Source organism: Channa argus, chromosome 3 (genome assembly GCF_033026475.1).
Source record: "Channa argus isolate prfri chromosome 3, Channa argus male v1.0, whole genome shotgun sequence".
Taxonomy (NCBI): domain Eukaryota; kingdom Metazoa; phylum Chordata; class Actinopteri; order Anabantiformes; family Channidae; genus Channa; species Channa argus.
This window is the reverse complement of record NC_090199.1, coordinates 20,338,645-20,481,866: the sequence shown is the minus strand read 5'-3', so window position 1 is coordinate 20,481,866 and position 143,222 is coordinate 20,338,645. Positions and strand designations below refer to the sequence as shown.

At 38.4% G+C, this 143,222-nt stretch overlaps 10 protein-coding genes and 1 non-coding gene across 28 annotated transcripts in view; 3 read left to right on the top strand and 8 right to left on the bottom strand.

The window, feature by feature from the left end:
- Positions 1 to 2,982, bottom strand: part of LOC137124403 (ATP synthase subunit d, mitochondrial-like) — a 3,549-nt gene extending 567 nt beyond the window's left edge. Inside the window, exons 1-4 of the mRNA XM_067499303.1 lie at positions 2,874 to 2,982; positions 1,957 to 2,087; positions 1,420 to 1,516; positions 941 to 1,012 (exon numbers count right to left, since the gene is read on the bottom strand). Coding sequence (XP_067355404.1) covers positions 941 to 1,012; positions 1,420 to 1,516; positions 1,957 to 2,078 — 291 coding nt within the window. The 5' untranslated portion in view covers positions 2,079 to 2,087; positions 2,874 to 2,982. The remainder of the gene's footprint in view (positions 1 to 940; positions 1,013 to 1,419; positions 1,517 to 1,956; positions 2,088 to 2,873) is intronic.
- A 3,658-nt stretch (positions 2,983 to 6,640) lies between these two features.
- On the bottom strand, positions 6,641 to 8,976 carry LOC137124550 (homeobox protein MSH-C-like). The gene is made up of 2 exons (XM_067499619.1): positions 8,477 to 8,976; positions 6,641 to 7,914 (listed from the first exon to the last, which is right to left on the bottom strand). The coding sequence occupies exons 1-2, from the start codon at positions 8,889 to 8,891 to the stop codon at positions 7,502 to 7,504; spliced, it is 828 nt and encodes a 275-aa protein (XP_067355720.1). The 5' UTR covers positions 8,892 to 8,976; the 3' UTR covers positions 6,641 to 7,501.
- A 28,403-nt stretch (positions 8,977 to 37,379) lies between these two features.
- Positions 37,380 to 44,844, bottom strand: caly (calcyon neuron-specific vesicular protein). Of its 3 annotated transcripts, none has more exons than XM_067499183.1 (6): positions 44,617 to 44,844; positions 42,632 to 42,722; positions 42,344 to 42,506; positions 41,613 to 41,729; positions 40,784 to 40,897; positions 37,380 to 39,152 (listed from the first exon to the last, which is right to left on the bottom strand). In XM_067499183.1, exons 2-6 carry the CDS (start codon positions 42,658 to 42,660, stop codon positions 38,910 to 38,912), a joined length of 666 nt encoding a protein of 221 aa, XP_067355284.1. In that variant the 5' UTR covers positions 42,661 to 42,722; positions 44,617 to 44,844; the 3' UTR covers positions 37,380 to 38,909. The 3 variants fall into 3 exon arrangements, with proteins under 3 accessions (XP_067355284.1, XP_067355283.1, XP_067355285.1); XM_067499182.1 differs by having other exon boundaries at positions 37,380 to 39,155; positions 44,617 to 44,827; XM_067499184.1 differs by lacking the exon at positions 42,632 to 42,722 and having other exon boundaries at positions 37,380 to 39,155; positions 44,617 to 44,819.
- Positions 44,845 to 51,105: 6,261 nt separating this feature from the next.
- On the bottom strand, positions 51,106 to 57,943 carry nsmce1 (NSE1 homolog, SMC5-SMC6 complex component). The gene is made up of 8 exons (XM_067498520.1): positions 57,798 to 57,943; positions 56,644 to 56,775; positions 54,271 to 54,392; positions 53,921 to 53,998; positions 52,649 to 52,795; positions 52,371 to 52,487; positions 51,595 to 51,721; positions 51,106 to 51,237 (listed from the first exon to the last, which is right to left on the bottom strand). The coding sequence occupies exons 2-8, from the start codon at positions 56,759 to 56,761 to the stop codon at positions 51,203 to 51,205; spliced, it is 744 nt and encodes a 247-aa protein (XP_067354621.1). The 5' UTR covers positions 56,762 to 56,775; positions 57,798 to 57,943; the 3' UTR covers positions 51,106 to 51,202.
- A 5,609-nt stretch (positions 57,944 to 63,552) lies between these two features.
- Positions 63,553 to 70,530, bottom strand: vps37a (VPS37A subunit of ESCRT-I). The gene is made up of 12 exons (XM_067498519.1): positions 70,055 to 70,530; positions 68,831 to 68,905; positions 67,895 to 68,012; positions 66,981 to 67,084; positions 66,509 to 66,725; positions 65,998 to 66,068; positions 65,711 to 65,838; positions 65,557 to 65,615; positions 65,397 to 65,465; positions 64,907 to 65,050; positions 64,687 to 64,775; positions 63,553 to 64,525 (listed from the first exon to the last, which is right to left on the bottom strand). The coding sequence occupies exons 1-11, from the start codon at positions 70,162 to 70,164 to the stop codon at positions 64,695 to 64,697; spliced, it is 1,176 nt and encodes a 391-aa protein (XP_067354620.1). The 5' UTR covers positions 70,165 to 70,530; the 3' UTR covers positions 63,553 to 64,525; positions 64,687 to 64,694.
- Positions 70,531 to 71,740: 1,210 nt separating this feature from the next.
- On the bottom strand, positions 71,741 to 71,956 carry LOC137124716 (small nucleolar RNA U3). The gene has a single exon (XR_010914027.1). It is a non-coding gene; the product is annotated as a small nucleolar RNA U3 (small nucleolar RNA).
- A 740-nt stretch (positions 71,957 to 72,696) lies between these two features.
- Positions 72,697 to 99,309, bottom strand: micu3a (mitochondrial calcium uptake family, member 3a). Of its 15 annotated transcripts, none has more exons than XM_067498569.1 (17): positions 98,962 to 99,305; positions 95,694 to 95,841; positions 94,642 to 94,673; positions 93,481 to 93,559; positions 90,621 to 90,668; positions 90,204 to 90,254; positions 87,726 to 87,808; positions 87,016 to 87,087; positions 85,193 to 85,234; positions 83,134 to 83,229; positions 78,949 to 78,963; positions 77,413 to 77,507; positions 77,114 to 77,285; positions 75,891 to 75,999; positions 75,619 to 75,776; positions 74,760 to 74,824; positions 72,697 to 74,044 (listed from the first exon to the last, which is right to left on the bottom strand). In XM_067498569.1, the coding sequence occupies exons 1-17, from the start codon at positions 99,220 to 99,222 to the stop codon at positions 74,038 to 74,040; spliced, it is 1,533 nt and encodes a 510-aa protein (XP_067354670.1). In that variant the 5' UTR covers positions 99,223 to 99,305; the 3' UTR covers positions 72,697 to 74,037. The 15 variants fall into 15 exon arrangements, with proteins under 15 accessions (XP_067354670.1, XP_067354674.1, XP_067354672.1 ...); XM_067498570.1 differs by having other exon boundaries at positions 73,950 to 74,041; positions 74,722 to 74,824; positions 98,962 to 99,307; XM_067498573.1 differs by lacking the exon at positions 85,193 to 85,234 and having other exon boundaries at positions 98,962 to 99,306.
- A 2,686-nt stretch (positions 99,310 to 101,995) lies between these two features.
- On the top strand, positions 101,996 to 106,685 carry LOC137124576 (fibroblast growth factor 20-like). Its single transcript, XM_067499663.1, has 3 exons — positions 101,996 to 103,496; positions 104,512 to 104,615; positions 104,749 to 106,685. The coding sequence occupies exons 1-3, from the start codon at positions 103,166 to 103,168 to the stop codon at positions 104,992 to 104,994; spliced, it is 681 nt and encodes a 226-aa protein (XP_067355764.1). The 5' UTR covers positions 101,996 to 103,165; the 3' UTR covers positions 104,995 to 106,685.
- A 25,380-nt stretch (positions 106,686 to 132,065) lies between these two features.
- kpna7 (karyopherin alpha 7 (importin alpha 8)) lies at positions 132,066 to 136,930 on the top strand. The gene is made up of 12 exons (XM_067497710.1): positions 132,066 to 133,157; positions 133,230 to 133,373; positions 133,444 to 133,529; positions 133,863 to 134,031; positions 134,163 to 134,262; positions 134,504 to 134,586; positions 135,157 to 135,243; positions 135,352 to 135,528; positions 135,743 to 135,976; positions 136,066 to 136,248; positions 136,345 to 136,491; positions 136,673 to 136,930. Exons 1-12 carry the CDS (start codon positions 133,092 to 133,094, stop codon positions 136,757 to 136,759), a joined length of 1,563 nt encoding a protein of 520 aa, XP_067353811.1. The 5' UTR covers positions 132,066 to 133,091; the 3' UTR covers positions 136,760 to 136,930.
- Positions 136,931 to 138,144: 1,214 nt separating this feature from the next.
- LOC137123650 (NAD(P)(+)--arginine ADP-ribosyltransferase 2-like) lies at positions 138,145 to 140,321 on the top strand. 2 transcript variants are annotated; one of them, XM_067497711.1, is made up of 3 exons: positions 138,145 to 138,201; positions 138,285 to 138,368; positions 139,098 to 140,321. In XM_067497711.1, exons 2-3 carry the CDS (start codon positions 138,294 to 138,296, stop codon positions 139,983 to 139,985), a joined length of 963 nt encoding a protein of 320 aa, XP_067353812.1. In that variant the 5' UTR covers positions 138,145 to 138,201; positions 138,285 to 138,293; the 3' UTR covers positions 139,986 to 140,321. The 2 variants fall into 2 exon arrangements, with proteins under 2 accessions (XP_067353812.1, XP_067353813.1); XM_067497712.1 differs by having other exon boundaries at positions 138,163 to 138,368.
- A 1,580-nt stretch (positions 140,322 to 141,901) lies between these two features.
- xpa (xeroderma pigmentosum, complementation group A) overlaps positions 141,902 to 143,222 on the bottom strand; it is a 2,533-nt gene continuing 1,212 nt past the window's right edge. The window contains exons 4-5 of the mRNA XM_067497713.1: positions 142,232 to 142,349; positions 141,902 to 142,131 (exon numbers count right to left, since the gene is read on the bottom strand). Coding sequence (XP_067353814.1) covers positions 141,977 to 142,131; positions 142,232 to 142,349 — 273 coding nt within the window. The 3' untranslated portion in view covers positions 141,902 to 141,976. The remainder of the gene's footprint in view (positions 142,132 to 142,231; positions 142,350 to 143,222) is intronic.

Sequence of the window (143,222 nt, the reverse complement as noted above, 5' to 3'; positions counted from 1 at the left end):
ATCCCTGAATGAAACCAGCCGAAGACCGTTGATCATGTAATTTTATTTTAAAAATATTTGTCCATCAAGCTACGAGCTCAGTAAATTACATGATAGAGTAAAAACATGTTTTTCGAATTTTCTTTTGAAAAGTAATTAAAAAAAAAACTCTGAAATCATCTAATTTTCAACAATTCTTTGATATGGCTTTATTTTTCCTTGCTCTTCTCTGCTGTCACTACAATTGACACCAAATTACACTGAAATGAAGTCCATTTAAACTTCACAATAAGTGCTTGATTTGATATACTCTACTCACTCTACCAAGTGAGCCACTGCTGCCCATCTGTCACTTAGACTTAAGTTCTAATGTTATACATTAAGCTTCGCTTAGTGCAACCTGAACAGTTTGTTCATTTTTCTTCCTTTCCCCCATGTTAGTACTCAAACATACACAGTGTTCTTAATTATTGCTACAGTTTAACAAGTTAATATAATATAGATAACATTACATTTTCAGAGCTGTGGAGTTACTGATGACCTGATTAGCTGAATGGATGAAAAAACATTATGTAGGATCAGTTTTGATTTACCTAAGGGCTCAGAACTAACTACTTACTTACTAATCTTTCATTTGACGGGTCACCGTTTTTTCCGTTAACTCTGATTCACTATGTGTTCCATGACGGAAGTCCCTGCAGTGTTTGTGTTAAGTTTAAAAGGACACATGGCACTAAAGACAAGGAAAACTGAACGATGTTCCTATAATATGGCAGTCTCATATTGTGCTTCATGCTCTGCATGTGCGAGCTGGAATTTTTGCAATGATGTAACAATTATTTAATTTTAAGACCTTTAATGAGTAAATGTGAATTAAGGACAAAACTTTCTTAGGGACCCGTGGCCAAAGAAAAAAATTGAAAGGATTTAAATATTTTCTGAATTTTAAGTCATCACTTACAGCCTCAGTCTCCTGTGCATTAATGGCACTTGTTAGTGTGTCAACAGGCTGAGGGATTTGCAGGGCTTTGAACTGTGAAGGAAAAACATTTATGAGTAATCACTGTAATGCAAACAAAAAGATACTATAACTATTTTTTTTAATTATAACACAGCTAAACAACTTTTAAACTAAACGATTGTGACTGAAACAAAGAAAAAGGAAATGTAGTCCTCCTGCCACTACGATTAACCATAATTGACACCATCGCAGTTGACAAGACAAGAATTCAGTTTTTCAAAGTAACAAAACCTATCAGCTAAATTAATTAGATTCACGCCTCTACCCTGGTTTCTGTAGGAGGACTTCTTCTTCACCAGTAAAATGGACTTAAGAAGAAAGGTTTTATATATAAAAATAGCTCATAAACCATTACAGTTTAAGAAGGCCCCACTGATTGCATACATAATGTTTAAGTAGCACCGGGTTCTTAAGCTTACCTTCTTCTCAAACTCATCAACCATCCCTGGTTTGTTCACTGCACTCCTGTAGTAACTCCAGTCAATGGCTGCAGGTGTCTCTGGCAGGGAGGCAAGTCTGATATAAGGAGAGAAGATGGAGTTTAACAGATAACAATGAAGGTACAAAAGGCAACCTATAAGGACATGAAAGATGCAAATAACTATAAAAGTTTAGCAAAAACATACAAATGTGTTAGAGTTATTAAAAATATAAAATGCTGTAATAGCTTAACAAAGAGTGTAGTCCCCATAATATGCTGATATTGTATTGTGTAAACTAATACAATCAGTCAGTGTATCACTGCATGCATTAACTTATGATTTGGACTCCAAATGACCTATAGTGCTTTTAAAAATATTCAACTGTGTGTTTTGCACTAAAGCGTATTAAATCCTCAAACAAACATTTACCAAAAAACAAGGGCAACCTAAGCAAACACAAAATAAGTTTTAAATAACTGCATTTACTGAATCGACAGTAAGAGACAATCAAAAGTCTGTAGTTTTATAACTAACTTTGCAGAGATGGCATCACTACGAGTCTTTAGTCCGTTGAACATGCTCCTCTGGTTTGGTGGAACACGCTCGGCAAATGCCACCCAGTCAATAGCCTTGAGGGCTACACGACGACCGGCCATTCTGACTGTCTGAAAAGTAGAAGGATAATCGCTTTTAATTAAAATAACCATTCTATGAAAAACAACTAAATAATCCTGGCTTCACAATTTATCCAGCTAACTGTATAAGGAGTCTTGCACAATGATGTGTGAGTTTGATAACACAAAGTCATGAGGAGTTATAAGGAGTTAAAAATGTCGTCCACGGACCACAGGGTCAGTGGTTCGATCCCCAGATACGTGTCGAAATGTCCTTGGACAAGACACTGAACCCCAAGTAACTCCTGAGCACCTTGCATGGCAGCCACCGCCATCGGTGTGTGTGACTGGATAAATGTAAAGCAAAGTGTAATAGGATGTCTCTCAATTACCTTTGTGTTGCGGACGTGTTATAGATGCACTGCTGACAGTTAGCCTAACGCTAACTGAACTTAAACAGAGTCACCTAAATACTGTTAAAGCTGTTTTAGCTTGTGTTAATAACAGCCGGAAAATGTGACAGGGACACTTCTGATAAAAAGACAAAGGCACTGTGTCCTTGGTGTCCTTGAATTGAACAAAAATTGTTCCATTCAGACCCTGCAAGACTAGCCTGCGTTAACCTAGCTAACGTCTAACGTTAGCTGTTAGCAAGCTAGCCAAGGTCAGAGCATTCTCTTTTTAACCTCGGAGTTCTCAACAAACACAAGCTGAACGTATCCTTCAGTTTTTTTCTCTGGATGACTATGATAAATGCATAGACGAACAAAATATTATACAAACTGGCTTTATTATGTCATATTTCATTCATTAAACCGGTCCTGTTTGTGTACTCACCTCGCTAATGCCAAATGGTGTGTGCGACACTGCGGTAAAGTGAGCTGTAGTTTCTTGGAACACCGTAGAGCCAGCCGCTGCTAAAGTTTTGCTGCTCTTTTTTCCCGTACTTACGGTATGGGTGCTAAGAATGCCCAAAAAACATGTGTAAAGGCTCTGGAATTGTCACGTTCAGACAAATGCAATAGATTTTATTATTAGTTGTTAAGAAACTGTTGAATTAGCACATTGTTGAAATATGACAAATATAAGTCTTCACAAAACGAATAAAATCAGTAAACGATATAATATGTGAAATAGTGTACTTTCCGTGCTAAATATTATAATTCACTATTTGAAATATAATTAAAAATTATATAGTGCAAGAAATTGGCTTAAACTTGTAATGTAAAACATATTGTTTTAATATGTTTAGAAAACTAAAATATATTGGAAGATACAACAGTAACACAAACTTGCATCATGTTTCCATTCTGATAAAAAAAAAAAACTTTTCATTAAAGGTTACCTGAAACTATACCAATTTTTAAGCAATCTTAATGTACAGTTTTTAAAAAGTACAGGCAAAGTCCCCCTTAACAGCATTGACATTAACAAAGTTATCTTGTTTGCATGCTCATAATTATTTCTTTAGATGTTACCAAATAATTTCCATGCATTCTTGTTTAGAGACTCTTTAAGCTCAAAAGCCACCAATGAAAGTTTCAGGTAACCTTTAATGAAGAGGTCTTTGTCAGAATGAAAACAAGAAAAAAATGTGTGTACCTGCAAATATCTTTAAATATTCTAAACATATTAGTTGAAAAAATGTGTTTCATTATGCATATGAATAAATTTCAATTTCAAATACTGAATTAGAGATTGGGAATATATTAGTAGAAGGATGCTAAGGTTGGAGCTACCAGGCAGGAGGTCTAGAGGAAGACCAAAAAGGAGATTTACGGATTTAGTAAGAGAGGACATGAAGTTAGTTGGTGTGAGAGAAGAGGATGCACAGGGTTAGATGGAGGCACATGATTTGACCACAGAAAGGGAAAAGCCATAATGAAAATAAAATTAATGTTTTTAAATACTTTTATTCGTCCTTTTACGACGAATAAAAGATGTAAATTACTACATTAATTGGTCGATAATCTCTACTTGGAAAAATTAAACGTATCCTCTACGTATCCTTTTTGGCCGTTCCTATTACCCGTACCGTATGTAAGGGGGAAAGGCGCAACAACACTTTAACGCCGGCTCGCTTGACCGTTTTTTTGGGAGGGTATTTGTTTTTAAACTTTATTTAGACATGTAACAAACAATTTGGCATTGACCATGTACAGGTTAAAGAACAAAAACAAGGCACAATTTTGAATTGCAATTGGCTGTATATTAAAATATAACATCGAATAACATGTACAGATATAAGACGAAAGGAGCAAAATAAAATAAATAAATAATAGTCATTATTATTTTCTTATTTATTTTTTGTCCTTTCGGCTTATCCCGAAAGGAGTTCAGGGTCGCCAGAGTAGATCATTGTTTTCACGCCGGATGCCCTTCCTAACGCAACCCTCCCCAATTTCTGCCGGGCTTGGACCGGCACTGCACAGCTGGGAATGGGAGTGGCCTTTTTTTAGGGGTTTGGTGTCCTGCCCACAGACACTTTGACATATAGCCGGGGACCGGGGATAGAACCACTGACCAAAAAATAAAGAAATAAAATAAATAAGTAAGTGGGGTGTGGTCGGGTGCTAGAGGATACAGTTATGTGTCATTCATAATGTTAAAGTCCTGGCATATAGCAAACATCTTCATACCATTTGTGTTATCCATATATTTCAAGGAGGGAAATAAATTATTTTCTAGCTTTCTTAGTAAAACTGAAAAGATACGGTTAATTTTTAAGGTTTTACATTTGTGAATAAAAAACTTCCCAAGTAATAGCAGGGCATTTATAAGGAATTCTGTTCTTTAGTTAGTGACATACCAAATATAATATAATTTCGAATGAAGGTTGATAGTGCAGGTATTTTGGAAGCATACCCATCATGCATGTCGTCCCAGAAGGTTGATGTCAGGTCACAGAAGACAGATAAATTCGAGAAAATACAATTGTTGTGTTCAATGCCAAATCTTTTTCTTATGAGCTAATTTGATGGGTAGATATTATTGGGAATTGTATAATGTATTTATTTTGCCTTAGGTGGTAGAGGAAATTTGAGATACTGTCCTTTTTAGAATTTTGTTGAAATTAATGTTACTCAGCTGGGTAAAAAATATTGACTGCGTCCCAACAAACGACGGGTCAGAACAGCGGAAGTGTTTTTTTTTTTTTTTGTTTGTTTGTTTTTTCTTCATCGGTTGCACGAGCAATAGAGAGTCAACCGCTGCCCCTGCTGGACGTGATGAGTAAGTACATCGAACGACACCTGCGTCTGTTCACACACTACGTCTGCAAGCAGGCTAAGCTTCTTACCTACTGGTCTCACTTTATCAGACCAGCTGTTCCACTAAACATAGAAATGTGAGTAGAGAAAACACTGGTTGATGTTCTAGTGAATTTAACAAACAATTATTTTCCAAACTTCATGTAGGCATATTAGGAAAGGCTGTAACCACCATTTAACAAAAATGAAACGGATGTGAGTGTATATTTGTAAAAAAAACATGTAACTGGGTCTACTTTTGCTAAACTTACACTATCCGCAACGAGAGTGCTTCGTTGAAATGGTTTGGGGTTAAGCTATTTTTTCGTTATTTAATTTTAACCAACATATTGGTTAAATTCAGATTCAGGACACAGCGTTGACGAGTCTAAAACGTCTGGCGCAGCTTTGGGTCCAGCGTCTCACCCGCGTATAATCACATGCACACACTTTAATTTGAGGCCAAGCGAAAACGAAATGAAGATTAGCACAAAAAGAATTTTATAAAACTGTTAATGAAAATTATTTAGTTCTTCTAACAATATTCTGACACTTTCTGAATATCTGACAAGATGAAGCATAGGTAGTTAGGCCCAAACGTGCGCAGGTACGGCACTAGGTCAGTGACCTCATTGTCTGCTGCTTTCTAATTGTGGACAGTATAGCCTATATAGTAAGAATTTGTGGGTTGTTTTTTTTTCCGCTTTGCCGTTTTGTTTTGTTAAAATATAAAACAAATAAATACGTCATGTGCCAAATGTGTTTAGACCATTTTGAGATCTAAACACAGAACCTGAAAATATAATAGATGATGATAGATATCGATCAACCACAACATTATTACCACTTGGTGGTTTGGATGTGGTCATCATAGGATTTAACGTGTCAACATCGCAGTTTGCTGCGTAGGAGACTCTGAAGCTACAGTCGCGTCAGAAAGCTGACCCCTGTACAGCACCACATCAACACCTCTCTTTAAGATCTCTTAAAGTTGTGGCCCCTCGGTGTGTCCACTGAATATCTACCTGCCAATTTACCTTTAAGTAAATCATATATAACCTATTTTGTATTGTTTGGATGCATGATTGGAAGATAGACCATAATTATTCAATCATTTTTAATACAATTATAAGAACAAAATAGTAGGGCTTGTAGACCGGACGTTTGACAGGCCAGGTAAGAGCTTTCATTAAAAAATAAAACAAATAAATAGAAATAATCTGAATCTTGTCTAATCTCAAGCAACGTATAGCTTTAATCATCATTTTGTAAGGACGTTTCTTCCATTTATCCCAATTATTCTAATAAAAACTGTAAACAGTGAAAAATGGGTACAATAAGTCAGGCGCTTCCAAGTCATGTATAATAATATTTATTTACTAAAATCAGTTTTTACAAGTAACTGAACATTTAGATAAAGTGATGTATGTACACAGTACAGATACAAAGATATTCAATAAATACCACTTTTCCTGCTGCTCTTTAGGGCTTTATCAACACTAAACATTTTATTTACACTTACAGTAAAAATTCAGCAAAAACCGCCTATTATCACTCCCATAAAGGCCACGTTGTGAGAGTAAAAAAGATCTAAAATACGTGTTTTCTAAAATATTATTTGATCCATGTTTACAAAATATAGCCTAGAAATCGTGACATGAACCGCTGTGAGGAAATCGGCCTACAAACATTCACACAGCAAAACGGCAGTTTTACCCGGTGATAATACAAACAGTCTAAGCCGAAAGAGGAGAACTACTTCAAGTCATACACTGGTCTTAAGGCACTGACACCGTTTAAGTACTTTTAAATGGTTTTAAGCATTTTTTGCTTCCCCTCAGTAGATCATTGCCTTCATGTCTGGACACTCTTTAAATGTCCAGTTTGTCTTTGTGTGTACTCCTTACGCTTTTGGCTTAAAAAGCTGATCTTTTACATTTGGGGTTTCACCTAAATGTAATTTAGGCTGTGAATCCACAACCCACAGCACTGGACACTGGTCTTGAAATGAACAGAGCAATTAAACTCACTTGGCCTCGTAGCACTCACAGATATAGTAAATACCAACGTGCGTCCCAATGTTTAATTTTTAGTTAAACTCCTAATTTAAATGCAAAAGTGTTTTCCCAAGATGTACTATCATCGCCATTCATAAGTGTATTTCAACCAAGATCAGACGACATACTTTTTCTCTTATATCAAAAACTGACGGGTATACTAGGAGAGATAGTACATCCCATAAGTGACAGGTCCACTGAAGAGTCCCGGGACGGGCAGACTGGGCCTCGGGAAGGCGTTGGACGGGCCCCACGTTGGAGAGCCCATGTGCGCTCCAAGGGGGAACGGCAGCGCGAATGCGGGCAGGACGGGCTTGGATGCCAGCTTAAACTTTTCCAACTCGGCCTCTTGCAGTCTCTTGGCTTTGGCCCTTCTGTTCTGAAACCAGATTTTGACCTGAGTCTCTGTCAGGTTGAGGGAGTTGGAGAACTCGGCTCTCTCGGCGATGGAGAGGTACTGCTTCTGGCGAAACTTGCGCTCCAGCGCCAGGAGCTGGGAGGTAGTGAAGGGCGTGCGAGGTTTCCTGTTGTTTTTATGTTTCCTTAAAGTACACGGAGTTGGACTTGAGCTTCCTGTTAGAAAAAAATACAAAGCAAATTAGCTAGGATACATAAATTGGAGTTTAATCGAACGATCATCCCAGCAGGTGAGGCCTTTAAACATCCATGGTGCAGCAAGTAATGACAATCCAATAAAAGATTTTCCGTACATTTTCCTCTACTTGAGGGTCAGTTTGCATCACAAACAGATCCGTCCTGCAAACATTTAACTAGATCATTCAGATGTTTTATATTTGCTGCTTCCGTGTGTAAAATGTTAAGAAACGTTTAGACTAAATTATAAGAAGCATCAAATTGGCAAAAACCCAGCGCAGCACCTAAATGTCACTTTATCATTAATTAACTGGTTTGCAGTTTGTCAGACCAAAAGAAGAAACAAAGAAGCGAGGGACACATTTACGCCCAGGGGCTTACAACATTACCATCACAGTGACACAACAAGAAAATTACAGTTTTGTATAACAACTCTTTGCAACAATTCTTGCAGCCCCTATGATAAGCAGTAAAACGCTAAATAGAGTGCGTCCACATTTCTGAGCTCATCACTTCTGTAAAAGTGGTGGGATGGACTTACGAGGAGGAGTAGAGAAAGAGGACGTCTGGAACCAAGTGCTCTGATCTTTCTCACAAAACTGCGGACTGCCCTCGCTGGAGCTATTGGAAACACCCTGCGAGCTCTCCGCGGAGACCTTCCTGTCCGCGTAAAAAGTCCTTGGAGAGAACTGCGCTCCTTGCCCCGCCACAGGCTTGGGCAGGGCCAGATCTGAGGGAGAATAAGAAGTCCGACAGGTGGTCTTCTTGGAAATCAGCGACTCAACGCTAAACGGGAGGCTGCTCCGCTGCAGTTTGTATCCTTTTTCGGTGGTCATGTCTTTAAGCTGAAGCTCATCTCCCTCTGTATCCGTCTCCTCTTTTTGATGAAGCAGTTTGGCGTCTTGGGACGGCGACCCCTGCAAAGGATTCATTATGATGCAAGGGGAAGGGGCCATGCACCTCCGAGTGGCCGGGTCAGAGGAATGGCGTTGCTGAGGTCTACAGTGTCCAATGTGTGTCTCTGCGCTGTCAGCGGTGCCCGGTAGCTTTTACGCGCTGGACGGGGGCGTCTATAAAACGACAGGGGCTGGTCCCCTCCCCGTTCTCGCCAATCAGCTCGTCAACTTGGCCTCCTGACGTCTGCAAGGGTAGTTTTGATTGGCCCGTTTTCTTCCAAGGGAACATCAATGGGCCTTTGAAAGGAAGGAGAAGTTAATCATAGAGACCCCATGCCGTGCTTGGGGTCTATTGGTGGCTCTCACAAAGTAGCTTAGTACAATTTTAGTGCAATTAAGCAGTGGGGAGGACTCTCTTGACCGTTTACATCCATTACCCGGGGACTTCTTCCGAACTATTCAGGGAATTACTGTCTTGAAGCTGATCAGGATCAATATTAAAGCAATATGGCTATTACCTGAGCGTATGAGGTAGAGAAAAACAAACGAAAACCATTCACATTTGTTAAAATAACATAGTCAAATGCAATACAGGAAATGACAATAAATAAATATGTCGTAAAAAATAAGTGGATAAAACAATTCCAAGGAGAATCCCACAAAGTATCAGGAAAATGTGCGCAGCCAGGACAGAAGTTGATAAGGTATGACTTTTGGTCACACAGCATTACAGCAATTTAAGGCCTGTCATGAGCCCTTCTCGCTTCACAATGGCCTCAGTTGAGAAGCAACAGGCGTTTTCTTTCTCCAGGTCATACTATTTAATAAGCCAGACAAGTTGTGTTTCTCAAGGCGCCAGTCTCGGCAGGATCAAAAAGGAAGATACCTCGGGGAGAAAAGGCGACGGTTAACTCCACTTAACCAATTGTCCTCCAAATATTTCATAGTCCACTGCATGGAGCTGGGAGGAAGCGAGTGCTGACAGTTAACTGTTTCACGTCTAGTCTGACAACGATGACGGTCAATGAACTTCATTTTGACATGTTATAATACATTGGTAAGATCAATAGCGATCATTTCAAATGTTTAGCACTAACACGAAGCAGCACCTCTGCTGTCTAAGATTTTATTGCTCAGCGGTCTGCAAATGCTGTTGCAGTGGTTATACTTCACTGTGCTGTATCTTTGTCGGATCATCATACTTAACGTATGTCAAATCAGGTAAAAGTAAACTTAGGTTGAAAAAAAAACTACACGAGTCCATTATCAGTAAACTGTACCTACCTAAAGTAACAATATTGAAAGATACTCACTGCATTGTTAATTGGTTGGCAACTACTACTCCTACAATCTATAATACATGATCATGCTTTAGAAAGACTTTATACTTAACCTGTAAAACTATTAGTTTGATAAAAAGTTCAACATTTTACCTATAAGGTGTAGTGAAGTATAGGCTTCATAAAAATTGTAATAAGTAAAATACAAGTACCTTAGAAATGTTCTTAGTTTCATACCTTGTGTGCACATTACTGGTTGTTGTCAATGTAATATTTCTTTGTCACATATTTCACCCCTAGAGTCTTACTGCACTTGCAAAGAGAGATGTAAACTCCCTCAAATGTCATGAGGGAAAAACTAAATTCTTTCCTTTCAAAATGTCCAAGCTGATTAACACTGATCACATTAAACATGTCAGCAGCACAGCGTGGCCTCCTGGACATTATCAGTTCAAACCAACACCAAACCCCACTGAGAGCTCCACAGCCATCGACACTGTCCAGTGTCAGTGTTGCTGTTCGCCACACGGTGTTCCTTTATTAACCCCCCCTCCACACCATCATCCCTAATTGCTTAACTAGATGAAAAAATTAATAATTAGCCTGTTAGCCTTCTTAAGTAATTGGCATTGTTTTATAACCCTATGTCACAGTATATCACAGCTTTAGCTGCTGTTTTCCAATAAAACAACTAGCGACAAAAGATTGTTAGATTGACAAAATAATTTATTCAGATCACAGATGGTAGGCCTCTTCAAAGTGTTCAGGTGCAAAGAACAATTTAGTCCTCATCAGGGAAAAATCTCAGCTTTTGGTTGATGATTCATCTTGAGCAAATCCTGATGTTGAGGCTGCTCCTTCATTTCCTATCTGACAAAGCCGTCCCTCTGTCTCCACACACACTGGGGGCCTTTCGTCACCCAGCTGGTTTGGGTTTAAATCCCAGTGACCGTGCCCTGTTTCCCTCTCATCCCCATAGCGTCGAGCAAGAAGGGGGATGAGAGTTGGCCCTGCAGAGTGCACGGACTCATACAGGGATTCATCCGATACAGGTACATCTAGAGATAAATCTACACAAGTAGTATGGTTATTGTTCCTCTCCTGGTGTTTTGTCCAGTGTGTTTAGCTTTGGGGCCCCCTCTCCCCGACCCCAAAAGACATTTCTGTAACAGCATGCAGGCGAGTGAACTATGTCAGAAGGTGTTAGTGAGTTTGAAAGCAGATCTGGCTTTCAAGGCCAGAGCGAGCGCAATGGGAAGCTCTTTCCCCTCAGCTGGCACCAGAATTGAAAACCTTTTCACATGCATGTGCGGGGGCCATTTCTATAAGTCTAATGTTTTGATGAAACCACTTAACCAGTTCATAAAGTGCAAGGGCTAAGTGGCAGTACAATGAACTACACGACAAAACAATGTTCTATACTTTTTTAAGTGATTCTCCATTTTATCTCGAAGTGAGTAAAACTGAACTCTTTATGTGCGCTGCTGACTTTGTGGGAGTCCATGTTGAGCGGGTGTCTGTGTTCCATCAACAATGTGTAACGTCTCTGCTGTATGAGGCTCTCTGACAAACAAACAGATCATTTAGAGGAATGAACAAGCCGTGGAACCCAATCCCCGTGAGACATGTCCACTGTGGCACAAAGACCTGAAGCTACAAGCCTCAATGTGATGGACACTTTGCTGACACGACAGAAAGTGGAGGGGAAAGTTACTGTACTGTTCTCAGCATCTTCACAACATGTACCTCTTGCTATAAATTTTGCCTTTATGATATTGTACCAAAGCTGCTCCATGCACTTAGATTTCTGCAGGGAATTTTATCTGTCTTATCACGTATAATTTCCTCTGTCTGTCGACACCTCGCTTTCTTCACATAAGGTGACCAGCTTGGCACTTTAACAGCAATCCAAATAGCAGTTCTTTTGGCAGCTCAACTCTTTGGAAAAATCTTCCACCTTTCATTTGACTTAACAAGTCAATCCAATCCACATTAGACCAGCTTCAATCCTGCACTTAAATGCTGGTTTGACATTTTCTGCCAAAGCCACTTCCTTTTGTGGCATCAGAGTGCCCTGTATTTGAATGTTAGGTAATGAGGGAAATATTCCTGCCGTGCTTAAGCGAAGGAAGCAAATTGCCTTCATCATGGCTTCTTTTTTGGACATAAAAAAGCAATCAGGCCACAGAGTGTCCTTTGGTATTATAGCTCTGTTTTTGACTGCAACCGAAACACAACAGGGTTTATTTCATTTTACTATAGCAGAAACATTTACATTTTAAACTCATGCTAAAATTAATGTTTGCTCATGTACTGACAGCTGCATTTGAAAATAGCATCTTTAACACTGTTTTCCATTCTAGCATCTTCAAAACAGATGTGTTCGTTGAGGAGGTTCTTGCTCAGCCTCACTGCCAATACAGATTGTTAAGGAGAAAAACCACAAGAGGTGACAATGCAATTGGTAATTTCGTCTGGCTTGCCGTCGACCATAGAAATCCACATTCTTGAGGAAAGTCTACAGACAATGTGAGTGGGCGAGTTAGGTTGAGGACTGGGGACGAGCAACTTTGTGTGGCTACTCTGTGGTCTCATTCACAAACCAAAGAATGTCACCACAATCTCATATGCTCTTAGCAGCCAAAGCTGTATGCTGTGTATTTGAGAGAGAAACTCCAGGGCGGCAGCATCAATTTTCTCTTTTACTGCAGCCTTTAAATCTCGGTGAGGCCAAAACCAGTCAATCTTGTATAAATTGCAGCAATTTGGTACATATTATATGAAATCTCTTCTTTTTCATGTTATAAAACTTTATTAGTAGCTTTTTAAACCATGTTGAAAAAAAAAACAAAGAATTCGTTGCAAATACCATAATTAGTCTTTATAATTGAACACAGGTAAATTGCAGCACAACTAAAAGAACCATTAAATCAGAGTTATTATGTGCAGACATAACAATTCTATAAAATGAATAGAAATAATGATCATAACTATGCCAATACTAACAAAAGCGAGTAGCTTGATATAAAAAACATTATTAGAATAATAAGTATTATAATTGAAAATGCGTTTTTACAAGGTAAAGTCTACGTCTAATGTTTTTATGGTTTTATACTTATAAATATTTCATATCATCTCTTTTATCACATTTTAACACTGCAAGATTTAACATATTGGTTTGTTACAGAAAAACATATTATTATCATTGCAGGACTCTTGTATTTTAAAACCAGCCCTTCTCTATTTTTTAAATGACAACAACTATGCCACTACCCACTTGTTAATTTAACCTGCTATTATAAACAATCAACATCAGCAAAATGTTTCAGTAGATGAACGCACAAAGATCTACTGCTGACGCTTGTCCGATAGTAATAATGTTATTGCAGGCACTAAAGGTCAGAACAAATGTGTGTATTTGAATATCCCAAGATTACAATTTCAAAGTCCTCCCCATGAGAATCAGAACAATGGAGAGGGTGGAAAGTTTAAAAAAGCGGGGTCTCTTTCAAATAAACAAGCATGGGTTGTGTTGAATAGGGCTGCTACTGAGCAGCCGGATTGGTTCTCAGAAGATCGAGAGCAGTTACTGTGTAGGCTCATCTCCTCCCCCTCCTCCTCCTGCTCCTTCTTCACCAGCTGTTAAAAAAACGGGTGTAAACACAAACAACCTGATAGAGCCTCACTACTATAATTTAGCACTTTGCTCCATTTCTTTATCCTACCTTTTATCTCTTCTTCACTCGTCCTTCTCTTCTAATGAACAGAGCATGGACGGGAAAGTAGATGGGGGGTAAGAACTCCCCCTTTATTCTGCCACTGCTTAATGAGCCTTAAAATACAATTGCAGTGTTCTGACTGTGAAGGTAGCCTGCAGGCTAGTGTAAATTAGCAGCGCGAGGAAGCCCGGAGGGCCACGTCTTGCTGAGCGGCAAGAATAGAGAGATGTGGTGAGAGGGGAAAATCCTGTTAGGGCAGTGCATGCGGAGGAATCACGGTGCGTTTTAGACCCGACTGGAGCTCACTGGCCCACTTGTTGCAGCAGCCATCCTCATGGCAATCTTATTGCTGCTGTGTGAGACTTACTGCGAATGTACCGCAGCCATGTGTATTGGCATCCATTATGTTAGATGTCAGTTGTTTGTCACTTTTCAAACCCATAATTCCAGTGAGTTCCACACAATGGCTCTTTTGAGCCACTACTACAATCATCATTCAGTAGTAGTCTCCCACATTGCATATGTCCTCTTATGAGCTCGAGGTGCTCTTTTGACCGCTCCGCTAGGCATCTGCTGCCCATAGCCTGCCCATATCTGCATTCTAATGCACATATCCTGCTGGGATGTTAACTTTAGGCCCTCAGTAATTGATGGCTTCCACACTTCAGCCGAGTCCCCCCTTTTTCCTTCTCCCTGCCGATTGTTGGTATATCTCTGTGGTTTGGGGGTCTTTCAGTCAACCATTGTTCTTTTATGGAGGAATTATAATAGACTAAAGGAGAGGGAGAACCGAGAATGAGTGGAGGGGGGAAGAGGGGAGAACGGAGTCACTGCTGATATTTAGTGAACTCCAAAGGGGGAGTTTTCATTCTCATTCTGCAAGTTTGGCACATGCCTTCTGTTACTAAGTGGCAGTGCTTTGAAAGGGCGCCTTGCATTTCCCATTCTGCGGCTCTGCTAGGTGCCTAGACTTACAACCCTGGCAGCTGTTGGGCCTTCTATGCAGCTATAGACTCCTCTCCACAGGTGAGCTCCCCTACCAAACTCCCAGTCTCCACTTCACTCAATAGGCCTTTTTTTCAAGTCTTTTATCAGTAAGGAAAGGCTAAGTTTATGTGTGCCACTCACAGAACTGCAATTCGTGCTTATCAAGATTGCAATTAATGTTATTCAGTGTGTTACACATGCAGTTCAATGTGATTTATGTCTTGTTCCAGCATGATCTTCTCGGGCTCAGTTTGATACAAGATGTTCACATATCTGTTTGTGTACAGTAATCACAATGCCCACAAACACAAGCATCATCTTTCTGTGGCAAAAGGGATTTAATCCTCCTGAGACTTGTCACAGATAAATAACTAGCAAAAGCAAATTTATGGAAATAAAGAACAGTCGATTAAATGCATTCGACAATAAAAATAAGAAATTCACATTTTTATATCTAATTTCTCCCTAATTTGCCATAATATAATGTTGCATACACTTTGTGTTTATGTGATATGATAAGTGGCCGGTGGTTGGGGCTGTATTTCTATAAGGCCACAATTACTTTAAAAAGCTATTGGCTGGATTGGTAAACCACCCCAAATGATGTTGTTGTTTTGGTTTGGGCATGTTTCAGCACCTTTTCTTTCTTCTGAATTCAGTGGCTGAATTTTTTCTTGTTTATTTTCTTCTTCTCATTTTTGTTCTCTGTGATGTGAGCTGTTACATATTACTCCCGAGGTGTGGTTCCTCTTCCCTCAAAGGCTTCCACTGTTTGCCCCAAACTGCTACCAAGCTGGGCTATCTATTCATTTGGTTACTTAAGTGTAATTGCTCCCCTTTGAAGCCTCAGAGAGGCAAATCATTTGCTTTGGCCTGGGGGCAGTAATGGTCACCGAGCCAGCGACCCCCTCCCGGTCTGAGAGCGTCGGAGAGCCTGTGAGAGGCCAGCTCCCATACGGAGAAGAAATAATACAGCCAGGGCCGCTCAATTTCACCTCCCTTTTCATCCCATTCTTTGAAAACTTTTTATTAACAACAGCTTTCTCTCTCATACCGGGGCGCCAGGAGAGGGGAGGAGAGGAGGCAGAGAGGTGGGGAGGGAGAGGAGTGGAGGTGGCATGAGAGGATATCTGCAGCAGAGGAGGAAGCTGGAGGGGGTAGCAGTCCGCTGTAGATGTCTGCTGGATTCTCACACACTCACATGCACATGTACGCACATGCACATACACACATCATCAATAGTGACAGGTCAACGAGACATTGAAAAAACAACCTACCCTTTCTCTCTCCTCCCATGGTTCACACTGCTAAACAGGGACTCATGTTTCATATGCCATAGGCCTCTGAGCACACACACACACAAGTTTGTGTGTTTTCTAGTATGAATACGTAACTTGACATTTACCCCGTCGTACGCTCCTAACAAAAATATACTTGCAGCTGTATACCTGGTCACCTTAATGTACATAAAACCATGTATTTGACTTGTTGCCAGAAAGGCCCCTTCCTAGCTGTGTCAGACTGCGGAAATATACAGCAACATAGTACACAAAGACCCCATTTAATGCTGTAAATTACTCCGCCACTTACTGTAATTGTCACAATTCTCAGCACATTGATATTGTAATCTCATAATAAGGTAATGGGGGCTGAAACTGTGTACAGGAGCACGATTAGGAGGCTGTAGCACAGAAAAAAAGAGGTTAAATATCAGGGAATAACATTTGGTTATCCATAAAGAGGGATTGCATATTGTATGTTTTGTGTTTTTTGAAGGCATTATTTTTAAAACAATCCTAAAACTGACACTGCAACTCTTTTCTTTGCAGCTTGCAGTAATGAAATGTTTAGGTGTTTTTTTTCTTCTAAACAAAAATAGGAGATTTCACTAAGAACAACTGCCTTTTAATGTTGGAATAGCTTCAAATATAATACTGCAGTTAGATGAATAATGTCAGAGAGAAATAGAAAAACCCCCTTTGAGAAAAAAAGATTACCTCTAAATAGCAGGAGTTGTCTTCAAGACACTGTGGAGCCAAATCAATGTGGACAGGCATCCATAAAAGGCCAACCTGGTTATGAATGCTGCATTTTACTTGTATCATTTTGACTTTGAGGTTTTTAAGAGAGAAGCATTCCCTGCAGTCAAGCCAGATGGTAACAATTCTTAGACATATTACGAGCTGCTCTCTGCCAAATAGCATACCTTTGGGCTATGTTTTCAGTGGGCTATAAAAGCCAATAATGTAATTTTGATCTATTTTATCAGATATCACCCCAGCCGGCTACGTTTATATAAGACAAAGTTTAAAACAGGACAAGATTTCTCTCTGTTTTGCTTTTCACTCTATAAGTGCACAATTTTCAATATCTGACTCACTGCGTGGCTTTGCTTGTTTGAATTCACTGGACTGAGATGTGGATTGGGCCAGAATGGTGAGGTTAGCCTCCATGTTGTCAGGCTTATGGAAATAAGTCCATGTAAAATAAACTTTACTAAAGGTGCGTGGCTGTCCACAAAATGACTTGTGCAGGCCAGAAAGAAGAAAGAATGGATGATTCTTTGTGGAAGCCCTTAATAAATTTCAACCTTGAACTGTCTTAATGTAATAATGACACAGTAGCAACCATTCCGGTGCTGTACCACACTCTTCATTGGTCTGCAATCAGCTCCATGACTCACTGCTGACCTCGTAATAACTTGTAAGGGAAATCGTAAGGGACTGTCACATGTTTCAGTATCCCATATGAACTGGTATAACAATAAACACACCTGAAATCCAGCTTTAGCCCACACGAACACATGAACACACAGACACACATACACACACACACACACACACACTGTACAAAACAACAGGACGGAGGGCTTGTATCCCATCTGCGGGCATTTCTCGCTTATAATGTCAAAAGAATGTAATTGCCCCAGAAAACAACCACAACAAGGTGGGACGATCGAGGACATTAGCTCAGGTTTTCCATTGTGAAGCTTGTTGTTTTCTTCTTGTCTGTTGCACAACTGCAGGCCTGCTGTGTGGAATTACTTGCGCTAATGGCCTTACACACTTTTGTTGCAGGAAATCAGACAGTCGCGCTGTAGCCCCTAAAACGGTGATTAAAAAACCTAAATTGCATCATGATGTTGGACACTAGCAGGGAAAAAAAGCGCTTCAATGAAGCAAATGCGATAACTGACCAGCTCTGGGACATGTAAACTTGTCTTGTGGAGCTATTGCCTGGTCTCTTGGATTTCATTGGAAAAATAGGACTTTAAAATAACTTTGCCAACTCTGAAGGCAGCTAGTAAAGTCTAATTAAAGATTGCAGTAATAGCTCTGTAATTTGCTCATCTGTGGGGTCATTAAGTGTCTCCCTAGCTTAGTTTAATGGGATACAAGCTACAGTTAAAGAGACAAATAGTTTGCCGTCTTTATGCCAGGCTGACTGTTGTCTGTGGACACTGTAAAGTCAACACAACCTTCATTTGAGATTTCTTTGTACTCTAAAGGTGATAGTCATTGGTGATCCTGATAATTAGGTTAACTTAAAAGAATGAACAAAAAGTATGAATACCTAATCGATGAGGAAGAAAGACATTTAGCTTAAAGAGACAACTCTAAAATCCGAATAAAACAGTGGTTGATAGCTGCGAGCAGCAGCATTTAATCATATCTGACCTTTTATGAAAATGTGCTCTTAATTTAACACCAGAGGGAGAAAAGTAAAGTGTTTGTTATTTGAAGGTTTTATCTTTTTACGTTCATATCCTTCATTGTTTGTGATGCTTGTTAAAAGCCATTGTCAATAACAAACCCAAATTTTCTGTGATAAACTGAGTAAGACAGCGGAGCCTTATTGAGCAGTCTACACAGAGCTGTCTTTGTCTCTCATCTCCAGCGAGCCAGTCACAAAGCCGAGCTTTTCCTGATGACTGAAGTCTGCGTTAACTAAACATTTTTTTTCTCTTCATCCCCTTTTCTCTTTGTGAATTTGTGGTCGTATGCAATCCTTTAACGAGCTCCATCTTTGACCTGGGTTGTATGTTTCCAGAGATGTCATGTCTTGTAAGTCAACGGAAGACTTTAATGTCCACACGACTTAACATTAAAGCGAGGGATTCCTAAAACGGGACTCTGTGCCAGAGAGGTAATATTATCTCCATAAATATGAAATTGTAAATGCTAAATACATTCTACAGATCATGGGAATAGACTGGGAGCAAAGCTATGAATCCAGATACAGAGGACTTCTGTTTTTATTTTTTTACATATAAAACTGAGCAATGAACCATATTCTTCTCTATGTTTCCTTTCTCAGCGTCTATTAGGTGATTTTCTAAATATGAACTTTTAAATTTGTCCCTAAAAACAACAGATGAGGCAATAGTTTTACAGGGATTTAACTAGCACTTCTCAACATTAAAGCCATCAGAAAGTACATTACACACAAATTAGGACCCAGGCAGCTCTGCTCGTTTTGCTGTAAATGCGTTCCCTGTCGTTCCTGGTAAAGCACATAACTTATGTCTTTATATCTTTAAAAAAAGAGAAGAGGAAAAAAAAAACGAGAAGGACTTTGGCCTTTGACCATAAGTGACATGCTTGCCACGGCATTGTTTGAGGTTTTTGCAGACCTGTAATCAAATTTGGGAAGGTTTGGAAACCTATCGTCATAGTGCGCTCTCCAAGACAGAATGATGTCCAGTAAAAAAAAATGGAAGAAAAACTCTCGCACACATTCCCCACTAAGTACGAGACTATGAGAAAATCTACTTTTTAAAAAGGAACATGCGCCTCAAAAAGAATTTCTCATGCACCATGAAAAGTGTTCCTTTTGCAAATACAGTTGTTATGTCCTTAGATCTGTTTGTTTTGTCATATTGCTCCCGGGTTGTTTCTCTTTCAGGAAACCCTGCTTCAATTAAGTGTGATGAAACACACGTGTCCCTTATCAAGGGCCAGCATCTTCTACTGTTGGCCTTTGAAATGACACCGGCTCCACGGGGTAATTGGGTTTTAAAGGAGGATTCTCCTAGGGTGCCGCTTCTTGTGCCTGTTGGCACGGATCAGCTGACGCCCGTCGTGTCTATAGAGTTGTTATAAGTGATCATAAGTGGTTATGCATGTTGCTGCAGGGATGATAGTGATCCCTGGAACCAGCTCTTTTTTAAAATGTGAGGCCCCTGGCACACAGCTAGACTGCTTGTAGGCGTGTGACTGAATCTGATCAAATTATATGGTTGTGACTAAGTGCAGGTTCATCTTTGAAGATTTCAGCTCCGTCAAAAAGAACGATTGTGATGGTGGAGTTTGCATTTTGATCAAAATGACCTCATATTTAGAAAATAGACAGTTATATGAGTAACATTTTTGTAAGCTTTTATTTTAATAATGACTTTTACATTTTACATTATACTTTCTCTAGCCCCCCACCCCCACAGACACATACACACACACACACACACATATGTCAGCATGTGACTCAGCTGCTGCTCTTCTTGCCCTTCTCACAGGGTCTGATGATCTCCAAACCTCAGCCGACATACCACAATGAGCCAGTGTTTATTGTTATGCTCCGTTTGCGTCGCGTCACAAAAACAACAATTTGCAGCCGTACATGAACAAAAGACTTCACAATAAAAGCTTGTGACAGCGAGCACTTTTTGTGTTTTTTTTTTGACTCTCAAGTGAAGGGAAAAAGATAAAGTTTATCCTCCTCATTGCTGAAGATAGGTTTGCGCTCAGAGGCCATTGTGACATAGATGAGGTGAGCAGAATGGAAAACTGATTCCCTGCAATCATCTTCTGTCATCTTTTGTCTATACTTGGCCTCACTTTGGCCCAAACTCCAGTCATTCCCTGTTCAGGCCGCTCCTTTGAACAGATGAACTTGTTGTAACCCTTTTTGATTTTGTTTGTTTCTTTATATGTTGTGTTTATGTTCAACCATAAGCTTTCCCATGATTTGAAAATAAGGAACCTAATGACTACGTTGCACCAAATCACACAAGCTTTAACATCTTTCAGCTAACTATGGAGATCCCCTAAAGCACTCTCATAATAGCACAGGACTTAGAATGAGGTTGTATATGAAAAGAGTGCTGAGCTGCCAGGGGTACAGAATTGCTGTTAAAGCTGTCAACAGGAAGAGCGGTCTTCATGACTACAGGCCAAGGGCTTTAATTGGCTGTGCAGGAATTTCTGCTGTGGCAAACTAATTGACTCACAACTCCCCTGTGCTTTGTCAACATAGGGAAACGCCACTGGGCCGATAACTAGGCAGCCTCGTAAACCAATCTATAACCAATGGCCAATTTGAAACACGTGTTATTGGCTATTTTATGGCAGGTCCCCTCACACAGATCCTTTCAGGTTTAGACAGCAACACTTTCTGAACAGTCTGTCAAGTACAAACATGGAAAAAAAAAGAGATGCCTGACACTTGTCAGGCATCTCTTTTTTTTCCCCCTGTTCATCCATTTCTGTGCTGAAAAACGAAGTTACATGGAGACTAATCTAACTGCAGATTAATGCACATTTGGTGCTTTATTGAGTTTTTCAGCAGCTTTGTCAATTTCTCTTTAAATTGAGCAATTAAAATGTATTTGCAAAATTAACAGATAAGTTCACAAAAACTATTAATAGCCTGCTAATAGCCCACTGACCCATGTTATCTTTGCATCAGCAGCAACATTGTCCCAACACGTGCTGTTAACACAACACGCTGAAAAGGTCCAGTCTGTTCTCAGTCTCAGATATTCACTGTGAGACTGAGCTTTTCCAATTGACTACAAAAATTATGCCATAAAATCTCTGAGTGAGTGTGACAGGTCGTGATCAACACCAGCTGCAAATTAACTTAATGACTGGATCTATCACATTCAATTAGAGGGAGTCCATGAGCTGTCAATCCAGTCCTCGGCCCACTCGTTAAACTAAAACACAGGCGGAGAATGATCACTTCAGGAGGCACGTCTCTGTCTTTGTGATCCTTATCTGACGGGCTCTGCGTTGTATTTGAAGCAGTTGGGCCTGAGAGGTCCCACGGATAAACTGCCGTATGAAAGGGGTCACCTCAAACTCTGGAATCCATCGTCAGCTTTCTGTCTTGCACAACTGACAAATGATTTCAAACAGCATTCGAGGAGATTTAGAAAGGCTGATGTGTGTCTTCAGAGAGAATAAGGGAAATGTAAACAGAAACAACGAGAGAGAGAATGAGGAAAGTGAAAAAAGGAGATAGAAACAAGGTATTTAAGTGAGATAAATAAACCAAAGCAAAACAAAAAATGAGAACCACTTTCGCTCAATTGGCTCCTCGCTTTGGCAAAGGGCCCACTGTAATCCCCAAAGGAGCTCCTGTCTGGCACAAGTTTGCTCCATGGTCATCGTCTCTAACCCCAGATGATAACACTTAGCCAGGCCATAAAGAATAGGCCCCTTTAACTGATCCATTAGCGTTGGATCCCCAAGAGTGGACCCGCTGGTGTCTACTGAAACTTACCAGGAAGCCTTGAAGGAAAACAGCATGGCAGACATGCACTGAGATCAAAGACAAACCTTGCCCCTACTTCTTGTCCCCCTCCATCAAGCTCTCTGTCTCTCTATCTTTCTCTCCCCCGGTCTACATCCTCCAAGAGTACATCCACTTTAATTTTGCAACTGCATTTTCACTGTGGACAAAGGTTGAAACACCATTGCAGTGTGGACAAAGTAAACAAGAGCCAGTTGCACCAGAGGTTCCTGAGTTCAATACATTGTAAGTGTTTGCGTAGATTCACCCATAACACACAAACTAGTTCTGAGAGATTTGTTCTTGTTAATATTCACACCCATAGTCATGAAAGTCATGTAGAGAACTAAACCAGCTTAGAAATTAATGTTAGTGTGTTAATAAATTACCTTTTGAGTGAAGAATAATTTGGTTCATGATCATATTTTTGTTTAATGATGATATGAAATTGATTAAAAAAATAACAGACCCAAATTTGTAGGCGTTATGGCAAAAGTCCCGCTTATGTCATGTTGATAAAAATAGAAAACAATAGAAACATTTTTTGTGCAATGATTTACCTCTCACTCATTATAAAAAGCATGTTTTTCCTGATGTATTGTGATATTTATAAGGGACTGGCAGCTACAGCAGGTAACTGTAGGTCTCTCAGGCCTGAAAACCATTATACCACCTGAGGTTATATACCAAGATTTTGAAGTACTTGCCTTTACATACATGATTACTTTGATCCCACAGCAATTTCCTATTGTAGCAACATATTACTAGGCCTTAAGGTCAGACAGGTGGTTGAATCGGACCATGTCATTTGCAGTCTTTTATTTTTGTGTCTCTTTGCAGTGTTTTAGTTGTTTTAGTCGATATTGAAAAAGAAATATTATCAGTTGCTTCAAACAGACAAACACAGCCACTGTCCCTGTACCTCCTGGACTGGTCTTCTAATCAATCCATCGGTGCACCCACTCCTCCTCAAGTTTTAGAAAACAATATACTGTAAACAATCCACAATATGCCTGTTCAGACCAATTAACCGATATTTGAGATAATTAAGTCCACTAACTTAGTAGTGATAGTATCTTGAATAATTATTGTTATTGTCATGCATTTGTGATTGTTTTGAAAGAAGCAGAAAAACAACATGTATTGTTTGTAAAAAAAAAGAAGAAATGTCTTTATAATATATATATATATATATATATATATATATATATATATATATATATATATATATATATATACAAACAATACATAAAAAAAATATATATAAAAGAATAAAAAAGAAATATACATGCATATATATATATATATATATGTATGTATATTTCTTTTTTATTCTTTTTTTTTACTTGTAAACTTTCACACTTCCTGAAACTTCCTGAGGCATATTTCTTTCCTTCCTCTTTCCTGTCTTTCATCTTCTTTCTTTTCTCATCTCTGTCTTGCCATCTCCTTCTTTTACGTTGTCTGTGTGTTTCTTCATGAATGTTCTCCTCTGCAGATTTCCCTCCTTTTTCTCCTATTGGTATCCTATTTACCCCCTCTTCTCTCCTCCTCTTCTTCTGTCTCTATCATCAAAACCACTTCCTGTTCATCTGCCTGTCTCCTCCCAACTTCCCTCTGTGCCTTTCCTCCCTTGCTTTACTACCAACATCCCCCTGTCTTCCTTCGCCTGTGTTTTCAATTTAGAACCACTATGAACCAGTTCAGATTGTAACGCTATCAATTAGTCAGCGACTCCAGCAAGTTTATTTAATGGGGCCAGGAGTGAGCTTTGGTGATTTACAGGCTGCAAGGGAGATGTAAGGGAAAGATGTGAGGACATGGGATGATATGGTTTTTTTAGGTCTGTGGGAATAGAGCCTATGTACTGTGTACCTTGAGGATTTGGTCCTGTGGTTTAGGGTCCCTGTAGTAATGTGGTGAAACTGCCATAAGATGAAAAGGTTTGGAAAGGAGGGGAAGAAATGCAAAGGAAAGAGAAAATATTTGAGATTTTCTGGAAGGCTAAATGCCTCTTTTCATATGTATTAGATTTCAACCACAGCCTTTTTTGTGCAAAAAGCCACATTCTTACAGTATACGCTATGGAAATGATTTCACATGAAAACAGAAGGAAAGCACAAGTTTTTTTTGTAAACTCACTAGCTTGTTTATAAAGGCAAGAATAAGACAGTAAGACATTATTTCTTCGTTTCAGCTACAGTCACAGCACAGTTCAGCTACATGTCATATTGTACTTCAGTTACAGAACGTATTTATCACTTTTTATCACTGCACTAAACATACCACTGGAATATGTTTTCAGACAAAATTTTGGGAAATGTAGTAAAATCACCTGCTGAAACTTTAATGTTGCACAATTTTGTGTCAATTTGGTAAATTAAAAGTTTACAACTGTTTCACAACTACTTTTTTTTTTGACTATTCTGTAAGGGTGGAATGTTGAGTTTTTGTTAGCTTTGTTTACTCTGATGGTACATTTCTCCAAACAAACAGTGCTTTCATTTATTGTACTCTCAAAAATATGATACATCCTCTGTCCTGCCACGCTGCAGGAAAAACGAGATGTACACAAATGTGCACAAATGTTCACAAATTGAAAAAACTCACCAGTGGTTTTGCATGGATCTAAAAAAAGTGGAAACTGAGTATATTTACATTTTTTCCAGAGCCAAAAAGCTCTGTCCTTTTATTGTCCATTACATGTATGTTTGTCAACAGAAACATAGAAACAAGCATACTGGACATTATTTCAACTTTGGACTCACTATGTTAGTTGTGTAGATTTCACAGCTGCAGTGGTGCTATGTTTTAAACAAAGCTTGAGTTTTGTCAAATTAGTCTAGATAATAAAACTTTGCTGAACTTTTTCTTTTTTTCTGCTAAACTGTAAAATTAATAACCAAACTGTAGACATCTAGTTTACAGACTAATATCCTCAGTCTGCTTTGACCTTGTCACAGTTGTGCACCACATTTTCTGTGTGTGCACTCGCTGTGGTGTTGTGTTACATGTAACATTATTTTTTTTTTCTAAATTTAGATGAAAGAAATTTGTTGCATACAAGTTTACGTAACCTAAAAATACTTTTTTTTTTACCAGAAGAACTCACAATGTGTGGTATGTAGTTAGTACAACAGGTCAAGTGTGTGTGTGTGTGTGTGTGTGTGTGTGTGTGTGTGTGTGTGTGTGTGTGTGTAATAAAGTAGGGGATCAGCCTGTTATGGGAGAAGCACAGAAGGGTTTGTTGGCTTGTCGGTACACACAGCCAAAGGCCTGTCGCCTGTCACCAAACCCCCGTCGTGTCTCTCAGTGTCTTCCTCTTAATTACCCATCATTCCTTTCGCGGCAAGGCCCCTCACAAATTACAGCGCATTGTCCCCCGCCGATAGGCCTGTCATCACGCGGCTCCACATTTCAGAGTGCTGTTCATTGTGGACATAGAGCAGAGCTGGGGGGCACACACACGCACACAACTTTTAATGTGTATCTGCGTATACACACATAGGTTAATTTGAATAGACGTGCAGGCAACAAACCATTAGTGAGTTCACATTCATACACACATGCTTGCACACACAGAGGCCAGGCCCATTAGCTCTGGTGCCAGCTGACTCTGTGACCCAGACAGTTTTCTGCCATGTCAGCAGGACCAATTGACAGTGCGATGGTAGTAATACCCCCCCGACACTCTCTCTCTGACTCACACACACAAGCGCACGTAAATGCACACACTGCAGAAAAGTGCACTTCTCCAGGGGTTAAACACTCAATTTTATCTGGTTTGAGGAAAATGCAATTTGTCTTATTGTTCTATATCACAAATCTCAAGATCAAAACAACATTGGTCTTAGTGTCAACCTTTGGATACACAGACAAATGTCATTCCTTGGATCTTAGAATTGATAATTTCCAGACATATCATTTATAAAATTATTGTATAAATTTCAATGTGTCTATGCACAGTGAGAAGCTTTTGGCCGTATAAAAAAGCATATCCACAAACTAATCTATCTAATTAACAAACTCATCTCTAAAACTGTGGTTCCTCATAACACATTTGTTTTTTAATATGTTCACTTACTCTTACTGCCATCCAGTAAGAGTCAACCATCCACTTGAACCTCAATAATAAACAGAGAGTAGAATTATCTTCCCCTTCTTACTGCAGCTCAGTTTGTCTTGCAGGACAAACTGCTGCTCAGAGTCTGTGTCTGCCAAGTTTTGCATCAGCTGAATGTAAAAAACCTATTGAAAAACAAACACATTGTAAACTTTAATTGTGGGCATTTGCCTTGGGTATAAGTGATCACAGTTTTACTGTCTCTCTCTCTCTCATTATCTAAAAGGCAGGCAAAACTAATTAATAATCACTAACATATGCTGGGGGAGTGCAGAATTCGTTTACTGAGGCATTAGTTGCAAGTGCAGGAATGCTTGTTTAGACCCTCTGCCCAACATGTTCACTTTAAATAACATCTCTGTAAACTCATTTATTTTTGTAATAAACAAAAAATGTCAATAACAGTGTTACTTATATTCAAAATGACATAATTTTTAATTTAATAATGCTAACTTTACTGTAGTCTGTATTTATGCTAAATATTTGTATTTACACTGGAGATATTTTTCTTCAGTGTTGCAAATAGGACAAAGAAAAACTAAAATGTGTATGAAGAATTTAGCACCCCATCGCTCCCAAACAAATACCTCTTAATTATAAGCAATTGGGCCTCCTTCCCTGGCGACCACTGACTGGAACACATGAAAGCGTTAGTAATTGTATGAGTTGCTGCGTTTATGTGGGGGGTTTAAGTGACGCGGCTGTAAAAAATAAAAATGGAAGGCTCTCATTCAATGCAATGACTTCCTTCCTCTCTTGCTCATTGCCTACATTGCCCAAGTGTAGGGAAAAGGTTAAAAAAAATTCCATTTGGCAGTGATTAGGGAAGATGCAAATTTGAAGGAGGGGGGGTTGGAGACCACAGGGGTTACACACATGTATCTGAAGTCACGACACTCCAGAACCCCTCTAATTTAGATGTCTAAGAATTTGCTGTATTTGCTGCATCATGCCAATAAGTCTCAGCCTCGCTGTAAATAAATGACACATGGCAGTGTGCAGTCACCCCCATTTGTACAGTAAGTCATTAAAATATTTTCTCTGTGACATATTAATTAGGGTGTTGCGTTCTTGTCTGCTTGCCTGTGCACGATGAGTGTTAAACTTCAGCCTGTTTGCAGACGGATGTGTGTTTGTTTGTGTGTGATGCTACATGATGTACTGAGCAGGGATAAGTGTTTGTCAGTTTCAGCCATCTGCAACTTATTATCTGTAACCTCCATCCATCTATTAGCTCTGCTCACTAATTCGCATGGGGTTCCAGAGGTTTGGGAGGACAGGATCCACCCTGTACAGGTCTCCTTTTTGTACGTTATCTTTTTCAAACGTGAAAAACCTACACTTACCTAGCAAGCAGGGCAGTATCTATCAGGTGGGGGTTGCGAGTAAATAAGTGCTGTACATCATTTACTAAAGTACAGTTGTTACTTTTACTTTTACTGCACCTTAGTTCAAAGGGAAATGTTGTAAAAGCTTCAGTTACTAGTTATTTTTTGCAGATGTATATTCTCAATTGAAAAAGAATCAACAAATAATACTAACATATTAATCTATATAGCTTAACCAGCTCTCAGTACATATAGTGGTTAAAATTAGTTATGACTTTAGTTATGAGATCTGTGTGCTTTTCTTTCTATTTACTTCTTTTAATAGTTTATCAAAAAAAATCTGGACTATAAATTTATGTTTAAATTCAATACTGTTTAGACGACATTGTTTTCTCATTGGGTACTTTATTTTTGTTCTCTTATTAAATTTTAGAGCATGTATTTAAACATTTCCCTCCAGGGATTAATAAAATATCTATCTATCTCTCTTAGTTTGTCATCTTGAGTTAAGAATTAGAAGTGATACTTCTACCACCTCTACTACCAGGATTTTAAAAGGTAACAATGGTCAGTCACATTCAGCTAAAAAGTAACTGAATTATTATTATAATTTTAATTTATATTTGTGGCCACGTAATTAATCCAAGTCCATTGTTCTGTTTCATTTTAGCCCTGTTTTGTTTTCTATTAACTTATATAAATATCTGGCTTTTAAAATTTATGCTTCACTAGTTATTAACTTTGGTGAAGAACATGTGGTGTACAGCAGCTTTTAGAATTGTTTTGCTGAAAAAGGTTCAGTGCTATTCTCAACTTGATAATTGAATGAGACCAACCCAAAACAATAAAGGTGTGGCTTGTAAAACCACACCATTGAGCTGAAAGATGCTAAAACCCTCCACAGAGCTGAGTTGAACTGAAATGTTCTGAATCTTCTTGTCACAACAGTAAATGAATTTCAGATTATACATAAAACTATTGGTTAGTGATCCTTAAAAAAACAAAAACTCTTTAACAAAAACATCTACAAATAAATAATAAAATTAAAAGATATTTTAGCACTGTGTAAATATTCTTCTAAAGGTTGAATATAAATGTTTAAAACCTGTTTAACGTATTTTTAACTGAGGTCGATCTGAGGAAATATTCTGCAAATATTACCTTATCCTATGTGACATTTTGGCAGAAAAGAAAAGGTGGGAGATTAAAGTGTACCACAGTCAGCACAGGGATCAGGATGATGGCAAATTTATTTCAGCTGTATGTGTTTTAACTAAAACAAACGAAACCAGAATTTCTAGATCTCCGAATCGTTTTCGGACACAGATTTCCCTCTAGCGTATCTTCTCTCCCTCTTCATGTGGATTATCTTTGTATCTCTCGGCCCGCTGGGAGAATTATGAGTCTAATAAGTTTCATTTGAAACCCCTGTAGCATCAGTAAAATGTTTACTACAAGAACGCAGAGAGGCCCTTTGGTGAAGCCATGCATTCGTTACAGAGCCTTTGACTCAATTCAGTGTGTATAAATATATCCATTTCAATATGGAGGCCAGTCAAATATTTGTTTCAGCGGTTTCCCCCCCATATAATGTAAATTGCTGCAAGCTGTTGCACTTGGAAAATGTTTTCTCCTAAAGCTTTTCTGCCTTCACATAAATCACAGCTAAATGTTGCATTCAAATGACTACAGACAAGCAATTCATTCTTGGCTTGCCTCGTCCCCCTTGAGAGAGGCTTGTGGTGAGAGGGTTGCTTCGGTTTTTAATAGCGACTGTCATTATTTGTTGACAGTTGTTCATCATCGCGTCCAAATTTATTGTGTTTTCTTAAAAGTATTTCTTTGTTTTTTTTGCACTTATGACCACTGTCAGAATGAAGTGAGGGGTGAAAACATGTCAAGAATTAGGGCTCTGTGAGGCCACATGACATGACATCTTCTTTTTCTGCATGTGAGGTTAAGGGGGATTCGTATTAACTGTGCTTGTAGTGCTGAGAATCTTGTGCAAGAGATACTGTCAAACATATCATAACCTCCGAAGTTTCATGTCTCACACTTGGCTTCCATGCTCACTATGTAGCTGCAACCAGACGCCTGGGATACCATTTAAAATACACAGTGACACTTTCATTCCTGTTATGAAGGGGAACAGCTGTAATGATGCATGTAAATATAAACTATGGCCAATTAGAGGATCTACAGGTGGAACTGTAGGTTTCTCATAACAGAAAACCACGACTTTCTTGTGGAGTGCAGTTACTGACCCGCCCTGTGTCAGCTTTAACTGAATCACTGCGGGGTTTGTCGACTTACAGCTCCCGTGCTGCCCTGAGTCATCTCCATTGAGGGATTTTAGGGAAGCTGCCAGCAGTGGCAATTATAGTTAATCCACCAATAATCTGTGTCTTAGCTGCCTGAAACTGAGATCTTACTAATGATAATGACAATGTAGAGCAGGAAAAAAATGGAACTAATGGTGTGTTGATTTACTGAGGACCTGTACACTGTGTAACCATGTCTGAAAAGTATGAAATGGAGCAGATCCACCTTTAGGTCAGGCTCCTCATGTTAATCATATGTTAGATTTAAACACACTCTGGAAACAGCACTAGAAGTTCAGTTATAGTTACAAATCAGTTTCCACAAACACAAGTTAGAAGAAAGGAAACTGGGTTCACAAAACTATTGATCATCCAATCAGTATCCGTTACTATTAGATGCACTAGCTGGCATTTTATCTACATGTAGTGTATATTTTAGCAATATCAAGAGAAAAATGGCAAACGAAAACACAGTTAAACTAATGGTCCTCCCCACTAGCATTATCATAAGCTTGTGGTGCAAATTTTAAAATGGGTGATGTAATTAAAATACAATGAAATCAAGAGGAATCGTGATGGAAATGTGGCATTTATGTATGTTTCATATTGCATACTTTGCATTGCATTTTTTAAAAAAAATTTCAGCATTATTCTGAATACAAACTAATAATGCACAAAATGCAGCTGGAAAGAACTCCAACTATCACCAGCACTGAATGGATCACCATCAAAAAAACAAAACAAATATCCACAGGAAATGTGCAACAGTAGTTGATCTTATAAAACACACGACCCACAGGAATAAAAGATAGCAAAAAAGTAAAAAAAAAAACTAAACAACGTGTTATATGGTATGACAGTTACCATAATAAGTATTGTGGTGGTCAGAGATATTTACGCAGTTTATTTAAGAAGCCTGTTGAATGGTGGATGTCAACAATTTTTTTTTATCTTGACTTTTATTTTTTTCTACTGTTTGACTCTTCTGCAGAACAGATTTGTCACTTCGTGGCTTTTCCAGCATCACCACTGACATACAAAAATGTTAAATAAATAAATGGCCATTTGGTTTTGGAGCATATGTGTATGTGATGGTCTGTGACCCAGCTGCTGGACGGAGTCCCTGGAACATGTCAAGGATTAGAAACTTGTGGAGGGATATAAGAGATGGTCTGGAGTCCCAGAACTTGGAGCTGAACCCTAATCAAGTCAATGGATCCAGTAACAATGTCATACACTTCACAACTGAAATCAAAAAGTGGACAAAGTTTAATCTGATTCATTTAATAGATAATCTAAATCAGTTTTGTCACCATTGTTTGGTCAACATGAGCTCAGAGTGAGTTCACAGGCAGTTTATATTAAATGCATTAAACATGTATTTGATTTGGGGCAGACAAGTGGTATTGATATTTCAGACACTTACAAGCCATTACTTTACACCATCACTGATTTTGGCAATATCATGTCAATATATTCCAAAGAATTGCACTGTGTAACCATTAGCAAAAAGAGGTGTATACTGTATGCTCTGAACAATATCTTTCATTTGATGATAGCAAGTTGTGAGTGTGTATTGTAGTGTAAACATAAAACACTGAAATAAAAAGACTAAAACTAAAACATCAATTGTTTGAAAAGTAAAAGAAAAAGAGAAGTTATCAACATAGTGTGTGGTGCAGTGAAGTAAAATGAGTAATTCATTATGAGCATTGTATTTCTTCAATTAAATGATGGCAACTGAAATATGCTTTGTGTGTAATCACTGACACCACTGAAGTGAGAGCGATATGAAGACACCCAGAGGGAGAAAAGACAGGTCAGCGAGGACAGCCTGAAACAAAGAGAAAGACACTCCCAGACAATGGCAGAAACACACTCCATTATAATGCTGATAGCAATAATGTATCAATACAGTCCACAAGCAACAGCCTTCAAGGTGGGACAAAACTAAATTATTCAAGTGGTGGAAAGAAAGTGACATTCTTAGGAAAATTCTAAGTTGTAAGTTCTAAGTTGTAATTTTTCAAGTAAAAAAAAATACAAATTCCATAGTCCCAGCTTCTCTAATGTGAGGATATTCTACTTTTTAATTTCAGTTATTCCTTTATTCCATTTTACCAAACAAAATGAAATTTGATAGCAACATATGGTATTGATGGGTATTTGTATGTATGATCTGACATTTCATATACCAAAGTAATCGCAAATGTGTGTTTGTATATGTGTGTAATGCCATCATTAATGAAAACTGATTTCCAGCCTTCAAACTCCATTTGTCTCATTAACCTATTAGAAATAAAATTGCAGTATGCATATTGATAATGAAACTGCAGCACTCAGTATTAAGATTCGGGGACGCAGTGCTGTGTAAAATGTTTGCGCCTTTTCCATAATTTGAGAGTTTACATTTTTTTTAAAATAACAAAGGTGTTATATAAATATTACTGTTGAAATAACTGCTGAGTTTTTGCAGTAAACAAAAAGTGGATCAGCATAGCTTGAAATATTTTTCATCCTTGGTAGAGATCAACCCTCAAACACACAATACTATTGTTTAACAAAAGGTTGTAGTGTGTGAAGCCTGTTTTTTATTAAACATTTGAAGTCTTAAGTCAAAGCTGAGGTGAACATGATAAACAGTTATTTTTTCAAAATTGCTTTAGAACCGAAGACACGTGTGAAGTGTTTGGTGAGCAATGTTGCTCCTATGTGTACAATCTGTCGAGCTCTCTGTTAAATAAAATTTAGAAAACCCAATGAATGGTGTCTTTCCAAAAACAGTAAACTCCACAGTAAATTAATCTCCATAAAACTACTGATACCAAACCATAACGGAAAAAACAGGCCTCTTTGTCTATTTTCCAGAAATCATGTTGATTACTAAAACCAAATTTACAGTTTGGTAAACCCATTTACTCTATTAACTCCCATTTTTTCCTTTGAATACCTCAGATTTTCCATCACACACTCTACATTTGTGATGCATCATATGCATTTTTCCTGCACATGTTAATTTGCTGATAACTCATCCTTTGCTCCGTCTTAGCCTGTAGAGTTATTAATCATGCTGTGACCTTCCTCTCAACTGGGCCCATCGAAAGCTCATTCATCCCCATTTGCCATGTTGCTCTGCAGGTCGATAATTGGCAAAGCAAAACATAGATTAAACCTAATTTGGAGGGTTTCAACTTGAAGCTTAGCAGAGACAGACGGTCTCAGGCTTAACTGAAGTTCACTCTGCTCTGGTCCTCTCTGCTTTCTGCTTGTCTGTGGCTGCACCGGGAGGGGACCACAAAACCTAAATCAAACCAGTCTGTTCTTTGTGTTTGTGTTTGCCTGTGTGTGAGGGAGAACAAGAAATGCAAAGAAAAGAAAAATGTGTGTGTGTGTAGTGTGTGTAGTGTATGTAGTGTATGTATGTGTGTGTGTGTGTGTGTGTGTGTGTGTGTGTGTGTGTGTGTGTGTGTGTTTGCAAAGCATGCCACAGTGCAATGCCATCATTAATGAAAACCAACTTCCAGCCTTCAAACTCCACTGTCTCATTAACCTATTAGCTTAAAGTTTAATTGCAGGATGTTGTAAAATGATTTGGTCTGTGAGTAATGACAATATTTCGGCTCCGTAATGACCAGAACAAAGGAAACTAAAGCTAAGCTAAGTAAAGCCTGTTGTTTTCTTCCTCACGGCATGTCTGGGCTGCAGCTTTGGGCCTGTACCTCTCCGTGTCATATAATTGTTTACTGGCAAGTTTTTCGTTGCATGAGGGCAAAATCACTGCAGGATAACGAGCTAATGACTAATTTCATGGCTATTGAGTCATTTAAAAAAAAAACATCATGAGGATCAACTTTAAAGAGCAGCAGATAGCAGGTACTCAAGATGTAAGGAAAAAAGTAAAGTTCCTTCATAAAGCGAAAAAGGAGAATAAGATGTCTCCATGTCCAAATTTTAACACTTTTAAAAACTTTAATGAAAATATAATTCACTTGAATTCTGTTTATCAAATCTGTGCATCAAAAGAGGCCACATTCCTCTTTACAACCTTGGAGATGACCCCTAGGTGGCAGCGTACCTCATGAAACCTCCACCACCGAAAGGACTTCATTGCATTTACAAAACCTCCTCAGTTGTCCTCGCTTTTACTTGCAGGACAACAAAACTGGGTGACAGTGCATCCGAGCACTCGAGAAGTTATGATCAGCTGTCACAGCCCTCGCGTTCACCCTTTTAACAGTAGCTTGATAGGATCTGTGAGGTGCGCTGGGCATGTATAGTGTTACTCTCATCAAAGGGGGCTGAATGTGGGTGAATGGAGGATTATGTGTGTACTGCCTCTGCTTAGTGGAGGCATTTCCAGCTGGCGCCAGGGCAGAGGAAACCCACTGAGACACACAACAACACACACAGACACAGGGGTCAGCCTGGATTCACCCTCCTCCTCTTCCATCCACCACCACCTCCTCCATGCCTCTTGGCCTCCACCGCCTCCTCTTCTTGTAGCCAAACACTTACCCCCTGCCTTCACTTCCCATGCCTAACCGCCTCTCATCTGTTCTTTCTTCCTTGTTCATCCTAATTCTTCTGTTTCTCCTTCCATCTCTCTGCTGTTATTTATTCTCCCCTTACTTTCTCTCTTATTAAACTTCTAAACCTTAAAAATGGTCCAAACAGGCCAAATTACCACCTTGACCACCAATCAGAGAATTTTAATTATTTCTGATTAGTACATTTTGGAGAATTATATTTGTTTGTAGATTGATTATAACTAATTTCTGAAGGGCTGTGCAGAGTGGGCAGATGGCAGAAGTGCAAAGCAGAGCAGAGTAGATTCACTTAGTCTCAAGCTGGTGCTACTGTAGCTCCATTTGCATATTGTAGCAAGTGTTGGAGTTAGGAATCTCATGTATGTTTCAAACAGCGATCATAGAAACCTTTCCCTCTTTTTTCTATATTGTTTTCACTTCTATTCAGTGTTTACAAGCCATTAACATCTGAAAATACCAGTAAAAGTTTAATATATTTAATAATTACAGATGAAAAATGTTTTTAGAATAAGTACAGGCCCTGCTGTCCATCACATCTTATTCATCTTCTTTTCCTGTGTGTGAGCAACATCTTTTATCAAAGATCACATTTATTTATATGCTAAAACTGCTTCACCAGGAGCTCCTGTCTGCTCACCACAGAAAAATGTCACCCTGAATCCTCCCTCATTTTCTTCAACATTAGAGTGACATCAGGGCTCGGTGGAATTTGATTCTGGAAGGATGTTAACAACCAAACGATTCCTGGCACCGTCGTCCCTGACAATCTTCAGGCAGAACTCTCAGGAATGATAGGGGGACTCAGAACATTCAGGACAAATTAAAAAGCAGACCTGCTATTTTACTGTTCAGATCTGTTGATGCTATAAAGCAGGAAAATGGGTCTTGGCAGCTTTTACGTGACTACTCGAGTGATTTTATGCGATTTTCCCCCGGCCCTGAATGTAAGCCGTTTTGGCACAACATGCTATGCCTTGACCAAGCACGGGATTCGTAAATGCCCTAATAAATATTTTTTAGCACTTTATTTAGTTCCATGCCCTGGGCCAACAGCTTCTCAAGTACATCGCCAGTAACGGCAGTGAGAAAAAAAGAAAGAAAAAAACCCTGAGGGCTAAATAGGTTGTAATGTACATTTAATTAACAAGCCATGCGTAGGCTCACACACACACACACACACACACACACAGAGTCTAATAGACAGAAGCTCAAAGATGCACACAGAAACCTCAGCCAACACACATAGGTGAACGATCCCACAGCAACAAGGAAACACACACACACAACTTCGAGCCACACATCCCTGGGTTAAAAGGGATGTGTGAAAATATGTGAGTGTAAATGAGATGCAGCCAGGCTCACAGCCGTGAACCCTGCAGAGGAGAAAGAGAGGATGTGGCTTGGCTTTAAATTGCTAAACTAAAGTTTCAGGAGATGGAGGGAATCATATTTTGAATTTTATACATACTGTTGATCTTTGAGCAACAGAGTGTAAATTCAGCTGCATTTTTTTTTCTGCCAGTCACTTAGGATTAAATTGTTTGATTCCAGATTTTGAATATAAAACATTCCACAAAAATGTATGGATTGTCTTTTTTCTTTTGCTCAAATGTACAGTAGAAGACTTGTCCATTTCCTTTATTTAAATAAAAAGAGCAACATGAGATAAAGTTAATACAATTTCTTTATATGTAACAGTCAACAAAATGACACAAATTAAGTTGTAATAATAATGAATCCAGTTATCTACTGTGAATTATTAGTAACACAACAGTTCCTCTTAGCTTTATAGAATGATTTGACATGTATATTTTAAGTACTGAACGCACTTAAACTTTAGTAGTCAAAGATCAACGGCTTTTGACTTGTCCCTTCAGGGGCCGCACATTGATTTGGCAGGAGTTTTAACTCTGCATGCACTTCCTGCAGCCACCCTCCCATTTTTATCCAGGCTCAGCCACCAAGGTGGCCCTTGGCTGGGTGGGGCCTCACCTGGTGGGATGGAATTCAATCCCCTGGCCTCCTGCATCCCAATTCCATGCTCTATCCATTGAGTCACCAGGCCCCCAATATTTTCTTTATATGCAGGACTAATAACAGGTTATAACTTTATATAAAAAGGCTGAAGTCTTAATGACTCAGGATTAATGTGAGGTAAAGTTAATGACAGGGGAATAAGTACTGTCCACACTTTTCGTCCAACACTGGTCACATTATATAATTAATGTGTAAGCAAGCGTTTTGTTACTGGTTGAGGCAGAGACTCACACATTACTTTGTTCCACTCAAGTCCTAATTATCAAATTACACTAAATAAAAATGTGACATAACGTACTAAACAAGCAGAAATCATTGTTTTCAATTCCATACATCTATTTAACATAAAAAAGAAGGACAAGTAGATGCAAACTATGAAGGTTAGTCATAAGGCTCCTGCAGTGGTCAACGGTTGTCTGCTTGTCCCTCTAGTAGTCGCCACAGTGAAACGTGTTCCACACTTTGATTTGGCATATGTTTTTATGCCCTGTGCCCTTACTGCTACAACCCTCCCATTTATCTGGCACCCACTGCCTTCTGCATCCCAAATGCAGTATTATGATATAAATCGCTTCATCAGTGGTTTCTGTTAAATCCAACCATCAACATTTAATCTGTTTTGGCATATCTTTAATACGGATCATTAGAGGCAATGAATCTAAATCTACAGGGCTCACTATGAATGAGACAACTCAACACTTGGGTCATTTATTCGTGTTCAATCAGTGACATCAGAGCAGATGGGTCTGATGTAAACATTTGGCACTTAAACCAGGGGAACAAGCTGTGCTGTATCACACTTATCCAACTCACATGAAGAGTTACAAAATATCTGTTGTTCAAAAAAAAAAGAATCTATCTCAATCACACTGAATTATTGTAAATTACAAGAAAAGATTACAAAGGCAGCAAATAATGCACACAAAGAGTCTCTTAATTACATAAATAGAAAATATGTAAATGCCATAGACCTGTGTAGGTAGTAGATTATAAGCACTAATTATGTTTCCGGCAGCTACTTCAAACATTCATACAGTATTATGATTGAGATGATTTAACACTGTGTTTGTTATAGTTTACATATTGATTTACAAGGATGTTACAGAATACCTACAGCAAAAACAATACTATTAACAAAACTTGGATGGAACATATTTGGTTAGGGTTTCACAATCAGCTTACACATATGAGCACATAATACATTAAAAAGACTCAAGTTTCATCCATAATTACAGCAAGAAGATCATATATAAGGTTGTATAAAAAAGTATTCAATTAAAAGTTGTGCAGTGTCTGTACAACGTATTTAGCCCCTTTATTGTAAACTTTACTGTTATAAACCGAATTCAAAATAGATTTGATGGTAATTTGGTGAGGCAAAGCCACATTTTTAAAAGATTGCAAAAGATTTTTGATTTAAAGCAACACCTAAAACACATTTTTTCATTTATTAATATAATATGATGAGGAACAAACTCATTTCAGCAAAATAAAAAAGGACAGTTATATTTAGTCTTAATTGCTAAACTGTGAACACAGTGACTGATGATCTAATACATTCTCAGATTATACTATATACTATAATAAAAGACAAGATAACAAGCTAAAGTGATGAGGAGAAAGTCGCAGTAATCTCATTAAAAACTTGTTATCTTCATTTCTCACTCTAAGCTCCCGCCTCGCTTTTCTCTCACCTCCAGCTTTCTCAGAGAAGTACAAACATCATAGTGTGAACACACACATCCTGCACACAAATGCAAACGCAAACACAATTTGTGCTCAAATGTAACAAGCAGTTGCACTGTACAGTGCTCTTACAGAGTGTAAACACACGCATGTGCACAAACACACACACACACACACACACACACACACACACACACACACACAGACTCAGAAACACTGTAAAAGTAATTCTCCAACACTTTAATAACATTCCTGCCCTTAAGATCAACACCAACGCATCACACACACATCAAAAAAACAAACAAAGACAGCTCAGTATTGTCGACTATTAAAAATGAGCAGGTTATAACTGGACTGAAGCTGTATACTTGTGGTTTATATCATTGATTTTAATTTTTTTCAGGAGCACCAGTGTAAAAGGACTGTCTGGGAGAACAAAACAAAACTCCTGAACACACACGCACATATAAAAAAGGAAAGTGACACAACCTAACCATCATCTTTCTTGCTCCACCACTTTGCGACACCATCAGACTCTTCACTCCTCTCCCTCCAGCACTCCTTTTGGTGGTTCATTACCCTGTTTGGCAACCTCAGCATCTTTCAGAGCGCTGATTACTGGTAACCATGGTGATGGAAGCTCAGGCCCAGTACCCTTGACCTCATTTAGGTGACTGAGAGCAGCGTACAACCCGGTGTTGGTGCCACCTTGGACGCCTGCCTCCTGCTGCTGCTGCTGCTCAGTGTAGTACATCTCTAGAGCTGCTGGGGTGCAGTGCTTCTGCTGTTACAACAAAAAGGCAAGAATATGTTATTTTTAGGGTGATACATGTTGATCTGACATTAACATTTGCTTCTGTATTATATGTCTCACCTTTATCACATTTTACACACATTTTTTCTAAGGTTTGTGACTCATGGATTTTAAAAATAAATGCAATTTTAGTTCCTGAAACAAATATGCTTCGAAAAGGCAATCTTAAATTCAAGTACTTTTAACAGTCTTCAGCTGTGGGAAGCAACTGACAACAAATGTTAATGTGACAAGGTGGGATTTCTTTAGTAATTGCCCAACCAAAGCTTCTACAGAATGGATGAAAGCAAAGCTGTGCAACATGAGACCATTGAAGTGAACTGAACTTAAAAAAGTAACATCCATCCAGCCAATGTTGTTATTTGTAAAGAGCCCACTGAGTTGTCTTGACCTTATGAGCATCTCCTCTCAGAGGATCCACTACCTCGCCCTCCCTCACACTGAGGTCAAACTTAAAAAAGCCCAGCAGAGACTACACCGTCCTCCCTTCTCTTTATGTCTCCAACAAACCAATAGCAGGAAAAATGCTAAATGCAACTGTAAGCAGCACAAACTTCAAAAGCCTTGGGTTCCCCCGCCCCATCCTCCTCTCTCTCCTTTGCTTTCCCCCCTCACTATTAAGCCTTTAATCACAGTTTAGTCACGCTCAGCTCTAATTAAAGACCCCTTCGATGCACAGACGGGTGTCCCAATCTCTGCCTGACCAGAAAGCAGGCAATGTAACTCCTGTTCCCTCCCTATTAGTGTAACTCCCACTCTCTCATTTTCCTCTGCAAGACAGCCTCTTTAACTAACAAGCGTGGCATTGCTGGCTAAGTATAACGCCTCCAAGGTGTCACTGGGAGATAATGAGTTTAGGTTTCTAGCTCCAATTTTCTGAGAATCCACCTAAAATGACTCATACGAGGGTGTGCCAAGGAACAGCACACTAGATGAGCTACACTGTAGAATGTGTATGTACCCTCAAAGTGGGTGTCATGCAGAGTACTTCAGCCTAGATAACGTAATAAGGATTCTGATATCCAAGGAAGAAATTCTGACATGACTTGTTTGGTTTGTATTTAGCCTGTCAGCAGAACAACATACCAAAAAGGTGTTTAGGTTTCATTCACAAAAACTACAAAATACACTACAACTTCAGGTAATGAGATCATCCAAAGAACTAAATGTTGAAGTTTTTTTATGTTCTTTGGTGACTCACCTCAGGAGCGCCAATTAAAACTTGGGTAAGTTGAGAAAATAAAATACATACAGTGAAATTTTTACACACATACCTCCTTATAAACATGTGCATATTGCAATGGAAACAACTTACACTGCAGTTGAACCCCAGTCTTTTACACGAAAGCCCTGTGTACTGTTGTACCATCCAACCACAGCCCCCCTAAAAGTACTTTTGGCTTGAAATACTATGTCATAGCTTTAGGCATTTTACCGTTAGAGTTCAAATTAGTTAAGGCATTTTCTAGTGATGTATACAAGAGAAGACATTAAGTGTGTGTGTGTGTGTGTGTGTGTGTGTGTGTGTGTGTGTGTGTGTGTGTGTGTGTGTGTGTGTGTGTGTGTGTGTATATGTGTGCGTGTGTGTGTGTGTCTACCTTAAGGATGAAACCCTCTGGACAGGTTAACTGGTCATACCACATAGCTTTGTACATGAGCAGGAGCAGCAGGCTGGTCAGAAAAGCCAAAGTGACGAGGACTAGACCCGTAATCTGAGCAAAAGGACAAACAAATATACATTCACACATAAACATCACTTCTTCAGCAATGTCATTAGTAATCAAAGCTTAAGGCTAGAAATAGATATATATTTTTATCATTAACAAATTCTATGTCTTTTCAGTATTGTTAGACAGTCAGTCAGCCACAGTTACTTTGGTTAAGTGAGTGTGTAAGTCCTTAAAAGTCCTGACAAATATAAATGTTCCTCTAACCACCTTTAGTCAGCCTGCAGCCTGAATTAGCGTGTTAATCTCAGCTGTAGAGATGTTATTTTCTACAAACAAATACACAAGAGCCATCAGCCAGACAAACTGTTCCACAAGGTGACATGTTTTTTGTTTTTTGTTTTTTTCAAATCCAAAACGTGTGGTAGAGAAATAAAAGTATAAAAAATAATGTTGACTCAGAATTGATTTGTCATAAGGCTGTTTAGCGGTTTGAAGTAAGCCATTCATGTGCGAGATCAAAATTGGTTGAAAATTCACCCACAAAGTGTTTTAGAGAGGTGCCTGGCTGATGTTCTATTTGTTAAACAACAACAATATAGGTGAATAGCACAGATGAATAAACTAAACCAGGCTTCTAACTGACCGGGACTAAACATAAGCAGAGGCTAATCCATGTGGGTTGTGGTGTTTTTGTGAGGATTTTTAAAAATTCCTAATTTAATGATTAGTGCACAGTTCCTGTTGTCAGGTTGTGTACCTTGGCTTTTTCTGACACGTCACCGTAGAAGCTGATATTCAGCTTCTTGATGTTCGGCACGTACAGCTTGTTCTTCTTCTGTTGCAGCGGGTACTGAGTTGACGTCTTCACAATGACCTGAAGAGGAAACAATGCACTGGCTCTGTGAGTCTCCTGGACAAAGCTCAGAAACCCCAATTAGCAAATGTTTGTTTTACATTAAGTAAAGCACAGAGTCCGTATCCACTGAAAACACTGTCTGTCTATCTAAAAACACATGAGCATCATTTGCAAAAGCAGCCACTTTTAATCACTGCCTTAAAACATCATTTGGGAGCTACAGAGTGTTTTATGTTTGTTTATCAGCCTGTGGAACATCCTGTTCTGCTGAGAGCATCATCTAACCAAAATATGCTTGTGAGGGCTTTCTCCGTGTATTATGCATTCAAAGTGGTGCTCGCATCTCGTGGGCCGATGCCAAGGTTTTAACCTGGGATGGTTGAAATAGGAAAGTAAGTACAGCCGTCTCAGTGTTGGGTGTCTCATGCTAGAATTGTAAGCACGCCCACATGAATGTTAATGGTGTTTGTCCAGACGTGTTCTCAGCGCATCGTAATCTGTTGGCTTTTTCTGTAATGTTGTAATGTAGGGTTTTTTTTGTTGTTGTCGAACTGCAACTTAGAAACACTCTATTTCAGAGAAAAACACACGTGGGCAAGCACATCAGCTCACATCTAATAGACAGCACTTGCCTTGTCTGCGAATGACTGTTGGAGCTGGTTGACCTCCAGGGGTGTGATTAAGGGGATGTTATCAAAGCCATCGTCCGCAGATGGCTGCTTCTCCAGCTTATCAGACAGATTGCTGCCCAGCTTCACCATGGCTGTTTGACTGCCAGAAAATGCCTTTATGAATCTGTAAGCAGAGGTAGCTCTGGTCAGGGGAACTTTAGAGTACAAGGTTTGTAAATGTGACAACACTGTTAAGGATCTGTGTGTTTAGTACTAATTATGGTAGCAAATGTTAGCATGCAAACCTACTGAAGTAAAATGGTGAATTTGATGGACATTGTATCTTCTAAACAGCCATGTTATCATCATCGCTGTAAGCACAGTAACTACCCAACCGTGGCTAAGCATAAGAACAGAATATGCCTATTATTCTAAATAGCTTGTTAATCAAATAACACTCAATATTTAAGAAAATTTTTACCCTGAATGCAGTACATTTGTAGCTGAAATGTAAAAACAGGCTGAGAATGTGGCCTGTAGATCAACAAATAGTGTTGCAAAAAAACCTCCTTTACAACTATAAATTGTTAAGTCCTCACTTAAGTTGTTAAGTATATATTTAACAATCTAGATGCAGTGGGTTGATCAATGAACAAGGTGCTGGCAGGTGGGTAATGTTACCAGTGGAGCCAGTCCTTTAAGCTAAGCTAACCAGCTGCTGATTCCAAGTATTGACCTTGCAGATATTATCCTACTGATTTCACTACAAAAGCAACTGTTTCTAAAAGCTGCCCTGGGAATTAATCATCGAGGTAATGGCAGGTTGAATTATGTGGCGTAAAGTTGTAGCACATTTGAACAACCTCAGACTGTTTGCAGCCCCCCTCACAAAGAAGACCCAGCTATACTCTTCCCGTTGATCGTACCCAATCTCATTTAGACCTCAGCTGAGCCAGTCTTCTTCAAATCTTTTCTCATGAATGTTTCTAATTTACACATCAATCTGACGCAGCAACAGAACACCTTCCCTCAGTCAAAGAGCCCACAGCCCAGCTGATGCAATGATTCACATGTCAGAAGGCTTTTTTGACTGAAGGAGAATTTCGTGGTGCCTTAACTAAGGCAACTGGACGCATCCACTGTGAATTATTTATCTGCTAATGAAAGAAGCATATACGGTACAATATAACGTACCAGCATCAAGTGCAAAGCTTACGGAATAATTTTTATGTTTGAACTTCAGGGTTTCCACAGGATTCTTTCATTAAACATTTTCTAAGCTTAAAAGCTTTAAAACTTAGACACTTAGAACTGGATATTCGTCATTTTGGGTCAATCAGCTGAGAGCAGCAAGGATCTTAAATGGGTATATAACTCAAGACTAATCGGTCGTTGGGTTGTGGGCGGTTAGAGTGGTCCTCTGCTCTGACCAACATTTTTCCTCTCCACAGTTGGAGTGAAGTGTGGGTATGATGAATCATCCTGAAGCTGCGATTAACAAATGAGCCGAGTGTTGCTGTCAAACACCCGTGTTCCCACACTCTGAAAAAAATAAAGGATCCAGGAAACGACATCTGTTCAATTCACAAAGACTAATTAACACATACATTTTATTACCTGTAACAGATTGTTAAAACCAGGATGATGGTACAATTTTAGTCCAAGTCCTTCTCACAGCTTGTCATATGAGCCTCTTTATCAACACACAGGTGAAGACATGCTCTGTGTGAAAAGGTAAGAGCAGACTCTTTGCTGCCTGTGTCTCTCAAGTTGTTCAGGGTTCGCTGGTCAAGAATACTTGACAGCTGCTGCCACAAGATATACAGACTGTGTAACCAGAGGAATGAGAGAGCAGAGATGCTGTATGTGAAATAGATGGGAGGCTGATTGATGGAAGGCCTGATAATTGTTCTTATTAAGGTGTCATTATAGTATTATTGTTATGAAGCCCGTTTTGCAAATCTTTGTACATATGCAGAGGAGCTTGATTTAAAGAATTGTGGAATAAAATCCAATAAAATTTTTAATTAGTATCTCTAGGTCAAATTAAAACGCCAGTTCAGCCTGTCAAAGAGAGACACACGCTCTTAAAGCGATGCTTGTCCATTGATTTCCTAAATGGAAAATCATGAACTACCTGCTCAGATCAATAACGTCATGTGAAACATTTCTCAACGAAGGAGATGCTGCGCTGCAGTACGCACTCTCCTCACCCGCAAACACATCTGCCAGATACCCAGATAAACTGCTGCAGCCATTAATATATTAATACAGAAAGGAGAGAACAAACTCACCGTGGTTTCCTGTGCTCTCCGCTCGTCTGTGGATGGGATCGGACCTCACGGATGCTGGCGGGGACTCGGTGTGAACGCCGGTTGCCGTGGTGATGTGTGATTCATGGCAGGACTGCGCATGTAATTCAGCCCGGAGCGGCTCCGTCCTCCGGAGGAAACCGGCTCTGTGTGGCTGATCAAGAAATTACGTTTGCGAAATAATCATATCTTAATGTTTGACATCAAGGTCTGGGACTTGTGCTCTGCTTTCTCTTAGAATATGAGGCTATAGCCCACATGTAGTTACACTGTCACATAATGTCACAGCAAGCAGAACTATTTCTATACTCTATTTTGTCCTGTAAAGACATGCTTTGTATTATTTATGATTTCATTACATTGTAAATCACTATGTTTACCCACAGACAGAATCATTAATAAGTCAGTTTAAAAGTATGATAAGGATAATTAGAGGTATTTAAAGTAAAGTGTTGCCCTAATAGATTTACAGGTTAAATCTTTGAGGCCACCAGAGAAGGAATGAACATAAAAAATTCTGCTGACATATTTATTTTCTATTTATAATAAGCCAGTCATGTAAAATAACCATTCTGCGCAAGAAATGCTTTTCTTTTGAAGTAGAATTGGCTTCTAGCACATCTGAACTTTTTACTCAGTAGCATTATGCAAAACCTACTGTATATTTAGCCTTGGACTGACAGATAACTGACAAATGTTCAAAGACAAATTCACACATTTGTTTATTTGTGGGTTATTTACTCTTTGTGTCTTGCTGTGAGGAAGAGTTGGGTGGCTTACTGAGAGCTTTTTGATGCATGTTGATCCAGTTCATCTCTCTCAGCAAAGGTGAGGAGGGGGTGAGGCATATGCAGAGGAGTGTGGCAGAGAGAAGTGAAAGACAGGGATATTTTTGAGCATTTACTCATACATGTGTGAGAAAAGAGAGAAGAAGAGAGTGACGTGTTGAAGAATGAGTGGAACGAACGCCAGGCTTGTCTACAGATTTAGATCAACCTTTTCATGCAATGAGGACTCATGCTGTTTTCCTCTTTGGCCATGCTTGACTGTATGAATTCATTATGCCTTTAGGGGAGCACTCGTCCAAAAATCAGCACTGAACCCCCGCTTTCACCCTGCCAACCCATCACTTGGACCTACATTTATTATTTTGACCTTTCCTTTGCAGGGGAGTGACATCAAAGTGGATCCTCAACTTGTTGCTCTGTAAGGAAATGGAGGTGTCATTCACACAGTGGCTGCATAGTGACAGAGTCTGGGTAAACATAATTAAAATGAGAATCAATTAGGCTTTAGTGTACAGATGAAAAACTGGGCAAAACTGAGCGTGTTCATTTGTGTGAGCTCTGGACTGTACGTACATCCACCCGATGGTTTGTCATTTTTTTTGTCAAAAATATTTCGCACATGCACACATGTTCATTTACAATAACATTAATCTGCTTTTAGTAATCCTTGTGACGTCATTTTTTTTTTTTTTTTTATTTTTTGCTTATTTATATTAAGGTTTTACAGTGAGTAAACTACTTTCAAATAAGCCTACAATCAATTTAGAAAAACGTTTCACTTCTTTAGGGACCCTCTGGTAACTTCTTCAGAGTCATAAATGCTTGTACAGGAAAATATTTTACAGGTTTTGTGATTTTTGAAATTTAATGTCATACCCAAATATAAAAGAAAGCGAACAGTATGTCTGTAAAACACAAACATTAAATAAGTTAAAATTGTATCTCTTATGTAGTTTAACTGATCACATTATTAAATTAGATCCTTTTAACATTTTGAATTTTTTTGCATGGTGTCATATATAATAATATGTATACACCGTTTTAGTGGAATGAAATTTGTAAATATGATTAAATGAATTGACATGTTGCACTTTCCCCACAATTAAGGAAAACAATTCAATCAACTGTGGATAAAAAGCTGCTTGAGCCATAATGATGGAGATGGAGCAGTAGTTTAAGCTCAACACAGACATGTTCCCTCATGTGTTTTCTTACAGCTGCTAATTTGCATGAAATCCTTATAATGCAAAGAACACATATATATATGTGTGTGTGTGTGTGTGTATCTATATACATACATATATTATTTTTTATCAAAATATCTAATGTTCTGACCTAAAATACCAGAAAAAAGATAAAGTCTGGTAAAAAGAAAAATATGAATGAAAAGGGAAAGAAAACAAAACATGACTTAAAGTCAGACCTTATTTTCCAAACAACATATATGTTGGTGCCACTAATTGATTCTGTAAATAAACGTTTCTTTAAACTGTACCGTGACACATTACACAGTAGGACACCTCAAATGCAAGACAGACTCTTACAGACTGTAGCCCCCGCTCTGGTCGCTCAGTACTGCTCCTCCACCATCCCAGCTTCTGTCTCCTTTTCTCCTAAATGAAAACTTCTTCTAAACAACATCGCCCTCTTTCTGCAGAACTATTCAGCCTCTCTTTGTGCTCTGAAATATCCTGTGTCTGTCTATTCTGTTTAGTTGTCAGCATTGTATGGATATTGCTTTTCTGATACTTGTTAATTTGGGTGTAGTTAAAAAAGTCTTACTGTGTAGTATTCACATTTCTGAAAGAAAAGTAAGCAGTAATACTCAGATGAGAAAAAACTAAGACAGAAGTGCTCGAGTCAATCTTCTTTATCGTTAATTATACTATGGAATATAGTATAATTAGCACTTGTTTTATATTATATTAAGTAACATTGGTTAGATTTTTGGATTAAGTGCCTTAATTAACAATAAATCAAGATTCCCCATGATTCCTTATTCTTTATTTTAATGGTTTCCAGGTGGAACTAAGTTACAATCCCTTCATTTTGTTATGTTAGAAGTGAGATAATAGCGGCATGCAAACATCTAATACAATGAAAAATATCTTTCTGGTCTACATTGCTTGTAATAATGTAACCATAAGCTACTGACTTTTCAGTAGTTCGTGGACAAACTCAAAGAACAGGACAAACATTCAGACCCTTTTTTTGTCTTGCGTAATCTGGGTCTAATAAAACTGCAGCCTTCAAAGAGAGGTAAAATTAAACTAGTGCACAAACAAATAAACTAAAAACTGATTGACATGAATTACAGGATAAAATTGATTAAAGTGAGTGAGTATGAGAGGCCTGTAAAATTCTCTTTTATGTGTTTTGTTTATTTGACAAAAAAAAAATGCCATTTAATATACTTTATGGTATGATTGTTAATTTAGATGAATGTTTCTAATTAAGTGCAACAAGTTATCAAAGCCTCTCAAGTAAAGTAATTTATTGTCAACCACTTTACTAACAGAGCCATCTAGTGCTAGATGACCCTATTCCACCACGAACAACAGCACAGAGATTGGATTAAGAGCAGTCAGTGCAAATTTGGTTTGGAAGCACTGATGAATTACACAAAATGAGGTACAGGCTGTCAGTGAACCACTGAGCAGATCCTCAGAGGGAAATGTTATTGGGTCTGTTCATCAGCAGCAACTAACTAACATTGGTTGAATTAATATCCAAATTAATATCTAAAATAGAATTATTTAGGTTTTGTAGATGTTATTCAGGACTGATGCACACACAGAGACAGATCAAACTCATTATTACCTTAGAGAATAAATTAGTTCAACAATCATTACAACATTATTAAAGTTAATGGCTGTGCTGTCAGACAGAGAGGCAATAACATCTGATAACATGTTAAACCAGTGAAAGGTGTTAATAAACACATCAACACATGATGCAATAGTAATCCTTTCACATACCATGTCCAAAAACATGGAAGTAAAATGTGAAAATTGAGGAGTCAACACTTGAAGAAAAACCAACAATAAATAGAAGGTAGAATAGTTAAAAAAACTGCTTCGCGACAGAAACCATGAGGACCTAGTGTTCACCAGACACACAGTAGTTGATTGATGGAGTGTTACTGAGATGTTTGTACATCTGCCAGGTTTTCCCATCTGTGCAGAGGATTTCTGAAGTTCTGTTAGAATAACTGCTGGGTTCCTGTTCACCTCCTTGACCAAGGTCTTTCTTCTTTGGTTATTCAGTTTGACCTCACCAGCAACTCTCTGAAGAGTCCTGGTGGTTTACTGAACAAGCACATGCATTTAAACTTACTGCAGTAAGTACTGCAGCAGTGACAGCTACTTGTACTTAATTTAGGTCTGTTAAACTCAACAGACATTTTGTCAGTATGACAGCAGCTGAATAGTGGAATTCAGCTATAGTTAATTTTAGTGTTTGCAGATGTGGTTTTCCTACTGTGACAAGTCAAAATATTTTCTGTGAAAAAAAAGGCCTCTACACGTCACTGCAGACATCAATGATGGGAAAATACTGAAATCTTAAATGGAAAAAGCTGAATCTTAATCGAAGAGCCGGGCAGTAAACTATACTCTCGTTGCCCACTCATCTTTCCAGACCGACATTTTTGTGTGCCATCCAGATGAACAGATAATTATCCTGCTGCAGCTGCTACCTCTCCTGCCTCAGACATTCACTCTACAAAAATTGCTTCAAATTTAACCAATCGCACATGTGGCCGTTTCGATTACTGGCTTGTTGACTGATCATTGTGACTGTGTTGCGGAGCACCTTAAAGTCAGACGTAAAAATCCAGCTGGTGCAGACCACTGAGCGGTGATGTCCCCCAACTCTGTCTCACCCTTAGTTGAGGAAACATGAAGAGACGTTGGGACTTGCTGTCTATCAGTGTGTCACAATACAGTTGACTTTCACAGCTTCAGGTCAGGTCAGATTATTATTGTGCCTTTATCTTGGTCAAATTGTTAATTTTTATGTTTACAAAGTGCCAGAAAATAGTAAAAATGCTTATTGCAATTTCCAAAGTCCAAGCTGACATCTTCCAATGAGTATTTGCTTCTGACCAACAACCAAAGGATTTGAATTACAATGATAAAAACAATGAAAAGCAAACTAAACCAGCAAAGTATTTGGTGTGAATATATTAAATAATAACCCTATTATTAAAGATGATCTATTAATAATGTTATCAGAATCAGAATATAATATATACATTTCCACTAATCCACCAGTTTTTGGTTTATTGTCCGGATTGGTTTGAGCCACGGCTCCTCCAGTCACATGTCGAAGTGTCCTTGAACAAGATACTGAAACCCAGGTTGCTCCCGGTGAGTGTTGGCCAGCTGCATAGCAGCTCCCCCATCGGTGTGTGAGTGTGTGAAATTGTGAGTGTGAATGGGTGAATAAGAAGCAGTGTGAAGCCCTTTGTGTGCCAATACGTAGAAGTGCTACATATAAGTGCAGACCATTTACCATTTAAACTTGTATTACCTCTGAAAAGTTGTATGAAACCCTCAAGTTGCATCATGTTCCTCTATCACTGTGCTGATCTCTATCTCCCATTTCAGACAGCTTCAAACACCCACCAAGCTGCTCCTGCTCTCCCTGGAGCAGACCTCTCTCAGACCTCTGTGTGGGGCTGCTGGTGATGCCGGTGGAAACTGCTGGGTGACCTCATGTGTGTTCTGTCTTACATTACTGGATTCACTTTCACCTCAGCCTCTATGGGGAACACCATCTCAGTCAGCCTAACAGATGCAACTCCTGCTTCAGAGTGTTTAGTGGTGATTAAATATATCCTTGGAAGCAAGGACATCCTCACGCTCACTTTTATCGGCCCTGCTCTATCATAGTTATTCTGTTCATGACAATGTTTGTTGTGGTGTTGAGTCTCCGGCTCGTGCCATACAGAGTCATATTTCACCTACAGCAGGAGGTACAGGTCACAGCAAAACAAATCAGAGAAAAAAGCAGCCAGGACTCCAGGTGTAGTCAGTTTCTGTCCATATTACTACCCCTCTCTTGAAGGACAAGACATCTCAAACATTACTTATTCTTGGTCAGTTGTGTCCTGGCTGTTGTATTTAAATTCTTGTTTGAACACACTCTTATACACTCTTTTCTATCCATGGTTTAGAAAAACTATCAAGTTTACTGTCAGCTTGAAGATACTAGAGGAAGACTTCTATCGGGCTAATATACACTAAAGTCACTACACACTTTGCAATATTACCTGATAAATGTGACAAAAAAAATGAATCTGCTCTGGGTCATATGTGGTGGACGAGGGTTAAACACAAATGCAACATGCCCTGTTTAAATGTTTCAGATATTTTCAGTAATTACTCATACATTCTCTTTAATCAGTATGATAGCCTGAATGTATCAGCACTTGATGTAATTGTACCCTTCAGTTTCAATAAATCAAATTTTTTATCATTATAGCAAAGACTCCATGTAAGATGAAACAGTTAATACGTCTGTGATAATAAGATGTGATGTCTCTCAGATGAAGATTTTAGGTTTTTTTTTACATTCTTAACTGATCCTGAGGTGGCATAAGGAAAATGTTTGTAAAATAGAACTATGGGAAACTGGTGGTGTTTTTGATGATTATCAATAATGATAGACATTTCAGTGATACACTTTCTTATTTATTTATTATTATTTATTAACTACATACAAAACTGTTTAGTTTATTACAACCCATTAATATTAAAACACGTTTGATGCTGAAGTCATCTTCTGGACTGAGAATGAGGCCGTCTGACTTCTGTAATGAACAGCATATAAATATTTAAAACATATAAGCAGTTTTGCTCATAATATGTATCAATTTTTGTTATAGTCATGAATAGAATGGAGAGGGAAATGCACACATTAGACTGTTTTTTATGTTTAATCTTAAATAAACTTCAGAAAATTGAATACTCTACAACAAATTCAAAATATATTACTCAAAGGTCATTTTTGAAAAGCAAAAATTAGTTAGGGTAATTAGGGTAGTTAGGGTAAGTATGTAATAATTCAAAGCAAGGCTTATAAATGTAAATCATGAGTAGGTGTTATATGAAATTAAACTTTCTAAAAACTATGAGAAAAACTTTCATAAATACACAAATAGAAATACCAGGGATTTCATGTGGCCAAAAGTCATCACAGGCTGGACACCGCGGTTCTGCTCTGCCTTTAAAGTATCTGGCCACACATGGGTTGTGTATTTTTATGCCACATGTAGGTTTCTCACAAATTTGGCACTTCCAGGGGGAAAAAAAATTAATATAAAAAAAAATCAGATTAGATGCGTCATACATGAGCAAGAGTAGCAAAAATTATGCTGTTTACAAGGTAAATAAACAATGTCAATTATAGAATGATTTAGTCACACATTTATTAATTTATTGGACTAAAAGCAGTTATAATTACAAAATGCCTAGTAAAGATATATTTATAGTAAATAATAATACTAAGAGTCTCTTAAAGAAATTCCCATAACATTAACTGTAACTTATAGATTTCTAATAATAATCCACACCACCAGCCACAACATTAAAATCACCTGCCTAATATTATCACCCATATGCTGCCAAAAACAGCTCTTAACCCATTATAGTATAGACCCCACAGGATTGCTTAAAGGTGTTCTCAGGTATCAGGGACAATGTGTCGGTAGCATAAGTTGCAATGCGGAGCCTGTAGACTAGACTTTGTTTTTCTAGCTCATCCCAAGAATCCTCAATTGTAATGAGCTAATCGGTGATGTTTAGCTCAACTGTCAACTGATTTAATGTTGTGACTGAGCTCTCAAGCTCTATCAAGCTAGTTCCCTTTTATTCTACCTGGTAATTATAGCAGTTTAAATGTGACAAAGGTCATTCAAACCCTTGAGAAAAAGGAAACATTTACCTGAAAAGCGATGTTGTGACAAATGTGACACACTTTGACCTGGTCCTGATACATTGTGCGTATGTAGGGCTCCATCTCTATGATACATCTGGTGGACAAGGTGTATTCACCGCGTTTCTACATTTATTAACAGAAACCATGAAACACGAAATAAATGAACAGCTACCGTTTCAGAATTACAGGCCAATGGATAGAATTATAGAATTGTAGATTTCTGTCTATAACAAAGCATAGTGTACAATACAACTCATGAATAAACTTGTGATTCTGTGTTTTACCTCACTGAGCCATTTGTCACTAACAAGTCTATTCAAAAGATGCTCCGTTTCACTCTTCTTCAGCTTTTTGGTGGTCATCGTGTCCGCACTGTTCAGAATATCAGTGGAAGAGGCCTTGCCATTCTCTGTGTTCACAATCAGGTCCATCTGAGTCAGAATAGCTCACGTTAGACAAGAGCTTTAAAGAGACTTAACACTCAATTAGGTAAACTGACAGTACTAAGTTGCATTTTTTGTGTCGCTCAGTCTTTTAGATCAAACGGTGTTCTTCTGTGTACTTCTGGGCAAGATGCAGTGGGTGTTGAGAAGAATCAGCCCCTTTCAAAACACATTTTATTGTTTGACAGTCTGAAATGGAAAAAAAAACAGGTCTTCCCTTCAAATTGTACAGCAGAGCTAAAATGAAAATGGTCAGAGAGGCTACAAAGAGGCCAGTGACAACTTTTAAAGATTTTGGGGGCAAGTTCTATCATTGTGTGCATATGGCAACAATATCACAGTTACTTCACAACTCTAGCTTTTATGGGAGCTTGTAAGAAAACAGTCCCATTTAACCTCTGCCAAAGAGCATGTGAAGACTGAAATGGAAAAAGGTGCTAAATTCAGATTAAACCAAACTTTCAGTGGCCTCATCAATGGTTCATCTGGTTTAAAGACAGCACAAGTTACCATCCAAAGAACAACACACCTACAGTAAAGAATGGAGGTGATAACATCCTATTGTGGGTGTTACTCTTCAGAATGCCTTCACACAAGATTGCGAGAAGGTTACAAAGCCAAAATGACCATACAGTGGTTATTGTTATGGTCAGAGTCTAAACATCAATCATATTGAAAATCTGTGGAAAGACAGGAAGACTGCACTCCACCAGCAGTCACCATCCAATTTGACTGATTTGAATAGCTGTTTTAGGGATAGGGGAACATGCTCCCTGAATTATTAACACAGTTGGGTAATCCTTTTCCAAACTAGGTTATCATATCGTTTATTTCCAGGGTGATTCCAGAGTATATTGTAACCTGTATTGAGTAAATGAAAAAAAAAAAACTTATTTGTGTGTGTTTTAATTAAGGCAAAAATAAAAACAAAACAAAAAACAACAACAAAAAGTGAATGCTTCAAAAGGGAAGGAATCTTGTCTATAGCCACTGTAAGTGTGCGTCAGGTGATGTGTCAGAGTAAAAATTGACATAATTTCCTGTAAATGTAACTCCTGTATATTTAACTGATTTTTTTAAAAATTGTCAGAATTTCTTGTGAATTTAACTCACTGTTTTCCTGAACAGCTCCAGCTCATTATCGGCATAATCTGATGACATCCTGGTGACATCAGTCTCAGCCATGTTTACCTGGAGAGGAGTGAAGTGGCTGTATGATTAACAATGTCTCAACATTCATTAATGCTAATGTTTTTCTTATTTTGTGAGGTTATTAATTAGTTAACAAGTTTGCAACTTGTAGTTTTTTTTGTAGCTTTTCATTATTCAAGTCCATAAATTCATGCAAGCAATTCTTCTGTGATGTTTATTACACTATCCAACCATAAATCCATTTAAAATTGTCACAGATTAGAAAACAGGCCTGACCACACAGATCGATGGATGAAATGAAAGTGACTAACCAAAGCATAATATTGTTGACCGTTGTCTTCAGACATCCCTTTCCGAATCTGCATGAACATGGGCTGCAGCTTTGAGTTTATGATATCAATAAACTCATCTAATTTGTCAGGGACATGCTGTGCTGGAAAAGTAACAACAACATAAGACTTATTTATATAGAACTGTGTAAATTATATCTATATATGTGTGGTAATTGTGTTAAATTTTCAGTGGGACTGGGGTGGATGTTCCATTGAATACAAGGTGGCATGACCTCTGCTTTAAGTGCTTTTTCCCATCCACATGATTTTGTTATGCAGTTTCACTGCTAGAGAAAGCAGATTAAAAACCTATTTATGCATTGAAATGCAGAGAAATTGGCTTATTGGCAGAGAAACTGGATAGATAGAGAATTAGGTTTTCCCCAAATCCCTACCCCGATTTCAGAAACCATCTTGTCCTTTTACATGACAGTTAAGAAATCAGCTTTTGTGAAAAAATGACTGTAATGACTGGTTAGTCCACTGAATCATGAAAATATTGTAAATATGTAGTCAATATTGAAAATTCCCATTACATGTTATTTTTGTTTTTTCTGCTCAATTTGGAGATTTTAATTTCTATTTACAGTCATGACCAAAAATATCGGCACCCTTGCAATTCTGTCAGAAAATGCAACCCTTCTCTCAGAAAATTGTTCCAATTGCAAATGTTTTGGTATTCATGTGATTATTATTTCTGTTTGCACTGGAACAACAAAAAACAGAAAATAAAAACAGAAGAAAAGTCAAACCTGATACAAAGAACACACAAAAAAAAGCACAGACCAAAATTATTGGCACCCTTAACTTAATATTTGGTAGCACCCCTTTGGAAAAGAATACCTGAGCTCAATAGCCCTCTGTAACCATAAATGAGTTTGTTACACCTCTCTACTGGAATTATGGAACGCTCCTATTTTGCAAACTGCTCCAGGTCTTTCAGATTTGAAGGATGTTTTGAGATCTCTCCACAGGTGTTCTATGAGATTAAAATCTGGACTCATTGCTGGCCATTTCTGAACTCTCCAGCGATTTGTTTGGAACCATTTCTGAGTGCTTTTTGAAGTGTGTTTCTGGTCATTGTCTTGCTGGAAGACCCCTGACCCCTGACCACTACGTTGCGCCCCAAATGTTATTGGTAATCATCAGATTTCATGATACCGTTAACACAGTCAAGGTCTCCAGTGCCATAAGCAGCAAAGCAAACCCAAAAAAGTACGTTCTCCCAGAAGGATTCTGGTTTTGTCACATAAGTTTTGTCAAACTCCAGTATTGCTTTTTAAATGCCTTTGTGTCAGCAGTGGTGTCCTCCTGGGTCTCCTACCACAGCGTCCCTTTTCATTCAAGTGGCGACGGATAGTGCGAGCTGACACTGTTGAACCCTGTGTCGGCAGATCAGCTTGAATGTGTTTAGAAGTTAATCAGGGTTCTTCATCCACTGTTCGAACAATCCTTCATTGTAATTTTTCATTAATTTTGCTCTTCCGTCCATGTCAAAGGAGGTTAGCTACACTGCCATGAGCTATAAACCGCTTGAGGATATTGTGCACAGTGGACACAGGAACATTAAGATCTCTGGAGGTGGACTTTTGGCATTGAGTTTATCCATGTTTTTCCACAATTTTTTCCCTCAAATCCACAGACACCTCTTTACACTTACTTTTCTCCATGGTCAGTGTGACGCACAACACAAAGGTTGAGTCAACTTTTCTCCATTTTAACTGGACGCAAGTGTGATTAATATACTGTATTGCCCAAACCTGTTACTTGCCATAGGTGTGTCTAAATAAAAATTACAGTAGCATCACATGCTTGAAAAGCAATTATTTCTTACAATTTTTACATTTTGTCCAGTCCATTTTTTACTACTTGTGTGAATTTTTTACACTAGTTTTTTACATTTTTTGTGTTTTTTCCAGTGCAAAGAAAAACAATGAGCACGCGAATACCAATACATTTGCAAAGGGAACAATCTCCTGGGAGAAGGGTTGCATTTTCTGGCAGAACTGCGAGGGTGCCAATATTCTTGGCCATAACATTAATTTAAAACTCACAATCAATTGTGAGGCAACTTAGTGGCCTGAAAGTTACCTATTTCCAGATTTAAATTTCGGTTTCAGATAATTTTATTTTTCTCAGAGGGAAACTGCTCCAGTTATAAGGATGACATTTATCTAAATCAATTGCTAACAGGACATTTTTTAGAGATGAAACTTTGTCTTATTGTTGAGGTATCTGCACATACCTTAACTTGTTGTGACTCCTCTCTAATTATGCAGAGGAGCACTCTGATTTATTCTGAATTAACAACATTTTTGACTTTTCATAAAGTACATAAATAAAATTACTCACTATTGTGTCTTTCACAACAATGCTGATAAAGTGTCCTTGCTTCGTGTTCATCGACAATGCCGTTAACCATCATGATTTGAAGGAACCTTCGATGGCTGTCTCCCATCTGTCGTGACATGTCTCTCAGCTAACCTAGACACACAAGACATGCACACAAAATTTGGAGAAATGTTTTTTATTTAAAAATGCGCGCACACACACACGAACAAAGCAGCTACTACCAAGTATCTGCAAAGAGTAAGGCAAGTCCTGAGAAGTCAGCTGAATGGAACCAACAGAAAAAGTCCAGACAATTAAAACCTACGCCCTCCTGATCATGTGGTACCCAGTAATAAGATGGCCATAAGAAGAAACGGAGGCCACTGACATCAAGACAAGGAAGCTCTTTAAAATGCAAGGAGGGTTTCACCACAAATCCAGTAAACTGACACTGTAGGCTAAGTGGAAAAAACGAGGCTGAGGATTAGTGAGCATCAGAGCAACTTGACGGGATGAAACAACCAAGGTCCATGAAATACATCAGGAAGAAGCCCCATGTGATGACGTGCTTAGTAAATACCTCAGGCAGCAGACACAGTTCTTTTTTACTAACTATCATGGTTAAAAGACTGAGCTAAAATAAGACTCAAGCCAGTGATTAAGCGCATTGTACCAGTGACGACGACAACAACAACAACAACCACATTTTCTAATTGGTCACATATTCCATAGTAGGTTAATACTGAGCCTATGATTTATTGATACCGTGTGGAGCAAACAGAAGAGTATTTCCCATGGCCATGAATTTCCTTTAAATAACGTCAGTGGCTGATTATTCTTATTAATCAGCGTTAGCTAACTTCCTCTGGTAGCTAACCCCTGTAATCATGGATTTGAAAGCATTACGGTTGAATGTCTGCGGTCTTTTGTAATATGCTTTAAACAAAACTATTATTGTATTTTCTGGCCATTAAGATGAAGAAAGTTAAAATAGCGTTGTAATGCTTCAACCTCACTAATTTAACCGGAACTGTTTGTTAACCTGTCTCCACACGGAGCTCTTGTCGGCTAATAGACCTCGGTTATTTCCATTTGCTTACTTTTACGGAGCATCGCAACTTAAGTGTTTTCTGAAAAGCCCTAGTTAAGGTAAAATAAGTCTAAATCAAATTTACCAGCTTTGATTACTCCACGTTAACGTTTCGCGTTTTGCTGTTTCCTTTGCTTTGTCTCTTCCTCCTTCTCCATCCTGAAGCCCGTTGTTCAAAATGATGATGAATTACCGCCACCTGCTGATCCGGGGTTGAAATCACACGTCATATCTCAGCGCATTCTCACCTTTTTTTAATGTTTTTAATTTTTTTTGTCCTTTTGGCTCATCCCGTTAGTTCAGGGTGTAGTAATTAAGACAGAAACACTGCAGTTACACGATACACACATTACACGAATTAATTATTGTATGAATTAATGCATAAAATAATTGCGAAGTGATTACAATATAGCCTATTATTAAGATTATTTTAATACAGTATCATAGCATTTTACAGCAGCATCTAATTTAATATTCCTCTGCATTAACCCAGTTTATCTGAGGGCCTAAATTAATTGTTTGATTATTATTAATATTATAAACATAAATGCCTTGGACAGATTATCCTATTTCTAATGGTTGAGTACTATACTTCCTTCTTCTAGCAACTAGCAACTTCTATAGTTTGTTTTATTGTTTTTTCTATGTATTGATTTATTCCTGATTAGTAGATTAATGTGAAAAAAGTTTTCAAAAATCTGTACATATCTGATCAAAAGCACATTTCAGATAAGTACAGGTTATATTAGATTCTCACAGGATGTGCTACAACACTGTTATAAATCATGTACTTTTTTTTTACTTAAGTATTGATTTTACTAAAGTATATTTTCGTTTGAGTATTTTTACTTTATACAGTCTTCATCCACCACTGCCTGAGCCTGACTCAATGTCATTTGGCTTTCAGGGTCCTCCTAGTTTTTTTGTTTTTTTTTACTTACGACTTTTCAAACAATAGCAAAAGTTTGGAATAAAAAAAAACAATCATTAGAGTTTAATGTGAGTGATAAAGTGAAAAGTATCAGGCTGACTGAATGACTCTTATATTCCTTACCATATATTTCTAAACCTCATGTGTAAACAGCATCAATAGAATTGTCTCTTATGAAATGCCTGTAGAACTAATCATAACGTAAGAGATAAAACTATGAAGCATTAGTTGCAATAACAGAAATATGGGAATCGGAGCACTGTAGGTAAAGCAGGACATGTCTTATTTGGAGATAAAGATGTAGCTTAGAGAATAGTTTTACAGACCGAATATACTGATGAACAGAGTGGGGATGGGGGCACAAAGATCACACGGTATTATAAATTCCTGATTGTTATGATTGTTATTGTTGTTGTTATTATTTCTTTGTTGTTTAAAGCTTGCACATACTGCTTCCCATGATTAATGTAATAAAGAAGTTTGGAAGTCAGCTGTTTGGAGAGAGTAAGAACAGAAGTAACAAACTTTCCTTGTTTCCAGAAAAGTTGGGACGCTGTATAAAATAGAAGAACACAATTAAATGATTAGAAAAAACATTTGCTCATTTAGCATTTGATGCCACAACATTTCATAAATGCACCAGGTTTCATTATTTCTTTTTTTGTAAAGCAACTTTTCTGGTCTTCTAATGAAACAAAATTTTATTAGTTTATATTTTCATAACATTTCAGTTTGTGTTCGTACTAACAATGTAAAATGTTTGTAATGCAGTGACTGGAACATGTGACTGGGGTTAAGAACTGCACTAGGTTGTTTTAAATCCTCTGATAGAGTTAAAATGTTTTCATGTTAATGAGGAATCTTGGATGCACACACAAGTTAGCTATGATGTTCCACAGGACTCCGTGTTATTACTAATACTTTTGAAAATATTGTTTTCTTCTAGGTAATATTAGGAAACACTCCATATACTTCCATAGCTATGCACATAACACCCAACTGTGTTAAGAGAAAGTGAGTTTTCAGTTCCAGTGACAAAGATTAATTTAGATGATGAGTTACTGCTAAAAACTAATATCTCATTTCATTTCATTCATAGTCTGTTCAATTACAAGAAAAAAGGCTGTAGCTGACACGTCAGAATAATAGGATGGCAACCAACCTACAATGATGCTCTGCTTCTCCTGGGGCCAGAGGGTGGTGGAGTTGCACTTGCACTTGCTGCACTTGGGATCTTCAGAAACTTCATCAGAAAAGTGATGTCTGTGAACACGGAGATTCTTGTTCTACATCTCTGTCTGAAATGCAGAAACAAATGTAGAATAGTAAAATAAAACCGTAGAAAGCAAACAGATAACACACAACAGCACAGGCAGTTAAAACAACTTATCATAGTCTGTCATAATACACATACATCCTGAGTAAAACCAGAGAGGACAACACCAAGCAAAGTTTCTAGTGATGTAAAAACAGAAAGTAAAAGGGATGGTATGCCGCAAAACCACAACATCTCTAGGGGATGTCCAACCTTTGTTGCATTTTACGACCCCTCTACTATCTTTAGCACAATGACCATATTGACATTGTAGGAAAGAAAAAGGGAGAGTTTGGTGGCCAAACACAGAATCAGCACAGTGATAGAAAGTCTGACAGTGGAAAAACAAATGCCTCAACTATTTTTTTTCTTTTCTTCTATGCACTTTTTCTGTATCTCAAGGACACAAACGGTAAGTGTAGATCCCCTGTTAATGTTTTGCATCTCCGCCATTTTATGCAAAGCCATAGTTTACGTCAGAAAATACAGAGAGCGCTCGGTTATTTTGAGGTGACTGAGAATTTTGATATCTTGTTAGTAAACAATGTCAAAAATATTTTTCCTTCTGTTTCAAGGTATGTGTGGGTTCTTTGAGACTGGATTTTATGTTTTAGGAAGTCTTGGCAAGTGAAATTTTACTTGTTTTGTTGGCAGAAATTTTAGGTTATTTTAAGTAATAGTTTCCCTATTTTATTACTTTTTTCTTGTTTTTGAGAGTTAAGGCGCTGCAGTGCACCCGTATACATCTCTGAAAGAACATAGAGGACACGCAGGCATAGACAAAGAAAGACAAAGAAAGAGACAGTGATCGTTTTCATTTCATACCCTGTGGCTCAGCTTGGGTAGTACTTTACCGTTTCCTCCTCTTGTTGCTGCTCCGGGTAGGTTCTCTGTTGCATGCTGGGATAAGATGGTTTCTCCTAAACTGCTCTGTCACTGCAGAACATTAGAAGCCAGAAATGTGGATAAGCCATAGCTACGTTTCACAAAATCAACAAGACAACGAGTTTGAAGCAATTCTGTGCTGACACAAACACAAATATACTGACTTAAATATACTGAGTTATGAACATTGTTCAGTGGCTGTTTGTAGAGACTGGATGTTTTATGTAAAGTCTCTGCTTTTCTATTTTAATTGTTTGACACGTGACTATGAGTTCAGATCTTTTCTTGTACACTATGTTCCTCTCTCACCTTTCTCCAAAGCAGTTTCCCAACAATAGAGGGATCCAAATGTTGTCATCCTCAGTTATATTGTGTCTCCATATCAATCTAGATTGATATGAATGAATGATGAATAACAGCCATGTCACCTAGAAATAAAATCTATTTAAAATAAAAACTAAACTTTTTTTGTGGGTAGCTGTAGCTCAGTTAGTAAGGCAGTTGTCCACAGACCACAGGGTCAGTGGTTCAGTCCCCAATCCTGTCCATATTTCAAAGTGTCTCTGGGCAAGACACTGAACCCCTAACAGCCTATTCCCATCCCCAGCTGTGCAGTGCTGGTCCAAGCCCAGTAGAAATTGGGGAGGGTTGCTTCATGAAGGGCATCCAGTGTAAAAACTATGGTATGCGGACAATGATCCTCTGTGGCGACCCTGAACTCACGGGATAAGCTGAAAGTACAAAACAAAAAAAACCTAAAATATTTTATAGACAAAGATAAAATCTGAAATGAAACTTAAATAACTTAAAACTAAAATAAATAACAAACTGAATGGAAAACGAAAAGAAAAACTAACAATGTAAACATGAAACTATAATAACACAGGTTGGAGACTTACTCAGATAAAACTGTGCAAAGGTAAAAGTGTTTCTGTGCTGAGAACAGATGTCTTGGATACAGCATCACAAAACTGGCACTGTGGTTATTTTATCAAATGAGCAAAGAGGGAAAAAAAAGTGCTGTTAAAGATGTAAATAAACAATTTATAATTATGTTCAGATCTGCATACAAAATACTTGAGACACTTTGTAGATTTTAAATAAAAATAGAATCATAATGACTGAGATAAAGACACATAACACACATAATTTTTTTTAAAATATGTGACAATACCAAGTCAAACTGGAATTGAAACCTGCTTAAATCAAGGTATTTCCCAGCACACGCATCATCAATACTGTATTACAGTAATGTGAGCTGTGCAGGGAAGTTCAGTGATTACATTAAAGTCAATCAATACAGTGCTGCTTTGACATGAGAGCTCAGCTGTGTCCAGCTGTTAGATTAGAACTTGTCTACTTTTGTGTGGTCCTAACACCCTGACATCAGCCGATCTAAATCTGTGCAAACTGACCAGCTTCATTGAACCTTACTATGTCTATTTCTTCAACTGTTAAATAGATAGAATGTGAAGTTTGACTGTGGAGGAGTAGTTTAAATGCAGCCGTGACATCAGTAAATTAACCAGTTTTTCTATAGAAATTGTTGAAATTGGGTGATTCAAACCTGGTCAAATATATTACTTCTTACATACCTAAAAATAATTTAATAGCAATAACTTGAATCTGAACTCAATGTAACATTACTCTAAACTGTAAAGCAGCAACATCATGACAGTTAGCGGTGATTACGGTATATTATGGCAGACATTTTAATGTACTGTACCATGTGAAATTTTAGCAGCGGCACTAAAAGCAGTAGCCCAAAAACATCTATAAAGTGATTATGACATGTATTTAGGAAAGGTAACAGTTTCTGTGAGCAAATACAGAATACATTATAATTTGTGCTATTTATTCTATGTTTTACTTTGTTTTCATTCACACATATTTGCTGAAGCACTTTATGCCCTGTATGTAACTGAACTGTATGCTGTATATATGCACTGTAATGTCACTCACAGTCAATGTCACTTTACTACCCTCCATTTAGACCTTTAACAGGATAAGTAGATTGGTTATTTTAAGAAGAAAAAATTATCATGAGGTTCCTCATTAAACATCCCTGATCCACATATTAATCAACATTTGATATTATTATGCCAAGTACAGTATATGTCAGATACAGTTTCAGTACTAATAATGCACTGCTTGTTCTGAGGTTGGTTGTTTTGTGATTATCAAAAGTGACAACAAAAGCAGATTTATTCTAAATGCTTTATTACCCTAAGAAATTAAATAAGATATAATACAAGGTGTCTTGAGCCTTTGATTACAATATAGCCTATTATTAACATTATTTAAATACAGTATCCAATGGCATTGCATCTTACTGCAGCATCTAACTTAATTTTCCTCTGCATTAACCCAATCTATCTGAGGGTCTTCATCAAAAATTTCAAGTTCAAAAGGTGTCTTGTTATTATAATGGTGAAGTACTGCTCAGCGTGTTTCAGATTTACACAAATTATTTGTTTTGTAAAAAAGGGGAAAAAAAAGGTAAGTGTTATTAAACAGTTCCCGTAGTTTACAGTAGATCAGATTTACCTATAACCTGACATTGCCTAATTTATTTAAGATGGCCAAATGTCTGAAAAAATGTCTAACTAGTGTTTGGTTACTGCTCTAATAAAAATCAACCAATAGACTTTGACCGAAATGTGTAGTAACGTATAGTAGATCAATCCTTACTATGTTATCAAATTACTACCTTACTGCGTTTATTCAAATTATTTATGTTTGTGTAAAAACACCAGTTTTTAGGTTGTTTTCAAGAAATTGGTCAATAGGGAATTTCAACAACTTGATAAAATAAAACAATGCAACCACTTTTCATCAAAAAGCAGTTTAAACTCCATCAGGCTGATGTAAAGGTCTCCTAAAAACCCTTCCTTGTCCTTGCTTCTATTTTTTGTTGTTGATAAATTATTATTTTTTTTTATTTTATTATTATCAAGGTGAATGCCTGGGACAGATTATCTTGATTTATTGATATGATATTCCCAATGATGACATTCATGTAAGTTAAACAACCTTTCAAAGTGAGCAGGACATTTAATGGAGAAAGGTTGTTTCCTTATATCTGTCCAGTAAGACTGGGGCCTTTCTGAGACAATAAAGCAAGGACTGGACAATGATCTCAGTGACTGGAAATACGAACACAGACATCAACAATTTAAAAGTTTAAATTTATAGTGACACACACTTCACTGCATGGAAGAATAGAAGATTGGGAATACTGCTCGAAGCTATTTATACTTTCTTTCAAATGTGTTAACTTCATCAACCACTCAGTTCAGGTGCACTAACTGTGAGATAAATCCTGGGGGAAAACAAAAACAAAAAAAAACTCTTTTTCACCACTGTCAAGTCCAAACTGGAAAATCCAAATGTGCATTGAGAATGATCCACAATGTGAGCAATTCTTATGTAGTAGGACAGTTAGATATGTCTCACTCTCCCAGTTTTGGCCTCCAGTTGCAACTTCATCTTGCTCTGATCTGATGCAACTTCAGTAGTTTTTAGGCCAGGTCTGAGCAGATAGGAAGTTTGTTTTTAGCCCACAACTGCCATCACCATCTTTCAATTTTTCTGAAGCGCCCATTGTTGACTCTGTGCTTTTCGTCCACTCTAATGTCTTTATCCTTTTAGTTGGCAGCAGCTGGCTGAGAAAACATCAAACCTGAGGACCAAACGTAACATGCAGAATAAATAGATGATGAGGGCACAAAAAGGAACGACGTGTAGATTCAAACTAAACCATAAAAGCAGCTGAAAACCACTTGTTACCCCCCCATGGACTGTCTGGATATAACAGCTGCTACTACAAATGATGTGTTGTACCTTGTGTTTTAGTGGCTGGTCGGAAACTGTCCATGCATGTTGATAGACTGTTGCAACTTCTCCTCTTTGGCCCTTCTGCTGTGGCAAAGCTTTGAAATTAACACAAAACAGTGAATACATTTTTACGCTTCTAATGTTATACATTATAATCTACCTCTGATAATGTTTAGGCTCAATAAAGACAAAACATCACATTTATCTTCATATTAAGAGCTCTCACCGTTCTCTTTTCCATAAAGCTGGTCAGGAATTCATCTATATCTGTGCGTCCCTCCAAGAAGTTTTCAGCTGTCACCTCTGACTCCTCTTCTGCCTGGTGGGCTGCCACCTTTAATCGAGCCTGTAAAGTACTTAGACTGCAACTCTGGAGAGGGAAAGATGGGGAAAAATAAGAAACAGAGAAGTATTTAATGAAATGTTCAGACACATTCAAGCTTGTTTTGCTTTCCTCAAACTCTTCTTATTTCCATCTTTTCCTTCCTTTGTCTGACAAGATAACAACATTGTGTCCTTTTGACTTCTTTCCACTGAACTCAAAACTGACTTATTCCCTCTAAACAGTGGGTTGTCATACGTTTTAATCCAAAATGGGAATGTGGTCAAGATAAGATCAAACTTTACTGATCCCACGTCAGAGAATCACTTGTTAAGCAGCTCACAGGGACAAAACTTAAAAACCAAACCTCTGCATGATGAGAGTAGACTTTTACCTCACTGAGTTCATGCTGCCTCTGCATTTTCGTCTCAAAGGCTGACTTCATTTGAGTCAACTGTTCGTACTGTCAATACAACCGAGAACACAACAGTAAGAACTGGTTTGTTTTGAATGTACATAGAGAATGTTCATAGAGATGTGGTATAAGAACTAACCTTGAAGAGCATTTCTTGTCTTTTTCCTTCCAGCTGGGGCTCCATCTGAAGGTTTTTCTCTGTAAAAGAAAAATAATGTGCACGTCTTTGTAAAGCTCAAGTCAGTTTAAGTTTCTCTTTCATGGTCGACCTTTGAAGCAGGGGATGAACTTACTAGCCATGTCCACTATACTGTTGACCAGCTCCCCTTTATCACTAGCAACCTGCTTCAGCTGTGGCAAACTCACAAAGAACTCCAGTAACACATCTTCATTTTCAGACATATCAGACAACTGGGTCAAACTGGGGTGAGGAGAAGAAGAAGAGGGATAAATTGGCAGACATATTCCATTGGGTAAGTGAGTATTAAAACAAAAAGAAAGAGAAAACCCTAAAGTTTAGTTTAAAAACAAGTAGATAATAGATGACTGTAGATAATAATAGTATAATGGAATACTTTACTTCATGTCACAGAGTTCAGGAAAGGACTCAGGAATCTCAGGCATCTTGTACATATGTCCATTTTGTCCAGCCTAAAAGAGATGTAAATATAAGAATATACTTTCATGCAATTATAACATATTTTTCAACAAATCAAATTTTTACGAAACTAATTAAGTACATTAGCTCCAACTTCGTTTCTACTCAGAATATCTGCCAATTAGGGCAGCCATTTATTAACAATAAAGGTTACTTAATATACACATAAAAGATTAGATTGAGTTAGAAACCTAACCCTGATAGCTAACTGGGCTCATAACTACTATTGAAAATCCAAGCATGTCAATTTCAATTGCGTTCTTGCGTTTTCTTTTCTCCTAAATTTTTCGAATACGATTTTGTTAAGCTGACTGTTAAAGTGCTTGACTCAATATTTGTTTTTCAAAGTACTGGAGCTCGGCAGACTTGACACGACATATGATGAGAACTTGTTTCATTTCATTACATGAGTACAGAACCATCATTGTTGTACCTGTGAGTCTCCAGTAGGTACAGGTAGGGGCAGGTCAGAAATCAGTCCATATGGGGCTGGAGCTCGAGGGGGCCCATGAGCATTATCAACCCCTGAGTGCGGTGTCGGAACTGGGCCTGGACCAGGAGGAGGCGTCTGACCTGGACCCACATGGCAAGGACCATAGTGGTAAGACTGAGTTGGGAAAGAAGAGATTCCTGGCGGCTTGTACATGGAGCTACAATATAGCAAACAAAATAAGATTATTTACCTAAAACAATTTTATATGACATATTCTACAGGAAATTATAAGATTTGTTGTATACAAGCTGGGTATGGTTACTTGAATTACTATGAATACAAAATAAAAAAAAAATAAAGACATAACAGATAGTATTGCACCAAATTCTGATTACATAAACATTTTAATATTTTGAGAAAGAAATGGGAGATAAATGTCGAATATTGTCCATGAATGTAAGAAGGTACTTACAATGGAAAGCCAGCTGGGCCAGCAGTCCTCAAGACAGGGGGACTCTTCCAGAACTCATCAAGCAGACTTTGAATAACCTTACCTAGATCAGAGTGCATCCCAAACTACAAAAACACACACAAAAACATAAACTAAATACCAGCATGACAGTGCGAATACCACAACAGGTACAGCATGAAATAAACAAAACTTATTAAATTAAATAAGGGGGTTTTCTTTATGAAAGGAGTAAATAAGTATAGAACCAGGACAAGGAATGAAAGATCTTGCAGTTAAATAACACCACATCTGCTTGCAAACAAGAATCTTGTGAAGTATGCAGTGTATAAACAACATATCACAGATAATGGCTTGGATGCTAAAACATCAAACATAAGCTTGGTACTGATAATTAGAAATCTCCCCTTTAAGGTTGCAGTAGAAGGACAGGGTCTGTGCTGTTAAATCAGGATCTTCCTCTGACACGTGGGTCTGAATCCTATAAAGACCTACTATTTGGCTGGGGAAATCACCTTGCTTAGACACACTCATTTCCGTTTTGTTCATTGTTGTGAAATTTTGATATTTTGGAAACTACTAAAAGTAATATTCTTTCATTTCCCAATATAGCTAACACAGCAGTGACATAATTGTGAAAAACAACAAATATATTTGTTGTTTTTCACACCCTTGCATTCTTACTTTATATTGTAGAGTTATGTTAATGCTCCGGACACCAAGACAAATTCCCAGTACTGTTAAGTGTTGTCAACTGTGCCTGGCAATACAGTTTTCTGATTCAAATTTTTCTATACTTGTTATATGACAGATGGTATTGATATACACACACACACACACACACACACACATAAACAGTAAAAGAAAAGCTCATTGGTATAAGATATACCAATGATCTCTTCTAGGTAATTACTTACATTAGTGATAAGTGGACTTGTAATGATGCTACCATTATTGCTGTCGACTAAATGATGACCAACAGCGGGGTAGACACTGACCACCGGCTTATCCTGAGGGAACTGAGTAGGTAGGACACTGAAAGAAAGAAAATAAACAAAGCAATTTATACTGTAACAACTTTATTATTCAGAATTCTCAGTAACTGAATATAAGACAAGATGATTAATACTTTCATAATGTCTTATATTTATTTATACACAGCCCTCAAACGGACGAGCTGTGTTTCTCTGAAGATACATACAAATGTCAATAAAGAACTACAAAGAGGATAATTATATGGGTAACTGTAGGTCGCAGAGGTTCACAGAGAAGCCAATGTGCACACCTCTCAAATCTTGACAATGGTTTGTTCAGACCCATGTATCGAGCAAGATGACTGGTTAGTGCCAAAAGAACGGAGGCTGGGATTCAAACTCAAATGAAACAAACAGGAAAAAAAGACGAGGAAAGAGAAAGTAGCAATATAGTGAAGATCTTAACCTTTCTTGTCCTTCCTCTCTACTTGTCTTGTGAAAAGAGATAATTTTATTGTAGTTAAAAGTGTAATGGTAATGCCTTGGATGTATTTTCATTAATAAAATGCTACATTTTCCTCTATTCAAACACCGTCACTGTAAGTTACATTACATTATTAAATCTTTGTACTCTTAAGTGCTTGCTTCTTAAGAGTTTGCTTCTGATTAAGTCATTTGTTTGGAAAATAACAAAAGGAATACATCTACAATACCCATTTGATATTTGAAACAAGTGCATTTGAAATAACAAAGAACCGCTATATCATGTAGTTAATTTTTCGACTAAAGTAGGAATTCCAACCACATACATGGCTTAAGTACAGACCGAGTGTTGAAGAAGGCTGCTTTGGTCCTGTCAGAGTGTAAACATGTACTCACATGTTAACACTAATGGTGGAGTTGTTGACTGTGAATGGTATTCTGTATTCCACATCCTTCTGAATCTCTGTGAGGCTGTTGAGAAACAGAAACAGCTGAATGCAGCTATTGGTAGTACTGTTAAATAGTCACGATCACAACGTTTATAAAATATATTGTTCTTCCGTCAATGTTCAAGGAAATCCTAAACAATTTAGAGAAATGGATTCACAAAAAATTACAATTGAAACGTTGATCCTCTTAAACCAGTAACTACCTTTCAGCAAGAGAGTGTAGCAGTGTGATGCTAACTGTGTAAAAGCCTAATATTCAACAAAAGTTACATGCTGGACTTTTAGATAGATTTGTTTCTTTTTTTCCCCCCACACAGTTGCAATTTATAAAAGCCTTCCAATGTCCAAATCAGTCATTTTTGACAGTGCTAAGCTATATCTGAACTCGTGAGAAACAAGAAATTCAATAATTCAAAAGTTATACTGAAACGTTTTTAAAAGATCTTATAAATAATAGTAGTAATATCTGGTAAATGAATTCTGCCCATCACTGATCCCAGCATTTATTGGTTGGTTTGCATCTCCACCTGTGACATTAGCTTACTGCAATGCTATATACTGTTTATTGCAGTAACGTAAAAACAGTCACTGAGATGACAGAGCTCCTTAGTAAACAACGGCTTATACATTAATCTCCGCATCTAACTAGCAAGCTCCTTCCAAAACCAGGTGCGTGACAAGTTGGCTTGGCAAACGCTGGAACTGTCACAGGACACGGTCAGCCACATACTACTTGTGTAATCGACCCTAAGAATAGACACTGGAACTGACACTGCCTCGGGCTCGTTTGATTAGCTACAAAGCTAACACAGCTAGCTAAGTTATTTAACGTTAGCTATGAGGAAACGTTAACAAACATTAGCCGCTCATCGTCACCGCAGCGATGTCAGTAGTTGTGGGTTCACGTCAAACCATGTGACTCATGGCATTTAGACATATTTACAGAATGTAACACACTAAGAGGTTACGAGTATAAATTACTTCACACTACAGGGTAAGTCAGGTGGCTAGCGGCTAAAAGTAATCATATTCAACATGTTCTAGTAAGCCGATAGACTAGTCGGGAGTCATCGTGGTGGTCATGAAACTGATGCAGCCTTAATGTTAACAAACTAATACGTAGCACCGAAGTCTGATGTCGATGTCCGGTTGTTGTTCATATTGATGTTACCTGGGATGAGCGGCTTTAAGGGACTCGATCTGCCGCTGTCTTTGTTGCTGTAGGCTGTTCAAAGGAGGGAGCAGTCCGGAGCCTTTGGACACGGGGAAAAACCAGTTCATCCTCTCCTGGCGAAACAGCGGCCTGGAACTTGGTGAATCAAAAGGCCGAAAACAGACGAAGACGAAATGGAAGAGAAAGTGAGCATGAACGGCACACGGTGTGGAGATTTGTGCTGCTAACCCCCGTTAGCAGATTGACTACCTACTCGATTTGCTCTTTACTTGTTACATTACAAAGTCAGATTACGTCTCCTCATGTCTCAGATAGAATTACAATTCCGTATAATCTTAAATACTTTTTTTGTAATTTAGCACTGTCATTAATGTAACAGAAGCGAGACAAATTACAGCTACAGAAAGACAACAACCTTATGAGGAAAAGCTTGATCAACTTATTGACGTGTTACGTCACGCAACCAAAGTCACGTAATGCGCAACTTCCTGTTTCAATTGGTTTCCATCATATAATTATGTCTTAAAGTAACACTAAGCACCTGACATGTGACATTTATAAAACCTCTGTCTCAAAACCACATTTCATATCAGAACAAGTTATAATAATTTTTCCAAAGTATGTACTGCAACAACTGATTTAATTTCCTTCCCATCTCATCTGCTGCTTCATTATGCCATATCATGATACACCACCATGGGTAACAAGACAATACAAACGCCCATTTATCAATCTAAGAATTTTAGAATAATCTCTAAAAGAAGAATACTGATTTGTGAAAAATATCATGTGAGTCATGGGACAATCCTCCTCGGTCAGAGTTCCTCTCTGCCATCAAGAACTTCCCTCAGTGGCTCTCTCTCCTCCATTCAAGTGAACTGATTCGATTTTTGCGGTTCAAAAGTCAAGGTCATATATAACTCAGAGCCACCATTTTTGTGTATGTGATATTTCAGCACTTGTTAGTGAATTTCTTTTTAATTTGCATCAAAGGTCCACAAGGATAAACTGACTAAGTTTTGTTGGATGGAGGTCAAACATCAAAGTCACTGTGACCTCAAACATGTCCCATTCTTGTGGATACAATATCGCAGGGAATTTCTTTAAATTTAACATATGCATCCGTGTTGCTTCAAGGATGAGCTGCTATGGCTTTGCTATGGGATTTTTGGATTTTCACTAGTCTTGACTCTATTCTGAAATGTCCCTTGAGATTTATTTGTTATATAAATAAAGTTGAACTGAAAGTTATATTAAAACATTAGCAGAACTGTCATATTACATAGTGAGGAATCCCAGAGCTGTTACATTTCACTGTACTTATTCATTTTAGTTACAGAAATGTTTATAGTTTATCTGAAAAATTGCAATGACATTAAAATAACTAAATGTGTAGGATACAGATATTATTATCAACCATCTAGCAGATAACATATTAATTCTAAAGTATAAGCATCAAACTCCAGTTGTGAATCGTTTACTATTCATCTTCTTTCATATCTCTATCAAAACAGATTAAATACAACTTTAGTTTACTCTGAAAGGACACTAAACGTATCCAATTGTTGAATTTAGAAAATACAAAATAAATGTAATTAATTACGCTAAATATATTAATCATTCCAAAAAGAAAACTATCTATCAGTAATTTAAGTTACGTTTGATATTGAACAATACTTTCTAACCACTCTGATCATGTTCCTCCCCTCAATGCCCCACACGGAGGCAAAGAACGATCATCAATGATAGAGAACGTATGAAATGAATCATTATTCTCCATCCGCTTCACGCTCAAGAAGGAACATCACGACTCATCATCGTGGTTAGCGAGACCAAACACTTTAGAAACACATTTCTCAAGTCACAAACTATAGAAATGATCCCTGAAAGTATAGTCTTAACTCCTCTACCGCGCGACAATCACACCCCATTCACAAAACAATCATTGTCACTCAGGGGTTCTCCGTGTTGTCACGACAAGCAAATAACACCGTGCAACCGTCACAAATCAAATCAGAACTTTATATTACTAATATAGCCGTTTTTTTTTTTTTTTAAACAATTAACAGATTTTCTTTCCTTACCCACAATGCTTTGCGAAGAGTCTCGGAGTCCTGCGTTTCACCCATTAAGATGTTTCACAACTTTATAACAAAAGAACGTATAACTCTGCTTGGAAATTACTAGGGGGACGATGCTAGACGCATTTAAACTCGACGCATTTAAACTTATCAAAAATAGCGTTAGTCGTAATTTAATTGGCAATACGTGACGGACGGCACGTCGTTTTTAATATTCCGGAGAGAAAACCGGCAATGAAGTAGTTCCGTTTACCACTACGACACCAGATCCGTTTAAGGTCCCATTCGACTTTCGGGGGGAGTTGTTGGATCTATTATTTGATTCAAGCGTTAATTGATTTAGATTATACGCAAAGGAAGTGCTCTAAACTAAACGTTTAAACTTAGTTTAGCTCTAAACATCGAAGAAAAGCTTTTCTAGAAACGTGTTTGGCGTTATGTTACGTGGTAGCACTGAATTCACATTAGCTTTCTGTACATTCTAAATGGAGGTGTGATAGTCTGTCTTAGTCAAGTGTTCTTTTGCAGAAGCTTATTGAAAACCACGGATTTTGAACGTCTTCATAAAGTAATTTATTCACTTGTTGAAAGCCATTCCCCAGATTTGCGTACACGCATTATTGAACACGATAAGAATAACTTACATTATGAGAAATAATTTGGCAAAATTCCACCATTCCATAACACATAGTCTAATTTCTTCATTTCAGTATCTTCAAGTTATACTGCATATTTCACATCAAGACACCTGAATTCAAAAATACGTTAAAAAAATTGGCTTAATAATATGTTACAAAATTAAATATTGGGTGATATGAAATATCATATAATAGAGTAATTGCACGTTTTGCAGTTCTGCTACTATAAGCTACATAGTGCTGAAATAATTGTTGGAAAAGTCTGGTTTTGCTATGTAACATTTTTAGCTAACAAAGGGAATTGATAAAAGGCATCCATGTAGACATATATCATACATACAACTCTCCAACACTAAACAGGTTAAGACATCAATGATTCAAGCATTAACAATTTGGAAATTCCACCCAAATATATGGATAGTTTTGTCATACATTTAAAGCCAAACCCTTTACAAAGTAGATGTGATCAAATAAAAGTCTGAGATTAATGAAAATAGGAAAATTGTTTGATTCTTCATTGTTGTGCTCTTTCAGTTGTTAAGATTTGTAGTGCAAATGTTCAACAAATTATTTTTCCTTTTAAAAAGCAGATAATTCCAAGTGGTAAAACTTTGTACAAAACAAATGCACACATTTGCATAACGTTTTTTATTATTATATATATATATATATATATATATTTTGTTTTTGTTTTTTTTATTTATTTAGTAAAATGAAAACGTTTGGATGTATTATTTTAACTTGGATTGTGGACTATTCAGAAGAGGTAAGCTAATTTCAACATTTGTGCAGCTTATTTTTAAAATAATATTTATAAACAGTAATAATGCTTCATTACAATCCTGTAAAATTTTGTCATCATACACTGTAAATCATACTTGGGTTGACTGGCATCAGATTAACACTAGTGACAAAAAAGGAGGCATAAAAAGGAATGTGGTTGTTGCTCACAATGATCATAGACAGCATCAATCAGCAGTGTGCAGGCATGCTTGTTGAGTTATTTTCTGCTTTGCAGGTCCAGTGCTGTCTGTCTTTGAAAACACAATATTGTTAACTCAGATCCCTGAAGTTAAAATTCAATTTAACCCAGATTATTCCATCACCAGACTTGTTCATTAATCTTTCTTTAGATTTTTTCCTGCCTTCTGTCTGTGTCTTCATATAAGGCTTCTCCTTGTATCTTCTGGTGGGAGCTCCTGTACTGTTCTTTTGTCCTCAGAGTGAACACAGCTGGAGAAGGAGTTGTCATGTCGGCCCTTCACCTGGTGAACACAGAAAGAATAGAGGCACAATCATACTTCAAGTCCTGAATCAGTTTTCTGTGACTGCACTAATTATACTAAAGGTATTGTGATAAATAAAATATTCAACTCACAAGGTATGTTTTGTATTGTAATTCCTTTGTTTAATCCTTTTTTTGAATGTTGAATGGATAAATGCATTAAAGTGTTTATGTTAAGGTGACAAGATTTTAAGAGTTCATTGTAATGTTGAGCTTTGTCACACTGTGGATTCTCCAAAATAGAGTTATTTAGAAACCCACTGTTGCAACTCTGTATACTCAGTAGTACCATTGTAGTTCTTCTAGCTTTTTTGGCAAGAAGAACTTATGGCAATCGTAAAGGTGGGTATTCTTAATGTTTATATTATGAAAGATTGGAAACATTCTATATCAAAAAAACATTACTGTGCTGTAATAATGGTGTTGCCATATGTCCTAACTTATATGGACCAATGCTGTTACCAGGTAGTGAGTAAAGACACTGATTGAAGAAGATTAGGTGAGTGAGACATGGTGGAGAAGTTAAAAGTCATAATGCCCCTTTTATTTAAGTATTTGCGCAAGACTAAGTGATGGTGTCAATGGGTAATAAGGTCCTTAGTATAATTGTGGCTGTTACTGTTATTGCATCCACAAAATCAAGAAAAAAGGTAAATCCACATCATTCTTCGCTGTTGTTGATAGGGAGGGATACTTATCTGCTCGCTAGCTCCTTCTTCAGACATGATTTAAAAGAGGTGGCACGTTCCACAGCTTTATAGCCCTAAGAGGTCAGTAGATAGACATATTGACAGATAAAAAGAGAGAAGTGTTAAGAAAAAAATATATATGGAGACGTAGGAGGCAAGGAAGATGTAGAGACAAATAGAGAGGGGGGAAACAGAGGGGAAACGAGATAAAGTTGTGGGTTTAGGGACAATGAGTGTTGTGAAATGTAGAAATTCAGGTGCCAGCAAAATGAAAAAAAGGAGATGGAAAGAGGGAACATTGTAAATAACCAAGGAGGCCCCTGAAACAAATTCTCTGTTCACAGTTGACAACGTTAGTGATGTTTGGTGCATATTAGGCAAAATATACCAATGGGGCTACCTGCCATCATGTATTTGTTTCACTTCTTTAAGTCCTTCAGCCCCTGTGTTGCATCAAACACAGCACTAGAGGGCAGTATACCTCCTTGAAAACAAAACCGTGCAATTTTTTTTTTTTTTTTTTGATTGTGACTCCCAGTTCATATGGTCTTTTTCCATCAATTCAGGCAATTCACTAAAATTGTTACTAGACTAAAACTCCAGAAAAGCTCCCCAAAAATTCTGCCATTCAATGTGTTTTACATCTCTTCCACATCACTGTAGGTTTTTCCTTACAGATTATTTAGTGCTTGTAATTTAAATGAATGGATCTTATTTTAATAAATCTGTTTATTCAAAAAATGCATATGATTGCAGCATTAATCCAGGTTTGCTGTATGCAGATGTGTTTTACACATAGTTATTAGCTCCAACATGTATGTATGTTTGTTTTCAAGTAGATGAAGAGATGTGCCAGTGTTTTCCTCACCCTGGCTCCCCTGTGAAGCCGGTCCTTCATGATGCCAATGAACTCCTTGTAGGAGAGCTGGTCATCGTGATCTACATCAAAGATCTTGAAGATGGTGTTTACAAGGTGACGCGTTAGCTTCAGCCCAGTGGCTACATACACTGCTCTCGCAAACTCATCTGGCAGGAGACAAAGTAACTTCTTTTTGTGGGTTTAGGCTATACGTGTTGCACACCAAGATAGAAGGAAGGTCGCTGCATATGTAGCTCTAGTTCCCATTGCTCTCGTCTTACCTTGTCCAATGGAGCGAGCAGCAAAATTGTACATCTGCATGGCAATGGCAAAGTCCTCAAGATTGTTGAGAAACTGGAAGAAGGATCTGAATTCATCAAAGGTGATTCCCTGAAACACCAGAAAAAATTGTGAAGCAATAAATCTCTTGCGAGCCCAGAAATTAACTAAAGGGAAAAGTATGAATGAGAATGATATTCTTAAGAGAGACAGTGACAGTGAGTGTTTCAGCACAACGCTCCAAAGGCACCTTGACAGGTTTTGATACTGCAAGTTTTGACATATTAACTAATCAAGAAATTAAAACACCTCATAACAAAGAGATATAGACCTATTAATGCTTTAAGAGGTCAATAATGATAGTCTTGTGTGTACACAAAATAGAAGTTTTAAACATCCTGCAGTTCTTCATTGTCCAAATGTAGCTTTACACAGTAATAGTGCTGAAGCCATTCAACATGTAGCTGGCAGAGTGCATGTGATTGTAAACGTGGATCTTGTGACAATGAAGCCAGACCTGAAGATGATGTCCTTTATATAACAATATTGTGCTTTTGATAAAAAGGTGACACAAGTTTAAAATGGTTGAGGAAACCAACACATGCTCTTTGTTGTAAACCAGTAAAGATGATGGTGACCAAAGTAAAATGCAGAAAAGAGTGAATATAACTGCAGGTTCTGTACTGTGCAAGGCAAAGACCAACCTCCTGGTTCTTCCACAGCATGAAAGGGAAAGAAGGGAGGGACAGAAATAGAGTTGAGTAGCATAAGAACAATGGATAGATAGATAGATAGATAGATAGATAGATAGATAGATAGATAGATAGATAGATAGATAGATAGATAGATAGATAGATAGATAGATAGATAGATAGATAGATCTCCTTGCGTGAGTGTTGTCAAGTGTTTTTGTGTGGTTAAGTGAAGCAGTGGAGCGCTGAAGTGTGATGAGCCACAACAGCCTCAGGGAGAGACAGTGGTGGGAAATTTCTAACAAAAGCAAAATCACCCTAAGAGAAAGAACACAAAATCAAACAGATGGAGAGATATTGTCTTCTAGTCATTTCCTGTCCATTTCCTGTATGGTAAAATTTTAATGTTACACATTTTACTATCAAGTACCCTTCAAGGCTTAGGTATTTTTCCCCACATATTTTGCTTCAGCTTACTGAAACTGTCCATGTTTTGGACATGTGCTGTGCTGTGTTACTGCAGAGTACCATACCTTTTCATCAGGTATGCATTGGCGGACATTCTCCAAGTAGGCACTAATGTTGTCCACATTGGTGAAACGTAGCAGGATTTTAGCAAAGTCTTCTTCACTGATGGTGGTCATTCCTTTAGAGTAGGTCAAAAACTCAATTTCCAACACCTCAGTCTGCAAGTTATCCATGAACCTAGAGAGCAGAAAGGAAGGGAAAGAACATGAAACTTGTAATCAAAGGTTTATCGAAAGTAGCATGGCATTATTTTGAAAGTGTTAAGAACAAACATTTAATGCTGTCCATTGAGTGTTTTGAGTACCTGTAGAAGTCATCAAATGTAAGCTCTGCCTTCCCTTTCTTCCCAAAGAAATGGACCAGTAGGGTGGTGTCAATAGTAATACTCTCATCTGCCCGCTATGAATCATCCGAGAAGGAGGAATGGGAGAGAGACCAAATGAGTAATACAATGACAAAAGTCAAGCCTTGTGGTTGGAGATAAAACAGTGGCAGGAGTCCATCATAAATTGGACACGGCGACCCTCGTGCCAGGCTTGCAGGAAGCAGGTTTCTGCTGCCTGTGTGCACAGTGTGCACAGGATATGCAAAATCAAATTTTCAGTCCAATGAATCAACTCAGACAAACAGTCAGCGGCCATCATGACATCAACATACCAGTCTAGGCAGCTACCACCTTTAAGTTCAATGTCTGAAAGCATGAATTTTGTATAAAAACAGAACATTGGTTAAACATGGTGGAAGCATGTTCCTGTCAAAGTTTTCAGTAAGATATGTGCAGAAAAATGAAGATGAACAGCTAAGATCATGCACATCTTTGCTTTAGAAGAGACTAGATAAAGAAAGTCAAAGCTTTGTCCTTGCTGCCTAGACTGGTGAGGAGTGTTTCTGTAGCAGCATGAAAGACCGATAGAGACTGGTTAAGACACAAGGAGTGCTCATGTAGCAGCAAATGTACAGAGAAACAGAGGCAAAATGAAAAACAGAGTCATGCCTATATTCATCAAGGTCAGGAAGACTGTTCAGAGGAGCACAATGTGCCAGAAAATAAATGACACAGAGCAATAGAAGAGATGAAAGAAGACGGAGAATTAAACAAGGTGCATGGAAGAACAATGAAGGACAAGACAAATACATTGAGGTGACAAACACACAGACCCAATATGCCACCATGCATTTTTCTGTAGATGCCACATTGACACACTGAAACATCAAATCTCAAACAGCAACATGGAACAAAATCCCAAATAAGCACAAATATAGCAAAGGTCAGCTGACCTTTTTCCATCAGGGGATGAAAATCACAGGTGCATCATTGCAATTGCTCTACACTTTATTATATTTTTCTATACTCTGTGTTTACATATCTTTCAGTCTTCCTTACAGGCTTTGTAAGTGATTGCTAACTCAGTTCCTGTTCCTTTAAAACCAACTGAACAGGCTTCAATCAGCTGATTGACACTCTTATTTCTTACAAAAACAGGATGACATGCATATGTGTTATGAGCCTTTGTGAAATAATGCACGTTTTTGCTTTGAAGATTTGCTTTAGTTTATGCTCAATAACACATATTTGTCAGAAAAAGGTGACTGTGCTTTTGAGCAGTTGCAAAAAAAAAAAAAAAAACTCTCCTCAGCCAGCATCAGGACAGACAGAGTTATTTTTTTCCTCTCACTCCCTGCCATGCCCCACTGTCAACCCTTGTCCAATCCATGACCATGCTTAGGGATATGCAGACTGGGAAAAAATCTCATGCCCTTCTGAGGAGGAAAAGCATTTATGTCATTTCCATCATCATCATAACCATCATCGTCATCATGATGCTATTCGTGGTTCTACCTCAAGAGTAAAATCCTAAAATCCGATGTGGGACGAGAAGGAAATGCCAAAAAGGTTGGCACAGGTTTATGAAAGACAGAAAGAAGGGTTTGATTAAATTAAGTTGTAGTTTTTGTTGTTACAGTGTCATTTCAGGAAAGAGCAAATAAATATGACCAGGTTGCACGGATAATAATGTAGATAAAACATGATTTGGAGGAGAAAAACTGGGAAAGATGATTAGTAGACCAAAAATACTGGTGGCAAAAGTCCATTATGTAAGCATTCAAAATAGTTAGCCAAATCAGATTATGGGTCTATGAGTTGAGAATTATGGCTGCAGACTAGTGATATTCTCTACAGTCGGATGTAGATAAAGGCACTGAGCAAATTCCAAACATATATCCCCCAGTACATCTCACTGTAATGATTGCAAATTGGTAAACTCACAGGATAAAGTATCTTCTGGGAAATAAATATTAAAAGTAAACCCTGTTCTAGGACCACCAGTGTCAGAGTGACTCCCAGCTGTCTGTTTCTGATTTACATTGCAGTCTACTCTTTCAGTCTTTGATTATGGACAAAAGAAGCTCTCCTTCATGTAAACACAGACAAACTGAAACAATTACAGACTTTACAGACATTTTAGTGTCTTGTTTTCAGTGTCTCACTTATTTTAGGTTTTATTTTTCATTAAGCCTCTGATTACGGACAAACAGGACATAAATGTTTTTGCTCTTTTATCCTGTAACTGACTCATGACTTAAGTCTTTATGACACATGAGCTGTTCATACATCTAGACCCAATCCAGGTGGTGTTGCTCTCCCTCTCTTCCCTCCTATATGGATTTGCCCTCTCTTCATTTAACTTTTCTCTAACTTTTTTACTGTTTTACGCAAGACAGTAATAGTTTATCTTAATCTGGTACATGCCTAATCACTTCTAAATGCTCCAGAAAGGTTTATTCATTGTCTAAACTACAGGTAAAACTATAAGGTAATAATAGAGCAAGCCAGAAGCTTGCGCTAAATGGTAGATACTTTTTTTTATTATTTTTATATTATTTTAGGAAGGTAAGAAAGATTAAAATTAAATTTATCTGAAATGTAATTTGTCTGGCCACTTTGGTGCAGCAGAACTGGCCATAAACTCAACACTGACATATTAGTCATCCATATATTGTTGTTATGATAAATATGTTAAAGTATATCTTGAGTTATACCTCAGGACTGGTGGCAAATGTAAATGTTTGTTCTGCACCAATTCTTCTACAACTTTCAAAATGTTGCAGTGTTCACCAGCCAGGTATTAAGAATGTCTGTCTGCTGCTTGCTGCTGGACATTCGATGTACAATGGGTTTATCTGAGCTTTATCACCAATAACAGTTGCATGTAGTGGCTGGAAACAAGGACGGTGCAACCAAAACAGATGAGTTGCATGAAACCCCAAAAAAAGCTCTGCTAGTGCTCTGGGAAGTGTATCTCACCAAACGCAACTTCAAAATTACTGTCAGTGCAGTTTTATTCATTTTTCCCCTTTTCCATTGGTGCAATTACAATTACTGGTATAAACTGGTCCTTTAAGGAGTTTAACCTCAGGTAGACGTAATACCTGAGGCTTATCATTCCTGGAAGTGTCGCAGCATCTGTGTGAGTTCATCATCCCCATGAAGATGTAATGGTTACCTCGCCCACAAGGCACGAGCCAACACCTGGTGTATGCATGTATGTGTATTTATCCATCTACGTGTATGCATGCATGAGTTTACCCGGCTTTGATCATAAAGCTGAAGGTAAAAATAGTAATTACTGATGTAAACACTAAATGGTCTTCCTCACCCACTTTATATGTGTGAGCAATATCTTGGAGGTAGAGCTCATTGTAGCTCTTTAGTCAAGTCAGTCAGTGTCAGTCAGTCACACCTTCCCGGTTAAAAACACCTAACCCTCCTTTCCCTTCCCATGACCAGTTCATCTTTCTCCCTGCACATCCCTCCTGCTTTTATCTGCCATCCTCTTTGTCTTGTCCACTTTTTTTCCATTTCTTATCACTATTTCCCTTTTTATCCTGCCCCTGCTCTGATTACTCTGATATCCTTTCTCCTACCCGTCAGTACCTCCTTCAGCTGGCAAACATAGAGGTGATTTGCTCTTCCCTGTCAGTCAGTCCCTCCTTCTCCAGACAAAAGCAAAGAGGTATAATGGTGACTAATCTGTTGAGTAAACACATCTTTCTTTAAATACAACTTGCTCCCTTTCTTTCCCCTAAATGTGCTTCCCGAACCCCTCTTCTCCCCACCCACTTTGTTCCTCAACATTTGTTCTCTCTTCTGACCTGTGTCATCTTCTTTGGGACTCACTCACCTGTTTTGCTGTTTGATTTTATCTCTTCCCTTTTTTCCTTTACCCTCATGTTTTCCGGTTATCAGATTCAAACACATTTGTTAGAGCCTTTCTTTTCATCTCTCTCTGCTTCTGTCATCCCTTGTCATATTTTAGTTAAAATTCATTTCACATATTTAAGTCTCTCAAACTTTCAATGTCCCTGTTTTTGTATTATCACCGCCCCCCTCCTTCTGATTCGTCTGCACTGTCCGTCTAACATCCCTACAGATGAAAGGCTGCAGTGTAAATACAAGGTCAGCCCGTCTATGCTCCACTGTCATTACCTCCACCTCAGCTTCCGCTGCCACCACAGCGCACAGCCTGTCATTAGTCAACAAACCTGCTCACACTGTGTTAGCTGTTATTAATCACTAACTACACCTTCACCCCATGTTAGACAGATTGGAACGACAATTTAAGTGGCACAAAACAATAACTAGGTTTAAATTTCTGTGAAATTTCTATAAAGCAACAATTGCTTGAAAAGTTGAACTATTGTCCTGTAGACCTGTGTATTTCTACCTAATTATATATACAATCATAGGCCCAGAGTCACCTACTGACCATTCCTCCATGATCATGAGTTTATTTTGGTGAAATCTGTGTAATTACTGGAAGAATTGTCATGATATTTGCAGTAGTGTCAGTATTATCATTTTTAAAACTTCATTGATCCTCTTAACTTTACATCAAGTGCCGTCACCATGTGAACATTTTAATTTGCGGATCCCCCTACATGTACTTATAACAGATCAGCTAGCATAGCAAGCATGTTTTTTTTTTTGTTGTATTCTACTGTATTGTAATGTATTTTGGGATAAATAATAATAACGATGTCCAGTCATGAAAGAAGAAGTTTTGAAAATCTGTTTGAAGGCATCAGTGGCATGTATTTCAGGTCACCATTTTGTGTTAATGTCTTGATGCCTTATGAACTGATTTTAACTTATGGCCCTTTTCATTCAATGAATGACTACTGTTCTCAGAATTAGTCATAAATTCCACTTGATTCATTTAACACTATACATGATTTGCATTTTTATGTGCTCTGAGGGCAGCCTTCTTATCAATACCCTGTGTACAAGCTCTGTATATACAGTATGTTGTGGTGTAAACAGAGAATGATTTGACAGCAGAGCTACACCACTAGCCACAACACTTCAAAGATAACGGGGCACAGATACACATACAGAAGCAGAGTGAAGAGATTGAATGACTGAAGTAAGAAGCAGAACAAGTTGTTAAATTAAAATATTTACTAATTATCTAAATATCTAAATAACATGAATGGACCAATACTGTAACACCAGCACACTGCACCAACACAAAGACTGATTCCCTTTTTCATAATGACAAGAACAAATATAAAGCAAGAATGACCTTGTTATATTTATTCTTTAGAAATAAGTGATTGACACATAAAAATAGGTTAGGATGGAAAAATTAAGACAATTTGGAGGAAGCTCTGATTATCTCATTTATAAAGCATGTCAGAAAACAAAGAGATCTTTCCATACATGTGTTTAAATATTAGAAGAGATACAGTATTTGGTATGTGCAATACTGTGCGTACAGCAGGGAGATCTTTTCAGAGCTCATCCAAACAGAAACAAATGGAGCAAGTATCTACTCTCTGTTAAGAGTAAATAATAGAAATTAATGTGGTAAAAAACAAAATAATGTGGAACAACAAAGAAATGCTGGGAAATATTTATAGGTACGTGCTCAGTATCAAGCAAAATCAGAATGAAGGAGGAAGAGGAACAGAAAGCAGTGAAAAATTGACCAATACAGGGACAGAAGATAGCAGGTCTGTGTACCTCCACCAGGTCAGAAAAGAGGACTTGACTGGTGCTTCGCCTCAGAACATCCCAGTAACTCCGTGCCACAAACTCCTGACTTTCTTTTTTTAGCACCTGTAGGAGCGGTCAAGCAAGCCAGGGTCAGTTCCGCTACAACCACCTCAAGAAGTAATCTTTAGTACTAATAACCAATCAATCAGAAAATTATAGGAAGCACTGATCATACAAAACATGCTAGCAACAAAGAAGATGGTGACAGAGGGAGGAAGGGTCAGATTATACACAAAAACTTTGAAGATGTGCGTGACAGATAAAACAAAGAACATTACTTAGAGAAAAGTATGCTTCCAAGTAGCATTGTAAACATAACACTATGGATTACTAATAAAGATGTCCGCTGTAAGGCTACTATCGCCAAAGATACAAAGTTTCATTACTCTACTGCTGTGCTGAAGACAATTATAATTTAAATTACATTTGAATAAACATATAGCATATTCAATCAATCTATGAAGCCTACACCATACAACAGGGTTGTCTTTGTTAAACTGACGTGACAAAAAGAAAAAAAGAGAAAAAAAAAAAAAAGCTGTCCGAATACAGAGCTGAGCTCCTGACCACCCACCTCGTCTTTCTCTCTAGGGAGAATGTGGCAGCAGCCATTTTAACATGACCCAGCACTGCTCTTAATGTCACTGTGACAATGCAGTTATCAATCACAACACTGACAGGACAGGGGTGTCCGGGTGTGTGAAAAATGAACGCAAACGCTCAGAATTGCTACAGTGAGTGGACACTTCTGACATTTGTACTACACTTTACTCCAACTACATTAGCGAATCTTAAGTACTACTGGACAGACTTATACGATAAATGTCATTGCACTTAAAGAAAAACTAAGATACTGATAAGTACCAATGTTATTTTTTCTGCACAAGGATTTGAACATTAAAAGCATGCAAAGCTTACCTTTTCCATTTTGATTAGGCAGGATTTATTTATTTAATAGTTATTTCCAGCCTTTTATGTGATCAATAAGTGATCAACAGAATGTGCATTTAATAGCCCTTTTATTACAGCGATTTTATTGCAGATACGATATTAGATTATTTTTATAATAAAATGTGGAAAACACAACTTAGTCAATAGAAAAGCTAAAAAAGATCTCCCCTTCTCTCTTTGTACAAACAAACTTCTCCCAACAGGAAAACAGGCAAACAAACAGCACATGTCCTAAAATGGTTTAAAATGGACAGAGTCTAATTGTGTTTACAATTTTAGACAGTCTAAAGTCATTCTAAATCACATCACTCGCTTTTTGTGAAAGTTCATCTCCCCTGACCTCTTAAATCTATTACCCCTCTATTGCCATCCCTCTCTCCATTCACCCCACCCTCTGGCATCGTCCCTTCATCAATCACTGATCAGCTGACCTGACAGATGGATGACCTTTTTTTGAATCGTTCTCTAGCCATCTCTTCTTCTATCCATTCATTATTTTATTCAAACAGTCTATAAGTGTGTTTTGCTAACAACAGAGGATCAGGTGCACTGGGTCAGAGTTAACACTTTTTTTAAAGACAAGGTCTGGACACAAAAGTGAGCGATAGGCACATTAAACAGTCTGATAAGTATTACAATATAACTGACATTTGCACCTACCTGAGAAATCTAAACATTTGTTTAAATTTGCAGAATCTGGATTTAATGACATTTATTACCTGGATGTTGTTGGAGCAATGAAACTTTCTATGAACCTACTGTGTGTTTAATACTCCCCATCACTAACTCTCATCATCCTCTGCATCTCTTCTACTTTCTGCAATATAACTCTTGCAGTAATACATTTTTTGTGCAAATTCTCCTTTCAGAAATGCATTTAATCACTAAGAAACAAATGAAAAGATCAAAACCATGATGTGTTTGGAAACAAAAACAAAATAATATTTTTTTAGGATAAAATAAGGATAAGAAATAAATAAATAAATGTAAATAAAAAACAACTTTGCACTCCTCTATCTATCTTTACACCAGCTAAAGGAGAGCAGAAAGGTGGGTTATGGTTCAGGATACATACGCTGTTCATGGGGGCAACCTGATATCCATACAGCTGCATACTCTAACACACAGAGATAGAAGGACACGAAGAAGAGAAAGAGGAGGACAGAGCATGCAGTCAGAGAGGAGGAAGAGGAGGAGGAAGAGGAGAGAAGGTAAAAGACATGTTAGTACATGCAAGGACGGAGGCTGTGGATACACTCTGCCGAGGGATGTGTCATCATCAACACATCTACATTTACATTTGGGGATAACACACACTCTGCATGTGTGATCATTGTGGTACTGATCATATTCACTTTGTGCTGTAACTGTAAAGATTACATTGCCAGAACACATTCTTTGAACAACAAAAGTATCAACTCCATCATTGCACAATTATATGTATTTTGTATACATACATACAAAAGGATGTCCACTCATGGACATCTTTTTCTATATGTATATGTATCTGTATTTTATTTATTTATTTATTTAAGAAGGAACTTTAACATTTCTTTGTCATATGCCATAACATTATTATTGTCATGAGCTGGCCCTTTAGCTTCACTTCCCGTTCTGGGCTTTTATTGTGTGAGCCCCTTTCCCCACTTCCTGTTTCCACTTCATTCCACCAACTTCACCACTCATTACGGGTCCAAATTGTTTTATTCCTGTTCCCCTGCCTATTTGGACTCAGCTGTCCCCAAAATTTCCTGCCAGATTCTCGTGTTTTCTCCCAGATGCAACACTCAACCTTCCTGCCTGCCTCATGTTATTTTGACTCCTGACTCTTGTTAGTTGGACACTGTTGCCTGTTTACCTTTGGCCTAAGGTTTAGTTGCCGTGTTTCTTGTAGGCACTGTTTAATTTGCTAGCATTAACCGTTCTTGATCTGTCCTGGATGTCAGCTGGCTTATTTTTCATAACGACTTCCGACGTGCTCTGTTCGTGTGCACGTTTCAGTTTCTTGTCTGTCTTGTGACACTATTTAGATTATTCATTTGTATATTATCTGCTCAGTTAGAGTCCACCTTTTTCAGGTTTTGTATTAACCTGTTCACATTTGTTTCACATTTCTTATGTTAACTTTAGTTGTCTTAGCCCAGATTCAAGTTAGCTGCATAAGTTGTTCTGGCCCTGTCTTGTGTTTAGTTCAGGAGTGATTTTAACTTCTCTTGATATCCTGTGTTATGTAATAAATCAGTTTAGATCTCGCACCCCCTTTCTTTGGTTTGCCAGGCTTGCCCACACCATTACCTGGGTTTTGTATTTGCACTCAAACTCCTACTCCGACTTGGTTTCACAAGCCCTGGTGTATCTCCATAAATCTCGTTTGGGTTCCTTATCTCACTGATACCGCTTAAACATCCTGAGATCTGATTCTAATACCTAAAGTACCATTGTCAAAGTTTCGTGTTTAGCTCCCTTAGTTCATGTATTGTTTATTTTCTGTCAGCCTAGTCCTTCCTAAGTTGAGTAAATTTGTTGTTCCTTCCTTTTTACATGCTGTTTCAAAATGAAGTTCCCTTTTATAACCACAACCCCTCTCACTGTGTTTACACTTGGGTCCATTTTCATACACAAACCTTGACAATTGTGTATGTTTTGTCAGGTTATAAGCCTGTATTTAAAATTAACCATCAAGCCTGTATTTATAATAATAAAAGCTGATACTGAAACAGCTAGTAAAGCGAGGTGGCCAGAGTTGATCAGTGGTGCTGAAAAACACTTTTCTATATCAGCAGGTCCATACAGACAAACCATGGATGTTTTAGTTTGCTGCACTAAGGGTAATTAGTAAGAATTTTTAAATCCATCCTCACATACCACACCGTGGTCTTGTGTTACCAACTTTCTTACCAACTGTGCTGACTTCTCAGCGTCTCCTTTTCTCCCTTTCTTCTCATTTTTCTTCCGGAAGATCTCCTGAAGCTGTGATGGGATAAAGAATCAGGATTTCACTGATGTACAAATGTCCATAAAGTTCATTGTCATTTCCTCATTTAGTTTGGTTCACAACGGACAACTATGACTGATGTTGTACATTTAAGACTTATTTAAATCAAACAAGACCTTCATTTGACTAAAGGGATCCCATGTTGGTAAGGTTTACATTCAGGAGAGCAGAAAATCACCTTCTATAGCCAAACCCCGAATGTGTGAATTATTTTTTTAGTCCCACCTGCTCACTCCTGCAGGGTTTTCCACCATTACCACCTTACCCTGCTGATGCACCATCCCACTCCTTCATACCTCCACTGAGATTCTGATCCTTTCCTTCCTGCGGCAGTGTTTTTATTGTGTTTGATCTGCCCCTCCAATGCAGCAATATAATGAGACATATGTTGCTCTTATAGATTTTTAATCTAAAGAAATGACAAACAGTTTTCAACCTGAAACGATGGCTTAAGCTTAAACTTACTGGGAATAATACATAGACAACATAGTTTTACCTTCGTTCTGGAATATAACCTAAACAACCGTACTCTGTCATAGTGTGAGTAAAAATTATGTTATAATTAACATTCAATAATTCAGTTGAGGATGGATTTTTTTTTTAAGTGACTCACCACCAAGAACTCCCTCTTGTCCACCATCTGGTTGCCGTCTGCATCAAACATATTGAAAGCAATCTTAAAGCCAGCATGGGGCTCTGGAGAACAGAGAGGAAAGCACATAAGGTGAGTGTGTGCATGTGTGAGTGTTATAGCCAGTTTTATGTCCAGAAATAACATTAAACAAAGCAGTATATAGGATAAGTAGAAAAGAGTTAAATCAACAGTGACAGAGCATTGCTGTTAATCTGTATTCATAGTTAAATGAACCTTTGGGGCACTGCAGGTTTATTTCAAAAATACCAGTGCAGATACTGTATATTTGCTACAGATTAACCTTTTCTTGTCCCTCAATTCGTCTACTACCGCTAGTGTAAAATGTAAAACAGTACAAAATAACATTTTGGGGGGTTTGGGGGGCAACACAAAGAGCCATTTACAAACAAAATTCACGCTTACATTCACACCAATGGACAATTTGAAGTGTCACCAATTAATCTAATATTGATGTCTTTGGACTGTGGGAAATAAAACAGGGTACCCAGAGATAATCCACACAAGCACGGGGAGAACATGAACTCCACACAGAAACGCCATAGACCAGGGGTGGATTTGAACCAGGAACCTTTGAGCTGTAAAGTAGGAGGGCTTGCATGGTTGAGTTTTAACTTGAATTTGTGTATGCAGCAACAAAGTGTTCACTGAGAAGGGGTTTGACAGATTTTCCGTGCCCATGCAGTGACTTCCATTGCAGAATCATACTGGTTGTGGTTTTTGGCCTTGTCAATTGAGCACAAAGATTCCGCTGGATTCTCTGAATGTTGAAGAGATGTTATGTACCAGAGATGATGAAATTCTTTGCAAGCTTATGCTGAGAAATGCTATTCTCAAGGCGTTGGACAAACATTTTTTCACAGACTAGTGAACTTCACCCCATTCTTACTTCTAAAAGACTCAGCTTCTCTGGGATGCTCTTTTTATACCCAGTCATAATACTGACCTGTTGCCAATTAACCACAATGGTTGTGAAATAATCAACCAGATGTTCTTTTCAGCATTACACAACTTTTCCAGTCTTTTGTTGCCCCTGTTCAAGCATTTTGAAATGTGTTCCTGGGCATCAAATTCAAAAGGATCTTGCCCAAAATAATCAAATTTATCAGTTTAAACATTTAATATGATTTCTTTGTACTATTTAAACCCAAATATATGTTTAAAGTATTTGCAAGTCATTGTGTCTCTTTTAATTAAACTTTTACACAGTGTCCTAACTTTTGGAAATGAGGTATGTACTGGTATATAATAAAAGTTAACATTACAACACCTGTCTGTCTGGCACTTTACTATTTAATGCTGAAGCATTATGTTATAATCTTTATTAGATTTGTTATTATTCTACTTCTTCCAATGTGTGTTTTAGTGCAGCTTTTTAATATCTTTTAAACTTTTATACTTTCAGATTTTCAGCAATTTGTTCTCATTCAAATGAATATAGACACTCCTTAAGAGGAGCTGTGGAGTCCCCCGCCTCTTTGTCCTCTTTCAGATTTAACCAGTTGGGCATACTTCACCCTAGAGAGACAATTCAAGCTTTAAGCAAATCAAAAGACTTTCAGCTACCAGCCTTGTATTTTGCTTTTTAATATCTTTTACAGTTTTTGCATCATTTAAGTTTGATGTACTTTTTGGTGAATTTTCAACTTTTCGATTAGTGTGTATTGCAAAATGTTGGCCGAGCTAGAGTGGGTGACATCACACTCACTATACCTTCTAGCTTCAACTTTTACCAACTTGTTTTCTCCTTTTTTAACTTTCAGCTTTCCTCAGCAAAATATACATTAAAATGTAGGTATTTTTGTGTTCTTTTGGGAAATATAACTCCTATAGTATTTGGCCAGTTCCAGAGTGCCGTCTGAAACTCCCATCAGAGCCCATTATAACGGAGGTCCAAAAATTCTCCTCAAATTACAACTGGGGGCTGTTTTAAAAACGCCACCCTGTCTTCATTTTATTGAGTATTTTCAAAACAAATATATATCGCCATGTTCGGTGAAGCCTTCTGCTGCTCACGTTTTTTTTTTTTTTTTTGTTAATAGGACTAATACATTTTCCCATTTTGCACATTTTGCGAGGCAAAGTCTGAGCTGTTGATGAACTGTCTTCAGCAAATGTGAGTGACTCAGCAGATCGAAAGCTCTCATTACCATGGTAACAATACATAGCTGAATCAGGTCATGTGATCAGCCTCAGAATGCGTCTACACAAGCTGTATTTTTCTCCTACATAATACAAAGTGGAAACACACACCCAGACACAAACACACACACAAACACACCTTCAAAATTAAAGCATTTTGACACTTATTCAAATTATTAGCATTTAAGTGGTAGAATAGATTTGTGGTGAAGTCTACCTACAGTGGACACACACAGACAGGAAACACACTTTCAAAATAAATGCCATTTGATACTTTTTTCAAGTTTCAAGTTGGACCTTTCAGTGCTGAAGCTTTCACGTTGCATTTTCTTTTTGGAAATGCTTTTTCTAATGAAAAAAAAGATTGAAAAAAAAAGAGTCATAAGACAAATACAAATACTTTTACTTGATAAGTAGAGCCATTTTTTCAAACAAGCCTTTACATTTTTGCCTACACTGAAGTTTGGACAGGTGATAAGTAGAGCTTTTCTCTTTTTTTCTGTGTCTGTGTACCCCAGGGGGAAGGGGAAAACCACTGCATTTGTGCCATAATTGCATCTTCTTTAGTTCTGGGTGGGCTTGTGGGTAGCTCATATTCTTTACATTAGATAACTTAGAATAGTATACTGACACGGGAAAGTCAAAGCAAGACATAATAGTAAAGAGGTAGACAGGTTTAAATGACAGGAGGATGTGTAGAGTGAGCCGACTCACTTGTCAGGATGCAGAGCAGGAACAGGTATTCAGTGTATGAGATGATGCCTAGTAATGAGACGAAAACATAAAGTGTTAAAAGGTCACATTCAATGTGCGCGAACACACACACACACACACACACACACACACACACACACACACACACACACACACACACACAATGTTTACAGATGTTCAAAGGCCGACCGTGGGCTTCCTGACACACACACTCACACACAGACACACTCGCTAACACACATAATCCTTCCTTTCATGGAGATAGCATCTTAAAATGTGTCTTCTTGAGGCTGAGCTGCCAACAGCCATTTGCCCACACACCGCTTCTTTTTCTGCACCTTCAGTGTCCAAAGTAAAGACAGAGGCTGGCAGGGGTGTGTGTGTGTGTGTGTGTGTGTGTGTGTGTGTGTGTGTGTTTGGATAAGCAAGTGAAAAATGTTTTAGGAGGTGAGGTTTTCTTGCCTCGGGCCCATTTAGGAATCTTTGCAGCTCCATCTCATCTCTCTCCCTTTTTTTGCTCTATGTCTGATCATTCAGATAGTTCAGGGTGACTCGCTTGAGTGTTACGGGAGACTGCTTTCTCGTGTGTGTGTGTGTGTGTGTGTGTGTGAGTACACAATGAACATGAAACCAGCCAGAAGCAGTGTGAGCCTTGTGTTTTCCTGATGCTTGACTGCTTTGAGTAGAGGAGCTGGTTTGGAACAGAATTCTCTTGTCTTTATGTAGCGAGAGCTCAGCAAAGACCAGGAGATACACTCTAATACTTCTTAGGTTTCTAAAATACATTCTGTATGGTTACACTCACATACTTGCAGAGATACAAAAGGAAACATATATCAATATAAACAAAAATAGTACTTTTGATTTTCCTTAAAACAGTTTTTACATTTTCAAATATTTCTTTATTTGCTTACAACTCTTAATAATATCTTATTTGTATCTATGTTACATTTTGTTTGTCATTTTTATGCCCTTCCAATATCCCGATCACATCTCTCCTTACACAATATCTTTTAAACAAATCACTGTTAAGTTAGAAGCTTCCAAAGAAAGCAGCAATGACTTATGACCCAAAGTCACTGAAATTAAAATCAGCACTGCTTCCTCCTCACAAAGTGCGTTTTCTTGGTTAATCCCTCCTGAATTTCTCAACTGGTCAGGGGGTTAAAATATACTTTTATGTTTCCTTATAATAAGTGATACTATCACTTGATCGGATTCCTGTCATGTGCGGGTTTCAGTTGTGTTTTTAGAAAATCAACTTTGGTCCCAAAAACAAGTTTTCAAAAGCTCCACACCAAGCAAATATTCCCAACTTCGAATACACCTAAGTTAACATAAGCTGTCGATGTCTGTCATGTCTAGTGTTGTACAACTATCACCTGACCATAAATTCATCACAGTCGTAAATAATTCAGGTACTTGTAAACCAATGTAATAAAATTGCTGTGCCAGGGTATAGTGTGTAACCTTCTGCCAACCAGTGCTGACAAACTATACAGACCACCACACACACACACACACACACACACACACACACACGAGTGAATGATGTTCAGGCAACACTGTGCATTCCATTGTCTGACACACATCTCTGTCATTCTCAAAAATCCAAAGCCTTTCCAAGTATTTTAGTTGTCCTCGCTGCTCACGGCACGAAGACGAAAACATGTCATGTCATTATCACACACGCACACATACACTTCACACACATACAGTACACTCATGCACATACTGTACATACAGCTTATTTACACAACTTTCACAAGGATCAGCACTTTTAACTAAATGTAATAAGTGTGCAAATGTGTGGTTGAGGTAATAAAAGAATTGGAATACATACTGTAGGTATTGCAAAATTCTGACAGTGTGTGTCTGTATGTGTGTGTGTGGTCTTGGCAGTATGCCACCAGTGATTTATAGACATGCACTGTGCATCCTCCTTCTACTATAAAGATGTAGGATAGGTTTACAAACGTTCTCTTTTCTCTGTCCTTGTGCTCTTTTTTATTTCTCCCTTTACTCTCCCTACTCCTTATATTCCTTGTTTTCACTTCTTCACTCCTTGTGTCTCTTATATTAGTACACTTATCTTTCTCCATCTTCCATCTCTTTTTTCATTTTCTAACAATTTTAATGATGGAAAGCCCCCTGTATACTGGTAAAACACACGTATACACAGGCACAAGGGGTAAAACATTACTGCGATAAACAAAAGCAAGGGGATGCATCGCATAGGCTGCGTTTTATTGAATATCTCCATAAATGTGTTTATGTCTGTGTTATTGTCACAATTTGTGTTGCGTTGTGCTGCACTATCTTGAAGAAATGCTTTAATTAGGGGGACATTCTTTCTTTAGTGGTTCAGAATTTGTCCTGCTCACATATGCAACAAGGGAAGGGGAGGAGAGGAAGGAGAGAAGAGGTTTATTTTTAGATTTGTTTAGCAGGTTGTTTGGCTGGAATCAGGCTGACAGTATGTGCCCAATCCTGGATTAGAGACACCTACAGTGAAACACACACCTCAGGTAAGGCCCAATATACAAACACATGAGAGTATGCTGTAAAATGTATAGGAACTATAAATTTAAACTGTACATACAGTTTATTACCGTTGATCTACATATACAGGTATTATTGAGTATAAAGCTAATTTAACTTTTCTGGCAAAAAAAGTCAATACTAATTCACTGATATTCACTGACCTTGTTATTATCTGACTTTTACTTATTCTTTCTGATAACAATTAAAAGAGTTTATAGGTTAAAGTGTGTATTTGTATTAACAAGAGCACAAGTGCTCAAGGTGCCTTTGCCACATTTTTTTTTTTATGTATGTGTGTGAGTTTGCTCTGTTAGACCTCGTTCTCTCAGGTTGCGGAACAATTTGGACGATCCTCTCCATACTGGAGGGGTTTCTGACAGTATCTTCTCCAGCTCCTACACACACAAAAAGACACATACTCTGTTAAAATTAAAAAAACTCTGATCCATCAAAGAATTCCATAACTTGATTCTGCTCACCACGTGTGTGCAGAGTTGGTGAAGCACACAACATAGGCAACAATGGAGCCTGTGAAAAGCTTTTTTCAATAATGTGAACACACCTTTAGAGTGTTTGTAATGTTCATATAAAGAAGTTGTGCGAGTAATGTGTTACATTTAGTAAAAAGGTATGATTTCTGTAGCCACTGTTTAAAACACTGAATATACCTGGACTGCTCTGCTTTCTCAAAGGCCACAGTATTATGAATAAATAAACTAAGGATTCATTTCTGTTGCAGCAACAATATTGTCTTCCCTTGCGTCTTCCAGTGTTTCTGCTGGGGACAGACATTTTTATGGTCCACTGAAGAAATGTAGATTTCAGGCCTGGAACAGTATCTGGTGTTAAAGGGCGACAATTTTCAACTTACTCTCTATGACATAAGTTTGGGGTAACTTCCTTATATTAAAATATTTATCTGCTTTTAGCTGAAAAACTCCTCCGGATGACATCACTCAAATGAGTTTTTTAGGATTACAAGTTCAGATGATGTCAGGCAGGGGAGCTCTGGAAAAGCAGGTTGACTATGATTATAAACTCCATAGTGGGAGCAACAAGACGACATAATCTGAACTCAAGGTTTTCTTTCAAGTGATGTCATCTGAAAGCTTTTGTCAGCCAGAAGTACAGTACCAATATTTTAATAGTATTTAATAATAATATAATAATATAGTGAAGTCAAAAAGAAGTTTCATTTCATTCATTTACATCTACTACTCAAACTACAACCCAAAGAAGAAAGTTTAAAATCCGTGAAGACGTCCTTTAAATGTAGCCTTCTCCCATGTGTGCTGACTCTGAATAATACAGTTCATGCACTAGTACTAAATGTAAAACCTGACATTTAAATAAAGAAACTCAACATCTCTAGAAAAATGTGGATCTAAACTGCAGTGTATACAAAGTCTGCGATATGCAACAGATGCCTGCAACATGGAGTGGCAGAAGAATGAAGCGTTCAGAGTGTGTCTCCCACCTGTTTGGTCAGGGACCTCCAGGGCCTCTTGTCTGCCAGGGAATGAGACAAAGGAGAAGAGAAAAAGAAGGGAAAGAGGAGAAGAGAGTTTGGGTGGGCTCAGTCAGATAGCATCTGTATGATCTAGAAATGGGTCTTAATGTGCTGGGTACAGTCACAACACACACAGCAACACACACAGACACACTCACTGTATATACACTGTCATCATCACAGGCCCATTTGTACTGTCTAAAGTGCCCCATGCTTGTCTTTGTAGTACGTAGAATGTCCCCGTAAAATCACATACTACTTTTGTACTGTTTTATACAACAAGCTTCATCTAATTCAACTTCAAAGGGGGCATTAGAGGATGTCGGCTGCTGAGAGGCTATGTGCGGCTGTATCATGTGTCAGAGAGCTGGGGTGGATGTAAACACACACATACAGGTGCACAGTTTGCACGCAACACAAGCACATAACCACTGAAGATGGGAATGGCAACTTTTTTTAGACACGTGTTTGTGATAATCTCAACTTCTGAGTACATTTTTAAACCAGATGTCTTAAAGTAAAAAAACTATTTGATTGCCCACTTCATATATTTAGATGGTTGATGTGAGCAAATGGAACATGGTGAAACTAAGGAGTGAGTGTGTGTGTGTGTGTGTGTGTGTGTGTGTGTGTGTGTGTGTGTGTGTGTGTGTATGTGTGTGTGTGCAAGTGTCTGACTAGTATTGACCGCAGACTAAACAATAGCTGTAATGCCATCTGCTTTGAGGCTGGTTTCCCAGGCCTAATCTGTTACGACTGGCAGCAGGCTGACTGAAACCACAAAGATATGTTAATACGGGAATTTTGAATGTTTTAAAACATGTTTTCAATAAACAACAACCTGAGGGTAACAAACTAATTAAATGTAATAATGTAAAGGACACATTTCCAACAAAATGCTAGTCTACAAATATGGACACTACATACAGAAATATAAGTAAACTTCCTGTTTATTCTGTGTCAGGCAAAGATTTTAGAACACAAGTATCAACAAAGATCTGGGAGTCTAACATACATACTTCTTGGTTCACTCATGGTAACTGACTCAATGAAGTTTTGTGGAGTCATGTACACCTGCCCTTCATACTCCACAGAGCTGAACATGCGGAAGCGATGCTCATGGGATGACATGTGCACATCTCCATCCTCAAAGTCAAATGGACGTGCCTGCAGACAAAACAACAAAACATTTTTTGACTGTGAGCCTTTTTGATGAGCTACACCTATACGTCTTTTTACTAACTATTTTAAGGACCCAGATTTATATGAATATAATAAAAAGCTATCATTTATATTTATTATTAACCATCACATTTAGCACAAATAATATCCTCACTTCTGACAGTTTTGTACGTGGTCAGATCTGTGCATTTCATGCAGACAGTAAACTCTAAACTTTATGACCTCATCACTGCTTTTTCACCTCCACAATGAGGAGATCTATTATAATAGATTATAAACACATTCTGAATCACTGGCACAGTACAATAGCAGGAGAATGAAAACACACACACAAATAGTTTGTTATCAGGTTCTACTTGATTAGCATCTCTGTCTCTCTCTCTCTCTCTCTCTCTCTCTCACTGTAACAGCCAGGGCTTAAACTTGATTAGCTGCTGTGTAGAAAAGCTGTGACATCAACAGACTGTGCTATGTAGAGCTGTGTAAAGAAAAGTTTCCAAATTTAAACCATTCTTGCTGTAGGGCCCAGCACTGCTCAGCTCAGCTATGCTAATGAGCACACAAATTCATTCATAAAGCTTTGATGCTGATTTCACCAAGGGGATTTTTTAAGGCATGAATAGGTGATGAGTGCTCAGCTTTAAAAGAATGCACTGAAGTAAAGTTTAAGAGCATACGTTTTGACTATTACTAATTAACTAAAGTTTACGAAGTTCTACAAATGCATCAGGATTTGCACACCATGCTACACCACAACACAACTTGAAGTAAAAATTTGATGTTACTTTCTAGAAAGAAGAATAGAGGGCAGTTTTTGAAATTGCTGTGCGGTACACTGTGATCCTATGTTATGTGACCAGTAATACACCTTTTCCTATTGCCTGGTCTTGTTATACTGTCTGCAATGCAGATGCTCCAGGTGTTTTCCCCTCAGGCAATCCAGTGTTCTCTATTCACAGCTGCAGCACTTTGCTTCATCTTAGTAAAATTACAGGATTATGCAGGAATTTAACCAGCTAAGGTCCCAGAAGATGTCAACCAGCCTTTGTATATGAAAAAGTGATTGGCAACACCATTCACCGTCTTCCTGTGCTAATTGTTTTGCATCTTACAGTTTCAGAAAGCAGCAGTTTTCTCTGTTGTGCTATGAAACTGTACCATAGACACTGGATCTGACCTCAAAAAGAGAAACTACACAATATGTTTTCAAATTTTACAGGTGGTGAAGAGAACTACTGGATTTCAGAAAATAATAGTGTAAAAGCAACCCAAAATCTGATGTTTCCTCAAATTATAGACTCTTTTATAAGGTATCTGCTAATCTACATTAAGTTTGTTCCTGTCCGCCTCATGCTCTGGACTGCTTTAGGCCTGTTCCCTAGTGGTCTCTTAAATCCAGGTCTCTGCTTTAGCTGATCCACTTTTATTTCTTGGCAGTATGGTTTTCTTGTTACCTTTTGAAATGGCTGTCTTGATAGAACTTAAGTGTCCCTGCACCTTTGTTCTTTTTTCCAGCGTGTCTTCAAATCCTATGACCAAATATATTATAAATCAAAAAAATAAAAAAGAAAGGCAAAACAACAGGATAGGAGAGCATAATGCAACAGCAACAGATACAGGAAGGTAGACACAAGACAAAAAGAAAAGAGAAACACGAAGAAGCACATACTCCTGGAGACGAATATCTACATCCAACCCAACTGGAATTGTGCACTGACAAACACTCATCCAACCACTCAATGTGTTATCTATCTGTCATGTCTGTTTGTTTTGGTATGAGATGGGGCTTCTGCTTCTAAACTGGTTTCCTCTCATTGCTGCACCAACAGTTTAAAGGATCTAATATTAAATGTACAACCTGTATATATGTATATCATATTATTGCAGGAACAGCATTTGTTTACCACACTCCAGGGTCAAAATTGGTATGTACTATTGTTCAGTATTCCCACAATGTTTTTTTCTGAATCAGCTATACAGTCTAAAACAAAAGCAAAGGGTTTTCATCTATACACACAGGTACAGGAATACACTAAACTCTACCACCTGGAGGTGGTAATGTTCAATACTGTGGCCATTATCAACAGGTGTCAGAACACACAGGGCATCACACATTGCTGCATATGTGTCTGCAGACCAGTCAAAGTGCCCATGCTATCCCCATTAACATGCTAACATTGAGTGGTTTGCATGCAATGCTAATTTTTCGTGAGATCACACTTAACAAACTGTCCTCATTGATTAATGTTCTGATTATTATTCAATAATGGTCACTAAAATATGGCAAACAGCAAAAAGGCTGGTGGCTTTCAGTTTACGTTCACATAAGAAAAACTAATCAAAAAATCAAAAAAACAAACATTTCAGCTCTGCAGGGAACTGGCAGTGGTCCAGAGTTACTGGACTTGTAAGTATAAAGACTCTGAGATTAACCAGAGAAGAACAGTGGTTACTTCTGAATATGTGCTGTGTGAAGCTGGAGGGGAGGAACAGTGGTTGTTTTTGTATAAATACTCATCTTCCATGTAGTAATGTTTGACTAGTACCACACTTCAGAAATTCAAAAGAATTCAGATTCAAGGCTACTTTTTCGTGCTGACATTTCTCCTTGAGAACTAAATAGTGAATCCAAGACATTAACTTATACTTTACGGAGTAGCACTGTCACAAACTGGGCGACTGTCGCGTCATTTCAGCACCAGCTCGAGCGGAGAGCGACACTTACGCATATGCGCGCGCACATCGTCCTGCAGCCAAAGAGTGAGCAAAATGTTTCCAATGGGCGTGATGGGAATGAGTGACACAGCCACAGAGTATGTGCCCTGTAGGAATAAATATAAGCTGTCCGCCACGCCATAACTACGGAACAAACATAGTCCAGTCTAACCGGTCATGTGGGTCTAATCTTAGTGAAAACTGTAAAAATACCCTTTCCCTCAGTTTTTCGTTGAGTCGCTCCGCTGTCCGCACGGAGGCCCTTATGTCAACAATGAGGGCAACACAGTTTGTGCCAGTGGACCTGCCGAGTCGCTACGTGTCACTACAGCAGTGCCGCTTTCACATTATCGATACCAACCCCACCCTCAGTTCCCGCCAGCCTCCTACCTTCTCCTTGGCTGCCACGGTGGGCATAAACGGCAGTAAACGGATGCTCTGTCTCTCCATCCTCTTCCTGCCTCTGCCGCCTGCTGTATCGTTGCAGAAGTAAAGTGCCACCGCGCCCCCCCCTGCAAGACACAGTCCCGCTGCCAGCTTCCTCCGTCCTCTTCCTCTGTCGACTGTATGACCACCGACAAACTCGTTTCTCGCCGCTGACCAGAGGTTTAGCTTTCCGGACAGCGCTACTACTCTGCGGAAAACGGCCATTTCTGCTGCTGCTGCTGCTGCCGCCGTACTGCTGTGGTATGCGTCAAGGCAGCACAGAACTATCGCGTTTCCCCACTTTTATCGCGAGATGTTCGCCCTCACTGTTGATGCTGAAGCTGAGTCCCATTCGGGGCGTACAGCGGAGCATTTGATCCTTCAATGAGTCAACGAGACTGATTACTTCATGAATGAAGGCAAGAATTAACATTTGTACTCTATCTCTAATTGTACAGAATTTAACGCTTTCAACAGGTTACACGTCACATTGAATAAAATGTGTATGGTAAATCAACTCTCAAAGTGCAGTTCATAAAGTGGAAACGGTATTTTGTCGTTCTGTTATTAGCTACAAGGAGTGGAAGAAGCAATCAGTAATCACCTGTTGCTTGAATGAAAATAGGAATAAATAGCAACTATTTAAATGCCATGCAGTCCAAAGTCTGTAGCAGCAGAATGTGTTTAATTTTTTAAAAACAAAAAGCTCTCTAACACGTTTCTATTCCCTTAGCAGAGTTGCGGCACTACCTATATTGTCATAGGTGGAGTTGAGGCTAATTTAATCTGTAGCAAATCATTCAGATCGTGTATGTAATAAGCTACAGTCAAAAACAGTAAACAGTAAAAAGCTGTTAAATAAATAAACACATATTCACTAACTAGATTGACAGTGCAGTGATATTCCCTCTGAGGTTTTGGACCAATGCATGTCCTTTACCAATGAGAGAATTTCTATCACTGTAATACTGCTTACATTTTGTAGCAGTCTGTGCATTACAAAGCATATAGTGGAGGGTGATAAGTTGTAAGCTACAAGTGTTCAGCTAAAACAAATGGAAATTTTCAAGTGAAATTTGTACTTATATGCCACTTTAGACCACTGGCACATGCAAAATCTAGCAAATCACAAAAACATCAATAAAAACCAATCATTGTGTCAGTCTATTGCCACAAACATCTCACAGCAGTTAAATCCTATTTTTCAAATGAAATAATCATGAAGTGCATCTTAGTTTAAATGGAGAAAATCGTAACAGACCAACATTATCAACATTTGTCAATCTTAACTTTTCATTGAGGGTCACTGGTATCAAATATCCAGTGGGAAGTGCAGGATCAAAGCAGCCAATGGAGAACACATATCAAAAGAATATCAAAGATGAACTATTCATTTAAGTCTTTACCTGTAGGACTAATGGTAACTTGGTGGGGCTTTTCTTATGGCTTTGATGCTAAAAGAATAAAGGCAAGAAGTCTAATAGACAGGCCTGTCATCTGTTCACACATGAAGCATGGTGGCTCATGTTAACTTACAGCTTCATTTAGCCAAAAAACAGATCAAACAACAACTACCAAAACCTCTTAGTGGAAATAAACCCACTAAAAGCTTGAGTATTGCTACTGTATATCAAGCCCTCTATTCTTTCTTTGACTTTTATTTTAATTCTAACCTTAGATAAACCTAATATGGTGATTACAATGACAGCTTTCCCAATTTACTAACTGATTAATGCAAAATTACAACTTAATTTCAATAAAAAAACAAACATCTTAGATGCTGAATGTTTGCATCAAATGTAAATATAATGTCTAACTGGCATGCAGCAAATTAAGTTATTTAACATTTCTACATTTTGATATAGAGACCTTCTGGATTCTGTGTTAAAGGACCCCTGGAATTCCCCAGACCCCGGTTTGCATTAATAACCTCTAGGCTACTTATTTAGTTATTCCATTAGCTAGGCATTTGAATGGGTTGTAATTTCGGTGTGTGGGTGGATTGGTGCTGAGTATAACCCTGGGGGCCTAACACTTCTCCATGAATGCTTCGATGGCTTCAGTCTCTCTCCCATGCCACAAACAGAGCAACAAACCTATGGAACATATAGTTCAAAGCAAATCATGTGACCCTGGGAACTGTTTCCTTGCGCCTTTTACGTGTGCGTGAAATGTGGCATTGTCGTTGACGTCTTCAGTGTGGCCAGATCGATATCCAATACATCAACATCTGATCAGCTGGAGGCGATTCCGATCGACTGTAATTGCTTAAAAAAGTTCCTTTTGTGCTGGTCATAAATACTAATGAACCGAGGGAAAGCGACGCACCACACACGCGCATACTAACAGCCTAAACAGACGTAAAATAATATAAAATATAAACACTGCTGTCCATGGCCTCTGGCATGCTTCAGAAATCGACATGAGTAGAAAATGATATAGCGACCACACACAAACACCTCTGCACCTTCAACTCATTTGTCAACGGGAATCCCAAAGGAGGGGGCAGCTGTGGGCGTGAGTTTACGTCTGTATAGCTGCCAAAATCAATGCCATAGGATGGAACATGGACCCCTGTGGCTGTGTTAAGATGAAACACAGTATAAGACGTGAAAACTGCGGTTCAACTCAGAACTAAAGATAAACTGAAAATTTCCATTATTATATTGTGGACACGCAAATAATAGTATTTAACTGAAAATCCTAACTCAGCACACAGATTTTTCCACATTTCACATTTCTTGTGGCAGGTTGTGAGAAAAAATATTGAGTCAGTAGGATATGTTCAAAGTTAGGATCAATAAAAAGACGCGTGCATAACAAAGTCCGTTTGTTTTCATAAAGAATTAACAGATTATAGTCCTTCAAATGTCAAGTGTCGTCTTATTTTCTAAGATCGCAGTTACAACAGGTATATTCCCATCTTCTGGTTGTTATTGCCTTATCTCCTTACAAGATCCGTGCACTTTGAAGCCTCTGTCTTTGATTCGTCTTTTAAGACCAAAATTAAGGATAGGCTAAATGGGCTCCTGCGCTGTTCAAAGCATCGTGGAAAGATCAATGAGGGGATTGACAGTCAAGTGATGTCGTTTGCACAGGTGTGTGTTTGTGCGGGCGCAGTAAACCTGCGGCTGGGTTACATAAAACACGGGCAATAAATCAGCAAGCGAGTGCGAAAATTACGCAAATGGGGGCTTTCCTCTCTCGCGCGCACACACCGCGCGAGTCATCTCAAAATGGGGAGACGCACTTGGGGTTGTAAAGCGTTTAGGCTAATGGCAACATCCCTGTTCCGCTGTTTGACATACACAAATACATTCTCCCTTTCTCTCCGTGTCTATTTCACACACAGGTTGGTGCGGAGTTGCTCACTCATCTGCGACTCACAAACACTTTCACAGTTTAAACAGGGATCTGCATAGCTGAAGTGCCCATGAGCAATTCCACATTGTGTTGTGTGTACCTGGAGGGGAGGAAATATAAAATAAGCGTGGCAGACTCATTTTTCTTTGTAGGTTGTAATTTTTTCTCAAAGCCTCTGCACACTCTACACCGAAACTGAACATTAAAGATGAGACAACAAAACGTCGAATAAAGGGATTAATGGGCTCTCATTCAAACGAGTACAGAAACAAGTCATGATAGCCGCATATGCAAATAAGTAAAACTCGGGGTGATTTCGAAACGGAGCAATGCGTTATATCGAAGTATAAAGCGCAATGTGGAGCACTCACGGCTGAAGCGCAAGGAAATAATAAGCTGGAGTGAACGAAGGAGGTTGGGAGTGAATGAAGGAGGAAGAGAGAGTGAGAGAGAGAGAGAGAGAGAGAGAGAGAGGAAAACCATGATGTGTACCGGAGCAAAGGGGAGTATCCCGAGGTGAAGAGGAGATAGAGAGAGAGAGGAGCGTACTGAGGACAGGGGGATAAATAGCAGATGAGAGCCGGATAAGGGACACGGAAGTCTGCAGACGGGGATATCTGCATACAAACTGCGGGAGTCTTTACTCAATTAGATGACAATCTAATTAACGGCGCTGCTGACTGCGCAGTCCAACTTTTCTGTCGCGCCGTGTTTGGTTGATCCTCACTCGTCGGTTCGTACCGAGGCTCACTACTCATCAGTTGGATTTCCTATACTGCAGACCGGATCGGGTGTTGTATCTGTGATGGGGGCAGCAGCCGAGGTTGGGAGCTTTAACGGGTTTCTGGACAGCTTTGGTTCCGCGGGGGCCGCTCCGGCTCCCATTGGTTCTCACTTTGTTCTCACCCCTGCCGGGGCGGTGGACTACAGCTCGGGCACCGGACTGATGATGGGGGGACAGGGGCAGCAGCAAGAACACCTGGTGTCCGCAGAGAGGCTGTCCCGGAGCCTGGCGGACCTTAGCCATCTGAAGGGGATTCTGAGGCGGCGGCAGCTCTACTGCAGGACTGGCTTCCACCTGGAGATCCATTCTGATGGTACTGTGCAGGGCACAAGGAAGGACCATAGCAGATTTGGTGAGAGCCCTTTTCAACCTAAATTAGGCTACTAACAGGTATCCTCAAGGTGGAGTCTCTCTCTCTCTCTCTCTCTCTCTCTTTATCTAAAAAAAATATTTTGTTGTGTTTAATATTTTCTAGAAAAATATATTGTTTAAATTTATATGCCAAAAAAAAAAAAATTAAGAAAATGGAAGGTGGGTGTTCTAAATCACAATAGGCTACAAGGCAACATAGCTGCACCACTCCCACCCACTGGATCCCCCACTTTATATAACCATGAAAACTGTCAATATCACATGATAATACCCAGCCATACAGGTTACTATAATCAAATAGTAGCCTACTGTGATAGCAGCTGCCGCTGCTTTAACACTAAATTGTAGCCTGTGGTGCTCCCAGTAGATGTTCTAATGCATCCAGTGAAACATCAATTATTTCAAGATAAATAAGCTTTCCAGGTGGAAGAGTTGGGATATTTTATGTTTGCACATTTCTACCACATTTCCTTTTTGAGATTAGATTGGAAGCCTTTTCTTTGCTCTCACTCGCTTATCTTCAGTTATCAACATAAACAGCTGCAGCTTAGGCAGATCAAAAGTAGACCTTTTAGAGAGCGCTTTTAGTGGTGCAAAGCTGTAGCACTTCTGGCACTTGATTCATTCCATTTGAGACTTGGATATAACTTCATGCCAGAGGCCATTCCAGACACTCAGCCTTGCTTGTCAGAGTCAGCTGTGGACTTACATAGAGTTATGTACTGTAATTTTTGTGTAATGACTACAGGTAAATTTCAGACTTAACAGCTGACCTCAGTAGAATACACTCCATACGGTTTAAATATCTAAATACCATCTAAATACAGGATATTTTCTAAATTGTCTACAACAAGCAGTGAAACTAACCTTACAGACTAATGCAATAATGTATCAAATACCTAAAACATGCTGTTAAAATCATCTTGAGTGTTAATTTAAGCCAAATGCATCTATCACAGGAATCTAACGTAATGCAATGTAATATGTGTGTGCAGGCATTCTTGAGTTCATCAGTCTGGCTGTAGGACTGGTCAGCATCAGAGGGGTGGATAGTGGACGCTATCTTGCTATGAACAGCAAGGGAGAACTGTACGGATCGGTGAGTATTTCAAATACTGTCAATATACCAATTCTCAATATTTGTGATGTGAAACCCACTGCCAGCAGGTGGCACATTTTCCAGCATAAAACTCACATTTCCTCTTTCTCTTCTTGTCCTTTTTTTATTGCAGGAAAAGCTGTCAGCAGAATGTGTGTTTAGAGAGCAATTTGAAGAAAACTGGTACAACACATACTCCTCCAACATCTATCGGCATGGAGAGAAGGGTGCATTCTACTTTGTTGCACTGAACAAAGATGGAACATCCCGAGATGGAACAAGGTCGAGGCGGCATCAGAGATTCACTCACTTCTTACCCAGGCCTGTAGACCCAGATAGAGTACCGGAGCTTTACAGGGATATACTGGGTCAGAGCTGAAAGTAAAGGGGCATTGCTTTGACCCTGCCAGAGCCAAGTGCACCTCATTTCAGCCCCCTCTTGAGGGAGACAAAAAGTGCAAAAAGTCAAAATTCTCCACTCCTGGAATGGAGGGAGGTCAGAGACACGCTGTGAACCAGACTCAACAGGCAGTTCGATTGAACAGCACCAGGAGTGCTTTGGAGGATATGAAGGTCCAATCACAGAGATAAAAGTACTTGGGACCCAAATGTTGGACTTTTATTGGTCTATGCAGAGGCCCAGGTGGCCAAACAGATGTTATATGGATTTCTATTCATTGATCCAACTACCTGCTAGTCCAAACTGCATGTTAATTTGGACAAAAGTGTGGAACTAATGGTGTTGACAAACAACCGGCTGCTAATAGATTTTTCCTGCGGCTTCTGGTGAGTCATTTGAATTCCACGATTTTTGGTAGACCTTTTTCTTTTATTCTAAGCACTATGGCTGCTAAGCAAAACAGTCTATTAAAATGCGTAATCTACAAGGCAGTGTGGCTGGTTTACACAAAAAAGGTAGTTTCATGCACTGGAAAGTAGCCATGCTTGTTCTGAGAAAAGGGTCTGAAATTTGGTGAAGTCACCTGTATTGAACTGACTGTTGTGATGGCATGGATGGACTGTCTTCAAAGATTGTTGCTGCTCAGAAAATGTATCTTTTTCTACCAAGTGCATGTGGAATACGAGAGGAGGAAAGTAGAATTTTCTAAAGACTTCTTCTTTGGTGTCCCTATCAAAGGCTGCGTGTTCTGGTGGAACCAGAGACTCATTCTTGAACCCAGTGAAGGAATTCCGTCGTTCTCCCACTGACTGGCCAAACAACGAGGACAGGACCCAGACACCTTCAAAAAACAGATTTTATTCTTATTTATGAACTTTTGTTTCCTAGGACATACAGTATATTTATTGCATATATATATATATATATTTATTTAGAGAATATATTTTTACAGGTATGAGATTAAATAAAATAAAAATCCACAACAGTGAGAGGTTTCTTATTTAATGCATCATTATTTTATACATTGCTGTTTTCCATTTAAACAATGTCAGCAGAGAAATAAATCAAATTGGGGAAAAAGCAAGAAAGAGTGATATTTTTTCTATTATTTAAACATGTGAGCTGAACTTGATCTGCTTGTTGAATAACTGTCATAAACATTCCTCTTCTGCATGGCTATGCTAAAAATGTATCTGTAGCCAGTGATAGACTCTATAACCTTAAAGGGAAACTCTACAAATTTTCATCTTGCTTTCTAGAGCTTTAGTTTAGGATGTGAATGTACATAAATGCTTTAAACTTCCCTCTGACTTCCATATATTAAACAATTTTTCTGCTACTAGCTAAAAAAACACACTCCAGATGACATAACCCAGAGGTGTTTTTCATTATTAGGAGTTCAGACAATCAGTCAGTTGGAGGAATCCTAAAAAAGTGGGCTAACCACATTTACAACCTCCATAGTACAAGCAACAAGATGAGATAATCAGAACTGAAGGTTTCTCCAAGTGATGCCATCTGGAGGAGTTTTTCAGCTCGAAAGAGAGTGATATTTATAGGCATCTCAGAGGGAAGCTTCATGGCAATTAATTATTTACAGTAAAGACGCAGTGTCCAAAACAATTAAAAATCTAAAAATGGCAACCAATTTTATAGCACTTCAATTTAGTTAGGGGACTTGCAAGAGATGGATAATACATTTAATTAGACCACTGTTTTGGTCAAAATCTACAAACAATCTACAAAACAAAACTAAAAGTTCCTACAGTTATCATTATACATACCCTATTGTACCTGAGTTTCAGGGTTTAGTGCAGGTTAAATATTTGCATTCCAAACCACCATTACCCTTGTGATTCTTCTCAGACTTGACATGGCTCCTCCAGATCACAGAAGACATTTTACAACTGCTTTATACAGGCTACCCAAGTAATCCCCAGAACAGGTAAAGTGACTTTGACATTTAATATCAGTAGAGTGCCTCTTTAATAAACCTTATTTATTTGTATGGCAAAATATACTCAGCTCGCAGACACTCCAAATCCTGTTTTTGCAGAAACCGATTGGATTGTCATACGTGTCCTGGTTGACAAAGCCTATAAAATCTTTAGGACAGGTCCAGCCAGACATAGCATTTTACATCATGTATGCACTTTAACATATAAAAGTCCAGGATATGTTGAATAAAATAATTAGATTGCAGAGTGCGTTTCCTTAGACTGGCAGTGGCCAATTGAGATAATTCTGTATCAACCGGCATAATGCAAAAATAGTGTTGTCGTAACATTAAAGCAGCGAGTTTGCAAATGTTAAGATTACAAAAACTAACATTTATTCAGCAATGTGAAGGCATTGAACACTAAACCAATGAAATACTACAAATGCTCTTATGTTTTACATTTGTGATAAAACTTTAAATTACAGAATTACATTTTTAGAATTTGTTTTTTAAATCTCTTAGGTAATAAGAAACAAAATGCATTGAAAGTCATAAAAACATACTTGTATAATAATAAACAAAGTTTTGGGGTTAAAACAAATCTTGAGGCTATTCTTAACGTCATGAAGTCATCCACGTGAAGAGACAGAACGCACTTCCTCTGACAGACACTGCAATTAGCCCAGTGACTGGCAGGACGAGTGATCGGCTGCACTCTTTCATCCTCCCTTTCATCACCCCTTTATCTCTCTCTTCATCTACCTGTTTGGTTGAGTCATCCCCTTGTTCTTATGACACCTCAGTCTGAACTGGCCAGATGTCACTGTAGTATAAGTTAGGGAAAGGGGGCTACTCCAGGAGTAGACTCCAGGCGTGCTGGTCTTAGAACAGGATGTAGCAAGTCAGAGGCTGATGATTATGATATTGCTGCAAAACAGTACAATTTCAAGGCACTGTGCAAAGGATAATTTTCATTTTTCAGGCCATTGTATGACTTCATTCTTAACCTTGGAAACAGCAGCTGACAAATCAATCACGCCAAAAGGTCCATAAAGTCGCTGTTCTCGAGGTATCCTCATATTTTACAAATTTCTTTGGCAGATGGAATGTCTGCCACTTGCAGTGGAAATACAGATTTTGTATCTGAAGGCCGAAGGTCAAAACTGGATGTGTGTGATCTTCAGGCCCTCAGGTGGCACTGCATTAAAAACAGTCACGATTCTCTACTGGACATCCCAGTTCCAGGACATCCCGGCTCAGGAACACTTCCAGAAATCACTGTCTGTGAACACAGTTTACTGTGCAATCCACAAATGTTTGTTAAAGCTGTATCATGCAGAGAAAAAGCCATATGTGAACACGATCCAGAAACGCAGCAGTGTTCTATGGGCCAAAGCTCATTTAAAATGGTGTAAGGCAAAATGGAAAACTGTTCTGTTGTCAGATGAGTCAAGATTTGAAATTCTTTTTGGAAAACATAGTTGTTTTGTCATAGACATTGTCAAACATAGAGGTTTCTACATAGTACATATTCTGCATCAGACTCTACTAAAATACCCAGCAACTGGTTTTCTCACTTCTAAGACACTGGGTTGATGAGATTTGCAAATCATTGCATTCTGTTTTTATTTATGTTTTATACATCTTCACAACTTTTTTTGGAATTGGGGTTGTATTTAAAAATGTGATGTGCAACAATTGTGCACATACAGCCTAGCTCTTGGAAGTTGTCATAGTCGCCACCACATAGAGAATGGTCCCCAGTCCCAAGTCTATGTCATCACTATCTCATCACCGAAGAGAGACTAAGGACAAAACTGCTCTATGTGTTAAAATTACCTTCTTACATTTCATACACAAACAACACTTTTTGTAGCTAATTATTTGTACAGTAGAAGAAAAATGGTCCATGGTGTAGTGCTTCCCAAAGGTAATTTTTGTATTATTTCTTGACTTTGAAGTGGAATCTCAATATGCTGGATAAAAATAAGTGAGAGAGTGTTCGTAGAACATCTAGCTATTAGCCTGTCTAAAACCAAATACACACAATTACCTGTCTGCTTCTATATACATAAGGACAGAAAGTTTTGCTTTATAAAAAGCAATCCATCAAAAAAAAAAAGTTATGCATCCTTTTTTGGATGGATAACTATTTTTATGCTTCCCCAAATAAATGGTAACTATGGAGCAGATTAAAGACACTGTTATTACCTACTAATGTAGTTAAAAATAATAAACTAGTTAGCTCCTACTTTGTACAAAGTGCTCACACTGTTTGTCTAGGGTTCTGAGTAAAATACAGTGTGTGTATCCGCACTGTTTGACTGCCAGTACTGCAGTGGAGGTGAGTGCTGCCTGTTTATGGGGAAATCTGGTTATTGTTTTCTTAAACTGGGAATGGTAAATGGTCACTTATATAATGCTTTTATCCGAACCACTTTACAATGCTAAGTCCCATTCACACACACTCAAACACCTGTGGCTGCCATGCAAGGTGCTCACCTACCTCACCAGGAGAACCTTGGGGATCATTGTCTTGTCCAAGGACACTTCAACACCAGTTCTTTTATATTTGTCTAAAAAGTATGTCTCCAGCTGCAGTTCACCTTAAAGAGATATTGTCATGTAAAGGTCAATGCCTGCATAAAGACTCGGCTCAGCAACATGTTTCAGATAAAATTACAGAGACCTGCTAGGAAGAACAAGCAGGATCATGGCTACATTGTGTCTAGTTAAGACATGGTTCTGTCTGTGTATAATACTGATAGGGGTATACATTGTAGGATGAGAGGGAGGAAACATCAGATAGACAGTATCAGAGTACCAGCATACGTACACTGATGGAGAGTGTATGTCAGACACAGAGAGTGCTCTTAAAACCAGTATAGACATAGAGGCATGACTTTTGTAAGAAACAGGTGGGTTTCTGAGCAGAAGAATTAGGAAAAAAGCTGTATGTGGGTTCTTAGTGTTGCTGGCCTGTCAGGTTACAACTTTCCTTTGAAGTGTGTGTGTGTGTGTGTTTGCAGGGAGGGGGAAGCATGTTTATGTGAGTCAAAGTGACTGCATAGATTCATGTCAGCACAACTTCTGTGTGTGTTTGTGTGTGTGATCTGTGAATCTGTGTGAAGGTGAGCCAGGGGTTCTCCTGACTAGAGGGCTGTCTGACTGATGTGTGAAGGCCCATGTGCACATTTGTGTGTTTTTGCGCATGTAGTGCCCTGCCTCCACCTACTCTCTTCAATATCTGTTTTCTCTGGGGTTTTCCATTGACTAGTTAGATCTCAAAGAGGTAATGGTCCATGCACAGATAACTAAAGCAAAAGACGAGAAAAAACAGATGCTGAAATTCTTTATGTCTTGAATCTTTCCTGTCAGTTTCTTTAGTATACCATCTATAAATGCTCCAGAAAGATCATGTGTTCCTCGATCTTTTTACTTCATGCTTTACTGCCAGCTGATATATTTTTGGTGGTAAGAAGAATAGTAGAAGAATAGTATTATTAAGTTCTGTTTACTTTCAATGTGTAGTCTGTTGTCCTGTTGTAAAATATTATATTAATGGAAGCAAAAAGCAAATCAGTTTGACGATAAAAGGATCAATAAGACAATAAATAAAACAGTTAATAGTATCTTCAGATCTTTTTAAAAAGGATGTTTGAAATTTGTTAAACTTTTTTCAGTCCTTTTATGTGCGTGTGTATGTGTGTGAGTTTGTGAGTCCGCGTTTTTGCTCAGGCAGGTGTAGAAGTCAGTGATCTCTGCTAGTACATATCTAGTCGACACAGGTGTTCTTCCTGCAGTTGTCAACACACGCGCACAAACTTTAAGACTTGCGCACACAATCCATCATCACTTTTCTGTGCGTGAGATTAATGTTGCTATGGGGGTGACTCAGCTGTGGTGAATTCAGACAAAAAAGTGTTCTTTCCAAATTCTTAGACATATCAGACTACTATGAACTCATCTGACTTTTGACTAACTAACAACCCAAACTATGACGTACTTACCAGTGAGTGAAGCTTTACAAACCTGCATTGTGCAACTATGTACTGTTAAAACTTACACAATTTAACTTAACACAGGATGCAGAATTAATATTTCCAAATTGTTCTGATGCAATCCACAGTGTTCACATTTGCTTGTTTTAAATACAAAATCTCTGTGTAAATGGAGTCTTCAAAAAGTAATCCATGTGCATTTTGTTTTAGGAAAGCTCGTGGACATGATTGAAGATGAAGCTGAAGGAAAGGATAACCTTAAAAGAAACCATTGTTGACTGTTGGCAGAACATGAACCAAAGTCTCTGGTGTTAATAGTTTTATACACCTACACACTGTGGCTTCTCACACATGCTTTACTGCAGTAGAACCTCACCCTTCCTACACATATGCTGCAGAAAATAAAAAATTTTAAAATACAAATTAAGCTGCACTAAAATTGTTATTACAGATAAAAATTTTACCTTCTTTAATTAAACTCTTTTAGCTCATTGTTTTGTTCTTACAGTGTAAGGCTTTAAGGTTTCGGTTCACTGTAGTTCTCATCAACCTGTATATTTAGCTGAAGCAGCTAGAGAAGCTAAAAAGTAAAAAAAAACCAAAAAAAACCCAAAAAAAAAAACACTGCATACTACTCTTTTGTATAAATAACTTAAGACCAAGCTAGTTGTGGAATTGGAGAGGACCAAAACAAATAAAGCTAAAGGTACTTTAAGCTAAAATAAGCTTAGAGTAAATGTCTGACTTGCCCAGAGACACAACCTTTCAGATCAATGCTATTATAGTAATACCAAAAGTAATACCAAACGTAAATAAGCAAGTCTTGGCTCACACGTTCTCCATGTTAACTTACAAAGCTGATCATTTAAGCGAACACAAAACTACAGCTACATTCACATCTTGTTCCACTGCAGTTAAGTAGCTAAAAATCAATCATCACAGATGTAATAATTTAAAGAAAACTAAATACAGTATATACTGGATTTAACATGAATGTATTTCCGTAGTAAAAGTGTACATGTAATTATTGAGGAATGCTAAAAAAACTAAAGGAAAGCAAGGTTGAAATCGTGTAAGGAAGTTGGCCAAATTAAAGTGGTAAATTATCTCAGAAGACACAACAATGCAGAGTCAAACCACATCACAAGTCCAAAGTAAACCAAGTGTACCTGATATGCACCACCACACCCTCTCGCTGTTTTCTCTCTGTCTGTTTCAATGAAAGAGTGTTACCTGACATATTGCACATAAAAGGTTCACACCGGTGCACATATTTTCAACCCTGTTATCACCAACAGTTCTGAAGCAGTCGTCGAACATGTTGTTGAGCAGAAACAGATTCCATGTCAAATACCCATCTAACTACTGTTTTCAGCTCATATCCACAAACCTTAAAACCACAAATTACAGAAAGCGAACAAAAGCTAGTTCTGTATGATCTAACTCTTCTTAGTCTCTTTCTTAGATCATCACGACAAACATGATGCATTTGTGTTAGTTTGCAGTGTGTGTTGTCATTGGTTCTGTCATTGGCCTTGAGGTCACAAAACAGTGACAGCACATAAAAACTAATTCACTTTTAAGTGATGTAACCATATCAACAGCCCATAATTGGTGGTGCAAGGTACAAGAAATCAGTGGTCTGTCTATGACTGCAAACAGTTTGTGCCTTCTGCCTTTAATTAATTTGGCTGACTGTTTGTGCTCGGGGTGCAATGCTCCCACGATGCACATTTGCCAGTAGACACAGAGGAATAGAGTGAAAGACAAACTTAACTGAACCTGCAGGTGTGATCACACAGACAACAGATCTTTTCAAAAAAGTTGTTCAGTAATTACATGCAATGAGGGCATAAAGTCAAACAGAATAACCACACCCAAAACTGAATGGGAGAGGTCAAAATATATTTTTCTTTTCATATGATTTATGTGCAATTCAGTATATCATGTTATAAGTGTTATCTCAAGAAAATAAAGTAAAACTCAAACTAATTATTTGTAAACTGGTCAAATTCTACAGGAACACAATAAATTTGATCTCAAACATGACCAGAACCCAATTGATGAAAGAAGACATAAAATATCACTTCATCAAGCTTAAATATTTTTGTGTGAACCTTTAGCATTAGGTGTTTCACTGAATTTGGGTCTTAACTAAGAAAGTCAAAGTGTGTCTTTGCTTACTTCGGAGATTTCTGAGGACCTTAGAAGATAAGACAATCCAGCCTCATTAAATTTTACCAATCTACTGTCAGACAGACTGTGCACTAGTCGAGAATATTCAAAACTGCACTATTGGAGTTGTCCTCAGAACTAGTCAACACGAACAAAAATCACAGCTAGAGCAGGCTGCATTTCAGTCCAGGAGGTCACAAGGAACCTAAAGGCCTCTCTTGCAGTGGATATAATGATCATCATGATCACGCTCCCTATCTATGTGCAGAAATAGAGAAATTCATACCCACTTTCTATGAAAATGATTTGATTACTTCTTTGATAATTTCCTGTCATTAATGAACAGAAAGTTCACTAGAAGTGAAATAGCAACTTTGCGAGAGTGTAAGTCACTGGGTCAGTATATATGCAAAAGAAGAGATATTGGGACCTTAACTGACTGGGTGGAAAGAATGGATTAGAAATTAGAAAGAAGACATTTATTCCCGTGTGGTTCTCCGACCTTGTGGTGTGAAATAATTTTGGCTTACAACGGACGTGTTCACTCGATGTTATAGATTTATGTACAAATTCAGTTCTAAATTCCTAATAGGGGTGAAACATCTATTAAGATGCCACACAAGGAGGGGTGCAAGGAGAGAGGGGATGACAGGAGTAGGGAAAAATAAATAAACAGAAACAGGGGAAACAGAAGAAAGCTTACTCAGGTACCAATACAGTAATACAGGATAATACCAACAGAATGAAACATTAACATGAACAATAAGTTATTTAAAAGGCCCCAAATTAGGAACAATACACATAGGAACAATAACTAAGTTAGGATTTGCACCTCAGTTAACATTGTGCAATATGAAAATTCAGTAGAATCATTAATTAACCCCTTAAATAAAGATCAACTGGTAGGAGAAAGTTTAAATCTATGGAAAAAATGTATGAACAATATTGATACAGATCAGAGAAACATTTGTTATATTTTTCTTTTCTTTTTTTTTTTTACCTCCCGAAACATCTGTGTTATGTCACTTTACATCTGATTTAGAGCTTTGAAGTTCTGGGTAAAACACTGTGTTTTTAAAACTGTAAATGTGCTGCCACTGCCTCAATCATTACTGTCTCTAATTAGATAAATATCCTTTAATACATTTAAAACTAACATTTTTAAGGTCTGGTTTCCTCTCCGAACAGTTGGACAATAGCTTGATTTGTTTCGGCCAAATCTATAATCTAGATTTATGTATAATGTATAATTATAGGTATGTGTTACTTTTTTGGATTATGTCTATTCTGTAGTTGCTTTTCAGATGTAGATTCTCAATACAACATACAATCAACTAATAAATGATTATGTATATTGTGGATTAACTTGGCAGTACATAAAGTGATTTGCAGTTTACAGCACATATGTGAAATCATAATCATACAGAGTGAGTCATACAGCTGTAATTGTGTAACTAAAGAACATTTTATAGCATAGATTTAGTACTTCAATTTTAATTAGGTATTTTTTTAAGTACTTTTACAATTTGGTGGATTCATATGGATCCGCCCTCTGGCTTGAACTCAAGAGGACATCCATTCATTGCACCTTGAGTAAATACCTTAATCGCTCAGCAATCCTGGCCATAACAGCTCATAGATCACAGGAAAGTTATTTGACCTCCTGGGCTCATCAACATCCTACCATATTCTCTAATATTCTTAATCCTTTACTTAACCCTTTAAATAGCATGACAAGGATTTATTTATGACAACACACAAATAATATGATATATATATCAAAAGTGTCCCTCCTAATTTCACAGCTTGAGGGGTCACAACCCTCAGGACCCTCCTAAATACTCAGCAGACCCTGAATTCAATAATGTATTTTTATTATCTGACTTCATGGGTACTCTAACACCACTCAGCCCTTAGGGGTACACACACACGCACACGCACACACACATACACACAAAGTAATTAAAGCAAGTGGGGCTAAATTGAAGTTTATTGAACTCATCTCTCACACACTGCCGCTCTGTCGATATGTCACTCGCCAAGCTCTATCGACCGCTGCACTTTCCTTTACAATGAAAAATCCTCCTCCTCTCTGCAGTATGTTGAAATGAATGTGTGTGTGCGCATGTATTTGTGTGTGAGAGCGTGTGTGTTTAGATAGGCCAAAAAGGGTTTTCCCAACCAAGTTAGGACATTTTGGCAGTGAGGACATGCTGTCACCTTGTGTGTTCTTCTCTCCATCCAGCTCCCTGGTTTCTTCTTTCTCACTACATCCCTTTATCTCTATCTATCTTGTAGAAGGCCTAATGATTTTAACAAAATGAGAGTCTTGCACTTCCCCTCCCCACTAGATTAGCAGATCAATAACGGCATTCATTATGTGTGTGTGTTTGTGTTTGCCCTGCCCACAAAGACAGTATCGTCCTCATAAATACTCAGTACCCCAGGTGACTCTGCACTACCGTAAAGAGAAAGTCTTGCAGATGAGAAATGACAAGAAAACAATATGACAGGAGAGATTTTCCAGAAACAGCAGGGGAGTAAGAAGCGACAGATTTTTTGAATAATCGGTAGGAATTCTCCACAAGGTCTCAACATGACAAATGTGTTTTAAGCACACCATCATTGGAGGAGACAAAGAATGCCTCTGTTGAAATCCCTTTTTGCCTCTGCTTGATGTGAATTCAATTGAAGTTGAATTGATTATCTCCTATTTGTGATCAATCCTAAGTGGGTTTGCTTTTGGCTCAGCTTCTGTTCCTCTGAACAGAAGCTTTTTCCACCTTTACTATCTCTGTTTCCAACGGGCTCCTTTGATTTTGTTCTGGGTCATGTTTGTTATTAGAAGATTTATCAAATTTTAGCAGCTGAGTAATTTTTTTGTTGTTGTTGTTGTAGTCTGATTTAATGTTTTGGTTAACATTTCAGTCTTTCACACCAAAATTCATTTATCCTTGAGGCCAATTGTAGCCTAACATTCTCCTTCCACATTTTTGAAACCAACGTTCACATTAAATCTTTTTGTTGCTGCATTTCTTTTTGATTAATTTTCACCGGTGCTCAAACGGTTAAAAACACTAAACATTACTGCACTCCACCACCAGTGTGACATTAGAGCTCAACATGTAGCACAAACAGGGACCCACTCAACTAAACATTGCTGCTCTTGCCAGGTAAAGCAACAACAATAATAATAAAACACCAGACAATCTCTGTAAAAATAAAGAAATCCCAAACTTAGCGACCAGTGTTACCTGTGATGTTTGTGCACATGGTCTGGTCCTTTAGATTTAAGTATGATTTCAAATTGTCCTTATTAAGCAATGAAACTACAGAATATCTGGCACCAAGTCACACAAACACACACTCACAGACACACGTCCCTGCATGCTGCGTTCAAATTTCTGTTCAGAGTGAAGAGGCCTATCAAAGCATGGTGGTTTCCTCCTGTTAGTCTGACAGCTCTTAAGCCTCACACATGAAAGACTGACAGGGAAGTTTTATTACACCTTTTCTCAAAGGGCATGTGTCTATGCGTGTGCGTTAGTGTGTTTTCAGCTGGGAGAGGTGTAGACAGCGGTCAGGCTGAAGAAGTGCCAGGTTTTCAGAAAAAAACATGACAACAGCCTTCCTCTGTGCTATTATCTGCTGCACTTTTATCAAACATGTTGCTGTCATTGCAAACAAGAAGCATTAATCCCTGCACACACACATATAGACACAGCATTCAGCTGGTCTGGGTTTTCCTTCTGAGTGCATTACATTGGACGTGTCAGTCCGCATGTAGTAAAAAGAAAATATTTGTGGGTTGTCACACCTTAAATAAACAGTATACACAGTAACATAATTTAATATTAACATAATTTAACAATTCAACTAGTCTCAAGGGGAGTATAACAAATGCCATGTGTAAGTATGGTTTTGTTTATCTACAAACTTTACTGATCACAACACAAGATGCATCATGATCTGTTTAGTAAACCAGTTTTTTGGGGGCTAGTTCTCCTGAAAAGGTGGATAAACACACACACACTAGTAGAAAGTGTTTGATCTTGTCTATGTTTGTGTCACCTCTGTCTCAGCCGTGATTTCACTTTAAATACAGGAAGACCCCGACATTGTGAATGACAGAGAGAGGTGTGTACCTGTGATGACAGCATCCATACCTGAGATGTTACGAGATGCAGTGTGTGTGGGTGTGTGTCTGAGCGAGCGAGCATGCAAAACAAATAGCAGCATCTGAGTTATGAGATGCTTCTTTTATATGTACTGCAGCAGCTGTGCTCGTGAGGGAATACAGACTGTAAGTACAGCAATAGAAAGCAGAAAAACATTGCAAAGAAACATGTAAATGAACAATAAACACAGAGACGCACAGACACAAAACCACACGCATGTTGTTATCAGAAGATCAGGATGAGTGATCACTGCCTTTCTAACCAGGGAATTTCCTTTCCTGGCTGCAGTTTTATTATGTGTGTGTGTGTGTGTGTGTGTGTGTGTATTATGTGTTCCTTTCCACTTCCAAGGAGCTTTGACCTGCTGCTTTGTCTTTTCATCAATGCAAAACTATGAATAATGTGAATGATTGCCATGACCCATCATCAAGAAACTCATTTTGTCTTTTGTCATTTCATGATATAAAGAGCTGTGCCTTTAAATCACTCAGGAGTAAATCACTCAGTTGAACTGATCATTAAATATGCAAAATACAATCATTGCTGGACAGTTATCAAAAGTCTGTCTGAATGGGTCAACCATCCTCAGCTGACCTTTCTTCACGACCATCCTTTCAACCAGGGTTTAACACAGATTAGATGCTGGCCAGCTTTTCTAAACTGGTGTTGTTTGACACAGACATTTAATTTAAATGACAGTAAAAGTGAGAGTCTCACACGCACATGTGGGCAATCAAGTGTGTGACTGCACAGCTGGACCAACAAAGAGGTGAAACTGAACTTTTATCTGGTAAATTCTCAGTAATATAATTATCAGGGCTATTAGTGTGTGTGAAACTACACTCCAGACTTGGGTTTCTGCTGACAGTGGTGAGCAAGATAACAGCTAATTTTATAAATGGGTCAAATGCTAATTGTGGTGACCTAACACTTGAGGCTTGTGCAAAAGGCTTAGTCCTGACTGAATGACTAAAAGTGAAACTCCATCAGTATCCCATGGATTTCTCAGTAATATGACAGATCAAGTGTAAACCACACCAAGTACCACTTTATTAAGACAAATGTTTTTCATCCTTGCTTTCCTGGTTCTCTCCTCCACAGAGGCTCAATCAAAGCCGATCCTGCCCAGCTGTAGTGAATTGAGCTTTTCCGTGTCAAGGCATGTACACTGCCTGAACATCCACAGAACTGGTGATTTATTTTTTTTACTGGTGTGACTTTTGTGTGTTTAATTGCTGACATGAAGCACACACACTCTCACACACATGTGGGCACATGCATAGACACAGTGACAGATGAAGTTAGAGAGTAGAGTGCAGAGGTTCTACATACTGCATGTCGGTGGGGTGGGGATGGGGTGGGGGGTTCAGGAGTGTGGAAGTGTACAGTATGTGTCCCCATACTAATGCTTGATGTCAGGTGGGCTAGCAAACATCTAGGTTTCCCTTTGAAGGTGTGTTTATGAACACACACACACACACACACACACACACACACACACACACACACACACACACACACACACACACACACACACACACACACAGACACACACTGACCAGCTGTTCCTCTCCTCCGTTGCTCTTTGATGTCTCTACTTTTTCCATCCTAGAGGCGGTACTTGCCCTTCTCTTTCTCACATACACAGACTTTGTGCATTTATTCTACTTATTGTAGCTCTCATTTTTATGGTGTTACTACACCTGTAGATAACTTACAAAAACTAATAGTATTTGACAAACAACAGTGCAGAAATATTTTTGAATAAATCAATTCACTGCAAAAACTGCTCATGAGAGCTCAAGTATTACAAGCAGTAAATGACAAGCCTTTATTTAGTTGGGCATTTTGGTTTAATTTATTTTATAATAATAACTCAAAGCTATTCAGACTTTACGGCACAGCAAATTGAGAAAAGACAGGCAAATAAACAAAATACAAGCACAAAACAAAAAAACTTAATGAATTTGATAACATAGGCGCAACATTAAGAAGCATGCTGCAAAAGCCTCAACACAACCAAATGACAACTAAAAATAAATGTACAGATCTAAATGTCCGTCAATTTTTTGTGTCCCCGAAACCATTGTAGACAACTGTCATAGCATGTTTTCGGGGGACACTAAAAAAGGACGGACATTGAAATGTTTTTTTTTGTTGTTGTTGCTTCCGGAGCCATTTCCATTATGGTGTGGCTTTTGCTGCACGTTTCATATTTTGGTGTATTGTGGTTTTTTGCAGCAAGTTTCTCTTGTGGCTGTGTTGTGGCTTTTGCTGTGCGTTTCTTAATGTTGTGCGTGTTGTCAAATTGAGGAAGTTGTTCTAAACAGTTATTATTGCTGTCTGTTCTACAACAGGGGTCTCCAACACATCACTGGTAGCTAGCAACTACTTTCCAAGTAGTTCTCCAAAGGGTTAATTAGTCCTACATAAATTTGAAAACTTGATTAGTCAAATTTGTGTGGTAACTTGGCAAACCAACTTACATGTATATCCAATCAAATTTATAAGTGTCCCACCCCCTTCTTAAACTGAAGGATTATTTGATAATTAGTTGTCAATCAAACAGTGCACTGCTGTCAAGCTTGATGAGCCAGTGGTGATCAGTTTCTCCAGCTTAGCATCTTTGTCACTACACTTAGCTAGCCCTTGCAACTTTCCAAAAAAGCGACTTGGGACAAATATAGCTACTTTTTCTGGTGTTATTGGAGAATGTTGGAGACTCTGATGTGAAAGCAGATATTGGTCTCATGCTTAAACAAAGCTGCCAGTGGTACTGATGCTGCCAGTAAGTACAACAGAAGAAAAAGCCTAAGACACACTTAATGCAAAAAATACATACAATAATATTTTTTGTGATGTTTTAATGCAAAATGTGACATTGTTTGAGTTGAAATATGCTATGATAATAACTGTTAAAAAGCATGCGTAGCTCTCAGCCTTTTTCATTTTTAAAAGTAGCTTTCAGGGGTTAAAAAGGGGGGCCCTGGTGATTCAATGGTAGAACATTGGGTTGGGACACATAAGGCTGCGGCTTCAAATCCCACCGCACCAGGTGTGGCCCTGCCCAGCCACCAAGAGTCACCCTGGTGCCGGTCCTGAGCTCGGACAAAATGGGAGGAAGGTAGGGCATCCGGCATAAAAACTCATGCCGCAACACATTCCGTTGAAGCGACCCCTGAAGGGCTAAGCTGAAAGCCTTAAGCTCTCAGAGCTCTCAGGGGAAAACGGTTGGAGGGCCCTGTTATACAATGTCTTGTGGTGAAATATGGCAGCTTTTAAAAGTTGACAGGGAAACAAGGGAAACATCACTGAAAACATTGGAAGTAGAATTATATCAGCCTAAAGGCAGAATAAACAGTGACCTTTGATACTGGATTTGTCTGTAATCGAGCACCCACACACACTCCTAGGTTTGTGTGTCAGGTATGGTAATTATTGTTTAGATTTAGCCCTCTGCAGTGTGTCTGCAATAAAATGTAAAGAACAATGCAGAAATTAATACTTCTAATCTTGCAGAAATGTCACAGTTGGGCTGCGCTGGCAGTAAAATGAGGATCAGTTTCAAACACATCTCACACACACAATATCTTGTGAGACACACATCCACATATAGATGTAGTTTATCATTTTTTATGTTTGTTCGTACAAAAACGATTTTTGTCTAAGAACGTTTCCCCAGCATTTCAAGATTGATGAGTATTTAAAGTATTTGCACAAGGTCACTTAAATGGTAGAGCTTATACAGCATTCCAAGTGTAATTTTTTAGATTAATGACAACAAACAGTAGTAAGAGATTTGTTTTTAGGGTTTCACTATCAGGAAAACCAAGGATATGGCATTACATGTTGCTGATGTCCATTCATCTATTATCCTGTTCAGGGTCACAGAGGGGTGAAGCCTATCCAAGCTGTCATTGGGCAAGAAGTGGAGGTCACTCTGAAGAGGTCACCATTTTGTCACAAGGCTGATGATGCATACAGACAGACAACCGTTCACATAAATCAGTAATTTAGAGTGATATTAGCCTAACAGCATATTTAGATTGTGGGAGGAAACCAGAGTACTCAGAAAAAACACTGCCGACATTGGGAAAAACCATACAAACTCCACACCAGCCATTGGATGCAACCACTTGACCTTATAATTATCACTGTCCTATAGAATATAAATCTATATATTTTGCGTACAAGCAGTTAAAAGTGACCCAGATACACATATTACCATGAGCAGTGCCTGCTGTGAGCATTATACAGTCAACCAGTATTTAGACAGAAAAAAGTTTTCCAAGAAGAGAAACTTAAGATGTATAGATGGGTCAACAAACCAGAACATTTTCCAACAAGAAACTGGAATTTGAATCCAGTATGAAATAAGTTTTTGCTGCTTTATTGTAAAAAGTCATATAAGTGAGTCATGAATCAGTTAATTTAAGCTAAATCACTATATTTCACCAACACCTAAAGGCCGAATTATACTTCACTGTCGCTACACGTAAACGACACGGACCTACTGTCGGATATGTTCGCACGTGTATACTTATACTTCAATGGCAAACATACGTGTCTTTTTCCAACAATTTCAATTTTTTCAACAAAATTGTTTGTGTCCCACATAAAGTATAGTATGCTATCAAACCCAGTATTTTCTTATCCTTTTTGGAAACAAAAATGAGTTAATAAGTCATAAGTTGAAATGCACATCTCATAACAGTAACACTAAAGACTGAATAGAGCAGCAGTACAAAAATAAGTAATTTTTAAACAACATATACAAACATTATATAAAATCAGCATCTATTCAGGAACGAACATTTACATTTCCTGTTCTTTCTTTCCGTCCTTCTTCGGTTCTATTCGCCTTTCAAACCCTCCTCCCAACATTATCCAATCAGCTTGGTTGACGCACATCTTCAGACAACCCGTTTTTAAAATTTGGAAGGTGTGCCCATAATTCTCTTCTCTGCGTAGGTCTGCGTTGACTATTATGTGTAACGGAGAAGTATAAATCGGCCTTAAGACCCAACAAGTTGTTGTAGTGACCCCAACAACAACAAAAAAAGCTGCCAATATGGTGCCATTGTAAGAAACAGCATCTCCCACAAGGGCTGCAGTTTCAACAGACACCTGCTGCTATTAATAACATGCTCCATGAGAAGGTAAAATTATGAAATAGGAGCAAAGAAGGTAGTAAAGAAGAGTTAAAAGGATAAGAAGATACCACTAAGTAGCTACAGTCAAGAAATATTTACCTTAGTTTAACACAAAGGCTGGAAATGGATGGAAAGCTGTTGAGAATCTGGATACTAGTACCTCCAAATCTTACCGCTTAACACCTATAGTTTCTTTAATCGGAAAGAAAATCCACATAGCTGAAACAAGTTGGATTTTTTTTACAGGGAATGCTGGATGTTCGGTTGGCATTTCCTCCCTGCTTCCAGGCTTTATTTAAACCTAAGCTCTATACACTGTAAAATGTAATAGTAATCCCAACTAATGTTAAGTTAGAGATAATTCCAGGGTGAAAAAAACATTTACTCATTGTTTTTGAGTGAAGCTAACTTAAAATAATCAAGTACAGTAGCAACAAATGAGGCAATGACACTACTTTACCAGTGGGAGGCAGCAATGCACAAAAAGGTGCTTAGTCTGCCAAGAAAACCTTTAAGCAGGTGTTAACAGGGTAGGTGCTGGTCCAAACCCAGTAGAAATTGGGGAGGGTTGCGTCAAGAAGGGCATCCGGTGTAAAAACCAAATCAATATGCGAACAATGAGCTGCTGTGGCCACCCTGAACTCACGGGATAAGACGAAAGGAAAAGAAAAAAGAATAAATAAATAAATAAATTAACAGGGTAATTACGGTAAGTTTTAATGGAGCCAAGCATCTTGGTGCAATTCAAAAACCCAGTGCAATTGACCATTGACCTTTTTCTGCTCTTTTAAAATCCTCTACTGACATTCACTAAAGACTAAGGGATGAATACATTTTTCCAAAGTACAAGTACCATATATTTCTCGTTTGTGCAGAACAGTGTGAAAAACATCTGACACTATAGTAGGACTGATCTGAGCACAAGAAATTTACAGCTAATTGACAAGGGAGGCTGGGGGTCTATCTACCTTAGTAGTACAGTATATAATTGCCTAATATTGTGGTATAGTGTAGTATTGTTACAATAATAATAATGCACGTTCATTAATTCTGGGGACAGGGGTGTGGTTAACAAACCATGACTGAAGATGATGTGACCAAAGTAGACAGTCATGTATGACATAACATTGAAAAACTAAAGTCACACCAGTATCTCTTACTTGAAATTTTAAGGCAGTAAGTTTGCATGGTTTTAGTAAATAAATCAGACCGTTAAATGTTCAAAGTTGTAAGACACGTCACGGTACAAATGACACACTTCTGTGTCATTTAAAAGACAGCACACAGTATGGTCAACTTGAAATGGCTTTGTTTGAAATGATAATTCTGAGCACTGTTTTTTAGTTGTGTCAACTAAATTGAACTACACTTTACTAAGCTTTAAACTGTACTACACTCAATAAGCATCTATAAGTAAAAATACAATTCATATTCCAGTTTACTTGTTTTTTTAAAGGCAATTGGTTTATATGCTTTTTTTTAAGTAACGTTAACTCATTGGAAATTACAGTGTACTTAATCCACAGACGTAAGATTGATATTTATCTTTTCATCTCTAAAATGTCAACCTTTTCATTTAAACTGGGTTTTTAGGTTAAATATTATTTTTTAAAAAAACCCTGCTCTATCTGCTGGTGGAAGTGGACACTTACTGTAAACATGGCGAGGACAGCTCAGAATGATTCTGGTGACAAAAGTTTAGTAGAAAATTGGGAACAATCTTCTAATTATGCTGCAAATGAAACAGAATCAATCAAGGAAATGTTGAAATTGCAAATTTTAATTTAACTTTATAATCATATTTATAATTTTTTTTTTTTTTTGTTATACGGTGATCAGTAAATGACACAATAACAGCATTATGTATAACCCTATTGACTATGCAGTCTGACTTAATAGTGTTTGTATGTAGAATAGAAAATATTTGGGGCCATATACAGGAAAAAGTTTAAATCTGTGAAAATGGCTGCATGGTATAAACGTGACTGTGCTGAAGGTGGAGCCTCAGATTATCAAAAAGCTCTGTTTATAACTCACCATTTTCCCCTGTTGTAATCTCCTAACCATCTTCCCTTCTTCTTGGGGCCAAAAAGACCTTCTAGTGTTACCTGGCATGTCTGTGGACCAGTGGAGCCCCAGAGCCCCAGCCTTTGTCCAAGTCTGGACAGCAGGTGAATAGGATGCCCATGTGAGGGGCCTCTCAGCCCAGATACACCTGATACCTGGTCATACCCCCACAGAAATACCCACCCATCCAACCACCTCACAACTGGATCCCTTAAGTTCCCAACTGCTACTCCTCCTGTCTGTCTTTCAGCTGGCCTTTTTTTTACCCACAGACACACAACATGAATGAAGAGTTTTATTGTTGACAGTATTGGCAGCTGTGTTCCCTCCACTCTGTGTACGTTATGTGTATGTTCTCAGTTCTGCCCTCTCTTTCTCTCTTTTGTGGCTTCTTTGTGGGCTCTGCTCTGTTGATGGAGCCTTATATCTGTGTGAACTCTGTTCACCTTTGAAGTTCTCTACCATGCATCCCTGCGCCCCCTCCTCTCCTCTCCGTCTCTCCTCCACTGCTTTGATTCCCTTCTCATTGAGGGGAGTTAGCTGATCCACAGATAACACCACTCAGTCTCGTCTATGGTACATGTTAGTCCAAAAAAAAAAAAAAACGAGAGAGAAATAGAGAATGATTTAAAGCTCCTAAGTCCATTCCTTGTTTCAGCTGTTTATTTGTGTATTCACATGTGTGACTATGTAGTAATAGCATCAAATAAAGGCACACGTATGGGATAAGGAGGTATAGAGAAAAAGACACCTTCTTCATTATCTTTGTTTGCACTCATTGATTAGTGTTCATTTCCACAAACTGTCTATTGCTCCCAACTTTTACTACCTATCACTGAGGTGCTGATATAGCGCAGTTGTTAAACCAAGCCCCACTCTTGCATGGGGATGATAGTTTGCCTGGGCTGGTTTAAAGACAACACAGAAAAAACCCTTTTATTACTTTTTACTGCATTCACAAACAGCCTTTGCAGAAGTTTCCATAAGTGCATCTGCCTCATTTTAGTGCACTATAAATTCTCTTTCAGGAATTCTGTGGAATCAATCTTTTAATTAGCCTAATGTAAATGTAAAAGTTTTATATTTTCAGGCTAATTAAACTTAAGGTATCTAGTTTAAAATACGAGAACTAGGAGGTGCGGTTCACATTCTTAGTCTTAAAACTTAAATTTATGACCTAAATTAAATCATTTCTGAGTTTGCCGAATTACATTAAATTACAGTTGAGTGTAACACTGTGTACACCGAAATGGCAAAGAGAGAAAAACAAAGAATTCACGACAATCGGTCCTTTATCATCAGAAATGATAAAATGGTCAGGGGTTGTATAAAGTACCTTACATATTTACAGTAAATAATACAAATTCTCCTGTGTCAAATGTTCTCTAATACTTTGTACAACTGTACAAAGTATGTACAGCCTTCTTCAACTTTATTCAAATGTTTTCAGTGATATTTAAGTCTGGAGACTGGGAGGAACGTGTTAAAATATTCACTTTATTCACATTATTCTTCTAAACCATTCCTGTGTCACCTTTCTCTGTGCTTTGGATTGTGTCTTCTTAAAGGACCCACTAGCTCTTCATCTGTAGCTTTTTGACTGATGGTAGGAGACCTTGCTTTAAAATCTTCTGAAATTGTCCTGCATTTATTCTTCCCCCCACTTTATGCAGAGCTTCAGGACCTGATGCAGACATACACACCAAAAACATCAGTGTGCCTCCACCTTAATTGATTGTGGGAATGGTGTTGTTCTTCTCATAGGCAGAGTTTTATCTCATGCTGCATACCTGTGTGAATTCTCATTTGGTTTGTTCACATTTACGCGTAGCTCCTTATAATACTCTAAACATGATGCTTTATGTGTAGAAATAAGCAATCCTGTGTGTTTTTCTCCCACACAGTCCAGAGTCTTGCAGACTACACTTGACCAATGAGATGTGTTGATTAGGATTTTTACATGGCTTTCGACCAAGTTTCCTATAGCATCTCTTTCAGTGCATTATGTTACTATAACCTTCTTTGTACACACTGCTTGGCAATTTTTATTACTTCTAAGGATTAACAAACTAACTGAATGTGTATTTTTTTAAAAAAATTTTTACATTACAGTTGGCTTATGAAGTCTGAGATCACCTCACCGAGACACCCCAAACCTGGCAACTTCCTGGCTGGTATCACACCCAATTCTGATTCCTGTCCTTGCAGGTGGTGGGCTCACATATTGGTGGCTCCATGTTGTTTCTTTGTGCTTTGCCCAACTTGGCCCCATGGTCAAACGTCGGGTCACCAGACGCTCACTAAGGTGCTCTCCGCCTAGACCTGGGCCCAGAAGTGTGTCCCGGTCTCCCTCTTGCAGGTGAGGTATTACATTCCTGAATTGTCCTATTATTAGGGAGTCACACTCAGTCAGCCCTGTCCTCTGGGATCACTTTGCCTTTGGAGATGCTACCAGGTGTTGTCCCTGAAAACACAGCTCCCTGGTTCACAGGGAAACGCAAACGCCTCCACACCTTTTAAGGTGGTGATTCTCAGAGGGTGTGTCACAGATGTGGATGAGATTGTGAAGGTTCTGGACACTCTTGGACTGTCTTGGTTGACATGACTGTTCAGTGTTGCATGGAGGTTTGGTACAGTTCCTGTGGACTGGCTAACTGAAGTGGTAGTCCCCATTTTAAAAAAGGTGACTTCAATTAATGAGGCATCACACTGCTTAGCCTGCATGGAAAAGCCTATGCCAGGGTGCTGGAAAGGAGGCTTTGACTGTTTGTTGAACCTCAGATCCAGGAGGATATGGATTCCAGTGCCAGGGCCATTGTTACAATCCATCCAGCCTTGTATAACCAGAGTGAGAGTTGTGATTGTATTCTCAGTAAGAAGTCAAACACGTTTCCATGTGGGGTTTTTTTGTGTGCGTGTGTATGATGGTTTTATGCTCTAGTGGCTCCCACAAGAGAAGATTTATCATTTTCACTGCAGAACTTTGTGTCAGTTTGAAGAGGCTCTTTAAAGTGACTGAAGCAATTAATTGGGGCCTTAAGTTTGTAAAAGTACCAAAAAGTTTTCAATAAATCAACAAATAAAACTGAGGTTTACAAAGCAGACCATTTGAATGAAGCTGGCATAGTTTTTTTAAGTTTACTCCCTAAAGAAATCTAAATCAACCAAACTAGGACAATCTTTTACACAACATCCAGTATTTAATCAAGATAACATTTAGCTGTGCTAGAAGAAATAATTGCATTGCGAAATCTGTTTTGATCGTTCAATCCTGTGTGCCAATAAACATCTGTCTGCGTGTGTGTGTGTGTGTGTGTGTGTGTGTGTGTGTGTGTGTGTGTGAGAGAGACTGCATGTGACTGCGTGTAAATGTGTCTTAGTCATAGGAAATGATAAATGGCTTTTTTCGATCTTTCAGATATTGAGTCCTCAGCCCCTTTGTACAATCCAATGACGAGAGCTTTGTCAGCAGAAACAAATTATCTATCCACAGACAAACCCACACACACACACTTCTGCAGCCTGGTCAGGCAGGACTATGATGGATTGGAACTGAGGTAAGTCCTGACTGGGTTATTGATAGGCAGGTGTTAGAGTGGCAGCATGAAATATTAATAGAGTGGAGCTAAACGGCAATCTGGCATAGGATGGGAAGGGCAAAGAGAGATGTTTGAAATGTGAAAATGCAATGACAGCCGTCATACCCGAGGCATTGCATTACATGTAAAAGTGATGAGTAGCATTCGAATGTATTCACATGCTGTACAAGTGTCTGAGAATTTGAAATATGTCTGATATCAGCATAGTTTTTTTTTTTCTCTTTTCTTAATGGACCCCCCCATCTTCAATACATTTCACCAACACATTCACATCTTTGGCTCAGTCTCTCTCTTTCACTCAAACCCACATCCTGTTGTGGTTCTTTGTGGTTCTCTCCCCCACTTTGATATCTGAGAACCACTGACTTATGTGGACAGACAAAGCACACCTTTGTCTTTGCCACACTGTTTGTGCATCATTTTTTGCAATCTATGTTTTGTATGTGTGTTTGACTGTCTCTGAGTTCTTCTTACCATAATGATACCACACACAACACATACACACACACACACACACACACACAAAATACAAAAAGTTAATCCCATGCTAGGAATTTGTTCAAACATGAGACAGGGTTGTAACATCCTTTTGCTATTAAATGCAGAGAGAGCACATTATGGAGATGTATGTGTGTGTATTTGTGTGCATGTGTATTGATGCAGCACTGCAGCGCAATCTATAGTAATGATTTCCCATAGACACCTCAAGTTGATCTGGGAACCAAGGAGGACAGGAGGGAGTCAAAAGTGACTAATGAAAAGATAGGAGGAAAGAAAGAGTGAATAAAGAATAAAACAGGGCGGAGAAATTTAAGGATCAAATTAAGGTAAATTGATTTGTGTAGCGCTTTAAAAACAGCATCCTGTTGAGCAAACTTTACATACACAAAAAAAAGATCATTAATAAAATTATAAATTAATAGACGTAAAATTGAATCATTACAACAAAATAATAAGAATAAAACAATGTATCAGACTCCACTATGTATTAAAAGTCAAAGAAAATAAATAAGTCTTTAGCAATTATTTAAAACATCTAATATTCAGGAGTAAACTGTTCCATAATTTAGGGGCTGCATTGACAAAGACATTATCACCTCAGCATATAGCCCTTGGCACCAAACTGACGTGTTGATCAGATGTATCTTGCTAGTTTGTGCCACTGCCGTAATTCAGTAAGGTTAGGGTGATGCCGGTCCATTTAGCATTTAAAACATTAATCAACAACTTAAAAGCAAGTTGAAAACAATCAAGCCTGGAACTGATATGAATTGTTATTTCAAAAGCAAGGAAGGACTTGACTTTAACTTAACAGGCTTCTCAGCTGGAAAGAGCTTGACCTCACAACTGCATTGATCTGCTAATGAAATTTCAAATCACTATCAAAAATAACTAACTAAGTATTAACTTTAACTAACTAGTTTCTTTACAATAATCTTTAGCTGTAAGTCGCCAAACGCCACACACACTTTTGTTTTCATTAACATGTAAGAATTTAAGCCACAGCCAGACAGTCAAACGATCTCATTGCTTTTAAAAGTAAATGTACCTGGATGTCATCTGCATAGCAGTGGAAAACCATATTCCATAAGACAGACCCCAGTGGAAGCATGTAGAAACGAAAAAGGAACTGGACTGAGAACAAACCCTTGGGGTATACTACAGAAGGAGGACGCAATAACAACGAAAAATATTATTCCTTTTTTTAAAAATGCCAAATCAGTACTATAATTTTTTTGAAACCAGACTGACATTTTACCTCAATGCCATTGTCTCTCAGCAGTGACGGAAGTTAGAATAAAAAACATGATTTCCAGAGCATCAGACATAAAAGACACTGGTCTGAAATTGGACAGCAAGGCTAGGTTTGGATTTTTGAGAAAAGATTGGACAACAGCATGCTGCTGGGACTGGCCCTGTACCTAGATTAATAATTAATAAGAGCCAGAAAACTGTTCTCAACAGTCTCAAAAGCATCCTTAAACAGTCAGCAAGGGTTTTGGTGGCATGAAATCCAGAGAACAGAATAATGCTTTCATATGGTGAACCACCTCTTACAACACAGGCAGAGATAGGCATAAAGTCAGCTGAGCACACAGGAATAACCGCTGGATTTGAAGTAATGACACTGTAACACTGCCTAATGCTAGTAATGTTATTAGTAAAATATTGATGAAAGTTCTCACATGATGCTATGGATGCCTCAGGGTGAGAAGCAGTGCATGTGTTCATAACACAATTGATCAAACTGAACAGCACCTGAGGTTTATGACTATTATTGATAACTGCGTTAGAAACATAAATCAATTTGGTAGTTTTTAGAACTTTCTGATATTCTGACAGGCAATCCAGCAAGTAATGAAGAGAAAGTTTAGCTCTGAAGTTTTAAGGCAGAGCAACAGGCTTTAAATAGATATTTTAAATAGAGTTTAAAATAACCTTACAAGCCAAAGATAGCAACTATACCAGCTCTTCAGGATTCATTCCTACAGGATTGAAAAAAGAGATTATCCAGTGTGTACAGCCCGTTTTTTTTTAAGTGGTTAGAAAACTGTCCTTCTGTCACAAGAAATGTATGATGTAATATGTTCTGACATTTATTTTCCACTGAATCGTGAATGCAGTTCTTCATCTATTAATAATGAATTATTGAACATATAACAGTGAAAATGTGTGTGTGTGTGTCTGTGTGTCTGCTCCTCTCATTGCCAATGACTTCATCCTGCTGGCCTTTTGACCTGGAAGTGCTTATGGTTCCTCAGAGAGACCCTGAAGGGTGTGGAGTGTTTCTGCCCTGCCCTGTCAACTCTGAACAATGTGAGCTGATTGGAGGAAATTCCACCGTGAAGGTTCAAGGCTTCTCACACGCACACACACGCACACACGCGCACACACACACACAGCCGAAATCGACACTTCCCTATGCCACAAAATACTAATATAATTGCATTTCTCCTTATATAAATGAATGTCTTTAAACAAATAGAGTAACAACTTCGAAAATTCTCGATCCTTTTAAACAGGGTTTAATATAAGTGCCTGCAGATGGGCCAGAGGTAGGATTCACACTGGACAGGGTGCCACCGCGAGCAGGGCCTTTAAGCTGGGTACCTTCTAGCTGTGAAGCAGCAGCACTAACCACTCCACCACCGTGCTTGCTCATAATAGTCTTCAGTGAACAAATAAATTATACATCAATTTCTCTTCCTCGTGTATCTTTTTTGTATCTACATGCAGGTCTGCTGTAATTGTTTTTACAAACATTTCTTCTTTTTGAAAACTGCTAAACAAATATTAAACAAGGCAGCTGAAGGTGTCAGAACAGTGACCTCTGAAAGGTAATTTGGGCACTAGAGGGCAGAAAAACCATGCAACAGCTTGCCCAACACAGCCACTGTTAACCCTATTTTGCTCTGCATAATGATACGAGAAAAAGAAAACGTGGCTCTTCGTGTAAGAACACTGTTAGCTTTTTAGTAAGTCTCTATTTTTTGTCCGTCTACATCCTGGGCAAACACTGAAAAATGCACAAATGTTACCTAAAAATAAACTTTTTATAAAGGCTCATAAATAGAAATGTGTTGCTTTCAAATGTTATCGATGTAAGGCAATGTTGCTACTGAGTAAAAATACCATGAAAGTTGACAATAAACCAACAAGCTTTCCTCCATCCACGCCACAACTATTCCCTTGAGTGTTCAGTTTCAATGAAATGTAAATTCAATGTGGCTGACGGGCCAAAATGGAAAGGAAAAGGTGTGTTCGCATATCTTCACACTAATTAGTTTAGGCAGTCTGTGTGTGTGTGTGTGTGTGTGTGTGTGTGTGTGTGTGTGTGTGTGTGTGAGAGAGAGAGAGAGTGAGTGAGTGAGTGAGGTAGTGAGAGACAGAGACAGAGACAGGTGTGAGTCACAAGTGTGATCTACAGCCAAGATGCTGGTGGTGATGCTAAAAAGAACCAATTATTTTCATACCTGAGTCGGAGATGATGCTTCTGTGAGTGTGTATGTGTGTGTCTGTGAATGTTATCCAGAGGAAGGGATCATAACTTGGTCAAGGGGAAGCCTCCACTTCAGCTGCTATTGTTTAGCCCTTCCTGGCTGTTAGAGAGGAAGACAAGACTCCATCACTGTCACACTTTTTCTATGCCTCACTTTCTCCCTCACCCCTTATTCTTTGATCTGTTTAATTTTATCTTTTTTCTTTTCCTTTAAAACCCACTCCTTTTTCTGCAGCAATGCAGCTTTAAAAAACTTAGGTAAACCAATGTTTAAGGAATACAGTTTCTCCACTTTTGGACAGCTATGAACACATATGTACAGGATAAATTTACAGGATCCTATGAAAATACATCAAATATACTAAAACGCACGCCTAACACACATGTGGAAGTCAGTTGTATTATGCTGCCATCTACTGACACACATTATTCCCAATGTCAAGTCAAGTAAAATATATTTAAATATTATAGCATTTTCCATTCATGATGACAATTCAAGGTGCTTCACAACAGCATAAAGAAAACTAAGAAATTAAATAAAATAACTCAATACAATGACACGTAAAAGTCAAGTTGAACTTTGATTCAGTGGGCTTTACAATCAGCTCCACAACAAGCTGTCATTAGACCTTCAAATAAGAAAAAAAATAACTCAACAGCAAAAAGAATTTTTTTTAAAAAGTAAACAGTTTATAATAATAATAATCATTTAGAAAATAAAATAATAAAAATAATAAGAATTGGTCATTGATATAGGGAACATTTTTTTCACCAGAAATCTTTAACAAACCTAATTGGCGCGTGAGGGCACGTTCACAAACTGGTTACTTGTTTGAATCGCGTACAACTGGCAGAGCGTCACATCAATCACAGCTAATTAGATTCACCTGAGCTGCCCTGCCACTTATAACCGCTGCGCTCACGGATTCATCAGTGTGCGTCAGGCAGTAAGGACGTGTCCACCATGCCCACCAAGAACGTTACCGAGGAGCGGCTCTCCAAATTCAAAAACAAGGGGAAAGACCCAACGGTGAGTTGATGTTTAATGTTCAGGATTGTATATAATAACCATTTATGGAACCTGCGTCTCGCCCTCTTGCAGAAACTCCGCGATAAAAGAATTGCGGAGTGTGTGGAGCTGCGCAAAGCGCACAAGAATGAAAGTATTCTGAAACGAAGAAACATAACTCTCTCCTCTCTGCCGGACGACGAGGTGTTTTCTCCTGACTACATGTCTAATGAGATGGTCAGTTCATTAAAACATTTAATGATCTAATTCAAGCCGGTTTAGACTTCTAACACTTTCTGTCATTTAGGTGAACACTCTAAACATCGAGGAGATAATTAAATTGGTGAACTCCGACAGCAACGAGTCCCAAACTCGAGGCTGCCAAGCAGCCAGGTGCGTCTCTATGGTCCGTGGCTCTTAATCCTGGTCCTAAAGGACATTTGCTTGGCTTGTTTTCCAACTAGCCCTGCACTCCTGTCAGAAGGTGAAACATCTCGTTTTAGATGAGGGTGAACTTCGAGAAGACAAAGTGGTAATCAGTATTGCAGGGTGGGTTGGAAAATGAGCAGAGCAGGGGTCCTCGAGGACCAGGCTTGGAACAGTTGACTAATGTGTTTTTAGACTTGCATACAAGAACTTAGAAGCCAACTGTACATTTTCAGTATCCTGCCCATCTAAAAATGGGGATAGGAAAAAAAACTAAACTGATCTCCTCCACCTCCCCAGGAAACTGCTTTCTCAAGAGCGCAACCCGCCTCTGAAGGAGATCATTGATGCTGGTCTGCTGTCCCGCTTTGTCTCCTTCCTGTCTATGGATGATGAACCGACTCTGCAGTTTGAAGCAGCTTGGGCTCTTACTAACATCGCCTCTGGAACATCATGGCACACACAACAGGTGTCACCACAACTATGGAACTTGTGTGGCGTACATGTATGGCTGGCCATGTTAAATGTGACTGACATGGCCTTTCAGTCTCAATGAATTGCAATTTGCAGAACAAACTTTATATCTGTGCCTATCCTCAGGTGGTGGAACATGGAGCTGTATCTGCCTTCATCTCTCTGCTGGCTTCACCGATGTTGCACATCAGTGAACAGGCTGTCTGGGCTCTTGGAAATATTGCAGGTAAAATGCTAGACTGAATTGGTTTCATTTGGCTATCCTATCACTTTAATTGGGAAGCTTAATAAACCTTGTGGCTTTTACTCTAATGCTATATATTCTCTGGCTTGCTTAATGTGATCAGTTTTGCACTGAAGGATCAGTCTTAAATCTGTCCAATGGAGGCATTAAAGGTGCACAAACTTATCAATTTCACTTGCTGTAGCTACTAACTACTTTCTGTTAAAAATATCAATACTTGAAGGAGACGGTTCAGCTTATCGAGACGTTCTGATTGAGTGCAACGTCATTCCAGCACTACTGGCCCGCATTACTCCAGACACGCCAGTAAGTTGACAAATCTACACCCACTTAAAGGGGCAGCTTTATCAAAGCAAAATTGCTTTAGGTTTAAACTTCATATACACTCACCTGACCTTAGTGTCAGTCAGGTGTTAGGCTAGTAAAGGCTAATATGGCCTTGGCCTAATGGTCTTAAGCTGAGATGAGTAATCAACTGAAATCTAAAGTAATTTTTCATATTGGAGTACTGAAAGTATTAAGTTTGCAACATCATCAGTTTCATTTCAATAGTAACTAGAAATGGGGATGATTTAAAAAAAGTCTGACTTCAGTTTTTTGAAACCAAACAGATGAATTATACTGTGCTACATGAGTTATTCAATCTTCACACAACAAACTCTAGTCATAAGTTTGCATTTTTTCATGTTCTGCAATTGTCTATATTTTACTGCAATGTGCAGACAAGCATTTAATTGAGCCTTGCAAAGCTCCTCCTGGAGGGACATGGGGGGGGGGGGCCCCCATACATAATATGGCAAATGTGTAAGCACTAAATCAGTCTGACATAGTTTCCAAAGCTTTGTAGTAGGTGAATCTTTCTGTTTGTTACTCCAGGTTGGCTACCTGCGTAACCTAACATGGACAATGTCCAACTTGTGCAGAAACAAGAATCCATTCCCACCTTTGTCAGCAGTCCTGCAGGTAAGTGAAAACCCAAATTCCAGTCAGGGTTTAACCCTTGGAATTGCAAATTCTTAGGTGTGCTTCACCTTCATCAAAATGACTAATGTACTGAAACTGTTTCTTCAGTTGCTTCCATCTCTGATCCAGTTGCTCCATCTCAGTGATAAAGACATTTTGTCTGATGCATGCTGGGCCATCTCCTACCTCACAGATGGTGACAATGACCGTATTGATGTTGTGGTAAAAACTGGCATCGTCCCTCGACTTGTGGAGCTCATGAGCCACAAGGAGCTCAGTGTCATGGTAGTGTTCTTGAATTACTCAGACCCCTCTGTCTCCAAAGATCCAAGATATTGCTTGATTCCAGTGGTCTTAGGTTTCACAAGATTTTGAAACCTTATTTGATTGTTGCATATGGAACATTTTAGTTTGACTTCAGTCATATTAAATTGATTTTAGGACAGACTGTTCTGTAGCTGTTAAAGGGGACTGTCCTCAATATGCCTCCCTCCTCCAGACTCCAGCTCTACGCTCCATAGGCAACATTGTGAGTGGCTCTGATCTGCAGACCCAGGCAGTTATTGATGCTGGGGTTCTGGATGTCCTACCTCAACTGATGAGGCACCCAAAGCCCAGTGTGCAGAAGGAGGCAGTATGGGCCTTGTCCAACATTGCTGCAGGACCCTGTAAGCAAATCCAACAGCTAATCACTTGTGGGCTTCTCCCTCCTTTGGTGGACCGGCTCAAAAATGTGAGTGATTGTGACCAGAAAGTTCTCAGCCTTTTATTTGTAGCAGTCTTCAACATTGGGTGCTGAAAGTACAGTTGTCTTGTCTTCAGGGGGACTTCAAAACTCAAAGGGAAGCAGTGTGGGCAGTGACAAACTTTACCAGTGGGGGCACTGTGGAGCAGGTGGTGCATTTGGTGCAGTGTGGTGCCCTGGAGGCAATTATCAACCTGCTGCAGGTCAAGGATGCCAAGATTATTCTGGTTATATTGGATGCCATCAACAACATCTTTATGGTGAGTGGAAATTTTTGTTTCAAGTTGGTCTAAATCTTTAACTAGGATTGTGCTGCTGATCAGAAAAGGTTTCAGTTGCTGCATGTGACTTTTCAGGCAGCAGAGAAGCTCGGTGAGACAGAGAAACTAAGCCTGTTGGTTGAGGAGCTTGGAGGACTTGATCGCATTGAAATGCTGCAGAACCATGACAATGATCTGGTGTACCAAGCTGCACACAGACTTATCGAGAAGTACTTTGGTGATGTAAGTAGCAAAATGTCATGTCACTATCATGAGTGAATTTAAGCTTGGCACCTTGACATGATAAAGGTTTTAACACTAAATATGTAATTGCAAGCTTATCTGGAGGACATGTATCCCCCAGCACTGACGGAGAGGCTATATAGTAATGTCAGCATGTACTTTAAATCTTCCTTTCTTCTAGGGTGAAATTGAAGGAGTAAAGGTTGACCAAACTGATGACGCCTTTGTTTTTCAGCATCCTGATGTTGAGAGAAGCTTTCAGTTTTAAACTTGACTATTGTGTTGACTAATGTTAAAAGCAAATAAATTTCTTACAGTATTATACAAAGGCATTCTGTGGTGCTGTACACAAACTCAACATTGGGTAGGAGTATACTTGGTTTAAAATAAAAATTCAGATTGGTAAACTGACAGTAGTACAATAGAACTCACCAGAATTTGAACATCATCCATCTAAAAGCTACATAACATAGTTTAATACCTAAACTGTTAATGTAAAACTACACACTTCATTTCTTATCTTTGCGCAGTTCAAATCAGTATTCCTACACATGAATGGCCAGCATCTCCAGCTACACTTTTTATTTTTGTTTTTTTTTTGGGGGGGGGGTGAGCTTGGAACATTTGGATCACATTTCTGGGGTGGCTTTCATGGAGCCTAAACTAAAACTGGCTTCTAAATCAATCATTATACAGAACATGCCAAACTAAAAGGGTAAAACTCTTTTTTTTTTTTTTAAATGCTTTTTGTCAAACTGGTTAAATGTATTACATAGCTGAATAAAAATGCACCCACCTCCAGTTGGCTGATGTAACCACAAACCTACACTGGACTGACCTTTGTAATGACCTGCTTTGAATGCTAAATTTAACTTCAATTTCCTGTGGTATACTGTAGATATGAGAACTGCTTGCTCAATTTAGTGTTTTTTTTTTTTTATGGTACTAAGTTGGTTAGACACAGATTTTACAGAAGTTGGGATTCTCAGAAACTGAAATGGGCTTTGATTTTGACTTCCTTATACTACTGGGAGTGTGGGGAATTCAACATTTATGCTATACTAAAATCTACATGTGTAGAGAACCTTTTTATACACAACTCTGAATAGTTGACTTTTTTTTTTTCTCAATTTGTCTTCAATGGAACAGGTGAAATGATTTTAAATGTTCCTTTAATGTAAATTTTGTGATCTTTAATCTGCCCCAAATGGGGCAGCTGTGGTGCTGTTGGTAGTGGCCACCTACCAACCATAGAGTTGGATGTTTGCACCCTGCTCTTCATAATCATGTGGAACCCCCCCCCCCAACAGCCCATTCTCAATCCCGAGCTGCACAATACTGGTCCCAAACCCAGTAGGAATTAGGAATGGTTGTCAGGAAGGGCATCAAGCAGACAAATGATTCAGTGGTGAAGGATCAGCTGAAGGGACCAAAAAAATCTGCCTGAGAGGGAAGTTACACACCTCTTATCGGGAAAACTAGCCATCGGACCTTGCAATTTAGATGTTTTGGAAATGCTGACAACAGTTAAGTCTTGCTGACTACCTAGAACCAATCTGGGGAATTTCTTAGCCACTTGATGTTTCAGGTCACATGATTTGCACCACAACCCCACCCCTCAGATCTAATATAAGACAACTGATGGTATCATAGACAAGAACCCCATCCTCATTGGCTCTGGCTCTACAGCACCAGCTGAACAGTCTTCTGGTAAGATGAAATGGGACTTTATTCCAGAAACATTTCTTGTATCTGTATAATATATTTAGCAGGAATTGATTATTCTCAACTAGGAAATCTAAATGATGGACCCCACGTTGATATGCGTTGTCCTCTGCTGCCTCGTCATACAAACTAGGCCTCTGACTGGAAAGACGGTAAGATAATGCACATTATCCAATGATACAATATTTGAACATGCTTTTTAAACATTTTAAAGAGCAATGTGTAAAATGTCACCAGATTTATAGTACAGTAGTTTAAACAATCTGATACCTCAGTTGGGTGAATGTAAATTATGAGCAGAAAATACCAATCCTTGTCAATAGGCTGAACCCAGCATGCTAGGTGAGAAGTAACTAAGTACATTACCTTTCTTAAAGTACTGTACTATTGCTCAATGTTGTAGTACTTTACTGTAGTATTTCCATTTTAGACTCTTTTTACTTAAACTCAGTAAAATTTGTTTTACTGCACTAAACTGATTTTACAACTTGATACTTTTTCAGATGAAGATTTTTAAATCTAATTATTGCTAATGTATTATGGATAACCACACATCAATACAAAGTAGTTAAAGTCAGCTCAAACATTACTAGCTGTGCCATTTTTGTTCCACACCAAGTTGCTTGGTGACTGACTTTTTTTCCCTCCTAATTTCTGTAACTTTACAGTTTTACATACTAAATGATCAAAAACATTTACATCAATTTTATAATAAAAAAAATAACAAATTAATATCAGTATATTATGGATTCCTTAATAGGTTTGCGTGTGTGTGTAAAAGTTACTGATATCATTTTAAAAATTCTAAATTCCCATTATAGTTCAAATGTGGACTCCTATGTGTATCTCAGCTGAATAAACTACTTCTTACTTTTATGCAGTTTCCTGAACAGGAAACCATGCAGGATGTTTTGAAAAGCCCTGAGGTCCAAAAAGCAGATGATGACCCATCTTTAGCTTCAAAAGCTCACATAAAAGCTCAGAACATCACCATCAAGGCATCCCTGCAGACAACCACAAATGTCTCAATGAAGGTTTCTGGTGCCACCCTGCCAGACGCCTCAGGCCTGTTCAGGCTCATCAGAATCCCTCTCAGCTTGTCTCCAGACTCTGTTGATGACATGTATTATGGCTGCTCCCACAAGATGCTTATTAGAGTGAAACGTCACTACCTACCGAGGAGCACCAGGGAAGGACTACACACAACACTCACTAAACTTTGTGCCATTAAATCCATGAAGGATAAGGACATCTATGACGCGCTGTCCTGGAATCACTTCAAGGCTCTGTGTGCCTACACAGCGGGGTCCTATGACAACTTAAACAGAGCCGTGCGCACAGGGAAGGATTCCTACAAGACTTCCTTTGAGTTCCACGCCCTCCACTTCCTGCTGTCCGATGCCATCCGCCTCCTGAAACTTAACCAACCGCGCTGCTACACCACCTACCGCAGGAGCAAACTACTCTTCACTGGGGAAGCTGGACAAACCATGCGCTTTGGTTCCTTCGCCTCCAGCTCCCTCAACAAACACCTGCGTCACTTTGGAAAAAGGACCTGCTTTGAGATACACACATGTTTTGGGGCCTACCTCAAGTCCTACTCTGAGTTTAACTCTGACGAGGATGAAGTACTGATTCCGCCATATGAGATGTTCCACGTTGTCTCTGTAGACACGTCGGGACACAATGATTTACATTGTGAGCTTTTCTACAAGCTTGAAACTGCTGGACTTTACAGCAGTCTTAACTGCCAGGCCATAAACCTTTAAAGGCTACCAGGCCTTAAATATGACACTTTTATTGCACCGTTATGTATCAGTATAATAGCTCACCATGGACAACTGCCTCCACCAGTCAAAATCTGTACCATTGTTCACTCAAATTTATTAAAAGCAATTATTTGACTCAGATTGTGTTCATTTTTGATTACCGATGTCATGTACTTATCTTATTCTCTAGCACAAGTTAAGTACCGCAAACAATTTATGGCACAATACTGGAAGTTACATTCTTATTTGCTTGTGAATTTCTAAAAAAGCAATTATTTGGAAGATAAAGCAGGTACATTTCAGAAGCAATCTTGGGTTTCCTTTGACACATTGAGAAAATTTCAAACAACCCTTGCACTAACCACTCAGGATAATCAGTGACTGATATTACTTTAGCAGAAATGTTGTTCTGATTATACAAAATATAAACTTTTAGAATGTGCTCTCAAGGTTGTGCCAATAATCTGTAGAAGCTCAGATCTTGGCCGGTAACTTCCTAAATAGCTATGAAATATACTCTACAGATGATTAATTCTTTTATAATAGCCATAGAATTATTATTGGTCTGGCTGACCACTATAAAAAAAATTACATTTCTTTCAACTTCAGTGTTTCTAAACCACAGAAGTAAAAAGACTGGAAAATATAACTATACCTAGGAAAACAGATGGAGTAGGCAGGCCAAGAAAAAAAGCTAGCCAGAAGTGTCAGTTTACTTACATAATATGCAATAAATATACAAATAATATCCCTTTGTGCTGCTACAATTAACTTAGTGTGTGCAACAGGTGACAAAAACCTCCCTACAAATCTACAAGCTGTCACCTAACACTGTATTCCTAAAGCAGCAGAGATAAACGATGGTTATCAAACCTCTGTTCCAACCCCCTGTATGCCTCAAATCTGTACAGCAGCAAAGTTAGGAAAAACAATTTAATATCTATCTCAGTCTTTTAGGTAAAAATCTCATCTTGATGTATGAACTTACTATTTGTAAACTTTTTCTAGCACCATGCCAAGTGTACTATGTAATTTTATTAACCTCTAGATTATCACAATAAGTGAAAATGACAAAGGTAATTTATCCAAATTTTAATGTGACCTTTCTTTAGGATTTTTATTACATAAAAAAAAAAAATCAAATAAAATCTTACAAAGATAAGTTATAGTTACTTTCAGACTCATTGTAGTTTAAGGAGTGATCAATCCCCTAGCACCATTTTTTTCATCATCAAGTCTAGATGAGAAATACATTTGAATCCGCTCTGGTACGTCTTTGTCCAGTATCAAAGTAGATGGCATATTAAGGAGGTACTGAATTTCCTGTACTACCAGAATGCCTCGTGGAATCACAAGGGCTATGATGAATGAAATAATGCCGTCAAAGTGAATAAAGCCTTAACAGGTGATGACAAGAACTTTAAAATGTAGACTTGACACGATAAACTCAACTGTGAGGTCTTATATAAACTAATCCCCAATGTCAAAAGACCTTATTCTTTATAAGGCAGCAGTTTGTAGTTTTATGCTTAACAGTAAAATCTCTTTAAGTCAATAAATGAGCATACACAATTCCCAGTTTTACACAGTATTTCAAAATGTCATTGATTCCTACAGTTTCAGAGGAAACCCCTTGACAGGAAGGAAGATGTGGCAACAGAAGGGTAAACCACAGTTACTGCTAAAAATATACACTAATTCTCAATCAATGTTTGCAACACTCTTTCGAAATACAAATGGCCTACTACTGACCTAAAATATCAGTTTAACACAGGAAAGTGATTTTGGCCCCTGAATATGATCAGAATTAATTTATTAGTGAGCTACAAGAAGTCAATGAGGAGAAAATGTAAATAAGATCCCTAAAGAAGGATTGAACTTCTTTTCTTTGTAGATTTAGTCTGTAAGAAGCAATGTGTGTGTGTGTGTGTGTGTGTGTGTGTGTGTGTGTGTGTGTGTGTGTGTGTGTGTGTGTGTGTGTGTGCTTGTGTCTACATTTTCTCATAGGTGAGTTCATGTCCACAGGTGGTGCAGGTTTTCTTGTAAAGCTCCTCCTCTGGATCAACGACCTCCTCTGGTCCATACTGATGTTGGTGAACGCTGGTGTCTTTGGTCCACACACTGCTCCTGACCGCCCTGCGCAGCTCTAACACACACCCACACACACACATACACCCACACACAGAATGTTGATGATTATCATCCACATTGTCATTCATGAGATCCTGATCAAACACTAAACAAACCTTTCACTTTCTTGTTAAAGCGTTTTTGTTTTTGGACCTCTCTGTTCTCCTCCCTTGTCTCCTTAGCCTCCTCCAGAGCCTCCTCTGATCCCCACACCTCCATACACCTCTTGAGCACCTAGGTATTTTAGACACACACACACACACACACACACACACACACACACACATTAGGTATATCCATTAAAGCATACATGGGACCAGAACAATGAGGGGTTATTTGGCTTTTTTAACATATATTGTACAATTGAGAGCAAAAGTTTGAATCCCTCTTAGTAAATTAATTCAAAAATAACTTTTGTTTCAAATGACAGAAAAGTTGTGCTAGCTAAATGTGCACTGCATATAAAAAATATTTAAATGGTTATGGGTTTTAATAGACGATTCATCTGGTTACCATTGATTAATTATTGATTTTTAAGCTATTTTCTACATTAATCCTTTTGTCCAATAACCATGCAGACTCAAAACCCAATAATTTTCTTTACTCACATTTAGTCTCTGTTGGCCTGCAGCCTCGATTAGCTTGTGTCTTGTTTTGTCAAAGCAGCTCATAAGATATTAAATTAAGCCAGTGAAATACAGCAAAATTATCGGGACTGGGATTACAACTTTTTTATTAACACACACACACGCACACACCAACACAGACGGAGGAGCTGAAGCCCTCCCATCTGTAGTCAAGACATGGTTTGAGTGACTAGTCTCTTAGCACATCATAGACTGCCTCCCCCCCTTCTTCGAGCACCATCAGTTCACCTATAGAGCAAACCGATGCACAGAGAATACAGTCATCATAACACTTCACAGTGGGCTGAGTCATTTGGAAAAAGTTATGTGTGAATACTCTTCGTGGACTATGGCTCAGCATTTAACACAATCATATTAGACACCTACACCTGCAGGCTCCACAGTGGAAGACAGAAAGGCTGTGCAGAGGGTTATTAAAGCCACCGAAAATATTGTTGCTTGCCCTCTGTCCTCGCTGGGC

Bases quoted from the DNA above. Each gene is read 5' to 3' on its own strand.
- caly (XM_067499182.1), bottom strand. From the start codon at position 42,660: ATGTCCATCAAATTCACCATTTTACTTCA. The intron at 40,898-41,612 runs GTACACAACCTG...CCTTTTGCTCAG, and splicing joins ACGTGTCAGAAAAAGCCAAG to ATTACGGGTCTAGTCCTCGT. The intron at 39,156-40,783 runs GTAGACACACAC...TTGTTGTAACAG, and splicing joins CAGAGGGTTTCATCCTTAAG to CAGAAGCACTGCACCCCAGC.
- LOC137124550 (XM_067499619.1), bottom strand. From the start codon at position 8,891: ATGGCCCCTTCCCCTTGCATCATAATGAATCCTTTGCAGGGGTCGCCG. The intron at 7,915-8,476 runs GTAAGTCCATCC...TTTTTCTAACAG, and splicing joins CTCTTTCTCTACTCCTCCTC to GAAGCTCAAGTCCAACTCCG.
- micu3a (XM_067498569.1), bottom strand. From the start codon at position 99,222: ATGGCCGTTTTCCGCAGAGTAGTAGCGCTGTCCGGAAAGCTAAACCTC. The intron at 95,842-98,961 runs GTAGGAGGCTGG...TTTTGTCTGCAG, and splicing joins CCGTGGCAGCCAAGGAGAAG to GCACGTCCATTTGACTTTGA. The intron at 75,777-75,890 runs GTAAGACGAGAG...GTCTCCTGCCAG, and splicing joins TGCTCGCTCCATTGGACAAG to ATGAGTTTGCGAGAGCAGTG.
- LOC137124576 (XM_067499663.1), top strand. From the start codon at position 103,166: ATGGGGGCAGCAGCCGAGGTTGGGAGCTTTAACGGGTTTCTGGACAGC. The intron at 103,497-104,511 runs GTGAGAGCCCTT...ATGTGTGTGCAG, and splicing joins GAAGGACCATAGCAGATTTG to GCATTCTTGAGTTCATCAGT. The intron at 104,616-104,748 runs GTGAGTATTTCA...TTTTTATTGCAG, and splicing joins AGGGAGAACTGTACGGATCG to GAAAAGCTGTCAGCAGAATG.
- LOC137123650 (XM_067497711.1), top strand. From the start codon at position 138,294: ATGATGGACCCCACGTTGATATGCGTTGTCCTCTGCTGCCTCGTCATA. The intron at 138,369-139,097 runs GTAAGATAATGC...ACTTTTATGCAG, and splicing joins GGCCTCTGACTGGAAAGACG to TTTCCTGAACAGGAAACCAT.
- nsmce1 (XM_067498520.1), bottom strand. From the start codon at position 56,761: ATGTCACGACAGATGGGAGACAGCCATCGAAGGTTCCTTCAAATCATG. The intron at 52,488-52,648 runs GTAAAACACAGA...TAATAAATGTAG, and splicing joins GTGACAAATGGCTCAGTGAG to AAACGCGGTGAATACACCTT. The intron at 51,238-51,594 runs GTATTTCTATTT...TGTTCATTACAG, and splicing joins TTGGCCACATGAAATCCCTG to AAGTCAGACGGCCTCATTCT.
- kpna7 (XM_067497710.1), top strand. From the start codon at position 133,092: ATGCCCACCAAGAACGTTACCGAGGAGCGGCTCTCCAAATTCAAAAAC. The intron at 133,374-133,443 runs GTCAGTTCATTA...TCTGTCATTTAG, and splicing joins ACTACATGTCTAATGAGATG to GTGAACACTCTAAACATCGA. The intron at 134,263-134,503 runs GTAAAATGCTAG...CAATACTTGAAG, and splicing joins GGCTCTTGGAAATATTGCAG to GAGACGGTTCAGCTTATCGA.
- vps37a (XM_067498519.1), bottom strand. From the start codon at position 70,164: ATGAACTGGTTTTTCCCCGTGTCCAAAGGCTCCGGACTGCTCCCTCCT. The intron at 68,013-68,830 runs GTGAGTACATGT...TCTTTCTTTCAG, and splicing joins TCCACCATTAGTGTTAACAT to TGTCCTACCTACTCAGTTCC. The intron at 67,085-67,894 runs GTAAGTAATTAC...GTGTTTTTGTAG, and splicing joins CAAGTCCACTTATCACTAAT to TTTGGGATGCACTCTGATCT.